At 38.9% G+C, this 144,179-nt stretch overlaps 1 protein-coding gene across 1 annotated transcript; it reads right to left on the reverse strand.

Moving 5' to 3' along the window:
• Nucleotides 1–5,061: 5,061 nt before the first annotated feature.
• On the reverse strand, nucleotides 5,062–87,030 carry dlgap1a (discs, large homolog-associated protein 1a). The gene is made up of 11 exons (XM_081373579.1): nucleotides 86,988–87,030; nucleotides 45,956–47,020; nucleotides 38,330–38,541; nucleotides 29,687–29,864; nucleotides 28,388–28,625; nucleotides 11,192–11,589; nucleotides 10,980–11,059; nucleotides 7,602–8,020; nucleotides 6,995–7,086; nucleotides 5,839–5,991; nucleotides 5,062–5,285 (listed from the first exon to the last, which is right to left on the reverse strand). The coding sequence occupies exons 2-11, from the start codon at nucleotides 46,946–46,948 to the stop codon at nucleotides 5,070–5,072; spliced, it is 2,979 nt and encodes a 992-aa protein (XP_081229705.1). The 5' UTR covers nucleotides 46,949–47,020; nucleotides 86,988–87,030; the 3' UTR covers nucleotides 5,062–5,069.
• Nucleotides 87,031–144,179: the final 57,149 nt, after the last annotated feature.

Here is a 144,179-nt window from a genome sequence, read left to right on the forward strand (position 1 = left end):
GGAATCAGTCAGCAATTCTAAGAATCTTTACTTTAGACTAACGGGGTCGATTCTGTTTAACTATAGTTTAATAAATAAAACATATATTATTTACATATATATCTTACCCATTAACATAGCATAGTTAATATAGGCCTTCCTAACCGAAGAATGCGTTTTATGTGCGGGATGGTACAAGGTGCATGAGAGCAACAAGTGCTTTGTTGCTGGATCCTCAGCGACGCCTAGTGTTGGAAGAGGGCATTGTCTCTGTTAATATATAATATAATATAATATCGAAATAAACACAAATGTCAGGACGGGACATTACGATGAGGGAAAACTAAAGATTCCATGCATGATCATCTAGTAGGGTCACATTACAAAAAGCGGATGGGGAAACGTTCCTGATCACCTGATCCCATACATAATTCATACCCACTGTAAGCTATCATTCTTGTTTTTTTGCGGAATAATATTAGCTTTGCAAGTAACACTAATGATTGTTTACAAACAGGATTCCCACATTCCCCTTCCTCCAGGCAGTCCATGCAGCCATCAACATTTTGCTAACACCTCAAAAGCTATAGTTGCTGACCGAAACTTGCTTACCTGTAAAGATATCCTCCACCTCATGCATTCATTATGGCAAGCCGTTTTAACTTTTATTCATTTCCAGGATACTAATTGATATCAACAATTAACTTTTTACTAGTTAAAATGATAGTTATTGATATCAGGAATTAGATTTCTACTATAACAATGGCAATTTTTGATATCAGAAATTACACTTCCACTTGTAACAATGCTAATTCTTGATATCCACAATTACATTTTCACTAGTTAAAATGCTAATTCTTGATATCAACAATTTAATTTAAGTAAAAACTATAATTCTTGATATCTGTAATTGCATTTTCACTAGTGAAATGTCACCATAGGCTGCCGTTCAAGATCCATAGTTGATATCAAGAATTGATTTCTTGTTGAAATTCCAATTTCACATATCAGAAATACAATTCTTCCTAGTAAAAACCTTTATTTTTGATATCAAGAATTAAACTGTCACTAGTTGAAATGTCTATTATTGATATAAACAATTGAACTAGTAACCATGTTCATTTTTGATATCAATAATTAAATTTTCACTAGTGACAATGTTAATTTCTGATATCATGAATGTGATTGTTACTAGATATCTGAAATAATATTGATATCAGAAATACATTTTCAGATATCAAAAATGAAAAATTTTACTAGAAGCAATTCAATTGTTGATATCAAGAATAGACATTTCAACTAGTGACAACTGAATTATTGATATCAGTAATTTGCATTTTTACTAGTAACAAAGTAATTATTGATATCAAAAATTATATTTCTACTAGTAAGAAATCAATTGTTGATATCAACAATTGATTTTGAATGGCAGCCTATGGTGACATTTCACTAGTGAAAATATAATTACAGATATCAACAATTCAATTGTTGATATCAAAAATTCATATCCTGGAAATGAATAAAAGTTAAAACGGCTTGCCATATTCCATTGCTCATGTAGTAGGCCTGCTGAAATCCTTGTCATTGGCCTAGTTCCTATATTTATTTGGTGATAGCGAACGAGTGTTATTTCTCTTTACAGCGCCTCCTTTTGTTCGAACTAGGTAATTGCCTTAAAAACGACATTACAGTCAGTCACGCTAAAAATAAATACAATATAAACATAAGTACTTAAGTTTTATTATTTTTGTTACTGCAAAAGCCAAATGAACTATTTTAAATTCATTCATTGCAAACCTAGGCCTAGCCAATTCATCTAAAAGTTTAGTTCACCTTCCCATCATAATATTGCTGCCAAAAAAAAAGAAAAAAAAAAAGGCCTATATCGTTTGTCTACGTTTTGTAATACATGTCAAGACATAAAGTTTCAAGAATTTATTCTTTGTTCATCGTATGTATGCACATATAATGTTTATACATACAGTACAACATATTCACAATATGAGAGTGGCATGACAGAACACGAAACAGAATCAAAACCGTATAAAATAAATCCTAATTAGATAAGAAATAAATAAGTACATAAATAAACAAATAATAGTAAAAATCATATATATATCTATCTATCTATATCTATAGGACTCAACTTGTGTCTGCATGCTTACAGGAACATCCTCATCATATAGACTAAAATAAGAACAAGGGGCTTTGATATTGTACATGAGTTCATGAGGCTACTTGACTTCAACCAACAGAAAAATTCAAAGATTGTGTTAACCAATAAAATTAGGAAGCACTTTTATAGACTCGCACACGCACGCTCACACACACACACACACACACACACACACACACAGGCTCTCACACACACCAATTTACCATACATATACATACATTCTTTAAAACAGACTCACACCTGTGCGCATTTAACACGCTCACAAATACACGCGTAAAACATCACCACTGGAGACCCTGAATTTGCTGCAATCGCTTCATCTCTGTCTTTTCCTGAGAGTTTAACGCTAGCTTAGCTCACCCGACATGGCCGATCAGGCAGTCACACGGTCCTCTCAGAGTCACAACCCTTTTGAGCACAAAGCTTACAAAAACTTCCCCCTGTGCCCCAACACAGTATTAAAACACACATTAAATTAAGTCACTGTAATTGCTACTGGAAAGACATAATCTTGTGAACGATGATGAAAAGCTTGCATTTTATTAGAACTCCCTTTCTAGTGTCATTTTTTGCAGTCGTCTCATTGATGTACCTGTACTTGTCTACATAAAAATCCACAGAAGGCCCCAAATCTATGTTAGAAAAATGATTAGTAGGTTTATTAGTATTTTATACACTAAAGAATATAATAATGTGCCTAAATGTCCCACATATGACTAAAGAGGTTTTAAAATAAGAAGAACTGTTTAAGAGTGGCCAAGCGTTCACAATAGCAAGCATCAGAATGACAAGAAACAGAAATGGCTACAGAATAGTGAAGGCAATTGTTCATTAGCAATGTATCAGTTTACAGAATCTCTACATCAAAATAATGTAGAAACATTAGAATTTTGTATGAGTATTGCTTTTAGCTTAAAATACCCTGTAATGTGGTAATAATTTCCCAATTGAACTACAAAAAAAAAAAAAAAGGGCAGGGGTGGAAGTGAAAAAAATTTGCAAAACGTTCTACTCTTCTGAGAAAAACAGAAATGCTAGAAGACAACAGGATACAGTATTTCTAGATGGTAAGATGAACAGAGAGAGAGAGAGAGAGAGAGGGAGGGAGGGTTTACCTACTTCACATGGCTAGGAACATAATTCACTATGATCACATCTCTTCAGATCATCAGATTAAGACAGTGTGTGAAAGAGGGAGACAGATGGGAAAGACTGCGGAGAAGTAAAACATTAAACCTGCTAGAAAATTCCTTCAATCCTCAAGGGAAAAGGTACAGGCAGATTATACTACAAACCCCCAGCCCATTCCACTTATGTTTATTATTTGTCATAAATCTGTGTAGAGCTGTTAAATGATAAAGTATATATGTGCGTGTATGCACACGTTTATCTACATGGAGAGCGAAGGTCAGCCGATGGCTCTGAGAGAGGTCGCTATGCATGTGGAAACATGTCTGTGTGTATATGTGATTGCAAACAAACTGTCTGTAACCACACATGCATAAAAACAAAAAAAATATTATATATAAGTGGCTGAGCTCCAAATGGTGTGTGTGCAAAGGATCTAATTCAGGGTAGACATATTTAATGTGACGTGAATGAAAGCGAGGCTGTAAAGGAACAGTTAAGCTATTGATGATAAACTAATGCGAGGTGTAAAGAAACGCTGCTGTAATCTAAAAAAGGGTCAATAGTTATATAATTAAGCACTGCAACAACAACAACAAAAAATCATTCTTAATGAGTATTTTTACCATACTTTCCAGTTCAAATATTTAGAAATTCTTGAAATAAGATACATTGAGAAGCAACACTGTATAAGACATAAAATAATTTAATTTATTTGAACTTTTTCTCTTTTCTTTTAAATATGAACACGTTTAAAATGAGTGTAAACAATCTGTGTTGTTAGACAAAAAAGTTTGGGGTCACTAAGATGCTCTTTTTATGAAAGAAAATAATACTTTTATTCAGCAAGGATACATTACATTATTCAAAAGTAAATACATTTGTAATGTTGTAATATATTTGTATTTTAAATAAATGTTGATAAATATGAACTTTCTATTCATCAAATAATCCTGAAAAAAATGTGTTACTCTTCCCACAAAAATATTAAGCAGCACAACTGTTTTCCACACTGATAATAATAAGAAATGGTTCTTGAGCACCAAATCAGAACATTAAGACTGATTTCTGGAGGATCATGTGACACTGAAGACTGGAATTATGATGCTGAAATTCAGAATATATTAAAATAGAAAAGTTATTTTAAATTGTAATAGTATTTCACATTATTACCGGTTTTACTATATATTTATTAAATACATTAAGCCTTGGTGAGCATAAGAGACTTCTTTCAGCAACATAAAAAAAATCTTACTGATCCCAAACATTTGAATGATAGTGTAAATTCAAGATACAATCTATGAAAACAAGTATTAATATTTTATGCAGTGTTGCTTGTCAAAGAAAAAATGAAACTTGATTTAAGGAACATTTTGACTGGAAACAAGGTCCCTTCAGTGAATCTCAACCATTTCCACCACTGCATGTTCAGGATGTTTCATTGGTTGTACTGCTGTTTCCAGCCGACAAAAACAACAGGAAAACATGGGATGTGAAAATTAGATTAACAATACAACCTACAGCTTCGCTTTCATTTTCATAAAATTAAATAAGGCGTTAATAAGTCCTGACTAAAGTCTTGGGTGTCATAGAAATATGATGTGTCTATGTTGGATCCCATTTTTTAAATAATGAAAGGTCAAATTACAACTACTGTGCTATCATGGTGCTGGTGTATGTCTCTCCTAATATACAGTGGTCTTAGCATTAGGCAAATATAGATCTGTGTGACGTGTTGTGCTCATGGCAGAATTCATGTGTGAGTGCGTTTTCATGTTTAGCAGTTTCATAGTCTGGTCTGGGCCTCAGGGATATAGATCTCGATGCTGTCTGCGCTCTCTGTGGCCGAGTTCTGCCGCACAGAAGCGGCTCGCTTGGCCGCCATCAAGCGCTTGCGCGCCTCCTGACGCTGCTTCTCGGTGCTCTCCAGCGAGCGATCTCTGGCCAGGGGAGGGTGGCCTTTCGGGGGTTTCTTTGGCACTGGGGGAGGCAGCCGTCTCTCCTGAACAGGGATGACAAACAGTCAGTTAGCCGCCGCGGCGGGCGGAGAAAGACGAGCGGAGACAGCAATATGGCACACCTGCACACAGACAGTGCTAAGGCCAGCCGCGGCTCCGCGGCCGACTGCGTGCGGTAAGAGAACGGCCCGGCGGGGGTGAGAGGTTGGGGGCCGCTGCCCCCATGGTGCGTGCCAGATGGAATGACTTCTGAAAACAGCTCACTGTCAAACAAACAAACAAACAAAACAAACATGAAGAGGATGTCAGGAAATTAAGAGTGAGTGAGAGAAACATTCACAGTCACATTAGACCAACAGACCGACATGAGGCACAGGGAGGCAAGAGCAACACTTTATAACCGTTCACAATAATATTGTGGATTTTGGAGGTTTGTTATTGCCAGCGCCCACCCCTGAATGCATAATACCACACTACAGAAGCAACAGATCATGCACATGAACGGAAAAAAACGCAATGTCGCCCTTCGATCGGGCATCTGGCACGTCTGCATTCATATGTCAGTGACTCTGTACTGATTCTGCAAGTTTGTTGTACCTTTCTCTCGGGGGGGTCGAGGGGTCTCCAGTTGTTGGCTTTGAGCTGGTGAAGCTCATCGAACTTTAGGCTGATATTCTCGATGGAAAGTTGAAGCATGTCCCAGAACCCTGCTAGATCTTGAGCCACTGGCCGCGGGTGAGCATTTGGGTTCTGTTGAGCCAAGAGTTACAGAAGTGGAAGAGGGAAAATGATATATGACTATTAGTTTTCTCTGGAGCTGGTGTGCTCATCGCAAAAGGTGCCAAACAGTTCCATTCCTTTCCAAAGAGCCAAAGCTGATCCAAAACTACTGTTCAAAAGTTTGGGGTTGGTAAGATTTTGAAATGTTTTGAAAGAAGTCTCTAAGGTTTACCAAAGCTGCATTTATTTGATCAAAAATACAGTAATTGTAATATTGAGAAATATTATTAAAAATTAAAACAACTGTTTTCTATTTAATATATGTGACCCTGGATCACAAAACCAGTCCCAAGTCGCACGGGTATATTTGTATACATACATTGTATGGGTCAAAATTATTGATTTTTCTTTTATGCCAAAATCATTAGGGTATTAAGTGAAGATCATTTAGTAAATTTCCTACCGCAAATATATAAAACATTTATTTTTGTGAGTGAATGCAACACAATCGCGAACATAAATGGACAACCTTAAAGGCGTTACTTGAAAGCTTATTTATTCAGCTTTCAGATGGTGTATAAATCTCAATTTAAAAAAAATGGCCCATATGACTGGTTTTGTGGTCCAGGGTCACATATTTAAAAATTGTATATATTCTTTTGAATTTTAAGTAGCAATTAGTGTTACATAATCCTTCAGAAATCATTCTAATATGCTGATTTGGTGAACAAGAAACATTTCTATCAATGTTGAAAACAGTTGTGCTGCTTAATATTTTTTTTGTGGAAACCATGATACATTTTATTCAGGATTCTTTGATGAACAGAAAGGTCAAAAGAACAACATTTATATAAAATAAAAATCCGTTGTAACATTATAAATATATTTACAGTCACTTATAATCCATTTAATGTGTCCTTGCTGAATAAAAGTATTCATTTCTTTTCTCAGAAAAAAAAACCTGACCCCAAACTTTTGAAAGGTATTGTAAGTTGCCTAATAAATGTTTATTATCATTACTACAAGTACTCACCAGATTTTCCTCACACAGCTCCCTGAATTGCTGAAACTTCTGGGACATAAGCAGCTGTGCACTTCCCACTGCACTGCGGATCTTCCCCAGAACTGAACGACACACACACACACACACACACACACACACACACACACACGAATAGGTGAGCATCAAATACATACATACCAACACTAGAAACAAAGGATTCTGCATATTCTGAAACTTGACAGGCTTGAAAGAAAAGAGCTCTATTATGATTATAATTAGGAGAGACTAAAGTTTCAGGCGATGTCAGCATTTCTTAAAACAGTGCCTGATTTCAGGCAAACAGTGTGAGGACCAGAATGTTCAGCAGGGGGCAGACGACTTCAGTGCAGAAGGGGTGATCTCAATAAACAGTTGTTGCACTTTTGCATGTCGTGTTTCAGCAAAAAAAAATCTGCGTCTTTAATCACCTGCAAGCCATATTTAATTTAGCTGTATTCAAATTAAAAGTCAATGGCATTATAATTAGTGCAAACATGCCCACTGAGCACCGAAACAATGCACAGAGCACACAAAACTAACTACTTTTTTTAAAGATGGGACCTACTAGAAGAGATTTATATGAGACTCTATTACTCACTGTCATCAGGTAGCTTATTTTCTTTCTCATCCTGCTCCATCTGCCTGCACCAGCCCTCCATGCGCTCCGTCTCCGCTAGCAGCAGCTTGAGGAACCAGCGGCCGTCACGCTGGCACACCGAGCGGCCAACGATTTCCAGGGAATCTTCTGTTACGCTATCAATCCAGGGGTCAGGTGGAGGCAGGATGGAGGGATCAAACCCAACATCATCATAGTCGTCTGAGGTGCAGGCATGGTAGTGATTCCCTGAGCCCTGGATGCTGACGGTGGAGGTGGCGGCATCACGCGAGTACTGCCGTGACAAGCAGCCCGAAGAGGGGAACTCCGTGACAGGGGAGTCAGCCGGTGTGTAGTCCGGAGTGTCCAGATCAGCCTGCACTGCTGCCGTCACACTGTTAGAGCGGGTGAACCGCCGGTGACTGAGGCACAGGCAAAGAAAGAAAGAAGGAGAGAAGGAAAGAAGGAAGGAAGGAAAGAAAGAAATAAAGAAATAAAGAAAGAAAGAAAGAAAGAAAGAAAGAAAGAAAGAAAGAAAGAAAGAAAGAAAGAAAGAAAGAAAGAAAGGAAGGAAGGAAGGAAGGAAGGAAGGAAGGAAGGAAGGAAGGAAGGAAGGAAGGAAGGAAGGAAGGAAGGAAGGAAGGAAGGAAGGAAGAAAGAAAGAAAGAAAGAAAGAAAGAAAGAGAAAGAAAAAAAGAAAGAAAGAAATTCATACCGGTACATACAGTAACTACTACAAACACTTCTATGATGAAAATGAATTTAATTTCTGTAATAATATTAGTTTTGGTAATTGTTAGGGGGGCATGTCAAAAATGTCAGGGTGATACAACTGTCCAAGTATCATAATGAAGATCAAATTTAAAAAATAAAACTGAGTAGTTTGGCATCCTTTTATTATATTGATTTTATTAGCACAAAAGTTTCTTAGAAAAAATATTTTAAGAAAAACTACACTGTTTATTAAGATTTATTATTGTTGTTTATTATTGAGAAGTCATGTGGTGCAACCAACATGCAGAAAAAAACTATAAATAATGTGAAATGACCCCTGCAGACCCTCGTGACTATATGTCAAGGTCAACATGTCTCTCAGATGTAAAATTCCACTTGGTGTGACTCCCCAAAACCCTAATGATATTTAATAAATATTAATTCATGATATTTGTTTTTGTAAAAAAAAACAACAACACAAAAAAAACATACTTTTTAGCTAAAACATGAGCTACCTACATGAGCTACTGTTTACGTAGATACCATTTGTACCACATTAGTAACTGGTTTGAGATGCTGTTTGCAGGCACAAACATCATTAACAGCTATTTATTTAGGAGACAAATAACACCACTCAAGTGATTTACAAAAGACACTGATATAAAGCACACAGCTAGTGATAATTTAATAAAATGATTTAGCAAACATGAAAATTGGATGAAATGAATCTTTTAAAGCTGGTTTCCTGTCAACACTTTTCAGTAATGACAAACATTTACACTCTCCTTTAGCTTTGATCCACCATAATTAATGAAATTGTTTTGCTGAGCTTGTCACAATGAATTGTTGTACTGCCTTATCAAAAGAAACGTGTAGTGGCACTTCAAATTTAGGCAAAAATTAGGTCTTTTAGGATGCAGCATAATCGGTTGTTTACAATTTCTGACATCATTCAGGAGCACGTCTATGGTGCCTAAAAATACAGTCTAGCTAGGCAGTTTTGAGAAGAGCCACGGTGTGCCAGCTTTAGCGCTCTGGGATAATCCTGTCCCTGCTCAATACGTTTAATAAAGTGAAAGTGTCTCCCTAATACAGAGTTTCTTAATCCTTCATTTTAATGCACTCTCTCACCATATGCAGTGTGCGGTATAACAGCTGAAGGGGATAAACAATACTTTTCAGAATGCAACAATATTCACCACTCCACTAATCTTTAGATTGAAGCCATTTGATAAAATACATATTTTAGAACCAGTAAATTATCTTAGAGGAAATGGAGCACTAGAGGACACAAAGAACAGATAATAATGAAAAGGTAAGTGGAACTTATGCTTTATTACCCATAACTACAATGATACAGCCCAACATTAGGGTGTCGGGCAGGGGTGAGGTGTCTAAGACCCAACATCTAGCTACTGGGGTGCCTTAGGGCTCAGTGCTCGGACCACTTCTATTCTCCATTTACATGACATCACTAGGATCTATGATTCAGAAACATGGCTTTTCCTATCACTGCTACGCTGATGACACACAACTCTACCTCTCATTCCAGCCTCACGTAGCTGTTCACATCTCAGCCTGCATGACAGACATTTCTGGCTGGATGAAGGACCACCACCTTCAACTAAATCTTGCGAAGACAGAGTTGCTCGTGGTCCCGGTCAACCCAACACTACACCACAACTTCTACATTCAGCTAGGTTCATCATCAATAACTCCATCAAGGTCAGCCAGGAACCTTGGAGTTGGGATTGATGATCAATTGAACTTTACAGAGCACATTGCTAGAACTGCCCGGTCCAGCAGATTTGCCTCGTACAACATTAGGAGGATCAGGCCCTTCCTATCAGAGCATGCTACACAACTCCTTGTCCAAGCACTTGTTCTATCCAGACTGGACTATTGTAATGCTCTCCAGGCAGGTCTTCCAGCTTGCACTGTCAAACCTCTGCAACTGATCCAGAATGCTGCATCTAGAGTGGCCTTTAACAAGCTGAAGAGAGCACACGTCACTCCTCTCCTCACAAAATTGCACTTGTTGCCAGTTGCTGCTCGTATCAAATTCAAGTCATTGACTTTTGCCTAAAGAACAACCACTGGCTCTGCTCCCTTTACATAAACTCATTACTTCAGACTTACATGCCATCCAGAAGCTTGCGCTCTGCAAGTGAACGCCATCTTGAGGTGCCATCTCAAAGAGGCACTAAATCTCTTTCTCAGACTTTTTCCTGGTCTGTTCCATGCTGGTGGAATGATCTGCCCAACTCAACCAGAGTGGCTGAGTACGTGTCCATTCTCAAGAAACGGCTGAAGATGCATCTTTTTCGGCAACACTTGATCCATTAATACTAACTCTTTATCTTATATTCTATATCTATTATTAAAAATAAAATAAAATACAGGTACTGCACTAGATTAAACTGGGATGGGTCATAGCACTTGCATGTTGTTGTCCTTTTGTTAGTTTAAATGCTTCTATTGTTCTCATTTGTAAGTCGCTTTGGATAAAAGCGTCTGCTAAATGAATAAATGTAAATGTTGTTTCGCCAAGCGTATAGTGTAAATGCAGATATCAGATATGGGTCACTTTTAAAAGAAGATCAGATATAGCCAACAAATCAGAATTGGGCATCTATACCTGCAGTGTAAATGCGGCCATAGACTTACCCATGCTCTTCTTCAACCTGAATCCCCACTGACTGGAACTTGGACTGGTCCTCTAGTTCCTGGTCCTCAGGCCCATCCACCTGTTTAAACGCATTACACAGTAAACTAGCCACCTCCACACTCATTTGAAGAATCATCTACTAAAATGATGTTCTAATAGCCAACAGGACAAATCAAACTATGAAAACAATGATGAAAATGTTCTCACTCACCTGGATGCCAATGGAGAGGCACCTGCTCTTCCTGAGCACATCCCTGCGGATGTCTTCCAGGACTGGTATGGGAACAGGAACAGGCATGGGCAGCGGAGAGGAAGGGGTGGTGCTGATGGTGATAGTGCTGTTGCTGACGTGCTGACTGACAGGGCCGTGGACCTGAGCGTTGGCCGCCTCGATGGCGGCCGTCAGCGCTTTCATGCTGTCAATGCTCTCGGTGGAATTGCTCAGGCCGGAGTGGAGGACGGGCTCACCCCGCGTACCGGGACCGTCCATGTAAGCGTCCTGCGCAGACTCCGTGCTGCTCTGGGCCGTGATGGAGATGAAGGGCTTGGTGGAGGTGCGGGGAGGTACCGGTGGAGGAGTCTTCTTGTAGGTGGTGATACATGATGATACTGTAGACAGAAAATTACACATTCATTTCGCAGATGCTTTACAACTTAGAAAAACAGATGCAATATAAACTTAAAAAAAAGGATGTAAATGGTTGGGTTAAGGATGGAAACAGCTACAGTATAAGGCATTTTGAAGCCCTTGCAAGAAAAAACAGGGTTTTATATTAAGAGTCAGGATACATACTACCAAAGTCTCCAAAAAATTCACTACTGTCCAAAAGTTTGGGGTCGGTAAGTTCATGGAATACAGTAAAACAGTAATAATGTGAAATATTATTACAATTTAAAATAACGGATTTTGAATATATTTAAAAGTGTAATCTTGTGATGGCAAAACTGAATTTTCAGCATCATTACTCCAGATTTCACTGTCACATGATCCTTGAGAAATCATAATAATATGCTAATTTGGTGCTCATTTCTTATTATTATTGCTGAAAACAGGTGTGGTGTTATATATCTGTGGAAACAGTGATACTTTTATAGGATTCTTTGATGAATAGAAAGTAAAAAAAAACAACAACTGCATTTTTGAAATATAATGTTAACAATGTAAATTATTTACGGTCGCTTTTGATCAATTTAATACATTTCTAATGAATAAAAGAATGGATTTCTTTAAAAAAAAAACTAAAATCTGACCCGATACTTTTGAACGGTACTGTAAGTGTGTGCATTAGTAATTCAAAGTAGGTACAGCAAGATAATATTGTCTAAACCAGAGAATCCTGATTGCTAATGTGACTAAAGCAAATCTTCTGAACGTAAAACCAGTGTCGTGGATCTCCGTGTAAATATCTTACATATTGTGAATGCATATCTTGCAGTAACTTGCCGTTACTTGAATGAAAAGTCAATGCCACCCACTGTTATGCTGGTGGTTTTTAAGTTTTCTCCAACACACACAGCTAAGCACATTAAAGAGGCCAGGAATGTTTTGCTGGAGTCATGGGCAATAAGAGATAAGACTCAGAACAGACCACGCTTCCAACATGACTCTGTGAGCTAATCTTTTGCCTTTGCCAGAACCTTGAATCTGGCAGTAAAAAAGTGCTTTCACAAACCATGGATTTGCATAAGATTTGTCTTGTAAACCATTTCAGGTCAAGCTCAGCTGCCACATAGATACGGGTCTACGATCCAGCAACAGATTCAAATTCTGGATGTTTCCAATGTACAGCAGTGTGAGCTAATTGATCATCGCTGAGTTCTGGGACAGACCTCTGCCATGTGCACTTTACTGGTAGACATGCAATATTCTGACTTATTCTAACAATAGTCTCACAGATAAATACAAATACAGTAATGACTTATGACAGTATAGGCATAAAACAACAGAAGAACATTTCAATATAAGATAATTATATCCCTAAAACAAGTAATATATAACATATGAAATGAAATTTAAAATAATACATTTATATAATATTAGTTCATTATTAACACATTGGTGTAAAATATGCATGTTTCTATCTTTTCACAACATTATATGACCAGCAGGGGCCATCATGGTAAAATACTCACTGCATTCATTTTTATTTTATTTATAATCCTTAAAAAGCTTCTGATAGAGTATGATTAAATATTCACTTATTAACATACTTATGGAAGCATCCTATTATATCAGTGTGCCATCTGTAGACATTGACACAGTGCTGAACACTGACTCATTTCCTCCAGCACTTCACTTCAAAGAGAGAAACACCCCACACAACCCAGGCTAAACATGAAATCCCTAAACAATGGCTGCATGAAGCTGCTGATGGAGGTGTGTGTTGTGAGATAAACAGTGAGAGAGTCCTTGTGAGCAAGGCATATATTTTTCTTATTTTGTTTTCTTCAAAATAACCACAAGGGGGCAGGCTATTGTGAGACAGAGACCAGCTGTTAATGTCTTGTCTGATTTCACTTCCTCTTTCTCCTACTCTTTGGTTTTTCTCTTCCCATACATTCAGTGACTTCTCTTTTTTGTCAAAAAGCATAGCGTTGATTTGTCATATTTCGCCATTGTATTAACCATCAGTTTGTTTTGAGAGGGACTTTTTTTTCTTTCTTCTTCTGTTTTTATGTCCTAAATATAAAACGTACATGTAAAATAAATAATAATTTATAATAAATACATTATATAATAATGTTAATTTAGATAAATAATAATAATAATAAAAAATGATTAAAATTATGTTTCTGTTTGGGTCAAAAAAAAAAAAAAGATTTTTTGCATGTTCATTCATTCATTCATTCATATTAATAAAGCACTTTACAACTGCCCATGCAGACCAAAGTGCTGTACAATCAACATACATACATAAAATACCATACAACATAAACAAGATAACCCAAAAAGGGTATCAACTAAAAAATACGCACACACAAGCCCAACTCCTTAAAAGCTAAAGCTTCCTTCACGTTCATGCATTTATTCATGTTTTGTATCTGACCCCAAACATAAGTCAAATTTTTCATAGACCTTTTTATCATGTTATTGTTTATAATGAATTCTCATTAAAGAGAGAAAGGAATGAACTATCAACGTGATGACACTTAATCTCAATGTTAAATATTTTTCAAGCTATTAAATGACCTGAAATGGGGTCTTAGTGATGTGAGACATGAGGGTTAAAAACAAACAGTCAAGATACAATATAAAAGCATCATTATCTTTTGTACATTATTCATGTTTATGATACCAGTCATGCTAAAAAAACACAGGTTATGAAACCAGCTCTTAACACTCACTTACAGGAGTTCAGACAAGTTCATATGAAGCTCATTTCCTCCACATATGAAAAATATTTAATGGGTTTCAGACAAGGCATGTTTGAGCTGTTTTAACTGAAAGTAACTTGCACTTACATATCTCAATATGTCAGTGCCATTGTTTTGTCTCAAGATCCACAACAGTAATGTTTTTTTTTTTTTTTATGATGATGCAGAAATTGACTTTCATAAATTCCCCACTTGAATTACCTTTTAAATCTAAAGATAAAATGGTGTTGTGTAGTAACAATCTATCACATTTTCTCTGCCAAGGTGCCCATTCTTGTTTGCTTCTTTAACAACCAGTTACACGCATATGTTTGAATAGCAGAATTCACCTCCGCAAACAACAGTATCAAAGAGTGCACGTACACACAATTAATTCAACCGACTTAATCTCGGTCTCGCGCGGCTTCATTTATTCACATACATACGCTCTCCCTCCATCCACGCAGAGGTTCACACACGACTCTGCAGCCAAAACAAATGGTTCGTTTCAACTCAAGAAGTCAAGCTAGTGAGATCAGGACAAACTTCTGCTCTCGAGCTGCAGTGTGTGTTGCTGAGATAACAGCCTGGAGATCAGATGCTGCTCCAGCTCTAGAGATTTCTGTCACCCTCTCTTCTAATTTCACCCCCTCCCTCTCTAATCAACTCTCTTTTCATGGTCCACCTGGGTTTGTAGTGATACAAGGGATCAGTAAAGCTGCACTGTTGTAAACCGAGATTGTTTTTGTATAATTACCAGCGAGACTGCAGCTGATTCTGTCATTATCTTTGGCGTTTGTTGTTATACCAAAACAGATGTTCACAGGAGTGTTTGACAATTAATAGCGTCCAAACTGATGATGACACTACAATAACTGGGAAAGACAGACTGTTGATACACTGTAAGAACGGTCATAGTGTTCCTCACATAATTAGTGTACAGAATAGCATTTAGCATGAAACCGGGGTTATGAAACTGGCGGGAGGTTACAGTAGCAGCACGGGATGATGATCCTAATTGGTCACCTATAATACCTGGAGAAAGCAGAAAACATCTCAAAGCCAGAAAAAGGGAGAGGCTGCTCTCTGCAGAACAAATGGGTGGAGTTTATGTCTAGCTCCTCCTCATTAGACATCTAGAGAGGTCGAGCTGAACATCATTTGACTCTGCAGTGATTATCACTTGGAAAAAGTGTCCATCAGAGGTATGCAAACTGCTCAATGCTACCTTCGCTCATAAGCACACATTATTTTGAGCCAATCACTTGAGTCATAAATTACATGCGACTCTGAAGCCACAAGAACATGACATCATAACTCAGCCCCAAGCCCCTTGCTAGCGACTATCCTGCTAGTGCTTGAGCTGTGGCGTAAAAAGCAAAAGATGGGGAGAAATGTCTACATCTAGTTTGTTTTTGTTTTGCCATTAACCTATAAACAGATCTTATGAAACGCATTACGTTTCAAATGTTTGGGGTCAGTTCGATTTTTTTATGTTTTTGAGAGAAGTCTCTTACGCTCACCAAGGATGCATTCATATTTAATACCTTTGTGGAAAGAGATATACATTGTTTTTAGGATTCTTTGACGAATAGAAGGTTAAAAAACTATTTATCTGAAATAGAAATCATTTGTTGACCTTTCAAAAATGCTTTTAAATGTCACTTTTGATCAATGTAATGCAGCCCACCTGAATAAAAAAGTACAACTTTTGGTAGTGGATATAATTTTATGAAATATTTGCACTTATATGTTGCTGGCAAAATCATTTTTGAATAGTCATTAATAGACAAAATGCTTTTCAGCAGCATAATGGTGTAGTCACGGCATTTTCCAGCAGGGGCTAATGGGCCAATGCAAGTCAAACCTTTGACCCCTTGATTTTAACACATCACTTTGTATTTTTAATTCAGTAGTTTCTCTGTCATTTTCAGGAATAAATTATTGCCCATATCACTGCAGTATCACATAGACAGCAACATCCTCTTAATTTTCCACTGGTAGCAATGAACCAACCAGAGGCATTGTAATTAAATAAATGATCAGTAAAAAAAAACATGTTTAAAATAACATTTTATTATGAGATTGCAGCCATCAAGTGCCCACTTGAGGAAGACACAGGAAACCTGCCCCAATGTCCTATAATTCCCTTACTAATTCCTCATCTATACTAATGGAAAGTGTCAGCTAAATGACTAAAATGTAAATGTAAATGTAAAGAGAAGAAATGGGCTGAGCTAGCACTCCTGCTGATGCGCAGTGTAAACACACCCACACATACAGGCACTGCTCAAGTCACTGTCTCTCCTCTGGCCTGCCAGCCTGAGCGCTTACAGACTTCATTCCTTACAAGGTTATGTATCACAGACATCATATAGAGCCTGTTAGGAAAACCTTCAAAACGTGAGAGCCAATCAACTCTGGATTTACTGTAACTCTTCTAAAGGAAGAGGAACAGATGCTTCTGATAAAACACTTTATGTGATGGTGTTGGAATTTGATAATTAACAGTAATAAAACCCTAATGATACCAACAGATTATTATTTTAACATATTTCAACAGTTTTACTTAATTACTGCTGTTAGTTGGAGTAAATACATACCTGCAGAAAAATGTGTAATGCTTTTAGCTTCCCGAATAAGTACATGATGACTTACTAATGCACAAATAATATGATTTGCTTACTAAATATGAGATGCATCATGTTAACATTATGCTAGCAAAATTCAGCCTCAGTAGGATTACTGTTATTGCTACTCTCATTAAAATATCACACATAGTTCTCTCTTATGTGGCGATTTGGTTGTGTAAACTAGTGCATATCACTGTGTGCGAAAGGTGATAATATGTGTGTTAAAGCGTTTAAACCTTGACCTCCTGTCACTGAAAGCATTTGTATTGTGTCGGCCACTCTCTGACCCTGAGCTCAGAGGACAAGGTGAATGATACGACAGCAGAAAAATCAATTTCGAGCCCGCCGACTCGTCTCTCCTACAATGACAGGACGCTCTCTGCACGCTCATGTTCTTAAACACCCTGACAGGGTTGTTTCAGATGACAAACTGACAGAATTAACCCACCTCCATTTCCTCAGGCGAATGGTCTTTCAGCCATACAGAAACATCATAATGAATTATACTCTACATCCATAATCGCAAGTATCCACATGCGCATTGAGTGCCCTTAACATCCCCTAATGTTGGATCTTTTTCAAGGACAGAGTCGTATACGCTTGGCTAATCAGCATAATCCTGACTGATATTTAAGACCACAAAAAGAAGCAATCCGGCCTGGACAGGAATCTCTGGGTTTCATTCCGATATCTAAAGCTGCCAAAGTGTTTAATGCGGTCTAATTCTTCCCAGATGAGACCTGAGAGGAAAAAGAGAGAGCTCAAGAGGGAAAAGAGAGCGCTTGCTGTCGTTTTGCCCCATGAGAGGCAATTAACACAAGCCGTCTGGCTAAAAAAGTACACAGGCAGCCATATGAGAAGAAAGGTCAAGTGCTAGCCAAACTATGGGTCCCAGGGTGAAACTTTGTCCGATAACCACTCTCACACAATTCTGGAGGCTTTTTTTTGCTGCCTTGTGTATAGCATAGTAAAATGACATACATAAAGTAACAGTGACAGAGTTTTTATGTAATGACTGCAGCAACTATCTCCAGCTGGACACAAGAGAGTTTTAGGGTTATGGCGATGATCTGCAGATTATCACAGTCTGGGGGTAAAAGGTTGAACACAATGCATAAATCTAAATGCATAAGTGAGTTGACTTCTATTGCACAAAGCCATTATACACTGATGGCAATCCTATGATAAATACTGTGTGCAGACTAAACTAAAAGCTGCAGAATATACGCACAATGAATAATGGGAGATGTACGTTGTTAGGCATGTTGGTCACTGATGTCACACCATATATAATTTTGGTCAAAGCTATATTCCATGGCCTTAGAAGACTTGAAATATAGTGCACATACTTTTATTGAATTTGATGTGCTTTTTTTGTATATAATATAATCAGTGTCAGTGCACATGAAAAGGAACTCGTATACTTCCAAAATATGATGTAATTTTGAGTGTAGCATGACATTCAATGACAGAAAAAATATGCAGAAAATGACTCTTAATAAAAGTAAAAATCTTAGAGTGTCTGTAACAGGACTTAAGTATTTTCCTCGTACTAGTCCTTAACACCTAAAAGACATGTCAGTGAAACAAAAACAAGAAACGATTCAGCAACTACCTGCTAATGTACTCATAAATCGCATAAAGTAGACTTGTTTGAGTGAGGAAGAGCAAAGACTTTAGATATAATACGGCGCACTAATACTAATAATGAATGGGAGAAAGTGCAACGCACAATATGGCGAAAAAATCATGCCTTCGAAATAAAAGAGCCAATCGCTTATTTATAATAAAGTCATTGCATCACTGAAGCTGCCGTTAGAAGAAAGAGCATAAAAAACAGCATTTATGGGCAGGGCGGTCATGCACTTTGTATACTGCTGTTTTTTTTGCTGGTACTTATCTGTATTTAATTGTCAGAAACACAAAATTAACAGTATATGGCTGAAAACACTAAATGCTTTCTCTGGCTCAGCGCCAGCCAAAACGTGACCGCAGATTTGAATTTAGCAGTTGATAACGCGATACACCAGTGTTTCCTCTTGGATCTTTTTCAGGGCAGGTGGTCACAACCACTAATTTAATATATTATATCATATAGTACATATTCCATTCTTAAAAATGAAATCATAATTTAAATATTATATGGAATATATAATAAACGTTTAAAAACATTTTTTTGTTTACCCACTATTAATGTTGTATAAACTTGTATAAATGTATAAACCTGAAGATAAACACCTTAAATTCAGTTCACATGAATTTGTATAGCACTCACTTCACAATGAAGAGTTAAAAAACAGTTTTACTCAGAATATGTGATTAAAGTAGCTTACTAGACATAATCTGGTAAGCAAGGCTACTGCTACACAAGAACGCGCATGATTGAGCATGTCAAATGTGACCCTGAATGACAAAACCAGTCACATGGGTCAATTTTTTTAAATTGAGAACATTATCTCAAAGCTGAATAAATAAGCTTTCCATTGATGTATGGTTTGTTAGGAAGGACAATATTTGGCCGAGATACAACTATTTGAAAATCTGCAAAAAAATCGAAACACTGAGAAAATCACCTTTAAAGTTGTCCATTTATGTTCGCGATTGTGCTGCATTCACTCACAAAAATAAATGTTTTTTATATTTACGGTAGGGAATTTACAAAATATCTTCATGGAACATGATCTTTACTTAATATCCTAATGATTTTTGGCATAAAAGAAAAATAATTATAATTTTGACCCATACAATGTATTGTTGGCTATTGCCTCAAATATACCCGTGTGACTTGTGACTGGTTTTGTGATCCAGGGTCACAAATTAAAATAAACTCAGGGGAAGCTAGACACTGTCCACTCCTGTGTCTTGTACACTGCTCTGAAAATGACATTCACCGACACCGTGAACGTGTATATGCAAAGGTATTTGTGTTCTAAATCCTCACTCAATCACTTTGAAGCAATAAAATAAAGTATCTCCTAAGTAAAGACAAAAGAATGAAGGAAAAGAATGGAGAATAATTTCCTCAACCAAGGCAGATAACAAGAAGCTGACAAAGCCATCCAAGAAGCGACTCTCCAGTCTGAAAATGTGGAATAATGTGGCAGAGCGTCATCACAGCTTCCACTGATAAATGCTCGCTTCCCCCTGCTGCACTTGTGAAAGTGTTTAAGTGTGTGTGTGTGTGTGTGTGTGTGTGTTTGTGTGTGTATATATGAGTCAGGCATCAACTAAGAGTGACTGTGACAGGCCTTCTTCTCCAGCAGCAGTATTATCCCATCCATATCTCAGCCTCGAGCTCAGCCCGCACCAGTATTACATGCACGTCATGTACAATCACACTTCACCCCTCACACACTTTGCTGGATTCCATGCTCAACACTAACAGAGAAAGGGGAGTTTAGGAATAACAGGCATACTGTATCATCAGCAATGCATCCTCTGATTTCCTCTGATTGTTCTTGCTGAGAAAAATTGGACAGAAACACTTTGGCACCTGAACAGAAACAGCCCATCTACCTGAATACTGCAGTGTCCACTGTGTCTTTACAAAGAAATTCCATTAAACAAAATGCCCAATTCAGAACTTCGCTCCTTCATTTTCTTAGCTCTGTAATATGGAAAAGATCAACTATTTATCACATTTTGGCAAAAACATGAATGTAAATATAGGCTAAAATAATATAATCAGGTTTACAGTATCAGAATAAAAATGATAAACATAGTATTACCCCAAACAGGGTCATTTTAAACATGTTTTGTAGAGATTGAAATGTCGACCCAGGACGAGTAATAGGACTGTGCAAGCTTTGGGGGTATTGATGGACTAGAGTTACTCCACCTTACTCACTCCACTAGTCTTTGACAAAAACGCTTTTTTCTCAGCTTTTTGCTCAAATTATTTTTTTTAAACCTACATCAACAAGAGTTGATCAGAAAAATAATGCATTTATCTAGAATAAAACAGTTTTTTGTAGTTTAAAAGCAGAGAGTCTGTTCTTTCTTTTGATAGATTGCATATTCAGATATTCATACAGTAAAATATTCTGGGGGCCATGAAAATGTTGTGAAAATGATCAAAAATGCTAGCGGTGGATTTAACTTTTTTAAAAACGCTGGCGGGGAATAAATATTAAATTATTAAAAAATAATAATAATAAAAAATTAAATACAAAATAATACATGGCCTGTGTTTTCACATCCAATTAAAAAATGGATAAAATATATCATATATATAGTCAAAAGTTACAATTATGAGAAAAAATACCACAATTGTAAGACACATTCACATTTTGAGATTAAAATAAACTGAAATATAAAGTCACAAATAGGAGAAAAAATGTCAAAATTTAAAGTAGTAATTGTGAAATGTAAAGTCAAATTTAATAGAAATTAATCATTTATTTTTAAATTAATAAATAAATATTAATAAATAACTTTTGCAAACACTTGTTTGGTGCTGCTATGAACTGAACTGTTCCAGTATTCAGAACTTATCTTGTGAAATACCTATCGCTGCATATTTCCGCAGCAAAGTTTTCCCCACAGCTTCAGATCCATTCTAAAAATCAATGAACACGTGGATGGACTACAGATGAAACACTGCCCATACATTTAGCTCTGATTTAAAGTCCCCTTTTAGCCAATAACTGTATCCCTTATAACAACATTATTTAAAAGGTTTTTTTTCCTATGAAAAATTCATCATGCCTTAAAGGAGAACTCCGGTCAATTTTAACATTGAGCTAATTTTTTTGTACATTTGGAGTGCTGTCAATACAGAGAACAACGACAAAAAACGGTGTTGCCTACACCGAGTTATTCTATTTTTTAAATTTGCACCCTGTTGACTTCAATGGGGCAAGTACTAAACCTGCTTTTAGCCTCTTAACATCCTTGATGTGTCATTACAAGTGCACAGAAAATGTGAGTGATTCCTTCAGAGTGAACACGAGTGAATCTGACTGCAGTAGATGTGAAAGAAATGTATAAAAATTATGTTATTTAAGCCAGCGCAAATACCTGTGTTTACATCCTGTTTTCGGGAGAAGTCCAAAGTAGTCGATTGCCGAGTTCACGCGCGTGATCATAGGTACTAAACCTATGCGTGTGAACTCGGCAATCGACTACTTTGGACTTCACCCGAAAACAGGATGTAAACACAGGTATTTGCGCTGGCTTAAATAACATCATTTTTATACATTTCTTAAAAAGGCAACACCGTTTTTTGTCGTTGTTCTCTGTATTGACAGCACTCCAAATGTACAAAAAAATTAGCTCAATGTTAAAATTGACCGGAGTTCTCCTTTAAAATAGCTTGAACGTAACTCTACACCCTTGCTTCATTTAGTATACGAGGATCCATAAATATGCAAATTAGCCCCGCCTCCCCTCATACAAGTTCAGAGACCCATTTGGTCAACTTTACTATAATAAACGCTGCACAATGGTATCACTCTTTACAACGGTAAAATTATGTATAGCCTTTTGCTTGACTACGTTATCAAACAGCTAATAATGTGTTGCTAATGCTACACAAACCATGTTCCCGTTCGCCATCTAAGAGTCAGACAGCTGCCTTCTAAAAATCAGCATCCTTACAAACGCTTTGAAAAACTTAGAACGTCAGTGGAGAGAGCCATATAGTTCATCATAACATTGTAATATACGACATATACATAATTCACCCACTATATTGTTAAATGTACCCGATTTTTCACATCAACAGAAAAATGGATAACCTGGCTTCTCTTCAGACTCCCTTGCTTGCAGCAGTTAATGATATGCAAAAGCCCACCCCCACGTAGACATGATTGGTACACAAAGCAATATGTTACGTAAGAAACACTAGCGATTTCTAGCCGCGTTTTTGAGACTGTCTTTAGATCACTGCAGTTTTAAAGAGAAAATACTCGGTAATGGGGTTGACTTATGAATTTGCACATGGTTTGTCTTAATATTAAAAACACCAAACAGACATATAAAAAACATTGAAAACGTGATTTTCACCTTTAAGGCATATTTGAATTTCTTTTTCTGTCTACACTGGACCTGCGAGGCTGCACACTCGTGTAGCTTAAGGGGACCATTGATCATCAGTCCCAGCGATGGCAGCTGTGGTATTTTCCTGGCGTACACAGACTAAGGACAGCTCTAAAATAGCCTCCATCCTTTGACTATGAGTCTAAATGATAGCTGATGCCAGGCCAGGAACACAGTTTAGAGACAGTGGGAGGATTTTGCAGTTGCAGCCTGAGGGACGTCACAGCTAAAGCGTCACTGGAGTGCTCTGTGCAGTCAGCCTTGCAAAACGGCACAACGTTGTGCAAACAAATGCTTGAAGTTGCAACAGTATCTAACCCCTGGCTGCTTCTGTAAACTTCCTACCTTTTGCTTCACCATCTCTCTCGCTCAATCTCTGCCAGTGGAGGGTCGGAATCCTCTGCTCTTGGTGTACAGCTCAGGCTTGCGTTAACATTTGTGAATGCTGAAAAGAAGCAAACACTATTGTCTAAACACACACAAGCTCCAAGGTTTATTGGTTTATCCTTACTGATACAAAGTGAAGAGTTTATATCATCTAACTGAATCTGTGTCCCGACAGAGGAATTAAAGGCTGCCCATTCATGCACGAGAGTGTAATGCATTTTTATTAAAGTAATGCTGGGAAATGGATGACATTAATGGAAGAAATTGCCCATCACGTTCATTCATGACTCGTTTAACGCGTGAGCTAGTGATGTCTGGTTCATGAACGAATCGTTCTTTTGAGACCGGTTCTTTTTAGTGAACCGGTCGAACCAGTACACTAAACAGGACTGAATCGTTCTAAACAGTTTGCGTCTTGCATCAGCGCTGATACACAACTACTCACTTTAGGACATGCCTGACAGTCTCTCTGACTCGAAATAAACCAATATCCCGGAGTATATTTTACTCCAGTAAATCCAACAGTTCACTGAACATGCTGTGCTGAGAGAAGTGATGAGCACGAGCAGCTGATACTGAGCATGCGCGTACTACCGAACGTACAGGTACAGCGGTTCTCGGATCACCAGTACAGAACCGATAACTGTTTCTTTCGGACACATTCGACATACTGAGAACCGATGAGTTGACCATGCGTGTGTAACCCCTCTCACCGGGTCCTTCACACCCCGCTCCGTGCGGGTCTCGAACCCGGGTCTCCGGCATGAGAGTCAGGCGCTCTAACAAGGAGGCTAAAGACTACACTCACCCCCCTAAACCTCACTCCGGTTCGCGGAAAAGAACCGGACTTACCATCACTAATGTGAGCGTGTTTCTGAGAACAAGATAAATTATGTTGTCCTGTGGTGAGGATGAAGTATTGCACGCTAATGGTTTTTCAATTAGTTATACTAAGAGAAAACACAGAGCAAAACCAAGCCATTACCAATTTATCAAAAGCTGCATGTCATTATGATAAAATAAACACGAATAACAGCTTCAGTGGAATATTTTGAACATAAACAATAAAGTGTAAAAAAAAACTAAACTTCGCTACACTCCACTTCAAAGACTTTGCGCACTACCCCAAAGGCAGTGTTGCAGTGTGTGATAAGGGCCTGCTGCGTTCCAGGCAGATGGTGCCGCTCTGTTCATCTGAACACACAGTGGTGTTCTGAAGGGGATGAAGGGAAGGTAGGTGCCCTCTCAATGTCAACCCTGACAGCTCCCTCAATTAGCCATCTCATAATTCGTCTGGCCGGGTCTCCGTGGCGAGGACATCTGGAAGGGCCAGCACTGGACAGGGATGAATGGACACAGTGCTGTACCTACTGTCCAGTGGTACAGGATCATTCACTCACCCTCATATCTTTCCAAACATGCATGAATTTCTATTGTGGAACAAAGAAGAACAACATATTTTTAAAAAATGTCTCAGTGTTTCTGTTGTTCATACAACGAAAGTCAGTGGGGTCCAATGTAGTTTTGGACAAAAACTGTCGAAACATTCTTCAAAATACCTTCCAAAAAAGACATACAGTTTTGGAATGACATTTAACTCACCGTAATGATGACACACATTTAGTTTTGGAGAACTATCCTGTTAACTAATGATGTGATGATTCCACAGTTTCCACAGTTATAAATAGACAGAAATCGACAGCTGTCTCATTTACACGAAGGCGCAGAACGCGCATGCTAGTTGACAGTCGGCTGCAGTTCTCTCGGTGTGTTCAAGTGCAGCTTTTTTGCCGCGACACGAGGCGACAACACAGTCGGCATTCATCAGTTTAAGTTCTTTGGCGGATTGGTGTGTCCCTACCCTAACAAACACCACTCAAATGCACAGCAATTCTCACTCTTAAATCAATGTCAGGCACAGATAGAAGGTCAGGTCATGTCTGTCACATCTCTTGCCAGAGTCACCCCAGCCAAGGCATCACATCAGGCTCCTGCTCCCTGCTGAGCTTTGTCAGTATGCGAAGTTTAAACAAATGGCAGCTATCAATTGCACAGCCCTACCAAACTACATCTGCCTCTGGCTGGCAGGTGCATCCCATATAGCGCAACACACTATCTCTAATTATAGACATCACGCATCTTTCAGCAGCTGGCTTAAGAGAATCCACAATATATAAAACCAGGCATTTGTCATTGTTTGCTTACCTTGCTTTAAATTAGGGATGCCAAAAGTAATGGTAATAATTTATATTTTATACATTGTTTATATATATGCTGACAACAGACCCATTAACACTATCAGCGTTGTCTGCATTCTGACAGTCTATATTCCCCGGTGTTTTGATCCAATGGCAGTAACTGAATCTGTGACTCAAAGATGCCGTTCAAAGCCCTAAATTTACACTCGATTAAACCGGCCCACAGGTGATGTGAGCAGTAACGTGAGACCCTAATAGGTTATCCCATAAGATTTCAAGAAACTTTTCACATTTCCTTACTTTCCTCCTCCTCAGCCAGCTGTCTTCTCTCCATAGATGCACTGAGGCTAGTGGCCATATGTTGGCTCTCTGACTAGCCCCAGGCATTTGGAGAACACAAGTGGAGAACACAGCACTCAAATCTGCATTACTAGTGCAAAGAGAGATTGCAGCACTGTCGAAACCACATCATATAAATTGAATGCAACTTCCAGTGAGGGATTACGGCATCAAACAGTTCTCCGAACTTCCTGATTTATTAAAATTCAACATGTCAAAGTTTGCAGCATTGTGGATAATCTCTCATTTAATGTTTTTACTGACAAGTATTACATACTTCGGCTTTTCCAAACAAATTGCCAGAGTGAAAATTCCCGGAGACACTGTCAAACTTAAACCCAGTTCATACTGACAGGAACCTACAACTGGTGTCCAGTGACTCTCAGTGGAGCTTTAGTTTTTTTGTGAGATAATGAAGTCGAGTTTCAGAGGGTGTCAGTGAGACATTAATGCTCATTTCACATTTCAGTGTTCTGTACCTGATCTGCTTCATTCATTTTCATATTGATTTTTCACATTTTTTTATGTTGCAACCTTCTGCTAAAATTAAGTAATCTAAGCTTAGCAAGACAATGCTTAATCAAACATGAAACAAAATACGCACAAAGCATTTTTTTGCTTAAAATCTCAATCAAGACTTTTGGCTGAAAATGATAAAGCATGTCACATATGATTATTTCTATCCACATAATGTGCATCGATATAATAAAAAAGTGTGAAAAACAGTGCCAGAAATTGTCTGCATTCTGAGTGAGTTAGATTCATCTTGTTCATGATATGATTTATTATACAGTTCAGCTATATCCAAATGGTTCCCCCAGCAGAAATAAAACTTATTCCTTGTCAAAATAGACTAGCATCTTATTTGTACTGGCAATACATTTGCAGTTGCACCGCACACCAATAACATTAGGCCATCCAACGGCAGAAACGCATTATAGCGACCAACAACATGACTGAATGTGAAAATATGGTTTTAAAACTAGGGCAAAATATTATTGAGAACAGACAGGCTTCACCACTAGGTTTAGTTTAATAGTAAAAAAAAAAAAAAAGCCTTGCATTTTTGAGAGACTGTGGGCACTTTTTTATGAAGATGTCAACTGTGATGAAATCAAACTGGGTTCGGATGCTGGAGGTGGATTAGTGATCACTGGGGTTTCAGATTAAAGAAAACCCCAGAGCAAAAGCAGACACAGGTCACACTGAGTTCACACATCAGGACTGACATTTGGATTGCTGTTGGTCACTTGAAAACTCACAATCATTTGTGAGACTCTTATTTGTAAAATATTTTCAAATCTCAGCTTGAATGCTGAGCAGTTATACATTTGTGTATAAATAATAAAGATCCTCATTTTTCTATTTTTATATGTTGTACAATAACATGATAGTCTACTTTCATAGCAGATGCAATGATTTACTCTCTCTCTACATCAGATTAAATAATTCTAATTCAATTAATCATCATTTTCCCCATTACTGCTGCTATTGCCTCACGGTGATAATAAAAAGCAAATCAGACACATCCTTTCAGGGCATCTGAGGATAACCATGTTGTGACCCACAGAGAAAATAACAAATGAATATTGATTCTTCCGCTGACAGCCTCCTTGATACATGAAAGAGAGTTTTATTTACTGATAAAGCGAGCTGCTAATTTAAAGATAGATAGATCGGTAGATAAAAAGACGGATGGATAGAATGACATACAAAGATAGAACAACAGACAGAATAACAGACAGACAGAATGACAGACAGAGAGACACAAAGACAGATGAATAGACAAAGTTTGATGGATAAAATGACAGACAGACAGAAAAACAGACAAACAAAATAACAGACAGATAACAACAGACAAAGATACACAGATAGAACAACAGACAAACCAATAAAATGACAGAACAACAGACAGAGAGACAGAACAATAGACAGATAAAACAAATGACTAACATATCAATAGACAGAAAAATGACAGACAGATACACAGACAGAGAGATAGATGGGTAGAATGGTAGACAGACAAAATGAAATACAGATAAACAGACAAAGATGGATGGCAGAATGACTGGCAGACAGACAAAGAGAGATAGATGATAGAAAGAAAGACAGACATAACGACAGAAAGAAAGTACAAAATACTAGGGCTGTGCGATTAATCAAATTTAGGTTCCATCGATTTTGGTTTCCAGCGATTATGAAAACATGGTAATCGAGGTAAAATGATGAATGTGTCGCTTTCTGTCTAGCAAAACTTCCTTTCTCACTGACACACTTTTGTTCTTCCCTAAGAGCCCAAACTTATCGGTCAAATCAGCTAAATCATTTATTGTTATAAAATGTAGTCTAATTTTGCTTAACTGTGGAACATGTTTGATGATAAAAAGAGTTATTGAACATGTATTAAGTATGACTGATAGATGGACAGACAGGCGGAGTATGCACTTGCACGCTGACCTGTGCTGCTCTGGATGGTTCTGACAGTAGTAGTGGTCCTCGGGGGGGAGGCCGGGAGCAAAGGTCCCTCGTCGTCCTGCGAGCAGCCCTGGTCGATGGCACGCACGTAACTGTGACTCCTCATGCGGAAGCACCCGGGCATGGGCAGGTCCAGGGCGTCCATGGCCTGCGACTCCATTTCACTGAACACACTCTCACACACTGCCTCGATCTGCCCGTTAACTTCCACCTCACTCACCTGCAGGCATGCAGAGGAGAAAAGAGGAGAGATACAGACAGAGAGAAAAGACAGGAAATGAAAATTAGAAAAGATCAGTCTGGAGAAACAGAGAAGGCAGTGCTCGGAGAAAAGAGCGGGAATCATCCGTAAAATGAGCTCCAAGTCCCACTTACCACGGGGTTATATAGGGGTGCAAAATCAAAAGAAAGGGGAAAACAGAGCCAGAAACTACAGAGAAGTCATTAGGAGCAGATGAGAAACACACAAGGCAGTGGCAAGAAGAGGAAGAGTCAAAAAAACAACAACATAGTGATGCTTGAAAGACAACTTTACAGGGTGAATGAAGGTGTACGCCACACCAGCATGGAGGAAATCCTCAACTGGGGTTTACTGACAGGATGGAATATGGTGAGACAGTACTGGGATCAACATGTTCATTAGTGTTGATCCTAAGAGAAACCAAGGGTGGACGAGAGAGGGGGTTAATGGAGACGTGATAAGGTTCAATTGTGGAAAGAGGATTGTAGAAAGGGTGGGTGTTTTGGACATTGTAGAAAGCTCAAAACTCTGTCCCAATCACCCATGAGAGCTATATGGGCCACATTCTTATTTAGCAACTGTCAAGTTAACAGTCATGTGCCATCCACAAAGTCTTTACGGGAAGGTCTAAAGCGTTTTTAAATGTTAATATTTCAAAACATTCCATGTGAATTTAGTCTTTTCCATCTTCATTCAGAGAGCAGTCAATGCTGGCGCCAAACGGCAGTGATGTCATCTTTGCCATTTTGTAATTAGCATGACAAAGCAGTGCTTGGGGACTAAGTGTGCCTAAGATGGATGAGTAACTGCCTGATGAATGCCATCCAACTTCTATGTAACATGGAGCATGTTAGTTGGTTAGACACATATATCTGTGACTGAACACTGTTATGATGATGGCTCAAATTCATCTCATCAATGGATGAATCAGATGTCGGTTTCATGGTTTTTAATTGGACTTGTTGGACTAAGCGGGGTGGATTTTGACCTTCCTCCCCCTGCACCCCGCTATGACGGTGTGTTTGGGGGTGAGCACAAACCTGGCTGATGGTGCTCATAGCCCTCATGTAGCTCTCGTTGCGTGAGCGGTATTGGGGAGAGGCTAGCAGAGCTTTGGGGTCCAGGGTGTCCAGGCTCCTATTGATGGAAACTTCACTCACCGCCCGCAAGTAGCTGTGACTCCGGATCTGCAGCTTTGGAGAGTGCTCTGAAGAGATCCTGTGAATGGACGAAAACACAAGAGATGTTTTTTTTTTTTTATATATACTGACAGTGTTTTAACCATACTATTAAGTATATAAAATATTTGTATTTAATATTATACATTATTTTATATTATACTTAGTTTTTTTATATTATACATTATATATAATAATTAGGGGTGTAAATAAATACCCTCATGTCATGTTTCGATACATATCACGATACTGAACTCATAATACAATATTACTGCGGTACTCCAAGATATATGGTAAAAGGTTAACAAAAAAATGTACTGTTGATTAAAATGCAAAATTTGGTATTACATTGTGGGTGTAAACGAATAGGCTTGGACTTGGTGCTGGTAACCCAATGCACAGGACAAATGGTGACACCAGAATAAAAATATTCATGATTCTGAAGTTTAAAATACAGAATTATTTTAGACGAATATGCTTGCACTCCGTCACTGACTAGATATATATTTAAAATAATGCAGGCCACTTTTTACTGGTAACATAAGCCATTTAGCATTATCAGCACCCACAAATATTCTCCCATTGCATTATTATACATTATGTTCAACATTATATATATATATATAGCAGTTAAATGTAGTACTGACACTAAATAATGAACTATACACAATACATATTACCACTATTCACGATACACATTGTTGCTTTTTTGTATTGCGATATATTGTGACATGATATATTGTTACACCCCTAATAATAATATATATTATTATATAAAATATTATACATACATAATTTTCACCACAGTTTTGTTTGTTCTAGTATTTTGTATTTAATATTTAAATAATATTTATTAATAAATTAGGATTTTTTTAAATATTAATTTAATTTACAGTTAGGATCAGTTATTGGACTACATCTATGGTGTAAAATGTCTGTGTAAAACATTTTGCAAGAACTGAATTCCATTTATTTCTAACTAGTTATACGTGTAATCTCAAAAGAAACATTAGATAAACAGATAAATAATTAGACAACTAAGCAACAAAATAAATGTGCTGTACTATGAAAACAGCTCAAAAAAGCACATGGGTCTGTTGGCAGCACACAATGTTTAACCACTTGGTTGAATGACAATAAAGATAAGAAATATTTGGCAAAAAACACACTTTAAAGTAACAAGAGACAGACGTGGCTCAGGTCATTCTTCTTTAGAAATTTCATTCCATCAAATGTGTAGCATGTTCTTTAAAGGTCCCGTTGCATGCGATTCCATGTTTCAAACTTTAGTTAGTGTGTAATGTTGCTGTTAGAGCATAAATAATATCTGTAAAATTATAAAGCTCAAAGTTCAATGCCAAGCGAGATATTTTATTTAACAGAAGTTGACTACAAAAAAACGGCTCGATTGGACTACACCCCTCTACATCCTGCATTAGTGACATCACCAGAACCGTTTCTTGACTAACCTCCGCCCACAGGAATGCTCCCTCAACTCTACTGGCTACTTGTGCACTTCTTATAACTTAGCCTACTGTGTTTACTCAGCTCTTATGGTGATTTTCTGAAGTAAAACTGACGCTTCATCTTTTGTGTGATGTACAATAAACTTTATTAAACTCATCAGTACATGTTTGATCATCATTCAGACAGCAGACTTGTAGGCTATTAATAAATAATGGATACATAGCCTACAAGCAGATGACAAATACGTTTTAATAACCGTAATTAAACTACTAAACTATACCTGTTTCATCTCTATACAGCAATCTGACTCTGTAGGCATTATTGTCCGAAATGAACGCCGTTACTGAGAGTTTCTGATATTATCATCATTCCGTGAGATGAATTTTTCCTGACAGACTGAGCACGAGCTCATGAAGCTCCGCCCCCTGTGTCGTCCAGCAGCACCTCATTTGCATTTAAAGGGGACACACTGAAACGGCTCGTTTTTCTGAGCCCCAAAAAATGTCAATTTAAACATGCTGTAAAAAATGATCTGTTGGGTATTTTGAGCTCAAACTTCACATACACACTCTGGGGACATCAGAGACTTATTTTACATCTTGTGAAAAGGGGCATAGAATGGGACCTTTAACATCACGAGTACTGAGTCGAGCATTTAGATGACCTGCTCCTTATCAAAGTCTGTTCATCAGGGGAACGTGGGGAAACCGTGAGAAAATCAAACGCTCATGCTGGATTTCTGCATGTGTCCAGTGAACAGGGGCATTCATTATGGATGTGGCTCTTTAAATAGATAAAGGGATGGTTCATTCAGATCAGGTGGGGCGAGTGCAGCACACGGGCAAGGAGAGAAACAGCTAAACTCACTTAAGGCCACCCACGCAGACCAGCACACACATACCAGAGGCTCGCGCTGACACTTTGCTGACAGGCAGACTGCATCCGCATCAGCAGTATGGGAATTAGTGGAAGCTCCGACACTGGCGTAGTTTTCCCACCCTCCATCTGTATGGCTTCACACATACATAATAAGTGAACACAACAACTCCTCACAAAGCGGTGCGTTCCAAAACGCCCCAGGGCATCTCCCAACACTACTGGAGAACAGAATGTCTAAACTTCACAAGAAGTGCTAAGGGGGGGCGGGGTGCATCTCCCACGGTGAACCTGGCTTTGGGGAACTGGTTATGCATGATGTCATCGTTGCAGAATAAGCCGATAAGTTTCCGCCTCACTGTTGCGGTCATCTCAACGGATTGGTCGCTGTGCGGTTGTTAATTACGTCAGCCATTCACAATGCAGCGCTGTGCCTCACGTTCTTTCTGCTGCAGTGGCAGCTCCCCGAGGCATCCAAGACTGTCTATTTTCATGCTTCACAAAGATACCAAATTGTATCTGATGACTAATGTACATGCGAGTTATTCAGTGTTCTGAACTATAAAATAAGCAATGGCCTACTTAATGTAAAGAACAAGCTCTATAAATATAGACATCAAGTACTTGCTTATTTTTATTAATCATAAACAAAGTTAAAGGTCAAAGCACTGTCCCCTGGCATATAATCAGGGCTTTATTTGGTTAGAAGGATTGCGACAGAACGCTAAAGCAAACAAACCTCCTTTGCACATGCAGATGTAACATTGGCATTTGAAGCTTTTCTTCGTCAATAAACAGATAAAACCATCAAAATGCGGGATTGAGGAAATTCCACAAGATGAAATATTTATGAGCGCTCATAATGCCAGAACAGTATTACAAATCTGCAAAATCCTCCAATCCTTGTCTGGGCTTTCCAGTGGGCTTAGGGTGGAATCTCAGAGCACTTTTGTAGAGCTTGAGCAGATATGAATCTGAATTTGAAGCAAATAAATTACACAGTCTGATATCTAGGATTGACAAGACTGCAGTGGTAATCTCACGAATAAAACGACTGAAGAAAACATCATTGATGAAAGTGAGACGAACATTGTGCATCATGACAATAAGTATATATATTTTTTTAAATAAAAGGTCTATTTTTATTTGTGTAAACTCACAATAAAAACAAAACATTGTGCTTTTGTAAAATAAAGGAAACAAACAGGATGGTGCTTTCTGCCATCCCAGTTTCCTTTTTGTGAAGTTAGTGGTGGAGCACATCCCAAAAGCGAATGAAAACTCAGCGTAGCCTACTAGCAAGCTCTTGCGTGCCATCTGAACTCTTGGGGTGCGACTCAATACCCAAATTGGTGCTTTCTCGTTTCCTCGCTCCTCTGTCCTCCAGCATGTGACCCAGAAACCAATCAAAGAAAGCCATCTTGAAGGACATCTCAATTCTCTAATTGCACCACAAGGAGGCAAGGAAGGAGGAGTGAGGAAGCTTCCAGAGGAGCTATGAGCGAGGATGCACAGGTGTATCCTATGCGGAAGACTTTCTTGTAGAGAATCCTGAAGTACATAAAAATTCTCCTCCCCCTTCACATCTGCCACAATTTTAATTTATGCTTTACCTTTACAGTTTAAATAACTATTATATCTTACATATTTCAAAAGGCCATCTTGCTTTATTATTATTATTTATACATTTCTTTAATAACCAAACTTTAACAACATAAGGGCAGATCCTTTGAGTGCAGACAGTTTGAAGTGACGCTCGAGTGATCAAGAATATTCCAATATACAAATAAGCTTTCCTTTGATTCCTCCGTCCTCATTTACTTTTCTCTGCATCCTTCCCTCGGATTCTCCAATGAAAGGAAACGAGGATGCACAAATAAGAAGCACCCTTCTTTTGGGTTGGTGCAAATATCGTCTCTTCTTCTTGTGCTCTTTTTCCTGTTGTGGAGGTTAGCAAACAGCGTTGTATTACCACGCACACCCCCTTCTGGATTGGAGTGTGGATCGCCTGTGACTGACTGTATTTATCGTCTGACTGAATGCACCGAACCACGATGTCCGTACCGTGAGGGTACACCCCTAATATATATAGTTGTTGTCAAAGTTTACATATAGAATCAGCAAAATGTCATAATAATAAAAATAACTATTGTTTTTTTCAAATCTGTTTAAAAAAAAAAAAAGATCCCTCTTATCTTAAAATTAACATTATTATGTGTGTGTGTGTGTGTGTGTGTGTGTGTGTGTGGTCCTGGTAATCCCTACGTTATGGGGACAAAATGTCCCAACATAGATGGCAATATCTGAAGTCCTTGTCCTTGTGGGGACATTTTTTGGTTCCCATGAGGAAAACAGCTTCGAAATCAAGTGATGCTTTTTTGTTTTCTGTGATGGGTAGGTTTAGGGGAAATAATATACAGTTTGTCCAGTATAAAAATCATTATATCTATGGAATGTCCCCATAAAACATTAAAACCCAACTGTGTGTTTGATTATTTTAAGTTTCCGCTCTCAACTAAAATGCTATTTTTTAGTTGCCTAAAATTTTATACCATTTTAGTGAGAGTTAAAAATGAAAAAATTATGTACATTTAGTCACGAAATAAATATTGATTAAATTAATTGGATATTTGTCAAAAGACACAAACTATGTCACTAATGAGGCAGTCTCATTTTGAAGGCTGCGTCCCCCAGAGGTCGCATTTAAAGGCTACATACATCATCAAGGATGTCGTATTTAAGAAACTGTAATAAAATTGACTATTATTCCCCATGAGGCGTAAAATACTGTAATGTGTTTCTTACTGTGCAATCTAATGGTTAATTTTCTTAAATGACGCCTCGATGACGTATGCAGCCTTTAAATGCGACCTCCAGGGGATGCAGCCTTCGAAATGAGACGCGACTAATAATGAGAACAAACAATTGATTTAATGAACTACCCACCTACAGACTATTTGAGCCAACCTTTTAAAATGTATTACAGCACAAACCTGTTACTATGGCAACCCCACAATGACTTCCCTAAACGTAGACTATCCCCCGCTCACACACGATGTACTCACATGTGCCGTAATGTGCTGGACTCTTTAAAACCACAATGACGCATTCATTGCATATTAGTGCTGCTAAATATATCGCTAAAGATCAGTTAATGCTCAAAATAAGCGATGAGTTTGAGGTCCTGCTGCTTACAAGACCTCAGTCGACAGATATGGGAGAGTGTTTTACAATGCAAGGGCTTTTAAGGAAGTCTGTGGGCTTATTAGAGTAATTACTCGTACCTTTGCCACTACAGTGGCGTGGCATATTGTGCTTCCTTAATTAAATCGGTACTCGGCCCCTGGCTGGCAGGAATAATGGTGTTGTGTTAATGTGGAGATGCTGACTGATTTCTCCGCTGAGGGAAGCATGTCTGACTGACCATCTAATCTCATACTCTTCAATGTGTCTGTGTGGATATCAGCTACGGTCCTGCCCGTCAAGCTGTGCTAGGTGCCCCAAGTCATACGGCAGGTTGGTAATTAGCGCAGTGCTGTACCCGGGCTGATTAGCCACTCATTACTCAGCAGTAACAGAAAAGCCTGGTGACCTACATTAACAGGAGTCAGGTGCCTATGGGGAAGCAGGGCATGTAGGTACAACAGTCCAACCCAATCAATCTAATCTCAGAGCTGGACTAAACCAAAGTAAGAACAGAAAACCATTCAGAGAATAGTCAAAGGGCCCAATTTCAAGATAATGTTTTGCTTAAGCTTTAAATTAAACTTAATATCTCTAAAATCCAAAGTGGTAGTCATTTGATATTATTTCTTTTATACAACAGTGAGTCTTTGACGCCCCTAATGGATTTTCAGTTTGAATCGCAGTTGTTATTAATTTGAAGGTGAATTATGTTCCAACTTAGAAGGCAAAAGCTTTTGTATGCATCGCATTTGTGTTCTTAGCAAAGCTTTCTTAACAAAGCAATTTACTGCAAAAAAGAACAATACAAATACCAAAATAGGGAATTTCATTGGATTCCATGTGCATTAAAGCACATTTTGCTCACTGGAAGAGTGAAAAGTTAAAAAACACCATCTGTTTTGGGACGTTTTTACTCCGTTAAGAAAAAAATAATAAATTTTTCATGAGCAGCACAGGAAAAAGACAAAAAGGCTGACAAAATGTACATGTCTTATAAAAAACGCTGAAATAAATGAGAAACCGAAACAACAGAGATATACTGTAAGTTCCAGACAAATTAAGGGGGAAAAAAAAGTTTCCATGCACCTCTCCATAGGGAGATGAGTGCAGCACAGTAGATAAAACATACATTTAATAAACTCATCCCTCTCTAAAGCTACATGGTAACAGATCTGCATGTTTGGCAGGTGTTTAAGGTGTTGAACAGCTCTGGTATGCTTTGAAATGGCCATTGGACAGGCAGAGGATTTGAAGCTGTTATGGCCATCTGGATGACTATTGCGTGGCTAAAGCACAGTAATTCTTCAAGAGATGCCAAGCTTTGGATCCTAACTCAGAACAACATGGTTAGAACGGTTGCCAGCATTAAACACTTTGATGCTTACTTTTATTTCACTTCACTTGCAGTTCAAGTAATGCACAAATATGAGGGCTCTTAATTGTGGAACTCAATGGAATTAACTCATAAATCAACTGGCAAATCAATAATCAGTTCAAATAATATGAAAACTGTCATTAATACAGTCCAGATGTTTTTATTGGAGGTGCTGGAGGTTGGAAGATTAATTTTACTGAATTTTACTTACCAATTTTTGATTCAAATTGGTTAAAAAACCAACACAGAATATCATCAACCTTTTAGTGCTTATTGTTGAATAGTATTTGTTAATAACCTTTTTGTCCTATCTCCACAAACCACTAGATTATGGCATCAGCCTTCAAGTGAAACATCACCCAGGATGATGTCTTTGGAATCAGCAAGTGATTCACTCAACTAATCAATTCAACAATCCAACAATTTTCATTTGCGTGTTTTGATCCATAGAAAAACACTGGTCACTCCAAAACTGTCTAGAGTAGACCATGTTTTATCTCACCTAAACAATCCTTATGAGAATTATGTAAAATAAAAGGCGCAATTGAATTTATTTTCTTTAAAAAAATAATAATAATTCAGCTCAGCACTTTTCTTAACATCCGCTTTTGATGATGCAAATGGAAATTTTGCTGAAACTTGACGCAATCGCAGACAGCAAAGAAAAGTTTTTCTGCGCTAATCTGATCTAAAATTTAATTTTTTTAAAAAATGTAGATTTATGTAGCAAATGAGAATCGATAAAATTAATGTCTATATTTTGAGACAAAGGCCTTGTTAATGATTTTTAGTTTTGTTCAAAGTAAATAAAGTAACAGTTTTTCAATAACAAAAGAATATTTAAAAGTATGGTATTTGGGGTAAAAGGCACCCCTTCAGTTGAGGCTAAAGGCACAATAATTAACAGGATAATAAATAGCTGGCTGACTTTTTCATTTGTTGACATGACATGGTTAGAATCAGATGGTAGATATCATATATTTATTATGAATATATTTAGAATGAAACCATCATATGTAAAAATACGATATTAATCATATCATGTAATAAAATATTTATTTGTTACTATGGTAGAACTTTATTTAATTATTATGGGATCTCATTCAATGCTTTCAGAATCTTTACTTTTTTAAATAATTTTGTTTCTGTATTTTCTAAACATTTTAATGACAGTATAGTTATTGAACAAAAATTCATTGTTTTATTTATTAAAATAAATCGAAAATAGTGCAAACTTGCCAAAGTGCTTGTTTTGAACAAGTATTAACTTCAACATTATTAAAAACATTATTTTAGCAAAAGTATTTGTATCAATACTTTGAGCCTTTTGTTTTTTTAATGGGTCTAACAGTTATTTTCAAGTTTCTTTAAGTTATTTTAGTACTTCAATTTATTAAAATAAAATAAAATGAGAAATGCCTTGACAACTAGCTGAAACTAAAAAGTTTAAGACTATATTGAACGTATTATATTTCAAGTAACACATTTTTTTATGGTTCTCATTTTAGTCAACGATAATAATCCAGATCAGTGCTGAACTTTTTCCCTTTTTCCAAATACTAATACATAGAATACCAGTGGATGTAAATCTTAGAACTTACTTTAGAGTAGTCATCTCTGTCAGTGATGGCTGGGTGGCTTTGAGGTAGCTGGCCCGTCGTGCCTGCATCTTGGGCGAGGGTTTAGGGCTGCCGTCCGAGTCTCCGCTGTCATCATCCGCCATGGCTTTCACGTAGCTGCCGCTGCGCATGCGTCTGCATGGGATATCCTCATCCTTCCCCAATGGAAAGCCCGCCCACTCGTCTTGAGGGACCTGCGGGGTCAGAGGTGACACTGTGTCATTCACCTCTGCCGAAAGGTGCATGTCACCATCCAAACTTCCTCCTGTGCGCTCAACTCCACAAACCACCTATAGATATATGCACACACACTCTCACACACACACACACACACACACACACACACACACACACACTCTGATAGCCTCTTCCTCTCTTTGAGCCGGCAGAGATAATTAATGAGGCTGCCGGTGTGAGCTTGCATGATTACACTAACGACGCCTCCCTGGGTAGTTAAGCATCTGTCTCAGTGCAGCTCTCCCAGGGCAAACTCTCATCAATAGGACTCTCTGAAAGTATGAGAAGTTGGACTGCAGTTTTAAAAGAGCGGAACAACTCAGACTGACAAAAGAAAAAGGCATTAATTTTCAATCACTTGTTTTTTTTTTTAGGGTAATCAAATGCTAAATATCTAATGGTAATAAAACAGTGACGCATGCTAAGACTCTACTATATGAAAGCATGTCCTATGTGATAAAAAAAAAAAAAGTATTGTATTAAACCATGAAGTATGAAGTGTTCCAATTGTGTCAGAGCTGAAGTGGGCCAGGGGTTGAATGCAAATTAGATGTTAATAAGTACAATAAATAAATAAATAAAATATATTTAAAAAGTAAATAAGTCAAGAATTATTTATTTAAATACACAGATAAAATAAAGAGAATTAAAAAAATGATATAAATAAAGAGCAAAAACCAGAGGACATTCTTATGCACTAATAAAAACATAAAGTGTCAAAAGTAAGTGTATAATAATTATAAACTCTTTATGCACAGTGACTCAGACTCAATTTCCATTAAGACAACTAAATTGATCTTTTAATGATTCAAGTAAAAAAAGACTGCAACTCTACGTCAGCAGATGTATAACAGAAGCAGGATCTAATCTGGTTTCATTTTAGTTGCTTTATTTGATTACTTGTCCTCAAAGCAAGAGTGAACTCATTGTGAACTTAGTGTTACGCAAATACCAGCCAGTCTGTTATAAATGCAAATGTTCAGCACTTTGGTAATAGGCCCTTCATTACTGATATTATTATTATTATTATTATTAAATCAGTGCCAGAGTGACAGAATGCAAATAACTGCAAACTCATTCTAAGGCCATCCAAAACTCATGCTAACAGAGAGCACTGCTGTGTTTTGAGCTGGTATGCTGCATGCATCAGTCTGCATGGAGGTTCGTTTTAAGGTATGGAAAGAGATACTCGGCTGGCATCGAGAGAAAATCCCACTTTAAAGAATTTCACTGTGATTATATGAATCACCGCAGAGCTTGTGTTACTGGGGAAACGGCTGGCCTTGACGTCAGGAAATGTATAAAAGGCAGTCAGAGGAAGAATGACTCCACTAACACCGGTTCTTTGCCCACACACAAACTCACAGACCCGACAAACACAAAAACTTCCTTCAAAGATACCACCAACACCCACACATGCCTTTCGTCAAGTCACATCTAATGAGCAGAAAATGAGGATAAATCCTGTTGAGCAGACCTGGGTACAGGGCTCAGTGTCCTCACAGCAGATTGGGCTTTGCTTGATCATTTCAAGGGATGAAAGACTGTGTCCCACATGAGAGCCTCCATTTCCTTTTATTAACAGAATTTCAGTTTATATCTTTAGCAGCTTATTCTAGCCTGATGTAGCACATTTTTAAAAGTGCAATAAGCAATGTTAGCTGTTCTGAAATTTTTGTTCTGGAACTACAAGGGCCACATGATTATAATCAGAATAAAACTGAAATCGTGATATGAATTAGTGTGATAATCACTTTTTTAATTACATTAATTCATGCACCGTGTGTTTCAGAGTGAAATGCAGCACTGTGTTCTTTTACACATGTAACATCTCATAAGCCATTGTTTTCAATGTCTCAGAGCACTTGGTTCACAGTAAAGGCCACTCCATACAACACATTTCCAAACTTGCATCGAGACTGTCTATATATATATATATATATATATATATATATATATATATATATATATATATATATATATATATATATGAAGAGTTCAGATGCAAAAGCCTCTAAGTGCCATCTGAAATTTTCTTCTAAAATGATCATTTTTATCAAGCTCATATATTTAAGTTCAGTAATTTCACTTAAATAACAATTAATAGGTAGTTTTCATTGCCATTTAAGTGAAATTACTGAACTTAAATATACAAGCTTGATAAAAATGATAATTTTAGAAGAAAAGATAGGCTTTTGCATCTGAATCAGAGGCTTTTGCATCTGAACTCTTCATATATATATATATATATATATATATATATATATATATATATATATATTATTAAATACGTTAATACTATATATTATTTTACAGTGAAATATTACAATATACAACAATATTAGTTTAATATTTTTATTTAGTAATAGTAATAATATTATTAGTATAGGTCATACTAATTTATACAGGGCTGTATGTTAACTTTTTTTGCACATGATGCTACAGAGGTTGAAAGTTTGGTCGCACAGGCAACAATTGAAGGATCTAAGAGTTTTCAATTACAAACTGTGCGTTTTACTTTAAGAAAGCAACCATATATTTTCCATTGTTTTTCCCTTGGTATAATAACACTTGTTGGAATTGTACTGGTCAGAAGAAGTCAGAGTATTGAGTAGTGTAACATCTAGACAGTCTGATCATTGAAACATACGCATAAAAAACTAATATTATTCAATAAACTCTGCTCCTTTTATTATCATCACTTCTTCTCCTGCTTCTGCTCTTCCCTGGTTTTCTCAGTCAAAAAAGACTTATATCTTCTGGCAGGGATTCAGCATCGAATCTAACATTTTGGCACAAGAATAAAACATCATCTCTGAAAATAATCACAAGTAGTGCAGTAAAAAAAAAAAGAAAAAAAAAACTTTTTCAGACAAACTTTGTTTGCCAAAAAATGGCAACTCTTGTTTACATAGCCCAATATCACCAATCACAATCCAAGCAACGTACATCTGTTTTGGTTGAGCACTTTAAAAGACAGCTTAATTTTCCTATAAATCATTAGAAAGGTCTAAAGTTTTATTATAAAATATTAATTATGTAAATAAGTAATTTCTTAATTTTTGTCAGGAAATCTTATGCATCCACTGAGAAAAACCCCCAAAAACCTTCTCTACACTGGAGAAAAATGTATGGGTTCGCATACAATATGTTTACCTAAATTTTATTTTTAAAATAAGTAGTATTTTTCCTATTTTTACAAAATATAGGGTGTGAGCATTAGAGTACACATATGTAATGTTTGTTTCATTCATACTCATAGTCGGAGGGCGCCCTCGCGCAGAAAGTCCACAAGTGAGACTCATAGAAGTCATAACATTTATGAAAATTGTTTCAGGAAATCCCTTATATGGACAAAAACATTCAGGTATCTGTAGCAGAATAAAAAGCAGATAGAGATGTTTTGTCTGATGAAACGTGAAGACAATAAGCATACGATTGAAACAATATGGTTTATCTGTGTTCTTCTAGACATCTTGTGTATTTTCATAAGAATAAAGTATATTTATAATGCAATGTTAATCGACAGCCTTTATCACTATACGTAAAATACTATAAAATAACATAATGTCTGTCTCATTCTGTGATATGAAGCCACGTCAGATCACAAAAGGAAGTTATTCCAAACACTCGACTCTTTAAAAGCTTTGAAAAGTTCAGAAAGATGTTTGGCATGTGTTTTGACACAAATTTGCTTTTTCAAATGCACGTTTTATGATTCAAACTCACAGTGCTTGCGAGATGGACCAACATTTACTGTGAACCGATCGATCCACTCTGATCACAGTGCTGCTGCGCTTCACCATGAAACACGCTGTGCACATACTTATTTAATTAAAACTTTTATTAATCGCACTATGCCAAATCGCGATTTTGATTTCATTTTGGTTAATTGTGCAGCCCTCACACACAAACAAGCACACAAGCACTCACTTCACTTTACTTTACTTCACTTCACTTCACTTCACTTCAGTTCACTTCACTTCACACAAACAAGAGGCTCTGTCTCACACACATGCAAAATTGTATCACACACGTGGTACTGTGGTACATTTATTTATCACACAGACCTATTTTTTAGTAACCCATGCGCATTATGTTACTGTACAGCCCACATATAAATCACACTTTTTTTGGGTGTTCACTGCTGTCAAACTAACAGCAAACCTTGAGCTCTTTAAAAAGTGCATTTAATCGCCATCACAATTTTGTTTTATCAGAAAAATCCCAATTTGTTTTCCCTCACCAAAACATGCAGCCCTGCTAACCACCATCCTAAATAATACCATTGATGAGACCATTATATTGAGAAGAGCAGCTGCATATCATTTCAAATGTTGAAAAACATGAGCAAAACCAAGGGCTGTTTTGATAGCACTATCGCACAGCTAACAACTGAATCTCAGCTTCCTGCTTACCATATATGGGCATTCCCTGAATGCACAAAATGACTGACAGGCAGAAAAGGTCTCAAAGTGTTCTGACTGTCAAGCCAAAGAATCTGACTGTGGAGAGATGTCACAGAAACAGGTGCCATTCTTTAAAAATCGCTTATTGCTCTTTGAATATAATGAAATGTAAAATTGAAAGAATTGTTAACTGAAAACCCTACACTGATTGATAACTATTGTAAATACTGGGGGCGAGTCCCTTTAAATGTCTATGTCCAAAAAAAAAAAGACCTGCATTAATTTACTTCAATACAAAGCAATCATAAGAGCTCAGGAGTTAATGCGCGCACGCACGCACATACACACACACACAAACACACACACACACACGTACAAAACCTCAAATTCAAAAACCATAAAACCCTAATTTTCTGTATGAAGTCCACAAAATCAACATAATTCTAACTTGACAAACTCGCTGAATGTCTACGAAAATCTTTCCACAGAACTTCAGAACAAGAACTGCACAGTGCAATGCCCTGTCACTCACGGTTACTATGGCAACTGGTGTCCAGATTTAGCCCTGAAGAAAGATGCCAATTATTCTTTGTATTGACAGAGCATGATAGAGAACATGTGTGACATCCTGCCAGCTCAATTTAGCCTCTGAATTAGTATGGGCTGCCCACGTGCAAACTCTGATTCACAGTCCGCTGCAGGTGGTCTTAAGATCTTTTCTAGTTCGCTCATTTAATGCATGTATAGCGTAACGGGTTACCTCATTTGTCTTTTCAATCAGACTATGAGGACTATGCAGCCTTACATACAAAAGGAATAGAAACAACTTCAAATAATATCAGATACACTGAGTTCCATCTCACCCCAACCTATATGTGATTTTTTTTCTGATTTATATTTAGATTAATATTAATCATCATTCTAAAAACAGACACATGCCCTGTAAAGACAAAAGTACTGATGATGTAGCAATTACACAGAAACAAAATTTGAAAGTGCTTCCTCTCAAACAAACTAGAGTATATTTAAAGGGGTCATGAACTGGCTTTTTTTATTTATTTTTTTATTGTTGTCTGAGGTCAACTTATGACGTTCGCTTGGTTTTTACATTAAAAATCATCAAAATGAATAAGTAATAGGCTACCCTGGTTTTGAGCCTAGCTACTGAAACGCTCGGTTTTTATGGGTGTGCCGCATTGAACACTTGGACGTAAACACCCACTGCTATGATTGGATAACAGTTTTGCATATTATAATGAGTTTCATTTAATGCGTGAGTCGGTGGGCGGGGCTAAACAGGCAGTGTTGAAGTAGGCGTTGATCTTCTTCTGCGGAGGCGGTGTTTTATACCCTTTGACATCATAGATTCGAAAAAATTTGAAAAACCTGTCGTTCGCTGTGCCTGGTGTCAGTAAAAGCTTTTATTGGACTAACAAGGAAGTTTTCAGTTCTGAAACTTACAGGATATTCTTATAGTATGACGACCTCTTATATGTCAAAAACTCAAGGAAAATTTTTTTTCTCAGTTCATCACCCCTTTAAGCAATATCATAAGAGTGCTGTTATACAGAGTATCAGCACAACAGATATTCTGTGGTATTCTCATCCAATCAACCGCTGTCATGAACAATTCACTTGCCTGTTGAGGACCCAAGGGCGTAGCCGTTTGTAATGCCTGACCAAACAAAACCATAATACCCATACTTTAATTTTAACTGAATTAAATTTAGGTTTTTTTGTATTCCAGGTTAAATATTTAATAAATTAATTTATTTGGACCAGGGTGGACAGACACTTCCTTTACCAGAATGTATTATGTTTTTAATTTCTTTGAATTGCAGTTCAGTAAATTCTTCTTGTCATTCCAATTCCAATTCTAATTCAACTTCCTATGGTATGTGGTCAATTTAAATTCACACTCATGAATGGAAAGTGAGCAAATTCTTAAATTCTGAAAGTCTGCCGCACAGGTTATAAACTAAGTTAGAAGGCTAATCGGCTAGCAGTATGCTACGCTAGGACCTAATTGTTCACCAGTGGCCAGTTGCATAAACATAGCCACTATGTTAAGACTGTGTATTAAGGACTAGTCTGACCAGCCAGCAGTTAGTCAAGGGGTAATCCATCTTAATTTTATAATTCAAATTAGACCAATTTGACCAATTAGACCAATCTTTTTTTGTGTAACTGACATCTTTAAAAAAAAACCTAGCATGTAAGACTAGTCTAAACAGTTTATGCAACAACCCAGCAAGCACTTTTGCGTTTAAAATATGTCTAATAGCCATCCAAACACAGCCCTGACGTCTAGGCTAAAACAAGGCAAAATTTGGCTACGCAGAGAATATGTCAAAGAAATGAAACCAAACACTGTTGACTTTGGTAACATGATGGAATATCATACACCTGGCAAGTAATTTTAGGCAAAATTTTTGTTATTTTGGCAAATTCAAGGTTATTTTGGCTAGATGTGGGTTACTCATAGCTGGACTATATCAGGTCTTTATTTAACCTAGAAGGTGAAATGACGGCTATTGCTTGCTGGGAAGCCACAGATCTAATTGATGTATAAAGACTATTGTCCTCATACGGATCCACAAGAACACTGCTCATCCAGTCAGATCCATCCTATCCCACCACCTATATAGACACATACACACAAACACACAAATAGCCCAATAAAATAAGAACTTTCTGGAAAACATTAGTAAAAAATGTGATTTTCAGGTTTAGAGAGGGAAATAATACCAGTAAGAGATTGAATGGATCCAAACAGATGCTTGTCAGCTAAACAGAAAGTAAGGCAGCTAGTGGGTTGCACTTACTTCTCGGCAGAACTCAAATCAAAACTGGAGGCTCTCTCCAGTGGTGGAGGAGGAAGAAGAGGAGGGGTGGTGGAAAGGTGGAGGTGGGTTAGGCGAGCATGTGGGTGTAGGGGAGAATCGAAAGGCTTTTTGCATACCTGCAAGAATTGGCATGAGCGCTCCTGCTGACAAGCCTCTGCTTTCACTAGAGCCTTATCTACATTTACCGAGGCCTTCTGGTAGACTTGACGTGCTCTGCTCACCGTGAGAGAGGACGACCACGAGCTCTTCTTCACGAGCTGTGAGGCGTCCACGCTCAGCGGGATGCTTGTGCACGTCGAGCACTTGCCCAAATCGTTGTTGCTGCGGGAGTTTTTAAGCGCCTGGTCATTGATGGTGTTGTAGGCCTCCAGAAAGTACTGTGACTGCGACTTATCCGGGTGACGGCCCATGGTCATGACGCCTGGTGGTCCATGGTGAAACAGGCAGGCCTCGCGTTCCAAGTCATCTGAGCTCCAGTAGCCGGAAGGTGGCGTCCGGTTCTTGGGCTCGGCCGACTTGCAGCGCTCCCGGCTCTTGCTGCGCTTGCGGTGCCGGATAGCAGGGGGTTCTCCATCGGGGCTGGCCTTGCCTCCGTTGATGCTGCCCTTGCCGTGGCCATGACCGTGGTGTGGGCCCTCGAGCGAGTGGGACTTGGTGAAGAGCTTCTGAACGGAGTGCACCAGGTGCCGGATTCGGCCAGGGCTGTCGCTCCGTTGCTCCAAGGCTGCGGCGGCACGCTTGTACTGTAGTGTGTGATAGCCGTCCCGAGGCACTGGGAGTTGCCGGTCAAACTGATCCAACAGTGCAATGGGGAGACGCTGTTGGCCCTTGTTGGCTGGAACCCCTCCGCCGGTGTAAGGAACCACAGCAGTCTCATCCTTGAGCTCATGCTGAGAGCTGTAGTGTCGGCGGGGGAAGGTCCCATAAGGCACCACGCAGTCAGGCTGGTAGGGGCTTCTCTGGGAGTAGTAAGAATGGTCGGCTGGGTTGGGGCTGTCGATCTGGCTGATGAGGTAGGGCTTGTGGTCCAAGTGGTGACCCATGGAGTCAAAAGAGGTGTCACAGGTCACCAAGTGGTGGTGGCTGCGGCTGCTGGATAAGCCTTTCATCACAAAGATGGAATCATCCAGCGAGGGTTGGAGGCATCCACACGCAGTACGGCTCCAAAGTGACCTGATGGTCTGCAGGGAATACATAGAAAGACATAAACGTCCATGAGTACAATGGGGGAATCTTTTCATGTGTTTTGTTCTGTGGGTCAAGGACAGGTCACTTTTTTTTTGTCCAGATCTATAAATTTATTCAGAAATTATTTAGAAAAAAAATTATATATTTTATAATACTGTATCATTTTTTAGATATAAAAACCATTTGTTCGTCAAATGAAATACATGTGTAATGAGACCAAATTGCAGAACCACGCAGAAAAACAAAACAGGAAATTATATAGAGACCCCTGCAAACCCTCATGAATGTGCCAAGGTCAATGAGCAATCTTTAAATGTTAGATCATTTTAAATTTGTTATGACAAGGCAAGGTTAATTCAAATTCTAAAATGTGGTGCAAAAATACTTTTATTAAAAATAAAACATTGAAAACATTCAGGTGTAAGAAAATGGTGTTACGTTTTTAAAAACATAAAACCAATATTAATACAAGACATGTTCTAAAGTTTTTTTAAAATAAGATTTTTCCTTTTCTTTATCTTTGATTCTTTTATTAGTTATTAATCCGCTATCAGCAAAAAACAGTTCAAAAAATGGCCTTGTTCCTGTTTTATGCAAAGCAGAACCACAATCACTTAACATAAAACAATATGTACCCTAACCTAACCAACCAGAGCTGATCTGATCAAATACCCTGTTAGTTCAATGAACATCTGTGTCTGACATTACCGAGCAACAGTCAGACTTTCAAAATACTTTTTTGTCTGACAGTACTTGAAAGGATTATTCAAGGCTGAGAAGTCTTGACATACTTTTCTGTCCTTCTCAGAGGGAGGGGAAGAAAGCTAAAACTTAGATGATAGACAGACAATGTAAAAAGGAAAGATGTACTGAGAATCACAATGAAGTTGCCTTTCAGCATATTCAAGAGGAACTGCATAGATCCTTTGGAGATTGCCCGTGGTTGCCTGTGATTGAACCGTTAGAACATTAAAATATTTATCTTATTTCATATATACACACACATTTTATTTTTGTTTTGAGAATGTTGATAAAACCAGGCAGAACAGCTCAATCGCTTATACAGTCAACCCAATGTGTTGACTAATCGCCAAACCAAACGACTTGAGTAGTCTGTACAACCCCTAGCATACTATTTTTTTTTATCCCCACTCAAAACTACATTCAGCTGTTCTCTGTCAGATTCAATAAGATCAGTGCGAGGTGAGCCTGATGGGACAGCAGGTAGCACTATGACTACTGGAGCACTAATTCAATGTTACGTGAAGCCTGATCATTACTCTTAGAATCACTGATTTGAGAAAATCACGTTTTCCTTTTTATACTGATGTCTTTTCAGATGTAAGAGCTCTGGCTTTCATCAAGACTCTTCTTGGAAAGCTCACACCCTGCAATTGCTTGCTATAAGTTCACAAAATCAAAGCCTGATAAAACAATCAGTTTTCTATTGTACACACAAATTAGCTGGGATAAACCCCTTTGTCAGCTATGCGATGTAGCTGAATCACTCATGTGAACAACTTCGTCATTCCAATTTTGGTAAAAACTCTGGGCTTTTTGTAAGGCACCCAGCCAAATGTGCCTAACTGCAGATGGTGAGCATATCCTCATTCAGCCACACTAATTGCATGACGTTGTCTCTCTCTCAGAACATTTGTTCTGAGAGAGAGAGAGAGAGAGAGAGAGAGAGAGAGAGAGAGAGAGAGAGAGAGAGAGAGAGAGAGAGAGAGAGAGAGAGAGAGAGAGAGAGAGAGAGAGAGAGAGAGAAGCAGAGATAGTGAGAGAGAACCAGCCTGTTATTAGAGAGGTTATTATTGGGCCTTGTGACAGTCTAATGGGAGGGGGCTGTTGCTGCTAGGAGTGCAAATTTCACAGATCTCAAACAACTACATGCCACACACTCATATATTTCTCTCTCTCTCTCTCTCTCTCTCTCTCTCTCTCTCTCTCTCTCTCTCTCTCTCTCACACACACACACACACACACACAGGAGGTGAGGAGCTCATTTACACAAAATCTGTAGACAGACAATTGCAAAGCCACTGATTCAAACAGGTTCACACTGGCAGTGTGAATGTCCTTTACTCCAGCGTCATCCATCCAATTCACACTATCAACCAGATACACATCATCCACAGTCAATGGTCTGTGCATAACTCTTTCTAGATACAAGAAAAAATATATAAAAATAAGCTTATATAAAATTATATATATATATATATATATATATATATATATATATATATATATATATATATATATATATATATATATATATATATATATACATAGTCTATGACAAAAACAAAGCAGCAATATTGTGATATATTTTGACAATTTTAGATATTTATATTTATTTATTTATTCTATTTATTTTATTTATTCTATTTTAATATATCTTAAAAAGTAATTTATTGAATTTTCAGCAGCCATTACTCTACAGTCTTCAGAGTTAAATGATCCTTCAGAAAACTCAAGAAACTCAAGATTTGGTGCTCAAGAAACGTTTCGGTTACTCACGTAACCTCTGTTCTCTCTAGAAGAGGGAACGAGTATTGCGTAGTTGCTTACGCTACGGGAAAGCCTTTCTTTCTCGAGATACTGAAGCCAAAAATTATCCTTAATTTTTATAATCTTGTCAACGCAGTGCGGCAGCCTGCAGACCTAGGGCAAGCTAACTAGCGTGCCCATTGGCTGCCCTGCGGCAACTGCAGCAGCCTACCGCTGAGCCCTTGGCGTGACGTCACGACCAATGAGCGCGCTTGGCGCGCTTAATGCGTCACAGCCCGCGAAAAGGGGTGTGGCTTAGCGTATATAAACAGGGCTCGGAGGCTGCTTCTCTGGTTTCTGTCGCATGAAGCGAAATGAGCTCGTGGCGCGAGCACGGCGGGCTACGCAATACTCGTTCCCTCTTCTAGAGAGAACAGAGGTTACGTGAGTAACCGAAACGTTCTCTTACGAGAGGTTCTCTCGTATTGCGTAGTTGCTTACGCTACGGGAACGCCCTTGTCAACGCCGTGCGCGCCCAGCTTCCACTGAATGAGTCCCAGGGAGAGCCCGGGGAACGTGATAGCGGAGAGCCGGGCAGCCAGAAGAGGGCTAGCGCCGTACATAAGCACACTCTAGGGGGTTAGGAGCGGCACGGCCGGTCCTAACTGACAATTCCCTGTATAGTGCAGCTCAACCAGTAGAGCTAAATCACACAACGTAGCCCGCGCACAGATAGTGGGCTGGCATACGCGAGACTTAGACTGATAAGACTTTCGCCTGCAAGGCGGGAACATCCAGGTTGTAAAACCTAACAAACGTGGAGGGGGAGGCCCAGCCTGCCGCTGCACAAATGTCATGAATGGGAATCCCGCTGGACCATGCCCACGACGAGGCCATGCCTCTAGTGGAATGAGCTCGAACGCCCAATGGGCACTGCAGGTCTTTAGACGCATAAGCAGCAGCAATAGCGTCCACTATCCATCTGGACAGGCTGTGTTTCGAGGCGGCGAGACCCTTGGTGCGCCCACCAAACGAAACAAAGAGCTGATCCGAGCGCCTGAAAGCGGCGGACCGTGAAATGTAGTTTCTCAACGCCCTGACCGGGCAGAGGAGATTACTATCGGCCTCGCTGCCGTGCGTCGGCAGGGCTGAGAGGGAAATGACCTGTGCTCTGAAGGGAGTGCCCAAAATTTTTGGAACGTACCCATGCCTCGGTCTGAGAATGACTTTGGAGTCATTAGGTCCGAACTCGAGGCACGCGGCGTTAACAGATAACGCGTGAAGGTCTCCCACTCGTTTGACTGACGACAGAGCTATCAGAAAAACGGTTTTGAGCGTGAGGTATTTCATATCCACAGTTTCCAAGGGTTCGAAGGGATGCGCTCTCAGGGCCTCCAATTGTATGATCGTGTTCATGACCCCGTCTGGCAGATTAGCGTGTAATCGTTGAGGCTCCACGCATGCAGAGACCAGCGCTCTGGATGGGGATGCCATATCGATCCGCGTGCTTGAGAGAGGAGGTCTCTCCTCACCGGTATCGGCCAGGGGGCTGAGTCTGCCAGCTGTATTAGATCCGGGAACCAAGCTTGGTTCTCCCAGCATGGGGCTATGAGGAGCACTGAGTGGCGCGCTTCCCTGATTCTCTCGATGACCTGAGGCAGCAGAGAGACCGGGGGAAAAGCGTACAACGGGCAGCTGGGCCAGATCTGGGCCAGCGCGTCCTCGTTCTTCGAGAAGAACTCTGGGCAGTGAGCGTTGTCTTTTGACGCAAAAAGGTCGACTTTCGCTTTGCCGAACCGTCGCCACAGTGACTGGACTGTTTGGGGGTGTAGAGACCACTCCCCAGGGGGAACGTTGTCCCTGGACAGTCTGTCGGGGCCCTCGTTCAGGTGGCCAGGCACATGCGCGGCTCTCAGCGAGCGCAGAGAGTGCTGAGCCCACACGAGGAGGCGTTCCGCCAGGGTGCAGAGCATCTTTGATCTGACACCGCCCTGGTGATTCACGTAGGCCACTACCGATGTATTGTCCGTGCGGACTAGAACATGGTGACCGTGGAGGAATGGGAGGAAGTGTTTGAGCGCTTTGTCGACCGCGAGCATCTCTAGACAGTTTATGTGTAGGAGATTCTCCTGGTCTGACCAGCGGCCATAGACCGGTCTGCCTTCGAAGAGCGCTCCCCAACCTAGGTTGGAAGCGTCTGTCGAGACAACTTTCCGGTGTGAAATCACTCCCATAGTCACTCCTGTGTGATACCATTCGGCTGCCAGCCAGCGCTGCAGGGCTGAAATGCATCCCTGATTCACTCTGACTCGCAAGCCGCCGGCCGCCCAGGCTCGGTGGGGCACGCGCATTTTCAGCCAGCGTTGGAGCGGGCGCATGCGCAGTAAACCCAGCTGGAGCACTGCTGCAGCTGAGGCCATATGCCCCAGGATACGCTGGAATGTCCTCAGCGGAACCCGGCTGCCTATTTGGAGGGATGCGGCGAGAAGGCGGATGCGGCGCGCGCGCTGCTCCGACAGTCTGGCCGTCATAGCCACCGAGTCCAGTTCTATTCCAAGAAAGGAAATTGACTGACGGGGTGATAGCGAGCTCTTGGTCCAGTTGACCGAGAGACCCAGCTCCTCCAGATGGCTGAGAAGCGCTGTTCTGTGTTCCGTCTCTGACTGCGCTAGAATAAGCCAATCGTCCAGATAATTCAGTATTCGCATTCCCTGTTTCCTCAGGGGAGCGAGGGCCGTGTCCATGCATTTCGTAAATGTACGGGGTGCCAAAGACAGGCCGAACGGCAGGACTGTGTACTGATATACTCGACCCTCGAAGGCGAATCTCAAGAATGGCCTGTGACGGGGAGTTATCTGGATCTGAAAGTATGCGTCTTTTAGATCGAGAGAGATAAACCAGTCTCCTGGGCGAATCTGCGCGAGGATTTTTCTGGTTGTGATCATTTTGAACGGCCGTCTCATGAGGGCTTTGTTCAGATGTCTCAGATCTAAAATAGGTCTGAACGCTCCGTCCTTCTTGGGCACGAGGAAGTAGCGGCTGTAAAAGCCCGACTCGCTCAAAGAAGGATGAACCTGTTCTATAGCCCCTTTGCGCAGCAGCTTCGCTATTTCTGCTTGAAGCAAGTGCGCAGCTTCTGAACTCACTCTCGTCTCCGTCTGTGCTGTATAGCGCGGAGGGCGACGAGCGAATTGAAGCGAATAGCCGTGTTTTATAGTTTTCAGCACCCATTCTGACGCGCCCTGAATCGCTTCCCATGCTTCCGCATGCATAGCTAGGGGTCGAATGGTCTCTGGGCTCAGATCGCCGCGCTGCGCGGGATGGGGAGCCTGTATCAGAGAGAAAGGCGCGGCGCGCGCGCCGCTGGTGCTCGAACACGGGGGCTGGTAAACAGTATTGGCCGACTGTACAGCGTTCAGTAGCTCGGTCCCATCGGATGGAGCGTGATTTGCTGTCAAACATCCCAGGCGCGAGAGAGGCGTGGGGATTATAATGTCTACAAGTGAGTGCGCGTGCTCGTGAGCGGGCGCAGGGTTTACACTTATGACACGGCCAGTGTTTGGGAGCTTTAGAGGGTCCGTGACCCAAGGTAACTGGCTGGCAGAGCGAGCAGCGGGTAGGTGTGAGCACAAGGTTGTGGGCACATTTCCTACATTTAATACTCGAGCGGCTTGCGACCGCTTCATGAGAGAGCGCTCTGTACGCGTTACCATGGGGACCCTGTTTGTGTGAAGCAGTGAGCACATGGGAGTGGGCACATTTTCTACACTTATAACACCCTCGGCTTGAGCCGCTGTTGCCCGGGGTAACAGAGTGGCAGAGCGAGTTACAGGTAGATGTGAGCACAGAGTTGTGGGCACATTTACTACACTTATTACTTGAGCGGCGTGTGACCGCTTTATGAGAGAGCGCTCTGAACGCGTTACCCTGGGGACCGTGTTTGTGTGAAGCAGTGAGCACGTGGGAGTGGGCACATTTTCTACACTTACAACACCTTCGGCCAGAGCCGGAAAGCCCGAATTTACACTCTTTCTGAGATTTATTTGGGCCGCCGTAAAAACGGCGTTTGTGTGCAGGCGAGCGAGTGGTATTACTGGCTCGTTGGCTGCGGTGTAAGCTGCTGCAGTAGCCTGCACTGAGGGGACTGACAGAGCTGGGCGTTTTGATGGCGGTCCGGCCGCAGCGGGACTCAGCCATCTCTTCCTCCCTGCGGGTGCTAGGAGGACTTCGCGGGCTCAGACTTCAGCGTTATCTTGGGACGCGGACCCCGGGGGGGCGGCGGTCTGTGACGGCTGGTCGAGCGCGACCTAGGGCGGCCGCCCTGGCGTCGCTGCGAAGTGGTTGGTGGCCGAGACGAGCGCTGTGTGGAGCTGCGCGCAGGAGGCTGAGCTTGAGAGCGGCCTGCGGCTGGGCTCGAGCGGCGAGGCAGGAAGAGATTCATAGCCTGCGACGCCTTCTGCACTTCAGAGAAGTGGTCCACAATCCTGCTGACCGCAGGGCCGAAGAGGCCGGTGGGCGAGAGCGGGGCGTTGAGGAAAACAGCGCGTTCTGACTCACTCATATCCGCCAGCGTCAACCATAAGTGTCTGTCGATGACGGTGAGCGCGGCCATAGATCTGCCGATGGCTTGTGCAGCGGTCTTGGTAGCACGGAGCGAAAGGTCCGTCGCGCTGCGCAGATCTGTTAAGGCTGTATGATCCGAGCCCTTCTCGTCCAATTCGCGGAGGAGGTCGGCTTGCAGGATCTGAAGAACAGCCATCGAGTGCAGGGCAGAAGCAGCTTGGCCGGAGGCGGCGAATGCGCGGCCGGCGAGAGCTGATGTGGTCCTGCAGGCTTTAGACGGCAGGGCAGACTTTGAGCGCCATCTAGCAGACGGCGGGCAAAGGTGCGTTGCCACCGCTTCCTCAACGGAAGGGATGCCGGTATAGCCTTTCTCGGCGGCCCCGTCCACCTGGGAGAGAGCCGAGGAGACAGACGAGCGGAGTCTAGCGGAGAAGGGCGCGTTCCACGACTTCGATAGCTCCTGGTGGAGCTCAGGCAGGAAGGGTGCTGACCTAGAGGCTGGCGCTTGGCGGCGGCTAGGCAGAAAACACCCGTCGAGTCGGTTAGGCGCGGGCTCCTTGGGTGGGGACCAGTCCAATCCCAGTCGGTCGACCGCTTTGGTGAGGAGGCGGATAAGCTCCGCGTCGACACTGGAGCGGGACCTGCCAGACTCAGGAGTCGAGGAGGCGGAGCGGTGAGAGCCCGACCACTCCTCGCTGTCCGAAGCAAGCAGAGAGCAGCTGTCAGCGGCGTCATCTGCTTCATCCCCTGAGGCGACGGCAGTGCGGGCAGTAGCCGGCCGCTGCGCGTCGGTGAAGGGCGGGGGAGAAGGAGAAAGCGAGGCTCGCGGGAGGGGCTCCGGCGAGCGCTCAGCTATAACCACCGGCTCGGGAGGCCTTTGAGAGCGGCGTTTCTTCTTACGCGGCCCTAAAGAGGCAGCCGGGGAAGGTGGAGGATCGTCAAACATGGCGAGTCGAGCCCGCAGGGTCGACATCGGCAAGTCCTCACACTGTTCGCAGCCGCCCGAGGAGAGGGCGCGGGCTGCGTGGTCGAAGCCCAGGCAGAGAGCGCAAATCACGTGGCGGTCTCCATCGCTGAGCGGGGCTCTGCACGAGCCACAGGATGAGCGAGGCATTTGCAACAACGCCTCGCGCTCTTTTAGATGCAAAAGTGTGTCGCGGGGCGAACACACAAACACATGCAACACAGAGCAGTAAAGGATATGATCGCCGGATAGCGAAGCAGGCAGGGAAGGCTGAAGGCGGCGAAGGCGGCCGGCGTCCTCAGGCTGAGATCCTCGGCGTGCTGGTCGCTTGTTTCGACGGCGGCTTCCTCAGAGAGCAGCGTTGCGAAGAGCTTCGCTGAAAAGACAGAAATCAGAGAAGCAGCCTCCGAGCCCTGTTTATATACGCTAAGCCACACCCCTTTTCGCGGGCTGTGATGCATTAAGCGCGCCAAGCGCGCTCATTGGTCGTGACGTCACGCCAAGGGCTCAGCGGTAGGCTGCTGCAGTTGCCGCAGGGCAGCCAATGGGCACGCTAGTTAGCTTGCCCTAGGTCTGCAGGCTGCCGCACTGCGTTGACAAGATTATAAAAATTAAGGATAATTTTTGGCTTCAGTATCTCGAGAAAGAAAGGCTTTCCCGTAGCGTAAGCAACTACGCAATACGAGAGAACCTCTCGTAAGAGAACATTATCATCATCAATAGTAAAAATGCAGTACATATAATAAAAATACAGTATATATTTATCACACATTTCTATATGAATAAATAATCTATTTTTAATTCGAAACTTTTTTTTTTTCATATTTTATTTCTAATATCTAACCACAATTTTAATCTTTAATCTTGGTCTATAATTATTGCACAAATTTTTACAGTAGTAGTGTGGGATATGAATAGATATTGTTGTATTTAAGTTGTTAAGTTAAGAGTGCATTAGAACTGTATTCCACGCAAAAAAAAAAAAAAAAAAAAAAAATTTGAAATGGTAAAAAACAAGGAGATTGCCAAAAAAGTGATTTTTTTTGAGCCAAGTGTTCTTCTTACCCCATAAGTCTTTGAGCTTCCAAAAAAGGCCACCTTAAAGAGCATCTGCTTTTATCTCAGAAACTCTGAATTCAGCACTCAGTTCTGACACTGAGCATGATATTGATAATGAAACTAAACTAAGCATGGTGCATTGTGTGATACTAGAGTAGTGCGAGCGAGTACATGTGTTAGGCTTGATGAGAAACAGCTCTCCAATTGGCAGTTATTAATCACCACAATTTCAAATCAACTTTGAAAATATTGAACTAATGTATTATATTTGCCGCAAACATTCACAGATAATAGGAAAGCACTTTGTGGACCATTCCAAAATGCGTACCCTCATTCTACTGTACATATAAAAATGAAATATTAATGCCACACACATCTTAATAAAGCCATTCCCCTCAGTCATCTCTGGAAATACAACAAATGAGAAAAACTTAACAGCTCCTGTAGCTCACGTCCTGGAATTGTATTCCGTTTGCAAGGGAAATAGGTCATTGTGACAGGTGGAGTGTGGATTGGCCATGATGTGATTCCCTGTAAAAGCTTTCTAATGGAGACTAACACCTGCCACCCACCTTCCCCTCATGAATCCTACAATACCATTCATAAGACTGTGTCATGACACCAGTTTTGTCCCTCAGTGTTGTTTTGTCCCAGTGCAATGTAGTGTATGCACAACACACACACGCACGCACGCACGTGTTGTGGTTTACGGTGACTCTCCATAGGCGTTATAGATTTTATACTGTATAAACTGTATATTCTACACTATCCCTACCACTAAACCTACTCATCACAGAAACATGTTGGCATTTTTTGAATTCCAAATGTGACACTGAAGACTGCTTTCCATGGAAAAACCCAACATGAATACATTTCGTTTTAAAGTCTCCCTGTAGTCAATGATTTTATCCCTTAAAACTCACCATTGATCACCAAAATGACATATTCAAAGGTTTTTTTCTTGTGAATTTTTTTTATTTGTCACGCCCCATACCATAACAGCAAGTTCTGCTCTGGTGTAAATTTTAAGGATGGCATCAACCATGGGCTCACAGGATGTTTCAGAGTGGTATGCGTTTTTTTTGTTTTTTTTTACTTAGACATTTTAGATACAATGTTATACACCATTTAATCATGATATTTGTCGGAAAACCATGTCAATACAAACAGTAATCAATAACAAAACCATGGATACTTTTCCAAAGGTGAACAGACTTACATCAACAATATTGTTGGCTAGCAGGCAAGTGGAGGCTAAGCTTTGCCCTTTGTTTACATAGTAGCAATACATAGAACTTATAATTGGAACTGTTATTAGAAAACGCAACTAAAAATAATAAGACATCCTTACAAGTGTATTGCAACAAAAAAGAATGCCATGGCACTTTGTTTCGCAACTCAGTGAATCACAATAATAATGTATTATGGAAAGCTTGGTTTAGTTTAATTTAGTTTAGTTTTTTATAAAGCACATTTCTACTGCATCAAGTGCAACCCAAAGTGCTGTACAAAGCCATCAATAAAACCAAACACAGAATACAAAACACAACAACATAAAATTAATATTCAGTTCTCTCCTGGGTCAGAGTCAAACGCCAAGCAATAAAAGTGCTTCTTCAAAGCCGTTTTAAAAGAGGACAAAGTGGGGAAAGAGCGGATGGCAAGCAGCAAGTTATTCCATAACCTAGGACCGGCTATCAAAAAGGCGCGATCACCTTTTCACTTGAGTCGGGACCGCGGTACCTGGAGCAATAATTTTTCTGCCGATCTCAGATTCTTTACTGGCTGGTGCGGAATAATAAGATCTGACAGATAGGAGGGCGCAAGACCATTTAAAATGTTAATAATTATTAACAGGGCCTTGATAGGTAGCCATTGAAGGGATGTTAGATGTTATCGGGGTGATTCTGTCCCTCTTTCTCATACCGGTCAATAGTCTACTGAGACATGGAAACCTGATTCCATTGTGTTCTGTAGTATTATGAGTGGAACTCGTGCCGGAAAGTGTGTTGGGCCATATTTTTATGGGTGACAAAAACTATTTTTGATTACTGCAGTCTTGCTTGGCAAAATGTCCATCTGGCTTTTTTGTGAGTATTAATGAGAGAGGTTACACAGCATGAGTAATTAGTCTCTGAGGGAAAAGGGTCACCTCACAGTGGCTGAACAGATGGGAAAAAACAAAAAAAAAATATAAAAAATATATACTGTATTATATACTGTATTATATAGATATACATATACTTTTTTATGGTAAAAAAAAGAAAAAAAGAGGCTTGATGTTTCATTATGCAAAATATAACATTTTTCATATGATTTTGGGATAAAATGTGATTTGCACATTATGTGATTTAGCCATTACTGAAGCACTTAGCACTTATACTACAGTTACTCCAAACAGTTTCAAGTATCTCGGTGTTGCTTTTAAATCACAGCTGACTCTGAGCTCTCGTACAGACAGCGATTGTGATAGAATGGGAGTACTATGAGGGTGAATTAGTGTGTTTTTCCCCTGATTTAATTCTGTGGTTGTGGGCATCCACAAACGTATGGAGAGCCAACATTTTTTCCCACACTTTCTGAGCCACACCAGTGAGGAAATTATTACAACTTTGTATAAAAGTTGTACAACAGATAAAACGTTGTTGGGATAATTCCATTCACATGGCTACACGGAAGCGATAAAAATTCTGTATTATAAATGTTAAGGCCAGACAAGTAGTTTTTTGAGGGTTGGTTTGTAGGGAAGGACTACACATATATATTTGAACACGCATACCTATAGACTAAACACGTAATACGCATGTGCATGCCATCAGCGTTCTCACAGGTTTGCGTTTTTGAAGTTTGCGCAGAGAGAACTTAAGGGTTTTCCGTTAGAACGGTGCCGTGTTAGCGGCCCCTAAGTTAATAACTAATGATCATTCCGACGGAAGTGAATCCATCAAAACTAAATTTAGCTGGACAATAACTTTATTCTAGAGCTGCTATAAAGCCAAAACAATCTCTGTTACTTTAATTTCCTATTATCACTGTAAAGCTGCTTTGAAACAATTCATATTGTTAAAAGTGCTATATAAATGAAGGTGACTTGACTATAAAACATTCAGACCAACATTCATAACATAAGTGTTCTTGAGAAGAAAAAAAAAAAAAAAAAAAAAAAAACCTTGCTAGGAGAAATACAAAAGACCTATGAAGTACTACATGAATGTACAATAGGTCAAACGATGAACGAAAGCACAGTGATAATGTGTCTCTCTGTTACGCTTCAGTAGATGTTGTCCATCACCACTTCTCTCCTGAATTCCTGAGTCAAACCCCAGAAAGATCCATGACACCTGTCTGCCCCTTACCAGCCACTTTCATCTCCATCCACCCACCTCTCTATCCGTCTATCCTTCTCCGTTCGGTCTTGAATGCCTATGGCCTTCAAAAACCACAACCCCACAGTGCTGGCAGCAGGAAACGAGAGCCTTGACTGTCCTCAATTTCCCATTTACCAGTTACAGACGGATGGAGGCTCACATACCAATATAGCGATGATCAACATGGACATACATGCTCATACACACTCCCTATAGCGACACACACGTGACCATGCAGCCAATGATAAGCTGATATTGATCCCGGTCTGGTGGTATACCCTTGGAGGCAGCATGATTGATAACATACCAAGGACCAGAATAATAGACTGAAATTTGACTTGCTCATAACACAATTATCGATCTGACATTTATTCATTGTTTAAAGAAAACGGATTAGCCATGAGAACAAACGCATTAGGGAGCGGGAGCTAACCTTATAGCAAATCATGTTGTAGGTATACTGGTTATCCTGAGTTTTTTTTTTTTTTGCTATTGTGCCAAGAGAAGAAGGTTTTAGTTGTATCAAGACTTGTGTAATCAGTTGGCACAGCTTTAGCTGTAGTGAGGATGGCAGAGCTACTGAATCGATGCAAAGGCCTATTGTGTATTTTGGTGACTCAAGAGCCTCTGTTTGCAGACTTCCTGCGAGCCAAAAATAAACTCAACTTGAATAGATTTCCTCTCTTCCCACGCAGGAATCAGAGAAGCATAGGGAAAGGGAAAGGGAAAGAAAAAGAGAGAGAGAGAGAGAGAGAGAGAGAGAGAGAGAGAGAGAGAGAGAGAGAGAGAGAGAGAGAGAGAGAGAGAGAGAGAGAGAGAGAGAGAGAGAGAGAGAGAGAGAGAGAGAGAGAGAGAGAGAGAGAGAGAGAGAGAGAGAGAGAGAGAGAGAGAGAGAGAGAGAGAAGTGGTGTAATGCTCATTAGCTGTCAGAAAGATCTGATTTTCATAGGTCTGCATTTCTTAAGACGGGAAAGGTCATGTGTCCTAGCCAGATATGACTCTGTAGACTATGAATTCACTTGTGGGTCTTTTATATCATACAAGCTATTTTGTGAACCATGTTTATTGGATTCTCAAAGAGTTCAGCTGCATTTGAGGGGTCAATGTTTAACATTGTTAGCCCCCACTGGCAGATGCTGTAACTACACCAATCCTTCTCCATTGATGCTTATTCGAAAATGTAATATACTGTACTGAAGAATATTCTGGCCAATCTTGTAATGAGAGCAAATGATGACTGAAGCTTCAATCTTATTAGCATTACAATCCAAGTCTTCTGAAGCCATGCTTCTGGTATAGCCAAATCGTTTTGATGACCATTGACTTCCTCTGTACTGTATGAAGAATTCAAATTTCTCAAAATATATTTGATGTTCTACAAAGGAAAGATACTCCTGGTACTCTTATGGTGTTTTTGCAAGCTCAAAAGGTCTAGTCTCCTCATTCACTGTGATTTCATGAAAAAGAGTGACCGACCAGTGTATAAAATTTCTTGTGTTCCTCAAAAGAAAAGTCATATAGGTTTGGAATGACATGAGAGTTGTAAATCATGACAGAATTGTCATCCCTATTTCTACCTGAACCCAAACCGTGACAGAAAATTAGACCAACTATTTGAATTTACTGAAATAAAACCCATTTTAAAACCCAAAATTTAGATGTCACCATTTAAAGCACATTTTAAGGTTGATTGCCTTAGCGCAGGGCTTTAACCTTTTGTGTTCGCAGTTCAGACTTATAAACTGATAAAGGCATGATAAAAAAGATCAGTAGATTTCATACAGTTGTTAGGTAATAGAATGTGTGGTTACTTTTAGTACTGGATTCAGTGTGTATGTGCACAAATACGTTCCAGAAATATCTAAAAAGATGAGGGGTGAATGTCACCATGGTAACAGATGGTTTTAATATAAATTGCTGCAGTCCTTCTACAAAACATTTCTGCTCCTTTTAAAAACAGCCTGGGCATGACTCCATAAGGCACTGGCATCTGGGAAAACACCAATGAACATTCTAGCAAAACAACATTCCATATTAAAATCAAATCGAATTGAATTAATTGACCTCTAAAGTACTGTTAAATCTGAGACAGCTGTAGTAGAAATAGTCACACACACACACAACCACAAAATTAATATTATAATATATTATTACAAAATTAGTATTATTATAAAAAATATTATCAGTACATGCATATGATTGTGTACATCAACATGATTTGACGATCTTTTCATGTACTGAATGAAAATGCAGTAGAAAAGAATACAGAGGTAATTATGTAAAAATGTTGGAGTTATAAATAAAGAGTTCTTTCCCTTTTATAGCTGAATGGTTTCAATGTCATGTCTGCAAAACATTGGCATTAGCGGATTAAAACAAGTTATCCGGAAAATTGCATTGCAAGGATTCCATCACAAGGACAGTGCTAGCTGTGGGAAACAAGGGGTTGTGTTTAGAGGGGACGTGGAAAGAAACTGGGATAGGTTTGATGGCTTCAGATTCCATCTTTATTTTTATAGTGAATGTCTTTATTATTTTGAGAGGGTTAGAATTAGCCAGATGAGTATAATAAAGGACTTAGTAAAAACAAAATCTCTTTTGTAAACTATGATGGATGGATGGATGGATGGATGGATGGATGGATGGATGGATGGATGGATGGATGGATGGATGGATGGATGGATGGATGGATGAATGGATGGAAATCTTTTTAAAACATTTTTAATTAAGTATTCTGTATGGCATTTACTACACAATGGTACAGAAAAGCACTTACATCTAGAATTAATTAAACGTTAATACAAAAAAGGTATATTTTAAGCCATGTCTGAATTATACATATATTTGTCATTTATTTAGTAACTAATTTCTTTGAGAACAATTTAATCCACTCTATTGATAAATATTTATTATCAACAATGTACTCTGAGCTATAGCATACAACTGATATGCACAGCAACATAAAGAGTAATAATTGCAATGATGAAATATATAAATGACAGAGGTGGGTGATTAAAGCTCCAATGTAAAATACAAATGTACAGTACAGTACAGTACATATATTTATAGAGCAGCAACCAACAGATAAAGACTTTGGATGCAATTAGTGTCCCTCATTTACATATGTATAAATATCACTATTAAATTGTCTAACAAGACCCTTTAGTCACCCCTGAATACATTACTTGTAAAGCTGCAACTTCTCTGAAGTGATAACTATATGCCGACATAAAATTTAGCTTAAGACGGCACAATGCAATTTTTCAACACAAACACATTACTTTAAAGTTATAAATTTAGAAAAGGCACGTCTCATAGAATGATCCTTCAGCTATATAGTGTTCTCAATCTCAGCAATGTTTTACCATATTTAAAGGGGACCTATTATGCAAAATTCACTTTTACATGGTGTTTGAACATAGATGTGCGTTGGCAGTGTGTACACAACCACCCAATAATGGTAAAAATCCACCCACTCCTTTTTAATCCCCATATTAAATCATAAGCAGTGTCTCCACTGAGAGCATTTAACAGCAGCATTCAAGTAAGAAATGTATTCTTAAAGCTACTAAAGTTGTTCAATCAAGAGAAGTGCGTGATTTTCAGTTTTTCGTTTGTTGTTTGATTCATATTAACAGCATATGCTGTATAGCAGTAATGAATATTATGCTGCTTTCAATTTGATATACAGATCTAATATACACATGCGATTTCTTTACTTGCATCCATTCTCTCTCCAACGATTCTGGATCAGAATCGATTCTGAGCTTAATTTTTAACCGCAGATGCGCGATGACGCTGAAACTTACGTATTCTGCTTGCTTTCATATCCTCACACACACACACACACACACACACACACACCACTCGAACCTTCCATAAAACTATCTTTCATAAAGTTCAAAATAGTTGAAACGAATTACCAGGAATTCACAGGCTTCATTGCACAGGAAACGTGTGCTTTGCTTGATGTTCCGCTTGTAGTGAGTTGGTCTTGCCCACCAGTATTTTTCTTACAAAATGCTCTACGAAGGCATCATTTATGTCGTTTGGAATGTAGTGGGCTTATATATTAAAAATATGAAACTCACTAACAGAAGGCTGCTTTCAATTTCAAATACTCATGCGCACTTTGTGAAGAGTGCTCACGCATGCGACTGTGTGTGCGACTCCGTGTCTGTGGTTAAATGTGCATCTCAAAATGCTTTTATGACAAAATTAATGTAATCACGGCCAGTTATGTCTTAAAGGTGGCATCAGCGATTTCAGGCCCAAACATAAATGATCACTTTCATCTAATATTTCGCTAGCTGCACGCCCCATAAGCATGCTGTCAAAAAACCGCGTCTCTCTAGGTAGCCTAGGCTCTGAGATCTGCACACAAAAACAGTTGGTATCAACATCACTCAAAACCAAAATAAGTGTTCCAACCAATCATCGACAGGGGCGGGTGTTGTGAGGTTTTGCGCTCGTGCACGGCTGCCTATGACGGCTGCACGCGAAAACCTCACAACACCCGCCCCTGTTGGTGATTGGTTGGAACACTATTTGTTTGGGTTTTGATTGTTTGGCCAAACAGACTGAAAACAGCTGTTTTTGTGTGCAGATCTCAGAGCCTAGGCTACCTAGAGAGACGCGGTTTTTTGACAGCATGCTTATGGGGCGTGCAGCTAGCGAAATATTAGATGAATGTGATCATTTATGTTTGGGCCTGAAATCGCTGATACCACCTTTAAGGATTAAACGGACAGGACAAACCACATCTTATATTTCAAAAGAGATCTTTGCATTGGTGTAAATGCAGCTTATTAGAACTCTCACTGTTTATGATGTCGTCATAATAAACAACGGTAAAGAGAACAATCACTCACAGTTCTTGAAAAGAAAGAAACATTCAGATACTCTTAAATACTGAAAGCACTCTGTTAATTGCTTGTAATATTTCATTGTTCCTCTTTTTTATTTAATATGCTACTTGTTTTTATGTTTTGAAGCTATATTAGTTTATTTAATCTTAACATAAAATTTTAGTTATTTAATTTTTAACTTTTAATCACTGAAAAGTACTTATAATTACATATGTAATTAAATTTAAATAAAACAAATTAAGAAACTACTTAATTAAAGATCAATAACTGTTTTGGAATCGGATCGTGACTCTCAGAATCGTATCGGATCGTGAGGTGCCTTAAGATTCCCACCTGCTTATGATTTATGGGGATAAATAGAGTGGGTGTATTCTTATTTTTATCATTATAGGGTGGTTGCGTACACACACTGCTGACAGACTTTTGTGTTCAAACACTATGTAAAAGCGAGTTTTGCACAATAGGTCCCCTTTAATATCAGGTTAAAACAGAGCCTTTAGTTGAATTTTCACTCTTTTTTCTCTGTTCCTGTTTATTTCATAGTTCCCAAGTTAGTCTCCTTGGCTGTGAGTCTTAGCCCTGAGTGTTCCTTAGTTCTTTGTCTGTTATTGTCAGTGTTTATGTGGTTGTGTTTATATTACTCCTACAATCTCCTGTGTTTTTCTGTTGTGGATTTAATAAATACTGTTTTGTTCCTCCCGTAGTGCGCTTCACTACAGCCACAGCCATGATACTTTGTAATTGTTTACTTACTGACCAAATTATGGATATAACTTAAAGAACAGCATGTCAGGGACAGACTCTTCTGTAACATGTTTACGTTCTCTAAATTACAGTCACATGTTCATTTGGCTTTTATTGTTTGATGCGGCTCCATAACATCACCTTTTGTTTAGTGTAGCAAGCGATGACCTCTCCTAAGCAGTGTGAATTTACTAAAGGAAAGGGCACACCACTGGGTTTTCAAACTGATAAATGACCTTTTAATGATAGAGCAAGCATTTAAATAAGGATAATTAAAATGCTATTGGATTGGATTTCTAAGCAACTATGTGGAGTGATAAGGGAGATTATGCAGCTGAATAAGAACAAAAACCCAAATGGTGTGGTATCCCTCAGGTGGGTTCTGTCTTTTATTGTAGTGTTTTCTAAGCACTTGAATTGTGAAGCCACCCAGGATAATCATTGTAAATTAATCTACTCTGATGGTCACATACTGTACTGCCTGTAACTGCACTAAATGAATGGAGCATGCTTCTATTAAGATAACACAAAGGACCTGTTGACTCATCTGACTATCAATGCTCCCACTGAGCTATTGATAACAGGGTTGTGACAGTTTAAATCAGGGATGTCCAAACTCGATCCTGGAAGGCCACTGTCCTGCATAGTTTAGCTCACCTGCGTGGAAGTTTCTAGTATGCCTATAAGACCTTGATTAGCTGATTCAAGTGCATTTAATTGGGGTTGGAGTTAAACTCTGCAGGACACTGGCCCTGCAGGAGGATTGGAATGGACACCCATGGTTTAAAGCCTTTTGAAATGGTTCCTTGCTTGGCTCTATCTTACTTTAACAAAATCTAAAACCACATGTTTAAACTTACATCACTTGGCTGATACTTTTCTTGTAAAGATTGTTCATTGGAATATTTAATTTTCCTTAATTGCTAAATCATATTCGAGTTTAGTTTATAAAACTACATGTGGTGTACATGTACTGTGCTTTCCAAGCATAACATGACAACCACAATCTTAACATAGTGCAATTTTAAAATGGTTAAAAAGAAGCATTTGTAGAGATGCATAATATAGACATAATTTATTGAGGAATGGTGCAAGAACACACTTCCATCCATATATTTGGTCCCCCCAATATTGAGTATATTTTAGAGCTTTGAATTCTTTTTCAAGATTTTTGAAAGAACTGGAAACTAAATTCAAATGTTTTCACTTTTACCATCACAGAGGTTTAACACTGGAAGTCAAGCTGAGCGTTTTCATGTGTCCATGCTTGTCATTTCTTCTCTTCTTTCCATTTCACACTGAAACACATCTTTAGCCACTTTCCCCTCATTCTTGACTGCACCAATAGTGCTGAGCAAGTAAATAGTATAGCCAACCATCTAGAAAAGGACGACAGCTCATGAATATTTCAAAGAAACACTAGCTCTGGCCGCACTAACAGCGCAAGAAATGCAAAAACTATCATATCATATATAGTACTGTGCAAAAGTCTTAGACATGTTAGTATTTTCACACACACACACAAAAAAATTTAAGCCAGTTATTTATATATTTTTCTGTAGTGTGTCAGTAGGAAATATCAGTTTACATTTCCAAACATTCCTTTTGCCATTAATTGCAATGAAAAGTACTGTAGCTTTGCAGGAGGAAAATAAAATTGTACTCTAAATATGAAACTAAAACTGTCCTAATCACTTAAGTCACTGTCTTAATGGGTGAGTCATTCAGTACCTTAATTCAACCAATTCATTAAAATGGCTGAATCATTCAGGAACGAAGCAAGTGGCCGTCTTTATGAATGGGTAGCTGAATCAATTGCTTACTCGATTCATTAAAAAACAAAACGCCGATTCATCCGATAATGAAACACCACTGTGTGTTGCTTGGAGACGCACAATTGTTTTGCTGTGGCTTTTTTGGAACTAATTGGAATCAACTATCAACTAATTGGTATCAACTAATTGGAACATTGGTGAAATTAAAGCAACACTATGTAGCTTTTCAACCTTCATAATATATTTCCAAGACCCTTGTGATGGTACATCGACTTAGGTTGAAAATAGGTTGAATGACACGTCTACCATAGCCTGACGGGGTCTGTATCGCTCTTACTGGCACTACGTAACTTCGGGGTTCGGGTAGTAACCCGAGCACAAAAAGAACTACAAAATTCGACTGCTTTACGGCATACGTCACTTCCCCCACCACTTCCTCAAATTTGGACGTGAGAGGCCAACCAGGGTTTGTTTTCCGGCCTTCGTGCGTATGTTTTTGTCATGGCCAAAGCAGCAACAGACAAAAAAAAAAAAGTCAGAAGTAAGCCTATGTCTAAACGGCGTGTACAAGTTTGGTAGGAGCTACATTCTTGCAAGTAAATAATACATGATTAGACGGACAAAATTATCTTTTAGGCTAAGTAGCCTAATGACTGCAGGCTGATAGTCATGTTTGTTTGTTTATTTTTCTGGTGAAAGTGTCTTGCCTCAGGCTATAATGCAAATCGATTTTTCAACTTTGCAGATTCATCTATGGTAGCTTGATAATATTGACGATATATGGCTATTACCTACTACACAAACATTGAATTGAGTTAGCATTCTGTAAAACAGTGGCCAATAGGCTACTACAATGACGCTGGCTTGTAAACGTGAGCTACACGATCTTTTGGCGTTTGAAAAAAATAAAACCCATGAAATTATATTCATATGACATGCTGAAATATATGCCACTGTACCTGGGATGAAGACATTTCACACGTAACGCAGGCAGTCTGCCCAAGACGTGAGAACTCCTTCTGCAGAGTTCGGGGATATCGGCTTGTCAACAAATGCACGTGTATCCCCTGGCGTAACCATGACAGATTTTACGACCAATACTGTTTCCCAACTGTAGGGGGACCCCGAGAGCAAAAGCTACTTGGTGTTGCTTTAAGCAAAAACAGAAAATATTGACAATAATGTGTGTAAAATGTAACATTATTAATTTCTTATTTATTGAACTGTAGTATAAAATCAAAACCACATTTTCGATCGTGCAGATACTGGGGAAAAAAACTGAACTCTTGCTCGTGTGATATTGCTAAACTATCATATGATATAAATATAAGACAAAAACCCATACAGGAGCACTTTTTCCATAATCACACACATACATATACATATATTGGATACACTTTTGTTCTCTGAATTGATATTACAAGTCAAATGAAAAGTGTATATCAATAAAACAAGCATTAAGATAACTTTAGCAAAGGGAAATGCCTGGTTGTGTTTTATTGTATTAACTATAAGCTCTTTTATCTGACAAAATTGAAGTGAGGTCCACATGGGAGTTGTTTAAAGTTAGTGCAGATGTTATCTCTCAACACTTATCCTCCACTGATTAGCTGCTAGTCCCACAGGGTTTAAACATTCTCTTTAGGCCCAGCATACGCGTCTCTACTCCATTTTTGCTTTCAATCAAGCCATGATTACAGCCTGGGAACTACAGAGCACAAAGACCCTCTCTCTAGCTAATCAATTTCAGCAGTCAATCAACTGAAAACTCCAGTTTGAGTTTTATCGAGTGAAAAAAGACGTGTCAACAGAAACACAGGTGTTCAAAGATGCTCACAAACAGAAATCACAAATTTCAAGAAAAAGAAAGTTCATGTAAAGTTTTCCATCACTAAATGTAAACAGATCTCAATAGCGTATTTTTGCCATAGATATATTACAAATTGTAGTTTATCTAAAATGTACTAAAGGGTACACAAATTTGAGAGCACACTGAACATCTGGAACTTAAAGGTGCATTGTGCAAGTCTCTGAGTTCTTGCAGAACATGCCCCCTTCTGGCGACACGCGAAACTGCAACCAGAGTTGTGCACGCGGTTACGTGGAGTTTGCGTTGGGGTTTGGGATGAACTAGAAGCCGGTCTCTTTGAATCCATCTTCTACTTTTACCAAAGTCGCTTGAGTTGTCTTCGCTGATGCGGATAATGGCGGCGAATACACAAACCTGCCAGACATAGCCAGGTGAGCGTGAACGCGCATGACGTCACGCCCAGTCGATTCCGTCCCGAATCCCTCTTATTTATTTTACTGTACAGGATTATAGAGGCAATCGCAGAGATCATAGAAGGGCTCATTCAGCCCATCAGGCAATTGTTTAAGCATGTATGGGTTAGAAAAACAGGTATTTTTAACATGAAAAGTTGCTTAATGCACCTTTAAAGTCAAATTTACACCTGTAAATAATAATAACATTTTAGGATCAAAATGCAAAAATGTTATTTTAAAATAACAAAATAAAATATTATATAAATATAAAAATATAAAATATCTTATGTAGTGTACCAAATACAAAGACGACATTCTGAAATTTTTCTATTAAAGGTTTCACTCAAATTATGTTAATAACATAAATTATAATTAGAATAAATGATACAATAAAAAAGCTAAATAGAAGCAATTTCACTAGTGTTCTCAGATGTTTGCACCCTACTGCACCTTTAAAATGTTGCAATATTTTTGCTTGAGTATTTTGTTTGTATTTTTCACATTTCATAATTCATACAGTACTGTGCAAAATTCTTACGCACATTAGTATTTTCACCAGTTGTATGTATCAGTTTACATTCCCAAACATTCCTTTTGCCATCAACTGTAATAATCCAGTGAGATTTTTGTATGCACAAGGAGTCAAAACCGACAAAAAACAGTATTATCCACAAAGAGATCTGATCTCACCATCATCGAGTCTGTCTGTGTGAATATATGAAGAAACAAAAAAACTGAGACAAACTAAATACAGAAGAACTTCAGCAACATCTCCAAGATGTTAGGTATGGTAGCTCCAATGTTAGTATGTTGGAAGAAAGAGAACGTGGAGTGAAACTAGCACAGCACAGAAAATCCGTTGCCAGGGACAACGGGAAAATCGACAGTTTAGTGTCATTATACACAAATTTCTGAACACAGAATACCACAATTGGCTAATCAGAATCAAGATTCTTCATAACTTCATATGGTGGCCGGACTGATGATACATATGTTGAGTAATGTTGTTTATACATAAATCTGCTGTAGACGAGAAATCACAGAGTGGGGGGAGGAAAAGCATCTGTAACAATTTTAATGGAATCAAAAGGTTAGCAAGCACTGGCTCATTATGTCACACATCAGGCAGAATGCAGAAATCCATTATGCATCAGCACATGAAAACGAGGAAATGCAGGGGAAAAGAAGAGATAAGGGAGGAGAAATGTCAGAAAGCTGAGCCGCAGGCTGCATCCTCCAGTCCGCCTGGGATACGTCAGAGTGTGAGTTTGTGTGCGCAAGTGTGTATGTGTGTCTCCGTGTCTTTGGGAGAAAAGAAGCACATTCCCACCCACTCAATCCCATGATTCAACCGAGTCTGCACCAGGCGTGGGCTTGAGAGAGAGAAAAAGAGCGACAGAGAAAGAGCTCTCTTTCAGAGAAAGCGAGAAAGAAGAGACATGGAAAAGAGAGAGAACCATGCAAGCAAAGAGGATGCAATGAGAGAGTGTTTCTTTATCCACTCCTCACCGCTATGTTGCAATGCTCCTTTCAGCTGGTGTTCAGGCAGTGCTTTGAGGATGCAGGGCTGCTTGGCCCCAGGATGGGGAGAGGTGGGCAGTTTGGAAGTGTTTTTGCTTCTGACGGCTTCAGCTCATCAGGACACGTCAGTAAAAGTTAAGCTTAATCAGAAGTGTTTGTGGGATAATGTTTGATTACCACAAACATTAAGTTCACTTGTCCTTGTTTTTTATTCAAAGAAGCAAAAATCTGGGTTACACTGATAAACTTACAATGGAAGTGAATAGGACCTCTGTTAGATGTTAAAATACTCTCAATAGTATAGCCACAAGAAAGATATAAACAATATGCATGGCAACATGGTTTGAGTGCGAAAACACTGCTGTTCAAAAGTGTGGGGTCAGTAATTTTTTTTTTTCAAAGAAACAAATTATTTTATTCACCAAGGACACATTAAATTGATAAAAAGTGTCAGTAAAGGTTATTATTTTATTTTATTTTAAAGAAACGCTGTTCTTTTGGATGCAATGTTGATCAAAAGTGAAGGTTAGATATTTATAATGTTACAAAAACTTTAATTTCAAATAAATGCTGTTTTTCAAACTTTCTATATTCAAAGAATCCTGAAAAAAAAGTCCACAAATATCAAGCAGCACAACCACTTTTAACATTTTTAATTGTAAGAAATATTTTTTTGAGCAGCAAATCAGTTTATTTGAAATATTTGTTACTGTTTTTACTGTATAGTAATTTGATAACATTATAAGCTTAACATTTCTGCTTTTAAATCCTTTAAAAATGGATTGTCCCCATTTACTTAAATGTTTGTTTTAAATTTGTTGAGTTAATGAAAATTATTTCACAAATGCTGTGGATTAAGCTTAACTTGTATTGACCCCACATTTTCCTTTAAATGCAAAACATGGTCAACTGATTCACAACTATGAGTAATATGTGCATTGTGGTGCTCCATTAGGTTTTACAAGCCAATGTAGACACTGATGATCTAGTAAACCAGACTGATTCAGTTATTCGAGTCTAGGCTTGTGAAATAGACGCTACAATCCATGTTGTTAAACAGATTTGCAAGAGCACAAGATGTCAGGATGACAGTCTCCTCCTGACAGACTACAGGTGTAACATCAGTCTCAGTCAGGTGGTGCCTCTCACTGACAGTCAGGTGTCCGTGTCCCCATAGATCACTGTAAGATCATTACTCTTCACATTTTTGTCAATCATGGCAAACAGGGCTGGATCAAAGGATAATCGGCCTCTGGAGCACAAATGTCACCCAACCCACCCATGATGCCACATGATGCCCTCGATAAACACAACCACAAGTGAATGGTCCAAAATCAACATTCACCAAGCGCCAAAAGCAAGTGAAGAAATTGATTCGCATTATTAGTCACCACTTTATAATGCTTGATTTACATTTCAAGATATTTAAACTTTCACTGTTTTTACTTTTACCTGACATAAAAGATGAGGTCGAATTAAATTAAAGATATTCAAGAGCTCTACGGAAGTGATTGTCTCAAAAACTAATGCAAGTGTTTGTCATCCTCTGATGTTTTCAGATGCAGGGTATCTGAGGTGAGTGACTGTTGTAATTTAAACATCTTTAATGAACTTTTATCCAATAGAAAATTTACCATCAAAGCTTTATCTAGGATCTACGTCTTAAAAAATGAAACAAAACAAAAGAAAACAAAAGAAAAGAAAACAAAACAAAAAACAAAACAAAAGAAAACAAAAGAAAAAAAAGAAAAACAAAACAAAACAAAACAAAAAAAAAAACAAAAAAAAAAAACAAAACAAAAAGTGTTTAACATGCCTGGTTGGTGATCCTGTCCTGAATTTTTTTTATGAAAGTAAAGTAAAGTAAAGTAAAGTAAAGTAAAGTAAAGTAAAGTAAAGTAAAGTAAAGTAAAGTAAAGTAAAGTAAAGTATAATATAGGCCCTGGAGCATGAGCCCCACATTATCCTATCCTTGTTGCAAATAATCAGAGTCTTGAGGCCCATTCACACCAAGGACAAGAACTATAAATATAACAATAAAGATATAGTTCTAAAAATCGTTCTCAGTATCAAAGAATAGCTGAGTCTACGCCACAGATATAACGATAACGGCACAGATAAACAATATCGCTGGAATCACTTTCAGAACGATTTTATCCAGCTCATGAAAGATAAAAACATTGACAGCCAATCAGAATTAATCCTGCTATAATGAGCATGTGCATTTGAAGTGACAGACAAGCACATGCTTAAAATAAACAGAATGATATTGTCCGCTGGTGTGGACACCGTTATAGTTATCTTTATAGCTATCGTCATTTGTGTGAACAGGCCTTTAGAGTTCAAGGACAGTACATACTGATGGCAACTCCCACAGGTTATATGATGAAGGAGTGTCTTCAACTGAGAAAATGACTTGCCAGCATTTCTGAAGCACATGCATCTGGTATGGGCCACTTGCATTGCCCATGAAATGTTTTCTTCAGGGCATGACGGTTTCATTAATGTGCTTCTCTATCTCTCACATACACACACATGCACACAAAGAAAGGGGTGGGGGGGTGGGGGGGGGGGGAGAAACAAGCAAACAAATACCAAACGGGCACACTCTTCACATTTTCCTGATGCAAATGTCATCTGTTAATTTTCAATGCCTTGAGTTGGATGACTTGGGGGAGCATAAAAGTTCATGCAATTTGCATAAACAGACTGTAAGTCCATGAAGTCCTGTGGGAAATCTAGCATTGGAGCTGATGGAATGAGATGTACATGAAATTCTTGTTTTAATTTAAAAGAAGAAACAAGTCTTGAGTTTGTGCAGCAACTTCTACCTCTATGAAAACAACCATATTACACAAATGTATCATGTAAAGAGACACAGGTTCACAAAGTTATGTTGCATTTCTGACAGTCAATGCTACCATGGACAGTTCCCACATTCACTAAAGCTTCGACTTCAGCACCCTGGCCAGTGCCCCCAATATACAGTATACAGGGTGGCCTGCTCTGTGCCAGCTCAGAACCCTACCAGCCCATGTTTGGAGCACTTTCCTCCACAGGGTGCTAAGATGTCACCCTCCGTTTAATCCACAAGTAACAGTGTTGTGAAACACTCTCTTCAATTTGTACTTTCACACTTACATCAAGACTCCGCTCTCTTCTCGTTGAGGAGGAACTGCTGTTTTAATTTGTTTTGTAACTTCAAATTTGCCGCTTGAATGTGTTTTTCAGCAGTGCTTTCAAATCTGATGCCAATGAGGTCTGTTAGAAACCTCTGAACTAGGAATTCTAGTCGTCATCACTTGGAAGAGCTCTTTATTTTGTGTGGAGACTGAACTGAAGGTTCTTCTGAATGATAGAAAAAAGAGGGAATAACCTCATTATGTTTTCACAGTATTTTATTTTACACTAGGCCAGTGTTCTGGACATGTGAATCTCACAAGAAATGTGAAGCTCATATTTTGTTAAAGCACTTACATGAATAATTCAGCACAACTCTTTTTATTATTCCAGCTGTAAAGTTTTCCATAACCTTTTTAAGGTGGGAATAATTGGTTACTTCGTAATTATTTATATTTTCAATGCAGAAGAAAGCTATTTCATGTAAATGTGTGAGACTTCGGTTTCATTAGCCACTGTAAAAGAATGACAAAGTGATTCAAAGTGAACAGTAAACTATTTATGCTACAAACCAGTGTGTTTATGATTACGATAATAAATCAAAAATAATATAGTGAGAAATACCAGTGTGCAACATCAATAGTGGGCTGTTTTTGTACAGCAAAAATAACTGAAAGAGGCTGACAATGGAAATTAAAAATGTCCGCGCCTCCTCTTACGTTAAAACAAGGTGGATGTAATCACATTAACCAGCTACCTGACAAATTGACAAATAAATTGGGAAAAATTGGAAAACAATCCAACCGTCCCCATTGACTTTGCATTGCGAGAGGCTGCCTCCTTGTCATTTCTTGCTTCTAACAAAAGACAGAATAATGCCTAAAAGCTGCTGTGTGACAAGGTGTACAGCAAACAAGCTAAAAAACCCAGAAATAAGTTTTTATTAGCTCTCGACCCCCAAAAACAAGTGTTTAGGACATAAAAGTGGATACAGGCAGTTGAGACAGAGCGTCACGTGTCTCATTATTCTGAGAACTAACGTCCGCCCGCTGGAGGAGACCGTAATCGGCAACACAGGATAGTTTATCTTACAATAATATAATATATAAAACTGACATTTGGAAATTTGACTCTCCAGTGACCAAATGTTTAACTTACTGCACACGTTGTGTATTTTTAGTGCATATTGAGTGTCAGGATCCCACAATTTACCCATTCGTTCCAGCCTGTATCCACTTTTATGTCCTCAAACGCTCGTTTTTTGGGGTCGACAGCTTATGAAAACTTATTTCTGGGTTTCCTAGCTTGTTTGCTGTACACCTTGTCACATAGCAGCTTTTAGGCATTATTCTGTCTTTTGTTAGAAGCAAGAAATGACAAGGAGGCAGCCTCTCGCAATGTAAAGTCAATGGAGACGGTTGGATTGTTTTCCCCCTTGGTGGGCGTGGTCTTCAGATTATGACGCATTGCGCTCTGTCTCTATGCACAAACATGTCCTTAAAACAACCCTTAACGTTCGTTTTCAAAACTGTGCAACTCACCGAGTGGTTAGTGATGTTCGTTGATGTTCCAAAACAAGTAGCGTAGCGAAATACAGTTTCTGTCGTGTTTTATTTGGCATTTTGTAAAATCCCATTGATTTCTCTTGGAGGACTCATTGCTCGGTGATATTACTGCGCTTCAGACTCAAATATCGAGCGGAAGTTTATACGCGGTTGTGAGGTATCTGAAAAAATAGTTCCACTATAGCAAATAACACGGATTGAAATCATACATTGTGCCAATATATTTGTTTTTAAATCATCAACGAACACCACTAACCACTTGGTGAGTTGCACAGTTTTGAAAATGAACGTTAAGGGTTGTTTTAAGGACATGTTTGTGCATGCCTGTAGCCAAGCGGTCAAAGTCGATTCTAAACAAGTCAAAAAGTCGAGACAGGACCCATCGCCAAAATTTCTGTATCCACCACTCTAGTTCATCCAAAACAAACCAGAAAAGAGACTCAAAGTGCTAAATACCGGAATTATCCTTTAATATATGTGTGGAAACACAAACTTTTTAGTCACTTTCATTCATGTGCAAAACAACAACCCCCATGCCTTTATCTCATCTCTGCGTCTCTGTAAATGTTGTTTTATGTTTATCTGGTCTTATCTAGAGGTTTTCTCTGTAGCTGATACATGTCAAAAATCTGTTTGAGCATGCTTGGCAAATAAAGTTTCTGAAAACATGCGAGCGTTGAATCAGTGATGCTAGTAAGTACTAGCTTGACTCACACACGTGTTTGTAGGTCAGAGGTAATGGTGGGGAAAGGATGCCTCTGCTGCGAAACCGATTCTCATTGGGGGTTTTGTTGAGAGCTCAAACATATTTCATTAAGGGGATATTTCTGAACAGTATCTTAAATGGGATGCTAAGATATACTAAGATATACTTAATAAGAGAGTATCAAAGATGTTTAATACAAAGTGAACACACACGCAATTACAAATAACAATGAGAGTGAATCATCCTAAAGCAAAAAAAAATCTGTTATGATGCGTACGGCAGGAAGGGAATTCATCAGGTCTGTTACAAAACACAGTAAGCTGCCTCGCTACCTACTGCCTACATAGACAGCTGCTGTCTATGACAGAATCCAAACTGAAATAGAACTTCATATGTGACTGATTTGGAACACACTATTTAGGCAGCAACTCTGTGCGTCATACAGTACATGTAGTGCTCCTCATGCAAAGCACAAGAAAGATTTCATTGACAACTGATTTCAATACAAGCAATTTCAGAGGAATAATTCAATACTTTCAAGTAAGTTCCCCCCCAACAGTTTTGGTTCCCATTGACTTTCATTATATTGTCCATACAATGGATGTCAATGGGAACCAAATCTGTTTGGCTACCAACATATCTTCTTTTAAGTTCAGAATTTTCATTTTTGGGTGGACTATCCCTTTAATACACTACTGTTCAAAAGTTCAGGGCTCACCAAGGCTGCATTTTGTTCAAACAAAGATAATAGTACATTATCCTTGCAGAATTTTTTTTTTGTAAACATAAAAAAAAAAAACGTACTGACCTAAACTCACAGTTTTTAATTATTTTAAATCACTATTCTCAGTATTTTCTCTTACATTCACCATCTTTCATGGCTCAACACAATGCATTCTGGAATTGCTGCCTTTGAAAAAGGCCAAAGCGATGTATCTTAGGATAACAATTAATTTGCCTACCTGGAGGCAGCTCACAAGGTTTTTTTTGTTATTCTGTGCTGAGAGCATGTTGAATAACTACTGCCTGAAGTGAAATGTAAGCATGACAATATCTATAATAACCATTCAGTGTATCAACAGCATATCCTGGAGTTACACGCACTAAAAATACATAATGTCAGACTTTAGATTATGCTCATCGCCTTCTAGTGCATTTGCATGAGACACATGTGCTTATGAAATATGAACTGCAATGATAATGTTATTTCTATATTTGAGGTTGCAGTGGTTTTCTTCATCAGGAGTTGGAATCAATAATGATTTATCATCTGTCAATGTGATCAGACTATCATGCATCATCTGTTTTCGGGTACTTCTCAGTGTGAGCATCATATTCCGCTAAGTGCTTTGCTGCCGTTTTAAAAGTGAGGGTCACAAATGTGTCTCACTTTCATTATCCTTCCTTTGTGATTCAGGTTGTCAATAACAAAAACTGGCAAACAAATTCCTGAACTTCTTTTCCCTTTTCAGCTTATGCGATCATCAGATAAAGCAATTTTATATGGGGAGCAGTACAGGGAAAAAAAAGGGAAATATGGAGATATTAAACTAAAAATTTAATGAGCAGAGCTCTCGCCACGGGCAACTCAGAGCCACCATTCTGAGAAAGTGCATCTCCCACCACGTGTTTCACCTTCTGCTGTGACATGTTTGCTGGTGCCAAAAAAGGCTTGTTTCACTCTCGCTCACAAAAGCCGGGCAACAGCACACATGCTACTAAACATGGCCTATTTTTAAGAAAGTGCCCGGCAACCTTAGGCAGCTCTGTCACCCAACTCATGGATGCTTTATTCATGGAGACCCTTATCATCATCATTTATGTCAGTTTATCATCTCTACCAAATCCATAAGAAACATCTTACACTAGAGAAATGGCCATATTGGAAAATGGGAAAAATAATTATTAATCATTTCTGATCACGTTGTTTTCTTAACTTTTGCCATTTCTTTTTTAAGGTCAGCATGAAATAATAAGCCAAAATCTGCTAAGGGGTAATAATGGAACAACAGTTTTAAAAAGTGATTTTTCACTATTATTTACAACAGGATTTTCATTTTCATGGAATAAAATAAATTGTATAATAACAAAAAATAACGTGCATAACACATAACGCAAGTAAATATAAATTTGTTCTTCACTAGCTGAAATTGTATTGGAATGATCAAGGAACTGAGTTAAAGGCACAATATGTAACTTTTTTGCTTTAAAAATAGCAAAAATCACTATATCTATGTTATATATATTTTTTTTGTTGTGTACTTACATTATCCCGACTGTTTCTAACAACTTTCAAACCAGGAGAAATTTGTAATTTAATTCGAGAAACGTCCCTTTCTTTATTTCCGTTTTGTCGCCGCCAATGGCGTCATATCCGCGTTGTCCCTGGTTTCCGCTCGTGCTGCCATAGCAACCAGAGCTATGAACCAGAGCCGTCTGATAGTAACCAAAGCGACTGACACGGACAACTTTGTAGTTCGCAATGTATATTTGCACGCTGTTGTTGTTTCGTTCAAACATTATAGACAATGGCAAGCAGACTTTGGATAAAAAAGGAGAACTAAAACGAGAATCAATATCAGCGTGGTGTTTTCAAGATGCCGAGAGCTCCCATAGACAATATATAAACGAGAGCTCCACGTCCGAGACTTCGACCGCTCCTACATGTACTTTATTAAACAGGTGAGCACATTTACATAAAACTAATCAATGATTTATAGTTCAGCAATGATAAAATGTCAGAATCTGATCTGTATGTTATTCTAATTTTTTTTTGTTTTTTGTTTATTTGGCAGGGACAGCGCACAATTCAGACAATTGCACCAGAGTTAGCTAACAGCTAATTTGCATCTGTTGTCCCTGGGCAGGTAGACAAAACAAAAGACTCAAAACAACCACTAAACAACAAATATACTACATAAATTTACAAAAATACATATTATTCAAAATTGATAAGAACGATTTGATGTATACACCAAATACAGAAAATACAATGCAATCATTAGTGGTGACACTCTTGTGCTGATTTTAGCCAAATTTTGAGGCTGGCTTTAAATACTGCAAAACTTCCTGAGTTTCTAATATTTGTGGGTATTGAATTCCACTTCTCCACTACTTTGACAGAGAAGACGGATTGACCAAAGGTTGTCTTTCTAAAATGCGGTACCAAATCACCCCTAGTTGATGCTCTAGTTCTACTGGCACTGCCACTGCCACTGCCAGATAAAACTATGCATCCTCTAAGAGGAGGGGGTGCAAGATCATGAATAACTTTAAACATTAGACATACATCCGAATAAAATAAGAAATTATCAAAATTCAGAAGATTATATTTTTTCAGAATATTACAATGATGATAATCCTTAGGTTTTTTGTCTAATACTTTTAAAATTTGTTTATAAAGTGAATACATAGGCTTGAGCGTAGTCGCTCCTGCCTTTGACCAGGTTGTTATACAGTAAGACAAATGGGGAAAGATCATTGTGTGTACAAAAAGTTTTGCAGCAGACAGTGACAAATTATGTCTAATACTCTTAAAATTGTTTAGATTAAATTTAACAGTCTTGATGACCTTACTAACTTGTTTTTTGAAGGTCAAATTTGTGTCAATTATGATGCCTAAATATTTAACATGTGTCACAGATGTAATGACTTCACCGTTAATTAAAATATCAGGATTAACTGAATTATTAATCCTGGCTCTAAAATACATGCAAACTATTTTACTTAGATTTAGGGTCAAACATGAATTTGCCAGCCAATCCGACACCTTACTCATCGAAGCTGTCAGTTTGGCTGCAGCGTGTTCTTTAGATCTTGCATGGGTAAAAATCACAGTGTCATCAGCATACATTTGGATGTTAACATCTGGACATGTTTGAGGGAGGTCATTTATATATATACAAAATAAAAGAGGTCCTAAAATAGACCCTTGAGGGACCCCTGGAATACAGTTTGCAAACGAGGAACACTTATCACCCACTCTTGTACATTGTTTTCTGTTATTCAAATAGGATTCCATCCAGGTCATGGTATTAACAGATAAATTAAATTTAGAAAGTTTCGATAATAAAACGTTGTGATTAACGGTATCAAATGCCTTCTTAAAATCTAAAAACACAGCTCCAACGACACCGCCTTTATCAAGTAGACTTTTGATTCTTTCCACAAAAAAACAATTTGCTGTTTCTGTCGAGTGATGCTTTCGGAAGCCAAACTGCATCTGGTGCAAGGTAAATTCACCTTCATTTAAATGAGAGACTAGCTGATCATAAACAACCTTTTCTGTAATTTTAGAAACTATTGGAAGTATACTAATGGGTCTATAATTTGATATAAGAGTTCTATCACCTGTTTTTAAAATTGGAGTCACTACTGCAGCCTTCCATGATGAAGGAAAATAGGATTTTGTTATTGACAAATTTATCAAATGAGTTAAAGGCTTAGATAGTATTAAGTTATAATTTTTCAAGAATTTTGCATCAAAATCAAAAACATCCTTAGACTTGGTCCCTTTCAAACAATCAAGTGTTTTCATTACTGTATATTCTGAGACATTTTTGATTGTGAAAACAGGGAAATCATTATTAGCTGATGTAAGTACTCTTGGTCTTAGACCAAAATTTCTGGCTAGACACTGTACTGAGTCTACAAAGAATGAATTAAAGATTGTAGCTATATCTCCTTTATCTTCTATCACTTTTGATTGTTCGTTTATTACCCAATTTTGAACAGATTTACGCTCCTTCTTTGTAATGCTATTAATATTTTCCCAAATCAATTTACTATTTCCCTTAGAGTCATTGATTAATTTAATAAAGTAATCAGCTTTAGCCTGCCTTAGATCTTTTACTACTTTATTTCGTAATTCTTGGAATTTTCTCCTATCATGTGGTAGTCCGGATTTAAGAGTTGCCTTCAATGCTAAATCTCTTTGCTTCATTAACTTCCAAAGATTCTCATTTAACCATGGCAGATTATATTTTTTACGTGGATGTAAGATTTTTTTGCAAAACTCATTTTTAGTCTCACTAACTCTGGTCATCATAATATTAGATGCCTTTTCTATATCATCAGACTGAAGAACATCATTCCAGTCCAAGTGCTTTAATTTATCCTCAAATGGACCGACTAAGGTTTTAGGTATAACATTAAAATAACTTTTACCCTCATGTCTATAAAAGAATCTTTGTTTTGTCAATTTTCTAACAATTAAGGTCAGATTATGATCTGACATACCAGTTATCAAATTAAAATATTTTGTAATTCTCTCAGGCTTATTACTAAAAATAAGATCTATTTGTGTTTGTGATGATTGAGTAATCCTAGTTGGGCCTTGAATCATTTGAGCAAGATTAAACTGATCTGATATACTTTTAAGTTTTTTCCTGCTTGCTTTCTCAGCCCAGTTTATGTTAAAATCACCTAATACAATTAGTTCAGTCTTAGTACCAATTTCCTTTAATAAGGATTTTAGTTTGTCATAAAAAATATTATTAGAATTTGGGGGTCGGTATATACCTGTAACAATAAAAGACATATGAGGGGACAATACAATAGAGACAGTAATGCTTTCAAGTTCTTGTGAGGAATTAGGATGCACTTCTACACATTTAAAGTGATTTCGAACATACAAAAGAACTCCACCTCCTCTCCCTAATTTTCTGTCTTTCCTAAAAATTTGGTACCCAGGTATAGCAAAAACAGTCCTTGGTGATGATTCAGTTAACCATGACTCTGAGATAAAAAGAAAATCTAAATTAGAGTCTATCAGCAAACCTTCAAGTTGCTCAGTTTTTGACACAATGCTTCTGAAATTCAAATGTCCACCAAGCAATCCTTTAGGTTTGAGTCGTTTGTCCCACAAGGCTTTAGTCTGATTTACTGGTTGAAAGAGTTCAAACTTCCTTTTAACCGCCATTCTATTAAAAAGTTCTTTATGTGTACAGTCACTCGGATTAAATATTGCGTTTTGCAGGGATACGTTTGAACTTACAGGTAGATTGTTGCTTTCTTGATGTAGTTCAGCAACGTTTGCAAACTCCGGTATATCCGACAACAGCGACTTTCCTTCGCAAACTGGTCCCGGATTAGAATGGACATCACCTGCCAGTAGAAGCGTAATCATCATGTAGCCGATCAGCCTGTGATATGGACGGTAAGATCTCAATGTTGAACGCGCCCGAGCTGGAGTTGGTATATTGGCCTCTCCGTTGTTCAGTACTTTAGAATATACTGCTTGATGACTCCATTGAGTGAACGTAAGACAATCAACCTGCCGCCGGGTACCGTCAGTTTGGCAAGACCAGCAGCAACGCAACGAGATCAACAAGAGAGCAAATGCGTAGGTGAACAAACAGCCTCTGTACGCCACGTCGCCAAAACATTTCCTTAATCTGGCACCGGGTATGGGGCTAGTTTTATAACAAAAAACGTTCTTGTTAAAATAAGTCTTGTACTTGTATTTGACTTTAGCTGTGCAGACACCTGCAGCACCTGCCTTGCTGCCCGTCCGCAACGCCATATTGTCCTAGATTTTAAAGAAGTATAACAGGATCTGTTAGTTGAATGATGTTATTGTCTCTGTCTTCAACAGTAATAATGTGTGTGTGTGTGTGTGTGTGTGTGCTTGCAGGTATTGCAACGGCTGATCAAATCACGTGGGAAGTCTCAAAGCAAGCATTTGTTGAACTAGCAGTAAGCTAGTTCACACAATGTTGAACTAGCTTACTGCTAGTCTCATACAGACAGACTAACACATACATTTCAACACATTCAAATGCAGTTTAGTGTGATAGTGTAATGTTAGACCAAGTGAAACAGCGCTGCGTTACCTCACAAGTTTAATTTGTCTAATAAACTGACCTGTGAGTAGTAAGTCTGCGTGTGGTATCCGCATCACTCGCGTCGCGTTTGGAGCTGATAGCTGTCCCTTAGCAATCCCGAACTGCTTCATATCACAGTCATGATAAAAACATCGATGTATTCAGTCATCCATAAACATTATTAGATCGGTCGGCTTGACGTTGAAGACAAGATCCATAATTCTTAGCAAATGTTGCGTCATCAATCTACGCCTTTGTTATTGTAAATAGGTTAGCGACCTCTAGTGGCGAAAAATGCCATACTGTCCGTTTAAATACTTCACACTGCATGCTAAAGATAAACGCCAATCCAGTTCAAATCTTTGATGGGTTAGTGAACACCCTTCAACATGTCTTGTTTTTTAACAGACATTTCTATGCACAAACTCCACATTCTGATTCTGACATTCCTGATTTGAATATTTTCAATACTTTTCAGTGATTTTTATCAAATGTAAATGTTTACATGATGTTACATTTAATTATTCCTTCACAGATTTTTACTCCCATCTATTTTCTAAATGCATGTTTTATCTTATTGTGAATGATTCATCTATGAATACATTACATTTTTCTAGACCATGTCATTTTAATTAAAATGTCAACTCTCTGGTGAAACAACATCCTAGTGACTTATTCCAGAAATCTCCAGTCATTTAGTCTGCTTAATCCCATCTGTTCTTTCAAATCCAGTTAAAAACCGATGGATAGAAGGAACCGATTTTTTGATAATCACTGTTTCACTTGGATGTACGTCACACTACAGAAGGACTGATCTGTACATGGTGACTTTAATCTTTACAGCACTAAATAACAAAATCCAGCCCTTATTGTGACCAGAAGAAAAACAAAACAACCATTAGCCTACAATTTTAAGCACTATCTAAAAAAAAAAACATTTGAAGAGGTTAATTTTACTTGGGTGTAAAATTTGTTTCTGTATAAGTGAAATGAGTTTTACGTATATGGATTAAGACCAAGTGGAAGTCTTATCAGTTAAATCCTACTATAGTTATCAGGATATCTTTTTCGGGAACAGATAGGACTACTAGGCATACATTCCTTCACATAATTAATATTCTTGATTCAAGATGAAAAGGTTAACAATATGCCCCACCCACGTTTCAGAATATTCTTAGCCTACACCCTTGCTTCTAGCTGTATAAACCAGATGTTTGACTCATAATGTCGTGACCTAAAGGAAAGGATCAAGAACACAGCTAGTAAAATTAAAATCATTAATTAAATAAAAAGGCAAAAAGAAAAGCCAAATGGCGTCATCTTTCTCGGTTCATGGTTGTCACCTCGCAGTCAATGGACGTCATTCTAGACTAGTCATCAAGTACTGCTCTTAAAATCAATTTACTCAGACATGGTCATGGACTGAATGATGTGTCCTTTGAGATGCCGTGGTTATATTTCAAAGTGCTCCCGCTATTACGCATCAAAGCTGTGTGGGATTATACTATTATTAAAATATATGGTTAATCTAGACTATAGATGGTTGTAAGTTTAACAACTCTCGTTTCCAATGTCCTTTTTGCAGCACAGGGTACATGCTGTTACAACTGTACTGAAAATACAAATTCTGAAAGAATGATTCATATGCTATTTGAATGACTGAATATGAATATGAAAGAATGATTCATATGCTACTAGTAAGAACTGATAACAATGTAAATCTGTACCTTGAAATGCAATGCAAGTCGCTTTGGTTAAAAGTGTCTGCCAAATGCATAAATGTAAATGTAAATATGCTCTTCCATATTTTAAGATATATTTCCCATGGACTTCAAAAACACTAGAAGAGATAAATTGAAAACTAAATAAGTGTTTCAAATCAAATCACATCTTTCAGACACTGCAGTCCTAATATGAAGTGAAATTATTGTTTTGCTTGCATTATGGCAGCTGTAGATTGAATATTCGAGCAGCATATGAGTGTGATTAAATAAGCTGTGTCACTGCCTCAATTTAAATGGTGTTCCTGTGTACCAAACAGTTGTGTCCTAATGAAAGCAGCCGAGCTGCAGCACTCCAGAAGCTCTTATCAGTGCATGTCAGATCAGTCCTCTACAGAGGACTACTCCCAGATAACTTAACAGCCGTGACTCTCATCCAGTGAACCTGCACACTGTGTGTGGAGCGCTGGAGCTGCAGTATCAGATCATAGTCCTGCGCTGGACAGTTAATCCAAGCACCCTGCTGATTCACAGGAGAAACCTAAGGATGGCGCATGGTTCCTCCATACTCATCATAACGGCACCTGCTATGTGACTGAAAACACTCTGTTTAGCAGCTAGCCTAAAGCTATTCGTGAACATCTGGAGTGTCTATAGTTTCATAATATGTATTTTTGTCTTGTTTTCCAGTAAAAATATATAAACATCTCAAGTAATTTAAAGGAAGCAAAACAGTGAAAGGGTCAATGGCATTAGGATCACTACTGTACTACACTACACTACAAATAAATAAATACACATACAAATCAAATTCATAATGTGCATACTGCATACACTAACTTAAATATTATCTCTTTTATGGCAAACAAGTTTTTATTTCTGTATTAAAATAGATGTTGATATTTTGGGCCGGTATAGAGTCAAAAATGATATGATAATTAAGGAAAATTCAAAATTCAAAATATAAAAAAATTTTTTAGTGTCATTGATTAAGAACATAAAAATATTTTAAAACTCTTTCACTGTTTATTATATTTTCTTTTAATGTGCTATTTGAGTTACCAAAAAATAACACTTTTTACCTTAAAAATATACTTAAATCATCTTTTAAAATAATGCTTGAGATGGGTACACTCGCATGTACTCACTGTGTAAGAATGTTATTGCTTTTATTAAAATTTGATGATGATTTCAACTGAAACTTGTCATTATTTCTTGAAAATGGCATTCAATGGTATTTTCACAACCATGTAAAAAGCAACTTGAAAGATTTTTCTTGTTCTTTATAGTAAACAACTCTTTCCCTGCCATTGCCAGGTTTTTTTTTTAAGTTGCCAGCCACCACCAGCATTTTTGATAATTTTCACAAAACTTTCATGGGCCCTAGAATATTTTTTGTATGAACATACAATATATAAAAAGAAAGAACTGAGAAAATCGTGTTTTTGTGAAAGGCTACAACTGGATCAGACTCAGAAGGATGGATAAAACAGATTGAGTCCATCACCCACAAAGTTTGCATAGCCATATACCTCTTCCTGGGTCGACATTTCATTCTGTAATGTTTGGCAGTTTTGATCTATATGCCGTTTAATATTTGATGACATGTGCAGAAGCAATGCTTCTATCATTTGTTTCTGCTGCTTCTTCACTAATCTTTGGATCCAGAGATGCTGTTCTATTTCAGCAGATGCATAATAGCGGGCTCTACTGTATAACAGTGGAAATACAGATTGCTAAAAAAAAAAATCTGTCAAAGGTGGGGAAGCGCTGTGTATTTTGTCAATGGCGTGGAAAAAGTTAAATGTCATTGACCCCAAGATTAATCTGATTTCAGAGAATAGCCTTTATTTTAAACATTTTAATCTAAATTGTATTAGATTTATGCTTGAATTGTTTATTTTCTTACCTCATTATTTAAAGATCGATTTTCAAGTCAACTCAATATTTTATGCAGTTCTGCTTCTCAAGTAAATTGATTTAGTTTTAAGGATGTTTTGAAATATTTTATGCATTTAAAACTGTGTACATTTAAAAGCAACAGAATATCCACCAAAAAACAGGTAAAAGCCTAATCCTCCTGTCTTAATCTATTAAACAGACTGTGTTTTCCTTGAAAAGACATGAGTGAAAATGAACGTAGGTGTGTGTACTACACCATCTGTCTGTGACTTCTCACAGACAACTTTGTGTCCTTACATGTTGTCCTCAATCGCACACCAACCAACAGAGAGTCGCATATTAAACAATGTCCATCTAATTAAATTATTATTATGCATATTACAATCAGGTCAAGAATTAGGTTAATCTGAATGATACCGAACAAACAGCATTAGCAAACCAGGCCGATTTCCACAAAGCTCATAATACAACACAATATTTGGGGAACACATGAAATCATACTCACGCTCAACAGTTCCTCATTTTTGGCTGATTTATTCCAGTGCACAGAGGAATCCTTTTGTTACAAAACTCCACACCAACCTGACAGGGATAAAGAGAAATAGAACTGAGGTTATTAAATTTAACAAGTGCACCAACAGGGACGCTCACAAAGCCAGAAAATATACGTACTGCTACCTAATTTGAGCAAGAGAAGAATAAAATGGGAGAGGCTTTATAGTTCTCAGTAGGTGTCTGTTTATTATCCAAGATGAAGACAGAAAGAGAGGGCTGAAGGCTAAGATGGTGGAGCTTTGAGACTTCAAACACATGGGGTGAGAGAGAATGAGCAGAAGACTGATTCCCGCCACACTCTTTGCAGGCTTGCAGACAAAAGATAGGCTTGTAAACAAACACTGAACAAATATAAAGTGCATTACAGCGAGGTAGACAGACATTGCTTCTTGGAATTACACTTGGGAACTATTAAATGAAACGTGTTTCAGACCACTCAGAATTTCTAAGAGCAGTGTGGTTCAACAGATCTAGTCAATCACGCAACAATTCAGTATTTGAAATTACAGTTTGTGGATCTGTACCAAAGCAGGAAGCAGAATTTTTTTAAAAAAAGAAACTTTTTTTTAAACATATAAACCTTTTTAAAGATTTAAAATATATTATATAGGTTGCAAATTGATTAAAATAACTGTTTAACAGTAACAAATTTCAAAGGAACAGTATGTAAGTTTCCCCACTAGAGGTCGCTTATTTAAAACAATAACAACGGCGTAGCTGGATGAGCGTGGAATCATGGGAGTTGTCGACTTCAACTGCACAGCCGACGGAAAGCAATCTGAAACGTTTACGTGATCTTGAATTTAACGACTTAAATATTACTTTCCATCTCACATTATACTATATAATGGCTTCAGAACACTTATAATATTGTGCACGAAAACTTATGGTGCTTTATAATGTTTGTGTGCGTTTTGTGGGGCTTAACAATAACACTGAATAGTATACGCACAATATCGGATTTGGATCGGCCTCGTCTGACTGATATCCGATCCGGCAAAAATGGCAGCATCGGAGCCGATACCGATACTGAGTATCGGATCGGCGCATCCCTACTCCTATAGTTCCACTCTCCTTCATAGCATCATCGAACTTCGTCTTTGTTGTTGTTTTGAAAATGTGACCTCTGGTGTAGATTGTAGCTTTAATTCAAATTGTGAGGTAACGTAATGCTGTTTTACTTGGTCAAAACAATCATACTAATATACATTTGAGTGTGTTAAAAGTTATGCTATAACGTCACTTTGTGTGTTCGCTCCGCTCTGTGTGTACCCCACTGAAAGGCGATGTAATGACACGGGCCATTACACTGGTTAAAATTGCGAATTTCTCTGGAATTAAAACATTGTTGGTAACAATTGGGAAAACGCAAGTAGAGCCCGACCGATATATCGGCAGGCCGATATTATCGGCCGATATTAGGCATTTTCAAAACTATCGGTATCGGCATTTATAACGGCCGATAAATTAATATTTCAAAAATAAAATAAAAACGGACGAAACACCCTTCAACCATGTTATGAGTGTTGCCGTTGTATAGTTTGTCCACCAGAGGGCACTCTACACCGTCCCTGTTGGCAACACTCGTGTATAACGCGCCACACATTCAGCAACCTGCTGATCCAGCCCGAGTCGGGCAGAGAGAACCGCGAGTGAGATCAGCGGTGAATTGTGTTCATGGTGAGTTGGTAACGACTCACGAGACATACATTGCTTGAATAACAATTAAAAGAACATCCCTATCAGTTCTCTTAACTCAAATAAGGATGACAAAATTCGTGACTCATGTCCAGTTTTGCTGCGGTTAAATAAGCCGAGAGTGAAGCGGAACAACGCGACGTAAGCTATATTCACATAAAATGTTAACACTGCAGTTCACAAAAGTTCATAATGTGCATGTGCTTTAATGCTTTGTCGGTTAAACATTTAATTTTAAATACTGATGCGCTGTTCTAACGTGTGCGTTTCTCAGCGCGTACATGTGAAGCTCACATGCACTAAAAGCCTTTCTAGTACCAGCGCCTGGATACTGGACTAAGTTATCTTTCGAGTATTATTGTGCTAATACTGTTAAATACACACAATATTTACATAAACAATGTCGGTTGTCCGCTTGTCAAATGCGTGTACATTAGACGTGTCATGCTCAGCTCTTAAACAGACAGTAGCAATTGTAAACAGTTGCCGCTTGTCCTTAAAGGGATAGTTCACCCAATAATAAAAATGATCTCATTATTTACAGGCACTCTAATGTTGTTCCAACTGTATTAATTTCCTTCTAATATTTTTCTAATATTAATAGTTTGAAGAATGTGGGTAACCAAACAGTAGCTGGTCCCCATTGACTTCCAAAGGAGAAAAATATACTATGGAAGTCACTGGGGTACATCAACTGTTTGGTTACCCACATTCATCCAAATAACTTATTTTCAACAGAAGAAAAAAACAACTTGAGAGAGTAAATTATGACAATTTGAATTTGTTGTCAATTTGAATGTGAAATTGTTGTTTTTGTTCAAAGGACTAAACGTTTAGTCTTAAAAAAAATCTTAAGTTTGTATTTTTATACATTTTATTTATCAGAACTTTAATATATTTTGATGTTCCTCTGTTCTGTTGTGACAATACAAGAAACAAGTTTCTTTTTAAAATGCATTATCATATTATTTTAGTTAAAACTCATAAATAACTACAAATAAACTAATGTTAGGGAAATTTGTTAATGTTTTGTTGCACGTTTCTGAAAAAAAAATAAAAAATATCGTCCGATATATCGAATATCGGATTTTAAAACCAACAAATATTTGTACCGGTATCAGCCTTCAAAATCCTTTATCAGTCGGGCTCTAGTACCCATCAAAAGTTTGTACACACCAATTGTAAAGTGTGTCCAAACTTACTGTAATATAATACACATAAATAATATTGCTACTGTATTATAATATACACATAAATAATATCGGCCGATATATCGGTATCTGGCTTTTTTTTATCGGTATCGGCGCCCAAAAATCCATATCGGTCGGGCTCTAAACGCAAGTACTCAATTTAACAAAATATATCTGTGCTAGTTGTTTTTTGTATAATTTAATGCAACAATCTTACATATTATGCCTTTAAAGGTCCCACATTGTACACCTTTCTGGAGTTTAATTTTAGGTTTTGATGTCCTTAAGAATATATATTTGCATATAAGTACCAAAAACCATCTCAATATATTTTTACAGCTCCTTTCTCAGGAGCTCTGCTAAGAACAGGTCAATTTTGGCCTGTCTAATTAATATTAATGAGCATCTCTTCTGATTGGCCTGTTGTTTTCTGAGTGACGCATGGCCGGGCCAACCACAGGTAACTAGGGTCATGTATACTGTAGCCTGATGTGGTTTGGTGATGCTCAAAAGTGAGGTAAATAAAACACCAGTAATGATGGACATTGCTGAGGGAAATGTTATCTGGCCTTATGTTGGAGCCGGACTCAGACCCCGAATCAGAGGAAAACAACAGGAGACAACCAACCACCTCCTCAAACACGCTTACAAAAGGATGTTTCAGAATGGTAATTAATGTTTTTTATTTTGTTTTTACTTTCGGCGTTATTGTAAGAGTATTATAATTAACATTACATCAATGATGCACGCAGATTTAACGTTAACGCTAATTTAAACTGCCTGTAAACAAACTCAGACTTTTGAAATAACGTTACCCATAGAAAGTACACTAAACGTTCGTTTCTGTTAGCAAAACAAAAGACACAGAGACTGAGTGAACTCAATCTCACCGCCTTTAACTCAAAAACAACCGACACCAACAGGGCCGGTGTCTGTAACTTAGGAAAACAAACAACGTATTTTGTCTTGTTTCCAACAGATATTCTATCAAAGCTTGTGGCAACCATAGACTGTACAAAACAACACGTCAGCATCAACTTAGCAACACGTTAGTGTTGCATATCCATTTGCAAACTATAATTTCAGATTATGCTGGTTCCATAATGTAAAAGCATAATGTAATTTTTCGGGTTGCAAATTTGAGGTCGGACCCAACCATGTAGGGACTGCAGCATCTTTGATGAGTAGCTTCTTTGAAAAGCTGGCATTGAACTGTGCCTGATTGGCGAGGCAGTCACTTGTGAAATGTGCAGAACAGACGGTTAAGAGTCAAACTAAATTGCTGTGGTATTTCCAAATAAATAAACATTAGCCACTGGTCTCTTATATTAATGTTTTTCGGAAGCCTGTGCAATGATGTAGTTTCCTGACATCCATCGACTGAATAGCGTTTTCTCTATATTTTTCCATGTTGTTGTTGCTCAGCAATGGCATGGACACGATGTTGTCTGGGGTTGGGCAAAAGGAGGGAGGGACGGTGGGCAGTGCTCGGGGTGGTGACTGAGTAGTTGTGACGTCACATTTTTACGGAAGTCACAACGGCTCGTGAAAAGGCACAGCTACTTTATGCAGGCTGTGTGCATTTGTCTGTGGATTGACTGTTTTGAAACTTGTATGGTAGTTGCATAGCCCCTAGACCTCTGTTTTCGTGAAAAAAAAGCCAGAAAATTTCAGTTTTGACAATATGGGACCTTTAAGGAAATAAAATTAAAAGTTGTGTGTGTATTTTTATGGATGGCATTCGTAATGGAATATATTCCATTAGATTCAAGAAGTATTAACAAAATGGTTTAATCATAAACCTTTCATTACATTTATTCAAGTTATTTTATTAGAGTTATATTTTAAAAGTCTTAATATATTAAGTTATTTTGCTTTCCAATGACATGAATCTTCTTTTAAGGATGTTCAGGTATTTTACTGGACAACAAGACAAAATGCTGATAAAGAAAATAATTTGAATCAAGGCTTTCAAACTTGAATTTTACATTTATTTTTAATAGCACTCAGGGAAAAAAAAAATGCACAAAAGCTAAAACTACCTACAAAACAAAATCTGTTTATCTTAATTAATTTCGGAAAAGTAACACTTTGGGTTGAGATCAAAATCTCTAACCAAAATATTTGAGAAATATCAATACAAATGTGCCTTGCAAGAACTGGAATGAAACATGTTTTTCACTAGTATCAATCCAGCCATCAAAACAAAAAAATATTCACAGCACTTCAAGGACAACACTCTGTCATGTCATTTAACTGAGACTCCAAAGGCCTTTATGAGCTCCACAGGAAGATATCTGATCAATATTATGATTTCACCCAAACATTTGCATATTGAACTCTTTATGAGATCCTCCACAGTAACAGTCGTCAGAGCATTATAGAGAGCCATGGATTTGTCATGAGATAGCACACACACACAGACACAATAAAATGAGAGTTTGTATGATTAAGCGGGCTCTTCCTGAGCCTCCGGACGCAGCTCAAGACAAGCTGTTTCCTCTGCATCATTATTCACACAGACGAGCATCATTGGCTTTGATCATTAGATGTTATCTTAGATGAAACTTCGTAACACAAACGGGTAAACTGTCGGCTGAGTGCGAGACGCAATGAGTGGGAAGCGCTGTGTTGATTTCCCAGCTGAACTGAATATATGGAGGTTTTCTGCCCTGCACCCTCTCTATAGATCCCATTGGTGATCCAGAGTTATTATAGAGAGAACACTTTTTCTTAAAGTGATACATACTGTACACAAATTAAGTCCTTAAACAATCTCTCAATTGGCTATCGCTGTGTACTGGTGGTGGATCATTTGAGGGCTGAACATCACAGTGAGTGTGTAAAGCAGCTCAACAACATCCTCGTCCATGTTCCTTTAAGACATGGAGCAACACTACCAATAAAAACAATACTAATAAAGCTATAATATACTTCATGCTCATAGTAACATACTTGCTTCATATTTTTAAAATGCTTTAAAAATAATAATTACCATACTACAGTTACAATAATACATTGATGTAGTTGATGTTAAACTACTTTTATTACTATTCTTAACAGTCTGATCATTAGTCCTTAAAACCAAACCATAAATATATTAATGCTGGCAGACACTGATGCGTACTACATGTAAAAAAAAAAACCCCGTCTCAATCACAGATGTGTCAAGACATTTCAAGTTTATTTCAAATGGGACTTCACCAGAAATGATGGTGTTACAGTGGTGAAATTAAATTAAATTAGATTAAATTCCTTAGCAGAAACACTCCTGAAAGTAAGAGTTTCGTTTCTCAAAGTAATTACACATATTTTGACCTGGTGCATAATGTGTGTTTGAACTTTACTTTGCTGCCATTGAGTGTTTACAGTCTTTTCATACTTAATAAAGTGCTGATGTTACTTTTCATACAGATCACTTATGCTGTCCAGCACCTCAGGCACAAACAAACTATTTACTATGGAGGAATCTATTAGCATACAGTACAGTGTGGAATGCACTCACATGCATGAACAACCTCTCATAATGTCCTTAACTAAAAAGCACATTGTACTTTTTTCAATATCTCAGTATTTCATTGCTAAACCACAAAATACAAATATTCACCAGCCGTAGATCTACTTAAGATGACCTTTCCCGTTCATGCCTCACTAATATAGGATAATTACTATCTTGACAGGCCACATATAGAGCTTAGCCTAATTCAATTGTCCGCTATTCTCAGGCTTCATACTAGAGGCTCTTCTTACACCCAGCTCCTGTGTGTAAGCGCATGTGATTGATGGAGATAATGAATGAGTCTACATCCATTATCATGATGTGAGCTGCTGTGAGAAGTAATATCAAAGCAGGAACGTGGTGGGAACGCTGAGCGCTGGAGAGGCCAGGAGCCCGAGCAGCCAGTCTCACTGATATATGGCACCGCCTCAGGCTACCTGGCAACTGACTAACCCATGGTAATGCAATATGTTCACTTTTAGAGCAGCTCAGATTGCTGTTCTTCACACAGCAGTCAAACTCATTTTTAAATTCAGAGGGGGAATTGTGAACATAGCAACTGTTGTTTTAAAACCAGTTGTGATTAAAGCTGCCTGGAAGATTTATAAATGTTTCCATTCAGTAAATGTTTCTATAGTTGACAAATGAATTAACAAAATGTAATCCTTTCTATATGTTGCATATAGTACCTCAGTCAGTAGCCTACCTATGGATGTGTTTGAAACACAACTACCCTATACTGGCAGTAGAATGAGGCTTAGCAACGGCACTCTGATAGAACAAGATGGCTGATCTTTAAAGTTAATTCATTTGTCATTGTATTGCATTAGTCTCTGAGCGGAAGGGGTGGAGTATACAGCAGGTCAGAGAGAGACAGAGAGAGGGAGAGTAAAAGATAAACTGATTCTCAACCGCAGTGTTATCACGCCTCACTTTACAGACATCAGAACTCTTTAGCAACATGCATCATCTGTACAGATCAGTGGGGCTTTTTCCTCACAGGCTAATTTGTTTGAAATTTTACTGATAAAAACACATGCTGTCAGTATATGGGAAGAGGGATTGAAGGTGACACCACGGCTCAGGGAATCAAGGGGAGTCAAATATTATAGTCAAATAAAATTGGATTGATTGATTAGTGGCTCCCTGGCCCTACTACTAAAGTAATTTTTTCTTCTGTATTAAAAAAAACAGGCTAACAAATTTGTGGGTGATTGAAAAAAACTGTTGTTACACATTATCTATTCTAAAGTCTACAACAACAAGAGTGGTAACGTCTATCCAAGCATTCACAAGAGAGTCGAGATCCGGCTTATGACGCAGCAGGATGTAGGAGTAACATAAGCTTAGTTCAGACGAGACCACTTTGGCAAGTTTACTTGAGTTTATTGAACACAATTTATCTTTGGCGGTATGGTTCCTTATGGGGGTTCTTGCTCCATAATTAATGACACACGTAGCTTTAGCATTAACCCCCCTATGGAACCATCAGCTTGAGCAATACACAGATGATTAAGACAGTTTAGTAATGTCTTTAAGCCGTGGTTAAACATGTAGACGTAGCAGTGAAGTCCGGGACGTCTATGCTGTAGCTATGAGGAAGGGTGTGTCTCTCACGATGATGTCTGTGGCTCTAGGACTTGGAAGCCTTGATAATCTGAAACAAAGAAGACAACAGCCAAAAGGTGCACAGAAATATGCTTGATACTTATAGTGGTGAGGGTGGGGGGGTTGCGAGTAGTTTAAGCATGTTTCCCAGGCGGAAGTGCCGCGTATATATATCCTTCCGGTCTAATAGGAGAACGGTAGTGGTTGGAGTAATTTGACAGCTGACCGCGTCAGCTGATCGCAGCCTACAGTATGCCTACGTGGCCTGTCTGAACTAACGCTGTGCTTGATGTGAGAGTAGATGCCTCGGTTCAACAAATAGGGCTGGGCAACAAACTAGAGCCCTGCACGGGCCTCAAATCTAGGCCCGAGCCCGGCCCTGGCCCGAGACGCTCATGCCCTAGCCTGACCCGTGTCCGACAGCTCATCAGAATTATCAGCCCGAGTCCGACCCGAGCCCGGGTTATTTTTTTTATTTATTTATTTTTTTTTCACAGCGGCAGACTGCCATTAAAATATGTCAGTTTTGTTAGTTATGTTTCTTTTCTTTAAGTTAATTTAGACAAATGTTTGGAGTATAAAAAAAATAAAATAAAAAAAAAGATGACCAAGCAAGCTGAGCCAACAGCGAGTAAAGCATGTTTGATCAATTTAGCCATCCATAGATCCACAGATATAAAACACTTCAAGCATATCACACAGACAGTTAGTTTAATGTTTATTTATAATAAATAATAATTATTTATTAAATTTATTAAACAATTTATTATAAATTGTACAGTGAGTACATTTTTTTTAAATACTGAGGCAGGCTCAGGCTGCTCGCAACATCGCTCGCAAACGAAATGAGCAATAGTCAATCTAAACAAATTAAACTAAATAAATCAAAAACAAACTTGCAGGTTCCTTTACGAGAACGTTCTCTCGTACTGCGTTGCAAACGCTGTGGGAAAACTCCTTTTCTCGAGAATATTGAAGCCTTTATTTTAAAACGCATTGCTGCAGCACAGGCGAGAGCATCAGGCTCGCGCGAGCGTGCTGATAGGCTGTGCTGTGGCAACTGCACGAACCAATGGCGGATCGGCAGAGGCGCGCGAACCAATCAGGGCGCTTGGCGCACTGCCAGTGTCAAGCGCGCGAAACTGCACGTGACCGTAGAATATAAATATAGAGAAAATTCGCCATTTGACAGATTTAATCTCCTTCAGCTCTCGACTCACCTCGTCGCTGATCTTCTCCGGATAGAAGCCGCTCGTCGTTGAAAGGCCTTCCAGCGGAACAGCTTCGCATCCCGGCATCTGCCAGCTGAGCGTTTCCCTGTGGCATCCGACGAGTATCCTTTTTCTCTATCTCTCTATTCTAAAAGAGCAAAATCGCTGTTTTCACAGCGCACGGCGTTGTTTCAAATGCCGCTCTCCATCTGTGAATCCTGCGGGGTTACCCTGCATGTGTCTGACAGACACACACAGTGTGCTGCCTGTCTCGGCCCTGAGCACGCCGAGTCAGCGCTCACTAAAGGCAGCTGCCTTCTCTGCGACGGGATGCCTGTTTCTACTCTCCGCTCGAGACTCGCTCTCGCTTCGTCGGTGAGTGATCCCACCCATCTTCCGTCTTCGGCGCCCCGCGAGCCCCGTAGGAAGAAGCGGCGCGATCAGAGGCGTCCTGAACGCGGTGAGTTTAGCGCAGGGAACGGCAACTGGCGGCCCGCGGGCCAAAACTGGCCCGCCAGCAATATTTTCTGGCCCGCCGGATTATTATGGAAGTCCTAAATGCTGCACAAAACTCTTCCAATACTTGAGAAAAGCCGTAGTCGCGCGGCGATTTCACCGCCGCATACTGTGTGAAACACACATAGGGAATCATGCGGCGCGGGATTACATTTTAAAGTATAACTGTACGTTCAAACTGGACGCGAATAGCGCGTCAAATTCGCGCCTGCCACGTCTAGTTACGCTTGACCACTTTGTGTCCATTCGCGCGTCAAAAGACTGTAGCGGTCAGAACTCTGGTGTACTTTGGACGGAGCGGGCGGTCTGACTGACAATAGCCCATTCCAACACCTTTTGACAGCGTATCCGCACTTCATTCGGACCACCTGTAGGCTACACCTAGCTCTGAGGAGCTGTTTGGTACTGAAACCATTGTCAGCCAACAACATTCTTTTTTTGCAAGGATGTTTGAAATAGTTCGGCAGAAAATAGCCTACTTCATTTGTCAGTAGGGCAATATGATTTTCGTTTAGGTTGCTTAGAAATTTGAGTGATAGGCTGCTTTTGTCCTATTTAATTTATGTTATTTATATTTCATAATTTTTTTCTTTGGCATTTTTTTCTCTGCTGACAGTAGGCCTACAATGTTAAAATAGCGTAATATTTATGTTGACAGACCTCCTTAAACCTTAGGTGTGTATGTGTGTGTCCCGAATAAATAATAATAATAAAAAAGGAATAAAGTTCCAAAGTCGGACTGTAAGCGAATGAGGCATGATTCACACCTTTATTAAAATGGCTGTAATCTGTTACCACAATAGTACTTGATCTGTTTTAAATTATTTCCTTGATATATGCTTAAGGTGTTAAATTCAAAATAAAAAATCAAAATTAAAATTAGTCTAATCCAGTAATAAATTTTTTCTATTTTTGATCTGAGTACAATCAGAAAACCCGTCGTTATTTGTTTTTTCATTTTAGTTCAGGAAATAAATAATGGAAAAACAAGTAGTTTTTCATCTTTTTATTTTTGGTTTTAATTTGAAAAAACGATTGAACGAATGATCCACGGACAGTGACGGACCCATCATATTCTGCGATTATAGGCCTATATAAGAGTATTTAATTTGTATCCATAGGCCTACTCTGTGTAGCTGGCCCGCCACCTACTGGCAAAAAAAAATATTGGCCCTCGGCCAAAGTTACTTGCCGACCCCTGGTTTAGCGGATGCACGCCGGGCCTTTCTCCACGTGCTTCGCCCACGCCCTCTTCTCCAGTTCTGTTCTCTCAGAGCGATCAACGCCCCTCGTCTGAAGCGGCGGGACTCGTCTCTTTTGGCGGATCTGCTGAGGAGATGGATGACGCAGTTTCCGTGGCGGCATCTGAGAGCGAGGATTGGTCGGGCTCCGCGGACCCCGCCCCCCCCTCTCAGTTGGATCCTTCTGACACTCGAGCGAACATCGACGCCGAACTCTTCCGTGTCATGTCTCGCGCTGTCAACGAGTTGGTACTCGACTGGCTTTCTCCAGCTGAGCCTGCCAGAAGCCGCCTCGACGAGTGGTACCTGCCGGGGCGCCAACAGGCCCCTCGTCAGCGCGCCGCTCCTTTTCTGCCTGAGGTCCACGAAGAGCTCACTAAAAGCTGGCGCGCGCCTTTTTCAGCGCGAACGCGCTCATCTGCTTCTTCAACGCTCTCCACTGTTGACGGCGCTGAAGAAAAAGGTTATGTGTCTCTCCCTCCACTGGAGGAGGCGGTCGCCACACACTTATGCCCTCCCACTGCAGGTAGTTGGAGGTCTAAGCCAAGCCGTGCAGGACCACTTCGGCCATTGCCAGCCGCGCTTATGCTGCCGCCGGTCAAGCCGCCTCTGCACTTCACGCCATGGCGACCCTTCAAGCCTTCCAGGCTAAGCTCCTCCGCTCGATGGATGAGTCAGGCCCTGACCCAGACACCTTTAGGGACCTCAGAAGTGCGACGGATTTGGCGCTACGGGCCACAAAGACCACTACTCAAGCCCTGGGCCGCAACATGGCCAGCCTGGAGGTTTTAGAGCGCCACTTCTGGCTGAATTTAACTGAGATCAGGGACGCAGACAAGACCGCCTTCCTCGATTCTCCAGTTACAGCATCTGGTCTCTTGTCTCTTCGGCCCATCTGTCAGCGGCTTCGCAGAACGCTTCACCGAGGCTCAGAAAGCTTCCAGCGCTATGAAGCACTTTCTACCCAAGCGCTCTAGCTCGGTCCAACGGCGCCCCAAGAGCACGCCGTGACCTGAGAGGGTGGTATCACAGGTCCTCCAGCCCCGCCCAGCGGCTGAGACCAGCCAGCAGATCGCTCGAGTGCTACTCTCAGCCCCTCTTCAGTTCAGGCGGTTGGAGCAGTTTTAAATGCAGTACATGGGCCCGTCACCTGTCACGCACCCCTGCACACAAACGCTGTTTTAACGGCGACCCACAAAAAGCACAAATCGAGCAAAATTTCTCACTTGCATACATGTCAGTTCGAGCCCCCGACTCTGGGCGTTCCAGATATGATAATGCCTCTGGCTCTGCGGGCTCTAGCTTGGGAAGCTATCCCCGGAGTCTCAGAATGGGTGATGAACATCAAAAAGCGCGGTTACTCGCTTCAGTTCGCCCGCAGACCACCGCGTTTTCGCGCGGTTATACAAACCACGGTAAGGAGCACACTGAGTCATGTCCTCCGCACCGAAGTGTTAAATCTGCTGGCAAAAGGGGCCATCGAGAAGATCCCCCCTTTTCAGAGCGAGTCAGGTTTTTACAGCCGTTACTTTCTTGTTCCAAAGAAAGACGGCGGCCTGAGACCCATTTTAGATCTCAGACATCTGAACAAGGCTCTCATGTCACGGCCGTTCAGAATGCTCACGACCAGACATATCCTGGCGCAAATTCGCCCAGGCGACTGGTTTTTCTCAGTAGATCTAAAAGATGCTTACTTTCACATTTCAAGTGAACCCCCACCACAGGCCATTCTTGAGATTCGCCTTCGAGGGGCAGACATACCAGTACACAGTTCTACCATTTGGACTGGCACTGGCACCTCGTACATTCACGAAGTGCATGGATGCAGCTCTCTCCCCCCTGAGACAGCGGGGCATGCGCATCCTGAACTACCTCGACGACTGGCTCGTACTGACTCAGTCAGAGGCGGAGTCACATACTCACAGAGCCTGGCTCCTCAGCCATCTGGAATGTCTAGGGCTCAGGGTCAATTTTTCCAAGAGTATTCTGTTGCCCAGCCAACGTATCACGTTCCTGGGAACAGTTCTCGACTCCGTACTTATGAGAGCATGGCCCACACCGGCCCATGCTCTATCGATTCAGCAGCTCGCTGCATCGTTCATAGAGGGCTCTCATGTACCCTCAGAACGTTTCAGAGGATCCTTGGCCTGATGGCCTCTGCATCATCAGTACTCCAACTAGGCCTACTGCACATGCGTCCTCTTCAGCTGTGGCTAGCACCTCTGGTGCCACCCCACGCCTGGCACTCAGGCCACTTGATTATCAAGGTGGACCAGCGCTGTGTTCAAGCCCTGGCCCCTTGGAAAGACGCCAGCTGGTACCAGCAGGGCGTAAGCATGGGGGTGGTCTCAGAGAGGAGGGTGATTTCAACAGATGCTTCCAACTCGGGTTAGGGAGCTCTGTACGAGGGCAGGCCTGCCTCCGGCCTCTGGTCGAGCTCGGAGAAACGCCTACACATCAACTGCCTCGAAATGAGAGCAGTTTTTCTAGCCCTGAAAGCCTTCCTCCCATACCTGGCTGGACACCACGTGTTGGTCCGGACGGACAATATGTCGGTGGTCTCTTACATAAATCGCCAGGGCGGCCTCAGGTCCCACAACCTGTTTGCCATAGCCACACAGCTCCTGCTATGGGCTCACACCAACCTGCGCTCGCTCAGGGCAGCTCACGTGCCAGGCACGTTGAACACAGGAGCAGACATGCTCTCTCGGGGCAGAGTTCCCCCAGAGGAATGGTCTCTCCACCCTCAGACAGTTCTCCTGCTTTGGGAGGTCTTCGGGAAGGCAGAAGTAGATCTTTTCGCCTCAGAAGACAACTGTCACTGCCCAATCTTCTTTTCAAAGAGCAGGGATGCGTTGGCCCACGACTGGCCCAACCTTCCTCTCTATGCGTTTCCTCCGGTCTCGATGCTCCCTCAGGTCATCGAACGGATCAGGAACACGAAAAGCGCAGTTCTCTTAGTAGCTCCTCTCTGGCGAACCCAGATTTGGTTTCCAGAGTTGATGCAACTGTCTGTAACAGACCCGTGGCCAATCCCAGTGAGGTGCGACCTTCTGGCTCAGGCCAACAGGACAATCTGGCATCCCCGTCCCGACTTGTGGGCCCTACATGTATGGCCACTCAACGGGTACCCCAGGATCTCCCAGAGGGTGTCCTGAACACTATTAAGGAGGCTAGAGCTCCGTCTACCAGACGCCTCTATCACCTTAAATGGTCAGTGTTCTCCAGCTGGTGTTTAGCTCGAAACCTCAACCCACACACTTGTGAAGTACCAAAAGTGCTTTCTTTTCTACAGATGTTGAACGCGGGTCGCTCCCCCTCCACTCTCAAGGTGTACGTGGCAGCCATTGCTGCTTATCACGTATTGGAAGCCGGAGCCTCCTTAGGTAAAAGCGACCTTATAGTTCGTTTCCTTAAGGGCGCCAGAAGGCTTAACCCGCCTCGGCCACCGTCTGTACCGGCCTGGGACCTTTCACTGGTCCTGCGGGCTCTTAGGGGACCTCCCTTTGAACCACTTCAGTCAGCTGATCTTAAGCCCCTCTCCCTGAAAACCGCCCTGCTTCTGGCACTGGCGTCAGTGAAGAGAGTAGGGGACTTGCAGGCGCTTTCTACTAGCGCCTCCTGTCTGGAGTTTGGCCCTAATGACTCCAAGGTCATTCTTAGGCCAAGACATGGATATGTTCCTAAGGTGCTCTCAACTCCGTTCAGAGCCCAGGTTATTTCTCTGTCAGCTCTTCCCTCCTCTGAAGAGGACAGTGATTCTCTCACGCTTTGCCCCGTCAGAGCTTTGAGAGTTTATCTGGAGCGTTCGGCCTCTTTCAGACAGTCTGAACAGCTCTTTGTTTGTTTCGGGGGCTGAACCAAGGGCCTTCCGGTCACTAAGCTCACGCTGTCCAGATGGATAGTTGACGCCATTGCTCTGGCTTACACCTCACTGGGCCTCTCTTGTCCCATAGGTGTTAGAGCTCACTCCACGAGAGGTGTCGCCTCTTCGTGGGCTTGGTCGAGTGGTGTTCCTATCGAGGACATTTGTGCGGCGGCCGGCTGGTCCGTTCCGTCCACATTTGTGAGATTCTACAACCTAGATGTCCCTGCTCTGCAGGCACGAGTTCTTTCTGTCTAGACCCTGGCTCTGCGGACCCAGACTAGTTTTGGACTCGGACACCTGGGTGTTCCTATCAAGGACATTTGTGCGGCGGCCGGTTGGTCCGTCCCGTCCACATTTGTGAGTTTTTACAACTTAGATGTCCCTGCTTTGCAGACACAAGTTTTTTCCGTCTAGACCCTGGCTCTGTGGACCCAGACTAGTTTTGAAATTGGACACATGGTTGTCACCTTAAGTGAGACTGGCCCCTGGTCCAGATCTTATTTATTGGATAATCTCTGGGCCCGATATTCGGTCTCGTTTGCAACGCAGTACGAGAGAACGTTCTCGTAAGGGAACGTACTTGGTTACTTACGTAACCTCGGTTCCCTTAGAGATAAGGGAACGAGTACTGCGTTGCCTTGCCGTGCTATTTATCTTATGTCAGGTGTTTTTCGCTTCAGTCGATTAGACCTGTCAAATGGCGGATTTTCTCTATATTTATATTCTACGGTCACGTGCAGTTTCGCGCGCTTGACACTGGTAGTGCGCCAAGCGCCCTGATTGGTTCGCGTGCCTCTGCCGATCCGCCATTGGTTCGTGCAGTTGCCACAGCACAGCCTATCAGCGCTCTCGCCTGTGCTGCAGCAATGCGTTTTAAAATAAAGGCTTCAATATTCTCGAGAAAAGGAGTTTTCCCACAGCGTTTGCAACGCAGTACTCGTTCCCTTATCTCTAAGGGAACCGAGGTTACGTAAGTAACCAAGTACGTTATCTTACCTCAAAAATGCACCACAGAACATAGCCATTCTTTTTTGTCCAGTAGTTTCCAACAGTTAAACGAAAATAAAGTCCAATCAAACGAAAAGTTAGAACAGTCTCTTAAAGAGCATCGTGGAGAAAAAGAATAGCATCCACAGTGGAAGATTTTAACCCAGTCCTCTCTTCTATCTCTCGCGATTTTTCTCTTAAAGGGGTCATATAATGGTACATGCACTTTTACAAGTTGATTGTACTGAAATGTGTGTTGGCAGTGCCTGTACACAACCATCAAAAAATGATAAAAATCCATCCAGTGTTTTTTCTTTATCTTCTTATATGTTTCCTCCCATCTCAAATCAAGCTGTTCGATTTTGTGACGTCACAAAATCGACGCCCCTCTCACAATGGTTGATTGACAGCAGCGTTTCAACACAGACCCGCCCTCGCGCTCTCGTGAGCGAGCTGTCAATCATAGCACGCGCATGAATTGTTGATAGCTGGAGCACTGAGTAGAATGGCGTCGGTCTAAGAGATTGTGGTGTTCTGTTCTTGGGTGTAATAAGGAACACAGCATCATATTGATGTTCCTAAATCCGAACAGCTGAAGACGCAGTGGCTGAGTTTGTTTTCGAAAGGAATATTCCCCACGATCAACGTCAATGCTTTCATGTTTGCGCAAATCATTTCACCAGACTGTTTAAAAACGAGGATCAGTAAAAAGCTGGTTATTTGCTAAGAAGCTGCTCCTGAAAAAAGGATCGGTATCAACTATTTGTGTTCCTGCTGCACATCCAGAAGAACTGAAGTGAGTGTAACGTTTTATTGACCTTTATATTAATCTTTATATTAATCTTTGCAAATCGTTAGCACGCATCGCGATGAATGCGGCTATTTTTACACTCGGGGTACATTACGGCATGTTTTCTATGTACGACGTTATCAATATAATTCATAATCCCACGTTTATAATAAACAACGTGTTATGGTTATTGTGTTTTGTGTTACAAACGGTGTACGCACAGAACAGAGGGGCGGGGTGAGCAAAGCTCATTATCATTTAAAGACACATCAACTTAAACGGCGTGCTGAAAACGGAGCTGTTTTTGACCAGGTAAAATGAGTGTTTTCTTACAATACTAATGAGAATTTTTTATTAAAGTATATTACAAACTTTTAATTTAGACCCTAAAGAATCATATTAGCTTGTACAAAAATGACATTATATGACCCCTTTAATATTCTCCATTATTTTCACGAGGTGAATCGTTGGTTGCGCTGACGGGAAACCTTCTGTGTGTGTGCGTGCGTGCGTGCGTGCGACTGTCATGTCAATCATATGTCAGTGTAATTATAAGATTATGAAAGTTATGAGGTTATTAAATGTCTTTCTATGTTTGTTTTTCTATCGTCGACGTCAACTTCTCATATTTTTTTTAATTAATGTCTAAAAATATAAAAAGAAGGATAACCCAAAAAAGGCCCGAGGCCCGGCCCGCATGTGAACTATGAAGTGGAAATTGGCCCGAAGCCCGGCCCTAGGGGCGTAAAAAAGTCGGGGCCCGTCGGGCTCGGGCTGAAATGCAGGGCTTTACAACAAACTCAAGCTCCTCTGACATTTCTCTTAAAAAATTCTCGTTTTAGACTTCTAATTATTGACTGGTGTTTTGTTTTGCTTTGCATCACTTCTGCGTTCTTCAATACGTCACGTGTCGGGTCAGAGGTCCCTCTTCGGTCAGAACTCGACTCACGTACGGCCGTCACCGGAAGCCAACGATTCTAGTTTACAAAGTTATAAATATGGATATTTTTCTTACAAAAACACATCGCTTCACTTCAGAAGGCCTTTATTAATCCCCTGAAGCCGTATGGATTACTTTTATGATGGATGGATGCGCTTGTTTGGGCTTCAAAATCTCATTTACTATTCACTCCCATTATAAATCTTGGGAGAGCCAGGATATTTTTTTAATATAACTCCGATTGTGTTTGGCTGAAAGAAGAAAGTCATGTACACCTATGATGGCTCGAGGGCGAGAAAATTATTGGATCATTTTTATTTTTGGGTGAATTAACCCTTTAAGCAACTGGGCTTCACTCATATTGTGCAGGTAATTGGTATTGCTTATAAATAGAGGTCGACCGATAGTGGAAAATTGATACTGGATAAAAACAAATTGCACCTTGATCATTCATGTTAGTTTGATGGTTAACAAATGGTAAACAAACATGTTAGTTTGATGGTTAACTATGGTTAACAAATAAAAACCTTAATTTAAAAATGTATTAGTACATGTTAATTAACAAACAAACAATGAACAATCCTTATACAGCAGTTATAAACCTTAGTTAATGTTACATATGGAATTTTATTGTAAGTGTTATCATTTCATATAAATCCAAACAGTCATGCTTAAAGATGGCCAACTTTAAAGGGTAACTAAACCCCTGGTCAGAGCCTGACTCCACCCACTGGCAATATTTGAAAAATGCTGGAAAAGTAGGCAGAGCCCAGTGGAGAGGGGGCGTGCATCTGAGACGTATCTCTCTGTAGGCAAGGGCGTGGTTAGCTGGTACCCTCTGACGTCAGAGTGTACCACAACTTCCAATAGGAAAATTCAACTGCAGTAGCCACCGTTCAACCTGAAGAGGGCAGCACTCAGACGTTTTTACACCATATTTTGTAAAATTAAAACACTTTAAACACAAATGTCAAAAAAATTACTTGAATCAATGAACAGCACTAATAAAGCCCCATTCTTACAGATCATTAATTAAAAAAAGTTGGTTTAGGGTTTAGTTACCCTTTAAATATCTACAACGCTAGAGCATTGAAATGACATAAATATTACATGTATAGTCTCACACTTTTGCTTCTATTTTATAAACACTTGATGATTATCTAATCAAAATAACAAAATATGTATTAAAATGATGATGAAAAAATAACCGAAATCGAATGCTTTTCTGATTTATGTTTCTGTCAGCTGAATGAACATATCAGTTTGCTATCTTACGTCTCTGGCTTTAAATATGCAACTTCTCTGCATATTTAATGCATAAAAGTGACTAGCTGGATATAAACTAATGCAAATAGATGTTAACAATTGTGACATTAAACATTCGGGTCGGACTTAGTTTATTTTTGTCAGTGTTTTAACCGCTTGAGGTAATAATGTTAGCGTCCTCTCAGCCTCGAAGGCAACCAAACAAACTGTTGTGCTGTTCTTTCTCAACTAATGCAGCATTTAGTCAACAAATTAATCGCTTTATAATGATATGAAAAAATACCTTTTAGCTGTCGGTGGTTTAAACGCGCATCTGAGCGCTCTCCACGGAGCTTGTGCTCTCAGTGCAGCACGCAGCATCACGTGTCGAAATAAACAACACGAGGCATCAGTGATAGTTTTTATTACACCTCTAGAGGCCGCTCTTGTACTGCATGATGCCAGCAGAGCCTTCTCAGCTCTCTCTAACGGTACGTTCACACGGGGCGTCAGCGTCAACGCTTGACGGAAGGCGTGGCTGAAGTTTGGCACTGACGCCATGGTCATAGCAGCGTCAGCCAATGAAATTATCCTCAGTTTGCTGCTCTTGAACAGGATGAACAGGATGAACGTGATGAACGTGATTGGCTGCCGCCTGGCTACTGTATTTGCATAGAGCGATCCTGATTGGCTGACGCTTCCGTCGGCGGCGCTTCACTGGCGTTGCTCGTGGCAGAAGTTGAAAAATTCTCAACTTCTGCCGCGAGCAACGCCAGTGAAGCGCCGCCGACGGATCCACAATTCTTTTCGGCAACGCTTGACGTCACCCATTCAAAGTCAATGGGAAGCGTTGACGCTGACGCCCCGTGTGAACGTACCGTTACTGTGTAATGAATGACAGCGCGCGCTTCTCAGCCGCTCCAACAACGGACGCAACCAGGAAAAAACTATTGGTATGTATTTTTGCCGATAACGATAGTTCCACCAATCAACTATCGGTGCCGATTAATCGGCAAAACCGATGAATCGGTCGACCTCTACTTATAAAAGCTCAGAACGCATGATGTATATAATTAAATAATAGATTATATGTTTCTATTGAACTATGCTCCTGGTGTCACCAAACTAAGTATTAAATATTCAAACAGACTTGTTCATTGTGCCTGCTTATCTGAATAAATGATTCATTACTTGTATTACCTTACAGCTGTATACTACTGCCATATATGGACATTACTTTGACACAATCATATAGTCACATCAAACATATATAGTCCCAACTCCAAACTTACAATGGTTGATACAATGTTGCTAAGCCATGCTGGTCTGGAAACTCAAACAAACAAAGCAGTGTTTTGAAAGATTTAGTTGTAATTTTTCAGTATAAAAAATGTGCACACTTTAAGATGTCACGACAGCTCAAATATTCAACGTTTCTAACAATTAACTGTACAATACATTACATGTATGTATGTAACTCTAGTGCTACTGAAAAGGGCAGCTAATACTTAAGTCAAAGCAGTTTCATGGTGAAATGTCCTTATAAACAGTTAGCATTAACGGATACAATATCCACCTCATTGTGCATATTAAGTAAATAAGTGTTTGAGTAGGGCCTCACCCACGCTATCTGGACCTCATTTCAGGCGTCTACAGTAAAGCAGCTCATATCCCACAGCACTGCCAAGTTCATCTGACACCCAGCCTGATCATGTGACAGATGAAAGATGAAAAGCATCAATACCTCTAGTCCTCTACTGTCTCATCATCTATTTACTGAGTGACTTCCTTTGCAGCACAGATGCTTGTATATTAGCACTGGTACTTATATAGGCTAGTACTTGAATGTGGAATTTCATACATAATGCATAATGTTCAAAGAGCTGAAAAAATGGGTTTTTGAAACAAACAGCACTAACAGGATGCTTTCACTGACACGATGACACTGGTGTGAACCCAAATTTGAAATGCATCACTGAGGAACACTGATAGTATTGCATGTGCTTTGTTCTCCACCTTTCAGCAGGTTATAGCTAACTTTAGCATTGTGTGTGTGTGCGTGTGCGTGTGTGAGAGAGAGAGAGAGAGAGAGAGAGAGAGAGAGAGAGAGAGAGAGAGAGAGAGAGAGAGAGAGAGAGAGAGAGAGAGAGAGAGAAATAATTTCAACTGAATCATTTGCTAAGGAGCTTGTTCAGTCAGTCAGTTTGTCAGGTGGCTGGATCTTTGGTGGTTTAAATGATCCATATGCCTTCTTGTTGCTCATTAGCTTCGTTTCATTACATATTCATTGCCATTTCATTACACAATATATTCTGTGTTTGTACACACACACACAAATATTTCTGAAGGATCATGTGACAATGAAAATTGGAGTAAAGATGCTGAAAATTCAGCTGTCACAAGAGTAATAAATTACATTTGAAAAATTATTACAATATAAAATAACTTTTCAATTGTAAAATAATGTCACAATATTACTGTTTTACAGTATTTTCGATCAATTAAATTCAGCATTGGTGAGCAAAAGAGACTTCTTTAAAAATGTATGTATGTATACAGATTGTAATTTTTTCTTGATTTCACATAAATGACAAATTATAGAGTATATAACATGCTTGCTTTAATCTACGGTTCTGGTTTTCAAAACGGTTAACTCAAACTACTACCATAAAGCTTAAGTTAGCTACACTATTATCAAATACACATGACATGCTGTCAAATAGAATCATATTGACCCGTGTGTGCAAAGACCCTGGAAAAAAACAAGAATAAAGAGAGGTGTTCAATGACTGAGAAAATGTGGAGTGGTTAAAAGAAGAAGAGAATAAGAAGAGAACAGGAGGAAGAGGAGAAGAAGAAAGGTTGGACACTGAAAGAGCTGAAGATATAAAGATAGTCTAAGAAAAGCAGAAAGGAAGATAACATTAGAGAAAACAGACAAGAGGCTTAAAAGAGATGAGAAAATAAAAATACTAATATCAATAGGATAAAATAAATCCACCCATAGTGCTTGCTCTATTTATAACAGATAACATAAAAAAAATGCTTATTTAAATAATAAAAGTTCAAACACTTTAATGGTGAAATGGTCTGTATGCGCCAACAACAGGTGTAAAGAGAGACAACCCACGACCTCTTCAGAGGGAAGTGCTCAGTGATTTCAGGATCAATGGGCCTCTCAGCTAAAACTGCATGAGGATGAAAATGGAGGCCTCTCATGGAGAGTAGTCAGTGGCTCATGAGAGCACTGCAATGCTAGAACCGTGTCATTCAGCCGTCAGACAAAGCTTGCAATCGCCTTTACACTTCAGCTCAAAAAATAATGCCAAAGCCATACGAGTTTTACATTTCAGAGGAGATTTACATACCAGAATCAGGCAATTTCTCATTTAGCTAACGAAATGAGAACAACTTCCTAAAAGACTCTTGTGTTATGTCTTTATGCATTGACAAGGAAAATGATAGAAATTAAAACTAGCTAAAAAAAAAAGGTACCCCAGTAACACTATTCTTTTTGGATGTGGTTCCTTGACAATAGCATAAATGCATTTAATAATTTCATTGGCCTTCCAAAACAGCATTGGTAAATCAGTCACTAAAGCATAATGAATCATTTGTGATATGCACAATTTTTTCATGCTTTTGAAAGAAGTCTAATCTATGGAAGAGGATTAGGGCCAAGCAATAATAAAAAAATAAAACCATCTGGAGATTAAAGTCATTATAATGCGAGATTAAACTCGTTAAATTTCAAGAAAAAAAGTCGAAATACAATCTTGAGAATAAACTCATTACATTTCGAGAATAAAGTCGTTGTGTTTCGAGAAAAAACTTGTTAAATTTCGAGAAAAAAACCTCGAAATACAATCTTGAGAATAAACTGATTAAATTTCGAGAATAAAGTCGTTGTGTTTCGAGAAAAAAAGTCGAAATAATCGTGAGAATAAACTCATTAAATTTCGAGAGTAAAGTCGTTGCGTTTCGAGAAAAAAAGTTGAAATGAAATGTAGAGAATAACGCATTCGATCAGTGTTCATTAGCCTACTGATAGAGGACATGGCAGAGTTGGATCACTTAGTCAAGCTATATTTTAGACTTTCTTTCAGTAACAAAGCCGTCTAGGTCGGCTAGAGGAGGAGCTGTACTATCATGGAATAATGTCCACTTTAATGCACCCTATAGGCGGGTGAGAAACAGCGCCATGAATTATGCAGAATAATTTATGCTTCATAAAACAATAATTCCACAGTAAAAACTGCTTAAAATTTGGATTTCGTTAGACAACAGCTCTTCTATAATGGGATAATGTCCACTTTAACGCACCCTCTGATGCGGCCTAGAAAATGCACAACTAGTAGGAATGATGGCACAATAAGGCGACTGAATTTGTTTGTCCCATTTAAAACTTTAAGGGTCCATAAAAAAAACCCGGTAGCCTACAGAAATTTGAGCCAATATTTCAGTTTCCACTAGATCAATATATGCTCTATTACTCCCTTTAGTCGGATTTAACGCACCCTTACATATGGCTGAGAAATGCAGAATTTCTTCATTCATTTCTAACAGAGCTTGGTGCGAGTAATGCTATACACACAGGGTGCTTAAGGAAACGTCGCATCATTTAAAGGGGAGGTCCGCGCGTCAATAAGTAGCCTAACGAATAAGTAACTGGATTCAGCCTCGTATGCAATGAACTCTGATCGAATGCGTTATTCTCTACATTTCATTGACTTTTTTTCTCGAAACACAACGACTTTATTCTCGAAATTTAATGAGTTTATTCTCACGATTATTTCGACTTTTTTTCTCGAAACACGACTTTATTCTCGAAATTGAACGACTTTATTCTCGAAATTTAATGAGTTTATTCTAGAAACACAGCGACTTTATTCTCGAAATGTAATGAGTTTAATCTCGCATTATAATGACTTTAATCTCAAGATGGTTTTATTTTTTTATTATTGCTTGGCCCTAATACTCTTCCGTACTAATCAAAGCTGTATTTATTTTATTAAAAATGCAGTATTACAACTTTAAAATGTAATTTAGCCATTACTCCAGCCTTTAGTGTCACATGAACCTTCAGAAATTAGGGATGCACAATATACATCGGCCACCATATCGGTATAGGTCGATGTATGTTAATTTTTAATGTTATCGTTATCGTCCCAATAAGAACATTTGGCCGATATATAAAGCTGATAAATAATGGATTATTTCCATCAGCTGAGACACTTCAGATGCACACTGTGTGCTTGGGACATAGATTTTAAAGGGGCTCTAGGTATCTTTTTAACCTTAACTGAACAGCTTCGGAGTCAGTGGAATGGTTATATTACTTATTTCGGGTTGAATGGTGGTGGTTTCGCACCCCCCTGGTGCCCGAGAGCGGAAAAAACTCACTTGCAACTTTGGGACGCGGGTCGTGTTCAAGGAAGTATCGCGTGATATCAGGTCTCGCGATGCAACGAATTGCTTGACGGCACTGCACACGTAATTACACGCCCCCATTCAAGCACCGGCTAGCTAAGCAAAGGGCAACGATAGATTTAGTTATGGCTGAGCCTGTAAAAAGAAGCAGAAAGCTAGGAAATCTTTGTCGGAGGACCAACGAAAGAGGAAACGGGAGACTGACCGAGCAATAAGTCAGACTCGAGTAAAGTTAAATATCGGACCGGCTTTTTCAGAATGGTGAGAACTGAGAGAAACAGAAGCCTGCAAAACGGATGCTGACCTGGCCTTATTGCTGTAGCACTTGTAAGTATCTTTGGAATAAACTGTGTTTAATATTTACATTTCAAGTAATTGTGACCTCAGGATGTTTGCTATTGTCTGTAAAGTTTTTTTATTATGATCGCTGTCTGTTACGGGCTTACTAGTAACGTTACGCTAGATACTATAACTTTGATGTTAGGCATTGTCATTAGCAAACACGTTTGATTTCTGTAGTTGTGTGGCCGTTCCTGTCGGTTTTATTTGTGTAACTTACACTTTAATTTTATGTCACTAAGTCAACGCGTCTGATAATTGGCAATAAACATGTTGCACATATCATGATCGAGCTAGAAAAAACGTTCTGATGTTTTCTTAGACAGGCAAAGGTAACAGTCATTCTACTAGATGAACCTTGCTAATATAACTTTAGACAAATATTAGCCTCCGATATATATATATTTTATGCTCATGCCCACTCTCCCAAAAACAAACAAACACGAAAGCAGTAGTTAGCCTCGTTCATATCGTTCGTTCCCGGTAAAAATACTAGTATGCATGACAACACAATAAAATAAAAAAAATCGCCATCAGTTGGAAAGAAAATATTGCTTTACTTGCCTCGGTAGACATAACTTGTTTTGAAATAGCCGGTTCCTCTGCTCAGCTGGGTTGACAGCTGATCAGCTGGGTTGCTCGTGGCGAGGGGGGTGGGGTGACAACAGTTCGTTTTTACGACAGAGTGTATGAAAGCATTTACTACCAGACACTAGGGGGAGCTTCGTAGAGAAAAAACACTCAAGAGTTGCCTGGTGTCCCTTTAATGGTGGGACTTTTGTTTTTGTAATCAGGCTCTCAAAAATTATATAAAAATTTGGATTTGGATTTATCGGGCAATATACCGGCTTTCAAATATAAAGAATTACCAGGTATCAGTATCGGAAAAAAAATTCATATCTCTATCAGAAATCATTCTAATATGCTGATTTGGTGCTCAAGAAACATTTATTATTTTTTACCAATATTGTGCTGCTTAATTTTTTTTGTGGAAACTGTGAATTCTTTGATGAATAGAAAGTTAAAAAGAACCACATTTATTTGAAATAGAAATAGAAAATTATTTATAAATGTCTTGTCATTTTTGATCAGCTTGCATCCTTGCTGAATAAAAGCAATAATTTATTAAAAAGAACAGTAGTGTACATATATATGTGTATGTACTTTGAACAAAATACTTTGTTCATTTTCAATGGCCATCAATGGAGAAAAATGCTTTTTGACATTTAACAGAAAGGGCGATGATAATCAGACAAAACTGGACTCCTTGAGGCTACCTTTTAAATATCATGATATATAAATATGGCATTCATACTGTACCATGGTACGATCACATTTATGCATGGATAATTCCATTACAGATGCTATGTTCGGGTAAGTACGACTGTGGACACATAAATATCTATATGTAGAGGCTGAATGAGATTGGTTTTCCAGCAGTTAGAGATGAGTAAGCGAGCGCACCACCCCCGGCACTGTGCTCTGCCTGGCCACCAAGTAGGCGTGCAGACTGGCACCTCACTGACGCCAGCCTTCAAGCACATCATCACTGCTGGCGCACTGAGACAATGAGAAGCACACACCTTCCTGAATAACCTCTGCATAAGACTTATTACTTTAGGAGGAGGCCAAGTGGAATCTTCACAACAATCAAACAAATACTCTGTCCAAACAATTCAATGCAACACGATTCCAGTGACACAGAATTTTCTATTCACACAGCAAGTGGCATGACGTGGTACAGCCAATCAGAACATATTTGATATTTACAGTGTATACACTTGTCTGGGCTGTTGTTTAACAGTCAGAAAGGATACAGAGGAGACAGAACAAGAGCAAAAACAAACTACTGATGGCAGCAACAACAATAGACACCATGATGACGAGTGATTGAGTAAGGGGATTAAAAGATCCCCCAACTATAGTTTTATTTATCAATACTTTTGGAGAACTTTTAGCACATACACTGGGAAAGGATGAGTCTTTCTATTGCCAAATGCTTTAGATAACAATACGGTGCAATCATATTACTATGAATGGGAGAATGTGCAATGCTCAATATGGCGAAATAAGTCTCGCCTTCTAAATAAAAGTGGCCTTGGATGTCCAAAATAGCTGCCAATAGTTGCAAATATGGGCACCAAGCGAACAGACATTGCTTGATAAGGATTTTGCTAGCGTGCATGTGTTTGCACATGCTATCAAATGGAGAATACTTTGAAAGGCAATGCATTAATTTGTGTGCATACACTAGCAAAGTAGAACCGAACTATACTTTTGGCTTAATATGCTGTTATGCCAGATTTTGGACAAACGATATGTCACAATGGGTGAGGTATTAAAATGCCTATATTTATTCATTTTTTAAAGTAATAGGCTATTTTATATACAGGGGTTGGACAATGAAACTGAAACGCCTGGTTTTATACCACAAGAATTTATTAGTATGGTGTAGGGCCTCCTTTTTCGGCCAATACAGCATTAGTTCGTCTTGGGAATGACAGATACTTTCATCTTCACTCCTTCACAGTGGCCAGATGGATTTTGAGCCAATCCTCTACAGAACAGTGTCCAGGTCACCATGTGAAGCTGGTGGAGGAAAACATTTTCTGACTTGCTCCTACAAAATACCCCAAAGGTGGCTCAAAAATATTTAGATCTGGTGACTGTGCAGGCCATGGGAGATGTTCAACTTCACTTTGATGTTCATCAAACCATTCTTTCACAAGTCTTGCTGTGTGTATTGGTGCATTATTATGCTGATACACGGCACCCCCTCAGGGTACAATGTTTGAACGATTAGGTGCACATGGACCTCCAGAATGGTTCGGTAGTCCTTGGCAGTGACACGCACATCAAGTACAGTAAGGAATGCCATGATATTGCAGCCCAAACCATCACTGATCCTGATCCACCTCCATGCTTCACTCTGGGCAGCAACAGCCCGGGTGTTAAGCCTCTTTGGTGCTTCTCCAAAACGTAACTCCCACGGATGTGGGAAAGACAGTGAAGGTGGTCTCCGAGAACAATACGTTTCACATTGTTCACATCCTAAGATTTGCACTGTTGGCAGCATAAATATTATTGACTATGTGGAGCTCCTCGAAACGGGAGAGTCGAGGTGTGCATTTAATTCTGCAGTGAGTTGGAGCTAAACCATAGAGCTATGGTTTTATGTTTTTTGGATACAATTCGGGTTAGTACCTGGACATCCCTTTAAGACAGCTTATTATTATTGAATTATAATAAATATATTTATAAAATTGGCATTTAAATGATTTATGACAACTCTCGGGAGATTGGTATGTTAATAGAGATTGGCATTGTAATGGATATGGCAATGTATTTGGTCTTGGCGGAATAGATCTGCTACACTGCTGCTGCTGCTGCAGAGCAAGTACTGAGACTTGCTACTGCGAATACATTCACAGACATTGCTGTGAGCATATAAGACATTCTGTACATGTAAGACATGTAACATACACGATTTAACCCTTGTAGCAGATCTATACAGGTGGTGCTGGGGAAGGCAGAGGGTTTCTGGAAGGCGCGCTACATACTGCTAACAGCAACACACCGTTATTGGTTTGAATGTTGAGCCGCAGCTCATTGGCCGCTGATGCAACAGCAACCAATCAGCTGGGCTATGTAGATAATGATGTGATCGCTACCAAATAAGTTAAAAACATATCAGCCTTATAGTGTCGTTCAAATCACAATATATGACAGAATAATAGCAATATGATTTTTAGGGATGCACCGAATATTCGGCCACCGAAAATTTTCGGCCGAAAATGGCCCAAAAGTGCATTTTCGGTTTTCGGCCGAAAGACTTTTATCACCGAAACAATACGGCCGAAATGTAGTGATGACGCAAACAGCAGATACCGCGACCTACGTGCTTGTTTGAACTTGCAACATATCTGCGGTGTGGACGTATTTCTATATATATGAGAGTGACCCACAGACAGCGATTTTCAAAACACAGACATCCCAAACAGACATCGTATTGATAGCGGCTCCCTGATGCCCGCAAATTAGTTTCCCGGAATCGCGAGCGAGCATTTGTAGCGCGCGCGCGCGCGGTAGAGAGAGGGAGCGAGAGACCTTGCGTGTGTGTGCAGAGCAGCCGTCATTTCTCAGAGGTGTGTGTGTTTACCTTAGCTGTTTATGGTTTTTGCAGCTCACGTCCATGAGCATATAGCTGCAGATATTATTATGGGCTGTGGCAGTATTGACCTAAATGCACTTTGTTTTTATGAGAGAAATTTCATTTTTAAACCTTTCTGCAGGCCAGTATACTTTTACATTATTATTGAATGTACACATGAGTGGGGTCAAGTTAAACATTTAATTTTATACTTTGCAATGTGCTAAATAAATATTTGCATACAATTTTAATTGATTTATTCTTTGAAACTTTAATATTAATTTATGCAATTGCAATGCCTTGATTTTAGTAAAGTTAGTACACAGTCATAGCCATAAATGCGATGGTACTAATAATTGGCATAATTTCTTTCGGTGTTTCGGTTTTCGGCCCTGGCTTCCTCTTTTTTCGGTTTTCGGTTTCGGCCAAGAATTTTCATTTCGGTGCATCCCTAATGATTTTTTTGGCAAATTGTGCAGCCCCACTTGTCTCGCTTACAAATTGCTAGGAGAAAACAAAGACAAACAAGTAAGAGACAGCATTATGACGTGTTGCTTTGTTAAAGACATCAGGACACTTTGTTAATGATGTAAAATATAAACGTGAATGAACGCTTTTTTATTCTGGATTGCCTGAATAAAACTGTCATATTAAACAAACAATGGCAGATTTGTCCCACAATTTTGAGATAAGACTATGAACCACAAAACATACTTCTGTCTTTAGTCTCAGTCTCTCGCCAATCACAGATTGGCTTGTATTCTCCCTAATTAAAAATCATGTGACCACACAAGCCCTGTGACCCTAGTTCAACTCTTTAGTCTCTCTAAGGCCCAGATAAGCTATACGTCAGCTTTAAGGGACAGCGGCACAAGAGAGTCATAAAAAGCATAATGACATACACACAAACATCGTTATAATGAAGTAAAAGACACTTTCTCCACACTAGGGATGGCTCGATACCATAATTTTGGTTTCGGTACGGTACCAGAACCTAATACCTCGGTATCGATACTAAATCGATACCACAGGTGACAAATAACCAGCCTCAAAATTTAAGTGAATTGAAACAATTTTATTAAAAAACACTGCTTGAAACTCTGCAGTACTGAATGTGCAAACAAAAAGTATCAAAATGTTAAAATAAATAAATAAATAAAAAACAGTCAGGGAACTTACAGTAGATTAAATTTTGATTTTGAAAAAAAAGAAAGAAAGAAACCTGAAATGATACAATTAAAATAGGTTAATATCTATAATAATTGATTAATATAGAATAATAATAGAATAATGAAATGACTCATTTTTAGCTGTCATGCATTAACAGAGAATTATCAACATTTATAGCATTTATTCATCTTGGTTTGATTACTGTTTGGTTTGTGTTTGGGTTTATATTAGTTTAATGCATTGCATATAACGTAATGTTAACATGCTAAACATGTATTAGTATATTTAAATAATAATTACTGATTGATCTAGATTAATAAATGCTATAATACGGTTAGGTCAGGTTACCTAATGAATGTTGACAAAATAGCTTAAATGTAAAGTGTTACTCTAACATTCATATTAGTAATATCCATATTACTACTATTACTCTAGATTCCTTAGATTCCTCTAGGGGTCGCATTCGCCACAGCAGCAGTGATATGCCATTCATTTTACTATCACTAATACTAAAATTAATATCACTAATCTCTTTATTCATTCAAATTCAATTAATATATGATTGTTTGAAAGTGCAAAAATTATGAGACCTAAACTTCATTGGTTCTAGCGTGTCATGCAAGCACATTTGAGCTTTCGTGTTTACCGTGTCATATTTAATTGATAAGCTTTTATGTATGTGCGCTATGAATAAAAGTCTAAATTAAAACAGTTGAATGATGGACTCACTTGTCGATCTCTGAACTCTTTGAACAAGTCAGGATGATCAAGTAACAAGTGCTCAACGTTAGCCAGATTTGATGTGTTGCCTCCCGTCGCAAATTTAAAGCAGTGTTTGTAGAGTGGTGCATTGAGGTCTGTTGCTTCACCTTTCTCATTACTTTTGTAGGCAAAGTAATGCTATATTTCACTCCTACTGCTCTCTTTTTTTATTAATTTCGGGCGTGTAGAATGAGCTTCATCTGTTTGATCCATCGTGTTCCTCCGTTGTCACCGTTTGCCGGTTGTGCGTGACCCGCGTCAGTTTGGGTAGCGCACTGCCGCGTGCCGCCTAGCGGTGAACTTCGAAACAGCAGCGCATTAAATACCGAATTGAGCAAAATTATGATATTGTACCGTTTGAAATATAATATATACCGGTATTTTTGCAGTACCGGTATACCGCGCATCCCTACTCCACACACACATTACACACACAAGAAGTCATTCATTTAGAGCTGCAAATGACCCAAAGCCTGTGTCACTCTTAAATCCCACAGCAGCACGCCTGCCGAGCTTTTCCTCTGACCCCACAAGACCTTCTCCTTACCTCTGGACGCCTGAGTGAGTCACACAAGCCCAGTGTGCAAGTGTGGGGGCCTGGAGCAAAGCAAATCTAGTGTTCTATCTCAAGTAATTACACTCCGTCATTATGACAACGATGAATGCAAAAACAGCAGGAAGCTGTAGAGCTTTCTTTAGACACACGCAAAACATTCTAGTTTCCGTTTAATGATTCACATACCTCGTAGCCTCATTGTGATGTAACTATTCTTAATGCAACAGCACCAATGCAACCATGCAAGACCACACTCGTTGCACTTCCACACCAGAGCTGGTGCTTGCTAATGGAATTGCAAGGCTGTGCTTCAAGTTTTTAATTGAAAATGCTACAGAGGTTTTTGGTTTGAGCTAAGCTGACAGGGTTTTGTTTTGTTGCCCTGTTAATGCCTTCCTGCTTTTTCAAAGCAATTCGATGCCACATCAGAGTTGTAATCTCTGTGGATGCAATAAAAATCAGCAAATCCACATTCAGATGTAATATCAGCTTTTGTCATTTTTTTGAAAATTATAATTATTACATTTTCACAATCACGTGGAGAAGCATATCTAAAATACATGTATGGATGAGATAAGCTATGGCATCCATATACACAGGAACAACCTATCCCATACAACACTAACAAAAAAATAAATAAAATAAAACAATTAAAAAATAAGATCCCCGGTCCCCGAGATTCCTTTGAACCCCTAAAATAAATAAACTGAAAAAGAATAAAATCTAAAAATAACTATAAATTAAAAAATAAAATAGACAAACAAACAAAGTTATCCAGTTTTTCTATGAAGGTATGAGATAAAACGGCTTCATCTATTTTATCTCTAAGAATAGAGTAAGGTTGCAGTAAACAGAATTTGCATACAATTGCACTTTTTCTTGATATCTGCCCAAACCTTGCAAGTAATAACAGATTGGCAGTTGTTTTCTACTCATAAATCAGGGAAATAAATGGTGCAGCAGCAAGAAGGACACCTTCAATTCGTGATTCTTCTAAGTGATGCCATGCAGGAGAGTCAGCATATTCTGCTTGCCAAATCCATCCAGCTCTTATCTGGACTGCAAAATAAAAGAAACAGAAATCGGGGAACTGCAGCCCTCTTATAAGGCCTGTGCTGGGATTTCAGCTCATTCGTGGTGCGTTCCCTTTCCAAAAAAAATCTAAATATGAGTGTATCTATGCCTCTAAAGAATGTTCAAAGCATCAACACAGTTCCAATGGCCAATTAAAGAGATTCATTTTTGTTGTGGCTTGTTCTTGCTATAACTTACAGTATGTTTGGGATCTTGAACGATACAAATGGAAGCTGTAGAACTGTACTGAGTATTCCTTGTGCATTTGTCAGGTGAGCCATTTTCCAATTTATCCACATTCTCATTACAGTATGTTTGATTCTGAAGTAGGTGCATTTGGCCTCTCTGCTGCTTGTAAGAATATCATACTCTCTCATTGCTTGAATGTGTGTAATCTTTAAAGCACAGAATCATCTTTAGATAAAGACTATTCCTATTCCTTAGAGAATATAGTAGACTCTTTTTTTTTTTTCCTTGTGCGTTTTTCTTCCAGAGGAGTAGACAATAATTAGGCCTCTTAAGCAAGTGATTCCCAAAATTACCCCTGGGGATGCAGAGTCCTTATTCACACTTAAAAAAGTCTCAATATTTGTGTTGAAAAATGTCATGAACCAAGAATTGCTGAGTAAATGATTAGTAAAAATTCTGCACTTCTAGAAAATCCAGTGTAATTCAGCCATCACAAATGTCAAGACCTGGATGATCTGTCCAATCAGTCAAGAACCAAACTGAAATAGCCTTATTTAATTGTAGTAGGGAATGGCAGCATACTACCGTTCAAAGTTTAGGGGTATTTAGACTACTTTTATTCAGCAAGGACAAATTAAATTGATAAAAATTGACGAGGCTTTTATAATGTTACAAAAGTTAAATTAATTCTATTTCAAATAAACTGTATATTCATCAAAGAATCAAAAAAAAAAAATGTGTATCAGTTTCTACAAAAATATGAAGCAACTGCTTTCAACATCGATAATAAGAAATGTTTATTGAGCAGCAAATCAGCATATTAGAATGATTTCTGAAGGATCATGTGACACTGAAGACTGGAGTAATGATGCTGAAAATTCAGCTTTGACATCACAGAAATAAATGACATTCTAAAATATATTAAAATAGAAAACTGTTATTTGATACTAAAATTTCACAAGATAACTTTTTCATTTATGAAATCAAATGAGATATTATGTGTTTCTCATAGACAGCGATGTGATAAATGAAGCGCAAAGGGAAATTTTTGCTTAACACTCTTCTCCTGAGAAACTGACTCTATAGGTCTCACATCTGATTTCACATCTCAGCTCTATTCTCTTACTGTATTTGAACAAAAAATATTTGAGACAAAGTTGTGTCCCCTGAGCTCCAGTATGAAAGGGCAACCTCTATTTCTGTAGCCTGATCGTACTGTCAAAGATGAGATCAATCAATCAAACACCTCAATATAACTACTTCAGAAAAGTAACTTAGACATTACTTTTTTTGCTTATTACTTGTTATATTTACATTCACTCAAATAATCCGTTCAATCTGACTGATCACTCCGATTTAAAAGCCTTCATGTAAACACCTTTCGATACAAACAAGTTTTTTTTGTATTTAAATGCAGATGTATTTCAAAGTTAAGTGCTTAAAACAGAATTTTGGCCACCAGGGCCCAATCCTTTCAGACACTCTCCAAGCACACTATTTCACAGCACTGAGGGAAAGAGTTGCATTCAGTCTGACCTTTTAGCTCACAGCCCACAAATGTCACCCAGTCTTTAATATTCCACTGCACTGTCATGTGACTTCTGCTGAAAACCCTTACATGCTCGCATGGGGTCCACATCTAAATGTTAGCTATATGCTTCACTTGCTAAGAGGAAAACAAGTCAGTAAAAGTGTTTCTATTCGTATTGAAGACAATTAATGTGCATATTAGTTCAATAAAAAGCACCTTCTTTGAGATTTAAAGTTGATCATTATTAAAAAAACGATGGGTTCCGCCCATATGTGGTTCTGAGATAGAGAGATACAAATCTCATATGATTGCTTGAAAATGATTGTTTCAAACTTCTTGGGAGAGATGACCCCTCAATAGACTGTTGTATTTAATCCCAATGTGACCTAGATTATGCATAAAAGATGCAGGAATATGACATGTGTGCTTGGTCCATTCTAATATATGTAAATCTTTGTCCAGCAAGATATTCTTTCAACAACAGCTTGTGGAGCCGATCTTAATCTAACAAATGCTGTACTATTTAACCTTTAACAGGGATTAAGTCAGTCTAATCTTTGTCTAAACCAGCCACAACATTAAACAGTACTTTAACATTTACAGTAATAGCATGACTGTTCAAATCCACCATCTATAAAAAGGAAAAACATTAAAGTTAATGTAAAGGTTTGCACAGCAGCCCGCTGTACTGGTAATAGAATTACCCAGCATTCCTCGGTAGGCCTGAGTGTGCTGTGATTAGAGACTTGAGGGATCTCCTGCTTGATATGCCTCTCTTCCTCTAGTCTACTAGTCTGGATTCCTGCCGTCATGAGCTACAAAATGACAGTGGGAACCAGGAACGACGCTGATTAGTTCTGGGAAATCCTAAATGGTTGATAGGAAAATTTCTGTCTGTGAATAAATTGCATTCAGAACAACACTGATCAAGATGCCAGATGTTTCAGCAAAAGACAATCTTTGATCCAAAGCAAAGAAGTATCAAGTGGGGCCCAAAGGTTCACATTAATAAAACTCAGGGATTTAAAATCAAATTTAATATGGGCACATCATATATCAGTAAAGTATTATAATGATCAACAGCCAACATTGGTAACAATACAATCGGCCAATAACAATACAATATTGGCCAATAATGATACAATACTGGCTGATTTTAGTTTTTAGTATAGAATTTTAATATTGTCCATTTATTGGTTATCAGCCAAGACATAATCGATTTATCAGTGTCGGCCAAAATGCTATAACTTTATTTTTTTATTTACATTTAAAATGTTATACTGATAATGTACATGTTTTCTATTTTAATAGATTTCACTTTATGACAAACCTGAATTTTTAGCATAATTAATCCAGCCTTCAGTGTCACATGATGTTTCAGAAATCATTCTAATATAATGATTTTGTACTCAAGAAACATTTATTTTTATTATCAATGTTGAAAACAGTTGTGCTGCTTAATATTGTTGTGGAAACAGTGATTTTCACAATTTTCTGTATTCGTTGATGTATAGATAGTGCAAAAGATAGCATTTATTTAAAAAAAAAAATCTTTTGTAACATTATGGCTGTACTGTCACCTTTGATTAATGCATCCTAGCTGAATAAAATTATACATTTTTCTATTATGAAAAAATATGAACCCAAACTTTTGAATGGTGGTGTGATTTGTAATGAAATATAATTAAATTAGACACTACTCATTAGTCAAAAGAGGAGACCCAATCAAATCAAAATCTAGTTTAAGTGTGTCTAGGTAGTGTGTCTAGTTAAAGTGTGTCCAAGTGACAACATGAGTCTTACAGAGAAAGATAAGCCAGCTCATAATGTCTAGGCTTTGCTGCAACCTAAAATCCACAGAACTGTCTGATGGCATTTTAGCACTTCATATCTCACCCAGCAGAAGGAACAAAATATGAGGAATAAAACACACCAAAGAGACAGTCAGGGTCCATCTTGTTTTAATGCAATGAAGAACTGCATGTTTGTAGAGTTTCAGCACATGTGTAGGAGTACAGCATCTTCCATTCCTCCCACCCTCTTTTCACTTTCCCTTCCTTTCCCCCACTCTCTTCCTTCGAGCTAGTGTGACAACATCTTGTCCCCAATGCGAGGGCTCCCCCACCCCACCATGCTTCTGTCTGCAGTGGCCCAGTTAGTGCTAGATTATTCCGCTTGCATCATCGCATTTCTCTGCATCTCCCACTGTCTTTAGTGCCACCCCAGCCACTCTTGATCTGCGTGTGCACATTTAAGCCTACTGGATCTGCCCAAGTGGCCTGCCACGACCCACTGTGCAGCTGCCTTCTTCAACCAATCATATTTTTCCCACAATGTGGAGGTAAGGATCCAGACATTGTCATTTTGGTTTATCACTGTCACTAACTCACATAGACAAATTAAAGGGATACTTCACCTGATGAAAGATGAAAGTGTATTTAAAATAGGTCATTAATGTAGAAGAAATGTGAAATTATTTTTGAATTTGGAGCTTTCTAGACTAAGAAAAGCCAGAAAATGTATTTTTGGCTTATGTGGATGAAAGACAACAACTCCCAGAATGCCTTTGCTTCGCTGCCCTAGGAGGCCACGCCTACCTGTAAGAGTGTACAGTTGAAAACAACAAAGCTAGGCTACTAGCGAGTCTCCATGATGAGTTTTCCCTGGATTTCGAGATCGCCCAAAATGTCCTGGATTCGGCTTTTGCGTTCTACAGTCGCCATTCATCATGTTTACTGTGGCGAGCAGGACGAGGCTGACGGCCGCGGGAGAACGGCGCGAGGCTGGTGGCGTCATTACTGAGACGCGCCGGTCTCGCATCTCTCACGGAGGAGCGGGAATTTTCTTAGCAATGTTAAAACGCACATCAACCGATCACTTGTTTAGCGTTCATGTAAACACTACATTCAGATTCACCAATCGGAATGAATTCAGCTAGATTGAAACAAAAGGTGTGCATGTAAACAATGAATGATGACCGCAGAAAGCAAAAGCTGAATCCCGGACATTTTGGACGATCTCGACGGCCGGACAAAAAAAGAGGATGGTAACCCCTACTACTCCACTTTCTCCACAGAACAAGAGCATGTTAGCTTAGCTTCCAAAGAAAGACGGCTGACACTGTGTGTACATTCTGTGAGTGAGATCCCTCTATGGGCGGGTTGAACACATGCGGGACAGGTCCTCCTACTGGCTGTAGTCTTTAGCCTCTGGCCAGAAAATCCTCCGATGACGCAAAATGACGATTTTTGCGTCATCAGAGAATTTTTTCCAGATAAAAAATACATAAATCTCTCCTCTCAGGGGGATATGAGGGTGGAAAGCACGGTAATTCGAAAATACTACAGGTTTTCTACTAATACAAAGCTTAATGCTAAATCCTGCAGTGTCCCTTTAAGTAAAAATGTATTGGAACCATATGAGCATTTTAAAAGGGGTTCCACTTTTGCTAGTTTAACAACGGGAAAAATGGTCGGCGCACCAGGCGCATGGTCTAAAAGGGTTGTTCCTATTCTCATAATGAGTAATGGGTGTGTTTTGGGATTTACGTGCATTAAACCAATCAGAGTCTCATCTCCCATTCCCTTTAAATGCCAGTTACTCGTGCCATGGCAGATTCGCTATTTACATGACGGAATTTGATGGTGATTCTGCGTCTCCAGAGCGCAAACGGAACTGCTTGTGAGCGAGGTAAAAGTGTGCAAGCAGACCATATACGGGACAGGCCGGATTCCACCATATCTTTATGTACACAATAATAATCTTTCATATTGTAATCCTTGTATTTAAAAAAATGTGGCATGTTTGTGTGCTGCTGTGCGTCCATGTGTGTTTAATAAGCAGAGTGTACGCGCGTTGTGGACCCGCCTATAGGCGCACATTACTAACGCGCTCATTAAACAACAAAAAAAATGATTGCGCCATTGACTTTAGACCAGGTTTCAATTGGTCAATGGTGCAGTCTATTTCTGTTGCCTCAAAATAGCAACGCGCCAACACCTCGTTTTCAGACCAGCACGCCCATGGGTGCACAAATGGGCGCAAATGCATTTGCTATTTAAACAACGTGGCGCAGGACATGAAAATGATAACTGCGTCGGACTGAAACTAGCAAAAAACACTTGCGTATCGCTTGGGGGTGCATTGCAAATTTTTTCAGAGTGTCACACATTTTTGTTTTCTGTGAGAAGAACAATGCAAAAGCACTGTAAACCAGTGTATCACATAGTACTGCTTGTGGTCTTTTTGAAGTCTACTCTCTACTTTCACTGAAAGAGCACCCCAATTGATTTCTTATGAAGCCTACCATGTTCAGTGTAACCTAAAGAATATCTTGAATTTCAATAACAGCACTCATGCATTTACGGTATGAGTCAAGGACTAGGAGAAATGGGCAGTCAGGACGTGTCGTCAATTACTCTGTTGACATTTAAAATGAAGAAAAGGGTCTTTATTATTTCCATTATTCTCCACCCTCAGGATGCCAGAAACCTCTGCTGAGAGGGCGCACAGCCCTCTGAATGCCCTTGCGGAACAAAAGCTGGCTTTTCTGCACGCCTCAGAACACACAGAATCTGGGTAATAATTTCATGAGAGATTTCGCTGTGGTTCATAAGAGAATCTGCGTCTCCCTCATCACTCAAATGACAGAGTGAGATTTATAATGATAGGGAACACAGCTGGTATCCCAAGATTAAGCCAATAGATACGGCACCATGGCAACATCTGTTTTTTTTTTTTAAATTAATGATAGTAGGAGTGCTATAGAGACAGAGCTGCACTTTGAAATTGGTACAAAAAAAAATCCCTTATAGTGTCTTAATTTTCCCATTTAATAATGAAAACCTATTAATCCTTTTCTATGGTTAAATATTCGCCACATCTAACAATTAGCATCTTTCACCAAACTCAAAATCAAAGCTTAATGCTAAATCCTGAAGTGTCCCTTTAAGTAAAAATGTCTTGGAACCATATGAGCATTTTAAAAGGGGTTCCACTTTTGCTAGTTTAACAACGGGAAAAATGGTCGGCGCACCAGGCGCCGACCATTACTAAAAGGGTTGTTCCTATTCTCATAATGAGTAATGGGTGTGTTTTGGGATTTATGTGCATTAAACCAATCAGAGTCTCATCTCCCATTCCCTTTAAATGCCAGTTGCTTTCACCAAACTCAAAATCATAAAATTGTATAATTGTCACCAAAAACAGCTGACACATCAATTCTGGTGTGGAGACATGTCAGGAGTGATGCCCATAATCAAACATTAAAGATGACATCTCTACACACCTCATATTATGGGGTCTTTAACACTGAAATGAATCATGAAGCTTGATTATAATGGATAAAGGCAAGGCCCATTTTCTTTTATGTGGAAGTACATATCCATAACGAAATGCTGTCTTTGGCAATTGCATGGAGAGATCTTACAAAGGGGACCAATGTAACACAGATTAAAGCAGTGGCCATTCATTATCACGCAAGTCCCATTAACTCTATACAGTTAGACTGCTGAAGCAGAAATTCATTAACTCAAAACCATAAAACAAACATTTTGAAAGGCATACAAGCACTTTAAAATAAAAATTGCCCTCTTCCCAGTTACAGACATGACACCATTGACTATGTGCTAGTCAACCAACTAAGCTGATTTGAATGACATAGGCCAGATTCAAATTTAAACAAACATGCTGATACTTGCATCTGTTTACATGTCACACTGAAGCAGGTGCAACATACTATACTACTATGCATTGCAGTGGAATTCATCTTTAATCTACATTTAATCTTATGGCTGTCAGGCTGAACAATTAAAATGATGAACTATTTAAACCTCGGCCCTAAGCAAGCCTTTAGAGCAATATATCTGAGTTATAAGGGGGACAGAAGCAATACTTAACCATAACATAACACAGCGAACATTGTCCTCTAACCTACACAGTTACATTTTGTGAACAGGGGGGCACAAAACTCTTTTAGTCTGGATCTCAAGGGAGCACCAGGAGATGCTGCTTGGTACTCACACTTTACACAGCACACTTATCCTACAAGCGGTTGTCATCACTTTCCTCCTGACTGCTTTCCTAACAATCTTCTTTTCTCTAGAATATGGTAGATGATGATGATTTTATTTTATTGTATTAACATTAATGACACAGACAACAGCAGGAATATTAGGCTGCAGTCACTTTAAGACCAAATGCACAAACCTAATATACTAACACACATCTGGTTTCTTTCTCAACTGTTCAATGATATAATGATATAGCCGAGAGAATACTTGCAGAGATGGGTATTTTGACATACTTGTTTGTATGTGTCCATTCAAGTGCAAGTGAACACGAAAGAGGAATCAATTCGGTGTTTGAGCGCTGTCTGAAACTTCAGGAGTTTGAATCTGTGCGCACAGATAACAGCGTGTGATTTTCGCCTCTTCTTTTGCGTTTAAAATCGTCTCAATGTGTAAATTGGCAAGACAAAACACATCCAAATGATAAACTTTCACTCTATGATGGTTAAACTTAGCAGATAATCCGTGATTCACATGCGTGCAGAACCGTAGGTCCTGGTCTGTACTACGGATCACAGATCAACCGCGATCCGTTGCACCCCTAATAATTAATGAACATTTATCATCATGATTGCCATCTTACCAGAGATTGAGTAAAATCCTACTCTAGTAAATAAATGTGTCCCTGTCCCCAAAAATATTTGTACTCAAAAGCGCTTCCCTCCACGTTTTCTAGTGTGTATCATTTTTTTTTTTTTACCACGTATGCACACCTGCGCACCAGTTCTGTGCACCACTGAAATGTTTTGCCAATCATTATTACATTTACAGGTCGTTATCGACTGAATGGGGGGGAAGGTGGTGAATGACATCCAGGGTCGATAAAGACCAGAGTATGCGTTTTCGGGTTAATTTTGGAGTTTTTTGTATTTTTTTTTCAATAATATTTCATCATAAACAAGTCATATCTGGTGGTATCTATAATGTCCCACACGTTGAGGCTTAATACTAAACGGTCAAAACTTAAAAAATAATAATAATTATGGCGTACCAAGAATGTGTACCTTTTGAGAGTCTTAGGAAACACTATTAAATGGCAAAAATTATTCAATTCAGACACACTGCTGCTGTAATAGTCTTGTCAAAGTAAGAGCCCCTCATTGAGCCCCTTTACCTGCTGTGGCCATCTGGTAAGATGACACAAATCTCCACCTCTCTTCTGCTGGAAGTGTCACTTTCTGGTCAAGAAGCACGTTTTGCTGGAAAAGATACACTAACTTGTCTATACACGTGACAACTACATGTACATCAATGCTTTCACTGTCAAATAAGGTTTATCAAATGTTATTCCAAAACTTACAGGAAAAATTGGTAGAAAAGCAACAAATACCCATATATGGGTATATGTGACCCTGGATCACAAAACCAGTCATAAGTCGCATGGGTATATTTGTGGCAATAGCCAACAATACATTGTATAGGTCAAAATTATAATTATTTTTCTTTTATGCCAAAAATCATTAGGATATTAAGTAAATATCATGTTCCATGAAGAAATTTTGTAAATTTCCTACCGTAAATGTATAAAACATTTATTTTTGTGAGTGATTGCAGCACAATCGCGAACATAAATGGACAACTTTAAAGGCGCCCTCAGATTCCAGATTTCCAAATAGTTGTATCTCGACTTAATATTGTCCTATCATAACAAACCATACGTCAATGCAAAGCTTATTTATTCAGCTCTTAGATTATGTATAAATCTCAATCTCATAAAATGTATCCATGTTACTGGTTTTGTCAACCCAGGGTCCAGGCTTTGCTTACAAGAAAAAAAAAAAAAAAATCCAGGTAATCACTTGTTTACTAGGGGACCAATATTACATTACATTATTCTGGCAGATAACGATAAGCAAATAATTATTAAGTCCAAATATTTAATGGTTGATATTAAATTTCAATTAATTCAATAAAAAATTCTAGTCTATACCGTCTAAATAAATTTAAAATAAACCCTAAACTAAAATCAATCTTTTTAAATGCTACAGTACAAGCGCTAGAAGTGAATTTAGGCATCACAATATTATAATTTACAGTAAATTTTCATGTATATAAATTTTTAGATTATATTTGAGTGTTTTTAAATTATTATCTGTTTAACTGTAAGCACTAGGTCACAAAAAAGATACCCTAAAAAGACAAAAAAAAAACAAAAAACTAAAAAAAACATCTAGGGTAACACTGTCTTGTAGCCGCATGGCCTGTTTCTGATTACCTGAACGATTTACTTTTAATTGTTACATCCTCCCAACACAGAACTTAGATCCTGTAAATCTAATGAAATGAATAATTGAAACCTATCAGATATCCAATAATCTAACTCTGCTGGATATTATCTGACAAAACTGAATAAAAAAGATTAATCAAATACTCTAAGTTTTACTAAGTTTTAGTAGTTGTGAAGTGCAAAGAGCTGATGAATAAACAGTTTTAGAGCTCTAGAGAAAATAACTCAATTGGTCTGTCTATATGGCTAAACATAGCATGTGTATGTGCTGACTGTAAATGGGACTTGTGACTCATTAAAACTGTCAACCTTTCTCCAGTGATTATGGACAAAGAGCTGTGGTGCTCTCAACTTTTCTCCCAACTGCATTTTAAAAAGAAAAATGCATAAACGAGGACGTAGGTGTGCTAGAAAATGTTAATTCGACATTATTACACACTTCAAACAGTCTATCTCAGTCGATCTTGGACTTTTGAAAGAGCGCCAAATCAGATGTCATTCAGGTTGTAAAACACCTTCTAGAAATGAACAAATTAATAAAATTACTAGTTCTTCATGCTAGTGTAAAGCAAAGCAATGACAGACAGTGGAAGGAAGATGTGAGGAAGAAATGTGAAAAACTCAGCAGGATATTTTGTAACGGTCTATAATTTATTTTCTTCAGCCCCTGGTTCTCCCTTCCCTCAGGCCACCTGCCTGCTTCATCTCAGCAGACAAGTGTTGCAAATAAAAGAGTCCCTCAGTTCCACTGAGGCTGATAGTAATCCTACACATTTACACCGCTTCAGATATCCCCAATCTGATAGTGAACGGTATTACAGCCACTGCCATTGTGCCTACATGGCCTCATCACGGACTCAATGGTGTCCCACTCTGCCTCGGATCTGATCAATCCACAAATTAAATTCTCAAATGGTCTTGACCTGCTATTTAATCCTGACCACAAAAAGAAAAAAGAAACAACAACAGTATGCTGTGGTTAAGCTTTATTCTGCGTTATATTTAGCAGCATGAGTTGAACATTGTTCATTGAACAGTCACCAAAAAACTGAAAGGAAAAAAAAGAAAATGTAAAGGCTTAAAAGGTTATCATTGAGGAACAAGTCAGAGACTGCAACAGGACATTGTATTAAAGCCTGGTAAAAGCAAATTCTATGAACTTGAAGAAACAAATGGTCTGAACGGAATAAAATAACATCTGAGAAAGGCTGATACCATACCTCTAAAAAAAAAATAAAAAATAATAATAATACATAAAAGTCTGAAAAGTATGATTTGTAAAGGAATAGTTCACCCCAAAGTAAATTCTATCATTATCAATCTAATCTAGGCCTTCCATTTCAACCAAAATGTGATTCAGATTTAGTTTTATTTAGTGCCATGTCAGCATTCAAGGCTATTTTAACCAAAGGTGAAATTCTGAAGCTATCTTAAGGCTTGTAATATTGTGCACAAGTCATTTGTATCACTTTTATGATATTTTAATGGTCTTAGCTCAGAGCTAAGGCAAAGTGGAGTGGCATAACACTCTACTACTCTACTCAGTCCAGGAGAATGGAATGCTGAAAAAAAATGCTTCACCAGAAAAAAAATGTATGACCCAAAGCAATTTCTGCATAAGGCATCCAAATTAGATTCATTATCAACACATAAAAGGATGATTGGTTTTAATAAAATAACTTGTAGAGCGTTGTAGAGATTATTAAAACTATGTTGGTAGATATAATAGATTTTTAAGTTTCTCCCAGATTCAAAAATTTCAACACAATTTATTAGGAAGAACAGACAATAATGCAGAAAAAAAGGAACTGTTCAATGTCTTAAAGCCGAAGTGCATATTTTAATGTTAAAATACTTTCACTTATCCTAGCTAAAAGTTAGTATGAAATGAAAATTCACCCACTATTTTGTAAATTAATGTTATATCTTATTTTAAACAATTAATTGTAAATGTTATATTTTTTGACAATAACAGTTAAAGTACTACTAACAGGCATTAGGAATGCAAGCAAACACAAGAACCGCTATACACTTTTGTTCCATAGGGGAATGCCCTTCTTGTTTTACGCATTGTGCATGTGTATTAAATGTTAATTATAAAATGGATAGTTCCAGTCCTTGATTCTGATTGGTTGAGCAGCGTTCAAAGCCGTTGTAAATTACTCAACAAACATACAGCTGTGACCGCATTACATAAGTATTACTACGCAACTGCCGTTTGTGATTCTTTGTCTAAGGGGGTTTTAGACAGACAAAAAAAAAAAAAACTGCGCTCCACGTCGTGCCTAACAACGCCCCTTAGCTGTTCTAAATCCACTATAAAACAAGGCTTCGTGGGGCTTATTCAACGCATTCTTAAATAAGTTATTAATGATAACTAGACTGTGTTCATTATGGTGATTTGTACAGAGGCTCTCTGGATTTGCACTTAACAAGCCTAAACAGACAGTGAATGAAATAATTTTTGAACGTGTTAGTTGAATGAACGAAGGGGAAATCACATTATGAAATCAATCTGTATTGTATAAAGCACTAAAGGTGACTTGACTTGACTTGTCCAACCAATAGAAGGGAAACCATTTTGATACAGTCACTACTCAATTCACATTTTAAGCATATTCGTCATTTGGTAAAGCGGAAACGACGAACTTTAACTTCTAGTGGCCCAATTCTGCACTTCATACCTTTCTTCATGACTTATTACATACATTATTCATGACTTACCATGCAGCCTTAAAATAGCTCATTGATTTTAAGACCACCGAGTATTTCAAGCTTCTGTCATAGTCCTCCTTGGGAGAGCTCATTAAAGCAGCTATAGTTCTGTGCTAGCACCTTCATTAGCAATTGAGACCAAAATAATGAGTCTATGTCTGTTTAAAAAAAAAAAAAAAAAAAAAAAGATCAGCAATGAATACATATGGCCTATTCTGGAAACATGTCAGTGAAACATTGTATGATAAGCTGTTTCTAGGCAACACACTGCTGTGCCACTCTACAATGAGTTATGTGGTTGTAACACCTTTCACTTAGATTGTTTCATTCAACCTGTAAGTCCTCACTGCAACTATCAAGCAAGCATCTAGTGATTGGACCATATTTCAAAGGCAGAAAGTACAGGTGTACAAAGCTCTATGATTGGTCTTTTGCTAAATTCTACTATTAGCAACTGCATGTCGGGAACAAGAGCTATGAGCACTGGAAACAGTAACACTACATTCTTAGAGGCTGACAGGTGTCTACGTTTAGATCTCTGTGAATAGATGGGATAAAAAAATATAATGAAAGTATAAGGCTTGTCTGAGTCATCTGAATACATTTACATATGCTCTCATTCAAAGTGCATATAGATGAATACCGTAATACACACATAAGGTCTTTATGGTCTAGTTTTTACCCACGTAGAGAACATTATTCTCTCCTATAGGGCGGCATGAAATCGAGGAAAAAAACTGACATTTCGATATTTTGTTTTTCGGTGATAGAGGCTATTGCGACAAAAAAATAAAATAAAAAATAATAATAAAAAAATTCACCAGATGACTTGAATAGCTCTATTTGGGAAAAAAATTATCATTCTAGAATGATTGGGGTGATCTTGTAGAGGGGTGAAAATAGTAAACAAATTCAAGTCAAGTCAACCTTTATTTCAATAGACCCCTTTTCAGTTAGTAAACATGGTGACTTTTTTTGTGGGCGGAGCTTAGGTGGAGGCAGAACTATTCCTCTGGCCGCTACACTAACGTTAGTTAGCAAGTTTTATGAGCTTGTTTTTTAACAAGGACTGGAGGAAATACAATTTTATCTTACACGCTTACTCAATGGATGGACGGTGAAGGATTAACGCTACCTCCGGTTGAGTGGCCTGACATGTGTTTACGAGGATACTAACCGAGACAGGCATTTTGACAATTTTTTGCTTTTGTGTCCGCACACATAGACGCAAAAGAGAATGGAATTTGGTGATCGCATGCTGTCTGTGCTGCTCTGTGTGTGTCCACATAACAGCACGCGAGGTCCGAATTAAGTTCTATTTCGCATCTTTGTGTACTAAAATGGTATAAAAGTGCTTGAATGTTTAAACTGACAGGATCTAAAATGCGTGCAAATGGTAAACTTTCACTCTATGATGGTTAAACTTTGCAATTAATCCTGGTCTGTACGTTCTACTATCCTTATACTTGACATTGCACATCCTGCAATGTGAATATTGCAGATGCGCACATCGCGATATCGATGCTAAAATGATATATCGTGCAGCCCTACTTCTACATTAAAAAGCAAAGCACAATGTTTCCAGATGAACCATGTTATTTGATGTGCGCCGCTGACAGGAATAACTCCACAGGGGGTGATGCTAGCAGTTTTTAGCAGTGCATCTTGATCTGAAAAGTAACAAATCCATTAAACAGGATGAGTTCACTCCAGTCCACAGAATAGACAATTCTCTGGATTGTATTGTCTACTGTAATAGGCTTAGACTATTTGGTTGATGCTAACCTGCCCTTGCCCTTGTGTCTTTCCCCATCATGATTATGCTGGCAGGCCAAATGCCAATCTAGTCTGCAGTGAAAGAGGAAACCTGCAACAGGCAGGGAACCAGTTGCAGAAAAGGCTGTTGAATTGTGGCTGACCTGTCACAAATGACTGTGATGGATTTTCTTGTCTTATAATAGTTTAGCTAAAGGAATATTCTGGGTTCAGTACAAGTTAAGCTATATCTACAGCATTTGTGGCATAATGTTGGTTTCTCACAAAGATTAATTTCTATTTATCCTATTTAATAAAGCTGGATTATAATGAGCAATTTACAATGGACGAGCATAGGGCCAATAAACCCTAAAACTACTGAAGAAAAAAAAAGATAATTTAAACAGCTTTACAGCTTAAATAATACACAAAATTAACAGAAAGATTGGTGTGTATTAGAGCTGCACGATTAATCATTAAAAGATTGTGATCTCAAATGAACTTGGCTATGTCTATTAAACCTTTGACAAGTACGATCACAGCGGAACATTCAAATCTGCGTTCACGCTGCCACTGGCCCAGAGAGAGCAGTTGTCCTGTGAAACAGCTTCACAAGCAGTCTATAGTTCGGATATAAACACTTATGTCTAACGGTAGCGATAAAAATAAAGTGAATCACCTTTTGATTTTGTACATGGTCATTTCCAATGCAGGTATATAATAGATCAAGTGTTCTATATACTTAAATGCTTATTGATTGTAAATAAATAAGGTAGTTTAGTGGTTATGTTTATGTAGGAGGCAGGGTTAAGGAATCTAGATTCTAGAATATGCAGAATAAGGCATTGTTATTATGTGCTTTATAAGTGCAAATAAACAGCCAATATATGTATATACAGTATATTCTTTTTTTTTTAATCGACCCTTTTAATGTGCCCCATTATACTATTTTAAAGGTTCCTAACTATAATTTTTTTGATCTCCTACAAGAAGTTTACATACATCAAAGTCAAACACACAAAAACACATTGTTTTCACATAATATACATCGCACATAACATTGCACATCATGCAATGTGTTTTTCAAAGACTATCAGAAATTTCCTACTTCCCACTTCTGAAGTCATGATTACGAGCTAATCGCATTCAAGGGCTTTGTTGTCGGAAAGAAGGAACCATGCGGGACACCAGGTTTATTCTTGCCTAAAAATTGGGAAAATCTTATTAAAGGTCCCGTTGCATGCGATTCCATGTTTCAAACTTTAGTTAGTGTTTAATGTTGCTGTTAGAGCATAAATAATATCTGTACAATTATAAAGCTCAAAGTTCAATGCCAAGCGAGATATTTTATTTAACAGAAGTTGACTACATAAAACGGCTCGATTGGACTACACCCCTCTACATCCTGCATTAGTGACATCACCAGAACCGTTTCTTGACTAACCTCCGCCCACAGGAATGCTCCCTCAACTCTACTGGCTACTTGCGCACTTCTTATAACTTAGCCTACTGTGTTTACTCAGCTCTTACGGTGATTTTCTGAAGTAAAACTGACGCTTCATCTTTTGTGTAATGTACAATAAACTTTATTAAACTCATCAGTACATGTTTGATCATCATTCAGACAGCAGACTTGTAGGCTATTAATAAATAATGGATACATAGCCTACAAGCAGATGACAAATACGTTATAATAACCGCAATTAAACTACTAAACCATACCTGTTTCATCTCTATACAGCAATCTGACTCTGTAGGCATTATTGTCCGACTCGAAATGAACGCCGTTACTGAGAGTTTCTGATATTATCATCATTCCGTGAGATGAATTTTTCCTGATAGACTGAGCACGAGCTCATGAAGCTCCGCCCCCTGTGTCGTCCAGCAGAACCTCATTTGCATTTAAAGGGGACACACTGAAACGGCTCGTTTTTCTGAGCCCCAAAAAATGTCAATTTAAACATGCTGTAAAAAATGATCTGTTGGGTATTTTGAGCTCAAACTTCACATACACACTCTGGGGACATCAGAGACTTATTTTACATCTTGTGAAAAGGGGCATAGAACGGGACCTTTAAAGCCAAAACAATATTTAGCTTCCCATTCACTGACAACCATATTAACATTCACCAAGCTATCTATAGTCAGCTTGCTGATGACTCTGGAATTTCAGTCCAATACAGGCTATTTTCGCTGTGTATAATACATACAATATGCTTCAAATGAGTATTCATACATGTAAATATGTATTACTTTACCAACAAGACACAGCGATGTAGCGATTGTGAAAAAAAGTATACCAGTCACGTCAGCAATCGTTTTCCCCGCCACCATGTTTAAAGTTTTTGGCCCGCCCATCTCATGGGAACTTGGGTATCAAATTAATCTCCGAACTTCCCAGTGGTAAATACGACTTGAGAGGGCATTCATGTCCAATTTTTAACTAGGAAACCAATGCGTGTTGGAAATGAAATGTCCATCACCATATCCGCTCCAGAAGCTTCATAAATCCTCAGTGATTGTACACACTGTAAAGACAGTAATGATGGCATCGAATTTACCATATCAATTCAAGTGCGAGTCCAATAATGAAACATTGGAAGAACTAGTTATTCCACCCGAACGACCATCACAAGGAGGACTTGAGCAGGACGTTTCTCAGGGATAAGTTTTTACTCAGTTTGTCATACATTATGAGATGTTGTAACTGTAATTCCTCTACATAAGCAGTAAAAAGTGTATGTCCATGAACAAACTGATGTGTATATTTCTAATTTATTGCGGACTGTGGTGCACACGTGGGAACTGTATCATTAACTGTATCAAAAACGGTGCATACGTTAGCCGAGCACTAACGTGAATAACTGATGTAACATTAGAGTGTGTAAAACAAATCCTACTCCATCCTTTATCATTACTCAAAGTAGTAAGAACAACAGACAATCGGCATTAATGGACACAATTTTAGGTAATAGTGGCCCACAGCTGATTAACAAAACTATTTCAGTAGGACAGTATAATAACATGAGTTAGCCGGTTAATCGGAGACCTACACAATATAACACACAAAACTATGAATTTCAAACACCCGGGAGAAAATATATCCATCAATAATTAATCATACTTAAGTTACGGCTGTGATTCTGAGGATCAATTTGGTCCAAATAAAGTGGGTACTGTCCTATCTCTAATGGATAAGCGTTTTATAAATCCCATTTAGACCTCACAGAGATTTGAGAAGCAATCGTCAAAAGGTTATACTGCTGTTGTATCACTGTGGTTATTTTAACCACTGAATGATTCTACACATCTTTGGAAGTGTTTACAAAGAGAATTTGCTTTTGCAGCGCAGAAAACAGCATCTACTCGAAATGTGTACAACACAAACCAACTACAGATTTGAGGGTGGGTCAAATAGACGTTGTTCGCATGCAGCCAATGAAGAATATAGGTGGGCAATGGGCATTATGCAAATTTGTTACATTGTTATGTATGAATGGTATAAAGTGGGACTGGAATCACTGACGACTCGTTTCGGCAGTTCAGCATCGATTCTTTCTTTTGGGACACAACTTTATTTATCATGCACTTTGATCTTTAAAACTTTGCAGACCTTATACATTCACAAACAGCTATATTATTACACTGCATGAAAGGTAATATCTGAAAATGCATATTAGGGGCACTTAAAGGGGCACATTTATTTGGGACAAGTCAATATCCAGCCTGAGGGGAGTGTGAAAGACAGCTACAAAGCTATCAGAGAAAAACAAGCTAGCACCTTTCCATTCATTTCCCCATCCACAACACTGAGTGTTTGTTGTTTTGTCTCCTGCTATGGTACAACTGCCCTACATTAACCTACTAGTGAATTGGGACTGGAGGCCCAGAGAAAGTACAGTACTCAGGGGGGCAGACCTATGGCAAGTGTATGTATGTGTTCAACAATACAGCACTGAGAAAATGAGAGGAGGCTTATGTGCTAGACTGTGAGAATGTGCAGAGGAGTTGGTGAAACTCATTGTTGGGGATTTGGGACAAATACTCTATTATGTCAACAGCATCAATTTTAGCAAGTAATTTTCAGTTTACTGAAGTATACTGTATATGAACCTAATATTTTTCAACTGTTGTGGCACAAAATTAAGAAGTAGCTTAACTCCTTGGGTAAAAACTGCACATTAGGGGTACACAATATATCAGTACAATAGGTATATAATATTGGCCAATATTAGATATTTATATTGATCAGTATCAACAATTGGATACACTATAGTTAAAAAAATAAGCATGATTATTTTTAAATAAATTAATTTGGATGCATGAATGCATGCAATTGATCAAAACTGACTGTAAAGCATTTCACATCGTTGTATTCATCAAAGAATCCTTTAAGAAATGCATATGCATCACAGTTTCCACAAAAATATTAAGCAGCACAACCGTTTTCAACATTGATAATAATAAAAAATATTTCTTGATCACCAAATCATCATATTAGAATGATTTCTAAAGGATAATGTGACACTGAAGACTGGAGTAATGATGCTGAAAATGCAGCTTTGCCATCACATGAATAAATGACATTATACAATATATTGAAAAAGAAAAGAAACTAATTAAAATTGCACAAATATTTTACAATTTTAATGTTTTACTGCATTTTTGATCAAATAAATGCAGCCTTGGTGAGAATAAGAGACGTCTTTCATAAACCATAAAAAAAATATCTTACCAATCAAACTTTTGAACGGTACTGCATATTGGCTGAAACCAAATATTTCATTTTCTATCTTATGTTTACACTTTAATGGTCTAATTTGCACTAACACTACAATTTATTACTACTGTTAAAAGCAAATCTCAAAATAAATATGGGTTTTTCATACTGTACATAAACGCATTTAAAATGATTGATTTCATTTAGACAAAGTAGAACAACATTTAATCATCATCCATATTTTAGTAGACAACCATTACTTAATATGAGTGCATCCTATTTCCATATCCCCATTTTACAGTGTGCGTCTACTGAGTTTTAGTGATTCACGTCATTTTTTTTGAGTGACGTAACAGCAGTGCTATACAAGGCACAACATTTTTCAGTGAATCATCCTTCCACCTCCGCAGCATAAATACCACCTGTTTCAGAGTGCAGAGGGCCGCAAACCTCGGAAAATCACACAGCTATCCTCATTAAGATGCAAACTCCCACAGTCTTGCAGCTAATTCTGCACCCTATACTTACACCCTTCCTCCACAACATCCAGTGGTATTAGCATTATTTAAGGCAGTGTGCTAAATGGAAGTGAAGAGGACTCAAACTGTCCTCGGTTGAATCATGAGGAACAGTCCTTTGAAGAAATACAAGCTTATATTTTACAATAATTTGACATTAATCCGATCATAAATCTTCTCAAGCTGGTAGGGATACATTTTTATCCCCATCAAAAAAGTAGCTCTTGATTAAAGTCTATTAACAGGGGATCATTTAAAATATTGTTTCTTTTAAACATGCACATTATAGAGCCACTCAAATAATAAAAAAGTCAATATTTCAAGCCTAAGTGAACTGCATTACAAGATTAAAACATTAACAATTTATAACAATCAGAGATCACAGGGCATTTAGAATAGCAGTGGATATCGAATTCTGCGAAGGGAGAACAAGTGGGGTTTCTAAACCATGTGAAATAACAGCGCACGAAAGTGTGTCAGCTCAACTGGCTCGCGTAAAACGGCTGATCAAATCAAGTCAAATTCAGTTACAATGATCATCTCCTCACACGCTGGCCTTCTTGTCCTGCCCCATCTCGCACATCATTCTGTACCACTGTCTTTGACTTTACTGCACAGAATGGGTTTTGTTTGCATCACTTGATGGCTACTAAAATGAACACGGCCTTAACAGTGAGGCAGAGATTCAAGGTGCCCTTCAAGCGTATTATTTTAAAGTGATCACTGCCTTTAATTGAGCTTAACGGAACACTTCCTAATTAGATTATTTCATTACTATTACCAAACAAAGCCATAATCATGCATGCCCACTGATGCTAGACTGGGCAGTGATACAGCTCAGCAAACGCGACTCTTCCTACGGGGATGGCGAACTGAGCATCACTATGTGACAGAGACACCCAGCTGGGAATCTATAATCACGTAAACTACAAAATTTCAGCCTGGTCTCATTGTTAATCCGTAGGTATTAACACGTAACTTTCAAAGACACAAAATATGTTTGGAAAGATGCTGAAACGTACAATATGGACGTATCGGCAACATTTAAACGTAGCATTATTCAAATTTTTACAGCTATAAAACGTTTTATATATCTGTATAATTTCCTTTTTCCCATTTTTTATAAATCCGTATAAGATCCCTCAAGCCTACTCCCAAACCTAATCATACTCATTTTATACTATAAAAAGAATAAAATGTATTGGACAGAGATGTGTAGGAAAACGCCAATTTTATAGAATTAAACAGACCCATACCCATAATCATTTCTTAAAACTAAGTACAGTTATGAAGAAAAAAATAACAGAGAGATAAGTGTAATCACAATCATTTATTTATTGTGAAAATGTCAAAAGCGGTACCAAAAGTCGTTCAAATGTGTTGCAGTCGCAAGTCCTCTCATGGCAGTTTATAATAGTTTTGGATGAGGTAGCCTACAGAGCAGAATATGATTTGGATTACAGCGAGCGAATAAAATGTATGTCTTTTATGAATGTGTTTTGGTGTATTTTACGGTTCTATTGTGTCGCTGTATAGGAGAAAACGCCTTGTGTCTCACGGCAAACAAACTAAATACTACAAAATGGTTAAATGATTACAGAAATCAGTTTTAAAGTGTAGTCTTGTTTAACATCATGTAATAATCCTCCAAAACGAGTTTGCAGCAGAAGTCACGAACAGAGTGAAATGTTATTATTTCATATTAAGTAGATGAGTAAACTGCATTTAATAAATGCAACTGAAAACATGTCATTGATATGACAATTGAATACAATAGAATCGAAACATTAATTGCATGATTTTAATATTCATAAATAGGAATATGTACGTCGGTAAAGTTCATACGTAAATCATTTACGTATTAGAGCTGTCAATACGTATGTATTGTACATTTTAGTGAGCAATACGTCAATATTGTACATTTCAGTATGAAAACGTAAGTAAATGTAGGCTACGTGTGGTAGAACCAAACTTTACGTGCGTATTCTTGTGAGATCACGTTGAAATTTCATGACCACATTGCTATTTTGAATGGAAAATGTATTATTTTAAATATGTCTGTAAATCTAGGAACATTTTAAATAAAAGAAAACCAGACGCTACTTCAAGCTTAATAGAAAAGCTGGTGAAATATATAATCACACTGTTCCAGGGCACTTGACACTGGACTGACTCAGATCTAATAAATCTCGTATGCACCCACCTCCGCAGTTTCTCTCTCTCTCTCTCTCTCTCTCTCTCTCTCTCTCAAACTGTCTTTCAGGATATAGCTTTCTGTCCTCCCCTAAGCATGACATCAAAACTAAATTACATTTATGTCAGACAGTAAGATGTTGACAAGTATAGACTTCTATGTGGTTCAATAAACAACCTATTGACCCAAACTGACATGAGGAGATTTAAGCTCCCTTCCTCACACATGAATCTGCCAGATTTAAAAACAATGATTCGTTGATTTATTATTACATGATTTATTTAGAATAGTGAGAGCAGAGCATATTGTTTATGGTTAGGAGACTGGTGGTTGTTGTATTTGTTTTCTTCAAATTTTTATCTACTCCTTTCTCCCTGGCATCTTCAATTTAACAATATTAAACTGGTCAATAGAAGAATCCTCAGATGCTTCAAATATCACTGATAAAGGTGATGATACACAGGGCAACTTTTTGAGAAATGCTGCTGGGAATGTTGCCGTCAACGGGCAACCAGATGAGACACAGGGCCCATGACCGATCTAAATTATCCAGATTGAAATGTATTGCCCATTTTCAATGGGAAAGTGCCCAAGCAACAATCGCTCAGCAAGATTGCCCAGCAACATTACTCAAAAAGTTGCCCTGTGTATCGTCACCTTAAGAGACAGTCAAACCAAGAAGAAAAAAAAGGTAGAAATGTAAAAAGATAATTCAACCAAAAATGAAATTTTGTCATTTATTCTCCCTCAAAAACCTGAATGATTTTCTTTCTTCAGCAGAAGATGGTATAGAGAATGTTGGTAACCAAACAGTTTTGGCTACCATTGACTTCCATTGTATGGACAAAAACACTGATTCATTTCTCAAAATATCATATTTTATGTTCTACGGAAGAAAGCAAGTCATAAAGATTTGAAACTACATGGTGGTTAGTTAACGATGAGACATTTTAAAATTTTTGTACAAACTTTCCCTTCAGAATTATTTGTTTCGTCCTTGTTAGCCAATGTAAAAATAAATAAATAAATAAATGAATATCTCAAACCTTATATACTTCAAACTGAAGCTCTAAGGCATGGTTATCATAATAAAAGTTAAACCAAAATAGAAAGAAAGAAATCAATAAATAAATTAGCTTGATCAAAACAGACGATTCATCTTATGTTTCTGAAATTGATTCTCAGCGCGTGCTGTGTGTTGATACATTAAGCTACCTGTGCCACCGGTCTTTGTTAGGCTACACTAAAAGACACTGTAGCACATCAGAGGCGGTAAAAATTAAGTGTATAGCTATTTGAAACATCAACGTTGCAACAAAAAAGACACAAATTCCAGTGTCTGTGAAGAGGCACCTCAGTGGCGTGATAAAAACACGGAGACCAGCAGAAAACACGCGGCGTGTTTCAGTCAATGCAATTAATGCCATTTGCAACAAGAAAATAATCTTGTGAACAATCCACAAACCGCATATCAAAATAACAAAACCTTACCTTAGGCTCTTTATCAGTAACAATTCATAAACACAGAGCGGTGAAGTAAATCCTTAAACGTTTCAGTCAGTGTACGGAGAGGTGGTCGGTCTGAGACTGGAGTCGGTCTGATCCGCACCTGACAGACAGCGAGCCGTGTAACTGCAGCGGAGGTACGTGTGCTGTTCGGTGATGCCGGGGCGCCGACAAAATGCGTCGTGGAATATGGCCAGTGGACTTGACTGGGTAGATTCGGAGAAAAATTCTGTTACGAGAAATCCAAGAGATCGGAAGTCCATGTTGAATCATGAATGAGATTGTTTTAAATGATGTTACTTTCTTAACATCTGAAATGTAATATGTTGTATAAGGTGTGAAGTAGGTAACATTTGAGAGATTGTATAAGTAAAAAAAAAAAAAAAACTGTCGTCAATGAATATAGCCTACTGTACAATTAGCTTAAAAAAATTACAGACATTTATAGCAAATAATTTGCAGGTATGTGTACATTTAAATTTATATAAGCTAATTTGTATTCGCCTATATATGATAATGATGATGATCATCATCATCATAGCCTACCCGCTTTTTACTGTTTTATTCATCATGAAAACCCCATAGTTAGATTAATAGCCTAATAAATCCTAAAAAGACCAGCCTGGAGAATAACATTTGTATTATAATCTGTGCACAATGCAGTTAAAACCCAGACATATTGGCTCATAAACCCATCAACATACACTCTTGCTTTGTTCTGGTACTTTTATGAATTAGTGATCCATGCCAGGTTTTAGATTTTGCCAGTCGGATCCGCTCCATCACAAACCATCATTGTATTACGTTGTCACAGCGCCTTACATTAATTCCAAGAAGCAAGATGATAATTTTAGCGTTTGTCTTTTTTAGTATTTTAGTTTATCTTTTTTTTGTTTTGTTTTTAGTATCTCAAAAAAGATGTATTATTGCTATCAATTATGCTACATGCAGACCAGTTGCATAAACTGCTTTGACTAGTCTTAAAAGTTAGTCATCTAAATAGGATAGAAAAAAAAAGTTATCCTAACTTTTTAAAGTCAGTTACATAAAAAGGTAGATCGGTCTGATTTGAATAGGAAAAGTGAGACTGATTGTGCTGAAGTGATCCTTCATTTGGTCTGTTTTGAAGGATGCATCGGATGTATCCTTCGCGACCTTAAATCACCCACAATCCTTTGCACACATTCCAATTCATGAAAATAAACAGACGTAAAATGAGTCGGTACTGAGCTTGTCTTAGTTTATTATTAAAAGTAAGACAAAAATAATGTTTTCGGACATAAAAGCATAGATGTTATCTTTTGTTTTGCTGTAAATTAATCACTAACACTAAACTGACAATAATGTAAGCCACTGGGAGACCGCAGACGGCTGTCATTCACTGTAGTGCATTAATAAAAAGATTTGTAATACAAAGTATTTTTCCAAAATTAAGCTTTAATAGT

The sequence above is a fragment of the Scardinius erythrophthalmus genome (genome assembly GCF_964197995.2).
Source record: "Scardinius erythrophthalmus genome assembly, chromosome: 9".
Classification (NCBI taxonomy): domain Eukaryota; kingdom Metazoa; phylum Chordata; class Actinopteri; order Cypriniformes; family Leuciscidae; genus Scardinius; species Scardinius erythrophthalmus.

Bases quoted from the DNA above. Each gene is read 5' to 3' on its own strand.
- dlgap1a (XM_081373579.1), bottom strand. From the start codon at position 46,948: ATGAAAGGCTTATCCAGCAGCCGCAGCCACCACCACTTGGTGACCTGT. The intron at 28,626-29,686 runs GTTTGTGCTCAC...GCATGCCTGCAG, and splicing joins CTATGAGCACCATCAGCCAG to GTGAGTGAGGTGGAAGTTAA. The intron at 11,060-11,191 runs GTGAGTGAGAAC...GCGTTTAAACAG, and splicing joins GCCTCTCCATTGGCATCCAG to GTGGATGGGCCTGAGGACCA.